The sequence below is a fragment of the Salvelinus alpinus genome, chromosome 37 (assembly GCF_045679555.1).
Source record: "Salvelinus alpinus chromosome 37, SLU_Salpinus.1, whole genome shotgun sequence".
In the NCBI taxonomy this organism is placed as follows: Eukaryota; Metazoa; Chordata; class Actinopteri; order Salmoniformes; family Salmonidae; genus Salvelinus; species Salvelinus alpinus.
Window position 1 is genome coordinate 3,192,753 of NC_092122.1, and position 135,113 is coordinate 3,327,865.

General features: G+C 42.9%; 8 protein-coding genes and 1 non-coding gene across 15 annotated transcripts; 3 read left to right on the forward strand and 6 right to left on the reverse strand.

The window, feature by feature from the left end:
* Positions 1-17,990: 17,990 nt before the first annotated feature.
* pyroxd1 (pyridine nucleotide-disulphide oxidoreductase domain 1) lies at positions 17,991-26,603 on the forward strand. Its single transcript, XM_071386816.1, has 11 exons — positions 17,991-18,326; positions 18,425-18,505; positions 18,720-18,839; positions 20,706-20,834; positions 20,929-21,002; positions 21,102-21,396; positions 21,612-21,714; positions 22,952-23,064; positions 23,187-23,309; positions 23,464-23,601; positions 23,785-26,603. Exons 1-11 carry the CDS (start codon positions 18,249-18,251, stop codon positions 24,031-24,033), a joined length of 1,503 nt encoding a protein of 500 aa, XP_071242917.1. The 5' UTR covers positions 17,991-18,248; the 3' UTR covers positions 24,034-26,603.
* On the reverse strand, positions 26,602-28,506 carry LOC139565687 (uncharacterized). Its single transcript, XM_071386185.1, has 2 exons — positions 28,498-28,506; positions 26,602-27,806 (listed from the first exon to the last, which is right to left on the reverse strand). Exons 1-2 carry the CDS (start codon positions 28,504-28,506, stop codon positions 27,120-27,122), a joined length of 696 nt encoding a protein of 231 aa, XP_071242286.1. The 3' UTR covers positions 26,602-27,119.
* Positions 26,602-47,213, reverse strand: LOC139566011 (ATP-dependent DNA helicase Q1-like). Of its 2 annotated transcripts, none has more exons than XM_071386814.1 (15): positions 47,083-47,213; positions 43,642-43,708; positions 42,824-43,021; positions 34,353-34,532; positions 33,412-33,518; positions 33,104-33,302; positions 32,644-32,810; positions 32,384-32,465; positions 32,004-32,270; positions 31,616-31,754; positions 31,419-31,510; positions 31,028-31,244; positions 30,583-30,712; positions 29,425-29,544; positions 26,602-27,806 (listed from the first exon to the last, which is right to left on the reverse strand). In XM_071386814.1, the coding sequence occupies exons 2-14, from the start codon at positions 43,655-43,657 to the stop codon at positions 29,452-29,454; spliced, it is 1,887 nt and encodes a 628-aa protein (XP_071242915.1). In that variant the 5' UTR covers positions 43,658-43,708; positions 47,083-47,213; the 3' UTR covers positions 26,602-27,806; positions 29,425-29,451. The 2 variants fall into 2 exon arrangements, with proteins under 2 accessions (XP_071242915.1, XP_071242916.1); XM_071386815.1 differs by lacking the exon at positions 47,083-47,213 and adding an exon at positions 45,795-45,842.
* A 694-nt stretch (positions 47,214-47,907) lies between these two features.
* Positions 47,908-51,421, forward strand: LOC139566013 (vesicle transport protein GOT1B-like). Of its 3 annotated transcripts, none has more exons than XR_011673033.1 (6): positions 47,908-48,073; positions 48,498-48,589; positions 48,894-49,072; positions 49,304-49,385; positions 49,865-49,929; positions 50,237-51,421. XR_011673033.1 is itself a non-coding variant. In XM_071386819.1 (6 exons), the coding sequence occupies exons 1-5, from the start codon at positions 48,049-48,051 to the stop codon at positions 49,871-49,873; spliced, it is 387 nt and encodes a 128-aa protein (XP_071242920.1). In that variant the 5' UTR covers positions 47,908-48,048; the 3' UTR covers positions 49,874-49,901; positions 50,237-51,421. The 3 variants fall into 3 exon arrangements, 2 of the variants coding, with proteins under 2 accessions (XP_071242920.1, XP_071242919.1); XM_071386819.1 differs by having other exon boundaries at positions 49,865-49,901; XM_071386818.1 differs by lacking the exon at positions 49,865-49,929 and having other exon boundaries at positions 47,909-48,073.
* A 10,497-nt stretch (positions 51,422-61,918) lies between these two features.
* Positions 61,919-63,439, forward strand: LOC139565795 (spexin prohormone 1-like). 2 transcript variants are annotated; one of them, XM_071386365.1, is made up of 5 exons: positions 61,919-62,098; positions 62,264-62,402; positions 62,692-62,754; positions 62,927-63,013; positions 63,187-63,439. In XM_071386365.1, exons 1-5 carry the CDS (start codon positions 62,093-62,095, stop codon positions 63,249-63,251), a joined length of 360 nt encoding a protein of 119 aa, XP_071242466.1. In that variant the 5' UTR covers positions 61,919-62,092; the 3' UTR covers positions 63,252-63,439. The 2 variants fall into 2 exon arrangements, with proteins under 2 accessions (XP_071242466.1, XP_071242465.1); XM_071386364.1 differs by lacking the exon at positions 61,919-62,098 and having other exon boundaries at positions 62,255-62,402.
* On the reverse strand, positions 63,381-78,541 carry gys2 (glycogen synthase 2). Its single transcript, XM_071386363.1, has 16 exons — positions 78,195-78,541; positions 74,333-74,514; positions 73,758-73,949; positions 73,372-73,557; positions 72,643-72,787; positions 72,300-72,417; positions 72,075-72,195; positions 71,880-71,986; positions 71,613-71,672; positions 71,206-71,284; positions 68,305-68,418; positions 67,201-67,327; positions 65,341-65,436; positions 64,926-65,089; positions 64,511-64,591; positions 63,381-64,004 (listed from the first exon to the last, which is right to left on the reverse strand). Exons 1-16 carry the CDS (start codon positions 78,313-78,315, stop codon positions 63,786-63,788), a joined length of 2,112 nt encoding a protein of 703 aa, XP_071242464.1. The 5' UTR covers positions 78,316-78,541; the 3' UTR covers positions 63,381-63,785.
* A 9,499-nt stretch (positions 78,542-88,040) lies between these two features.
* On the reverse strand, positions 88,041-99,746 carry LOC139565987 (L-lactate dehydrogenase B chain). Its single transcript, XM_071386764.1, has 8 exons — positions 99,522-99,746; positions 92,285-92,424; positions 91,929-92,046; positions 91,526-91,699; positions 91,109-91,282; positions 90,690-90,807; positions 88,860-88,983; positions 88,041-88,746 (listed from the first exon to the last, which is right to left on the reverse strand). The coding sequence occupies exons 2-8, from the start codon at positions 92,411-92,413 to the stop codon at positions 88,579-88,581; spliced, it is 1,005 nt and encodes a 334-aa protein (XP_071242865.1). The 5' UTR covers positions 92,414-92,424; positions 99,522-99,746; the 3' UTR covers positions 88,041-88,578.
* Positions 99,747-122,137: 22,391 nt separating this feature from the next.
* On the reverse strand, positions 122,138-128,416 carry LOC139565605 (solute carrier family 25 member 3-like). Of its 3 annotated transcripts, none has more exons than XM_071386029.1 (8): positions 128,281-128,416; positions 127,677-127,834; positions 125,449-125,579; positions 124,789-124,968; positions 124,374-124,555; positions 123,503-123,675; positions 123,013-123,123; positions 122,138-122,632 (listed from the first exon to the last, which is right to left on the reverse strand). In XM_071386029.1, exons 2-8 carry the CDS (start codon positions 127,816-127,818, stop codon positions 122,472-122,474), a joined length of 1,080 nt encoding a protein of 359 aa, XP_071242130.1. In that variant the 5' UTR covers positions 127,819-127,834; positions 128,281-128,416; the 3' UTR covers positions 122,138-122,471. The 3 variants fall into 3 exon arrangements, with proteins under 3 accessions (XP_071242130.1, XP_071242131.1, XP_071242132.1); XM_071386030.1 differs by lacking the exon at positions 125,449-125,579 and adding an exon at positions 126,530-126,654; XM_071386031.1 differs by lacking the exon at positions 125,449-125,579.
* On the reverse strand, positions 123,901-124,129 carry LOC139566138 (small nucleolar RNA SNORA53). The gene has a single exon (XR_011673061.1). It is a non-coding gene; the product is annotated as a small nucleolar RNA SNORA53 (small nucleolar RNA).
* Positions 128,417-135,113: the final 6,697 nt, after the last annotated feature.

The window sequence follows — 135,113 nt, forward strand, 5'->3', positions numbered from 1 at the left end:
ATGTCTTTTAACAGCGCTCCAGAAGAAAAATAAAAGGCCCTTCCGAACAGCTCATAGAAATGTTATAAATAGGTATGAGGTCCAGAAATGAATAAAATACATCAATATCACGGCAGGGAGGGATAGAATATATATGAGAGAAATAATAAATTCAGTGTGGCTATAGCACCTTCAGATGCCAAGTACAACCTTTGCTTTTCAGGCCACCTTTGGTAATTTGCTTCAATGGCTATTTAATATACAGGCAATTCAAGTTGAGAATTGCCATTGACTGAGAAGAGAACTATTACCCTGGAAGAATTCTGGATATGTTCTGTTATTATATTGAAACAGAAAACTCTGTTTCAGAAGTGTACTACAGACCTTATAAGCATTGCATCACATAGACAGGTTTTTTAAGGGTTTGTAATATAATGAAAACATCAAGGCCTTCAACCTTGTAAACAATACAGATTTAGGATTTTTATTCAGATCCCCATTAGCTGTTGAAGAAGCAGCAGATATTCATCCTGGGGTCCACACAAAACATAGAATATGACAAAATACAGAACACTAGTGGGCAGGAACAGCAACACAAATTTAAACTAAGAACACTACGACTTAAGAACAATACAACTATTTACAAAAAAAAAAATACCCCCCCAAAAATAAACAGTACTAAGAATAATGTGTGTGTGTGTGTGTGTGTGTGTGTGTGTGTGTGTGTGTGTGTGTGTGTGTGTGTGTGTGTGTGTGTGTGTGTGTGTGTGTGTGTGTGTGTGTGTGTGTGTGTGTGTGTGTGTGTGTGTGTGTGTGTGTGTGTGTGTGTGTGTGTGTGTGTGTGTGTGTCTTCACAGTCCTCATTGTTTCTTGAGGTGTTGTTTTATCTGTTTTTTTAAACTGTTTTTTATTGCTTGCATGAGTTACCTGAGGTGAAAAAGAGAATCCCATGTCGTCATTGCTCTATACAGTTGTGTGCATCTCCAAGCCTCTGTTCTGGACTTGGGGAATGTGAAGAGGCCAATGATTGCATGTCTTGTGAGGTATGTATTAGTTTTTGAGTTGTGTGTTAACTGGCTGAACAGACATTTCAGCTCTTTCAGCACGTCAATAGTTCTTACAAAGACCTACATTGAGTGATGCAGTCAATCTCCCCTCCAATCTGAATCAGGAAGGACTGACATGCATGTAATTGACATTTGCCCTCTATGTACATGTGAGGGCCAGACATGCAGCTCTGTTCTGGGCCAGCTGCAGCTTTTCTAGGTCCTTTTTTGTCGCACTTGCCCATACAACTGGGAAATAGTCAAGATGCAACAAAATCAGAGCTTACAGGACTTGTTTGGTTGCATGTGATGTTAAAAAATCAGAGCATCTCTTCATCACAGACAAACCTCTCCCCATCTTTACAACAATATAATCAATATGCCTTGACCCTGACAGTTTACAATCTAAGGTAAGACCAAGAAGTTTAGTCTCTTCTACTTGCTCTACAGCCACATTATTCATAACCAGATTCAGCTGAGGTCCAGTACCTAGAGAGTGATTTGTGCCAAATACAATGCTTTTGGTTTTAAATACTGTATTTCAGGACAAGTTGATTCCTAGCCAACAATTCTAAAACTGACTGCAACTATTTGTAAATGTTTTTCACTAGCTGTGGATGCTGACATGTATCGTGTTGAATCATCTGCGTACATAGACACACAGGTTTTGTTTAATGCTAATGGTAGATCATTTGTAAAGAAAATAGAGAACAGTAAAGGGCCAAGACAGCTCCCTTGTGGAATACCACACATTACATGGTTTACAATAGAGAAGCTTCCATTAAAGAAAACCCTCTGTGTTCTTTTAGGTAGATAGCTCTCTAGCCATGTTATGGCAGATGATGTAAAAAAAAAAGTATGGTCAATAATATCTTATTATCGATATCTTTCAGCCAGTCATCAGTCAGTTGAGTCAGTGCAGTACAGGTTGAGTGTCCTTCCATATAAGCATGCTGAAAGTCGGTTGTTAAATTGTTCACAGAGATAGCATTGTATCTGGTCAAACACAATCTTTTCCATAAGTTTGCTAAGAACTGGCAAGTTGATTGGTCGACTGATAAAGCCAGCAAAGGGAGCTTTACACATTTTTGGGTAGCGGAATAACTTTAGCTTCCCTAAAGGTCTGTGGACAGACTTTTCTCCAGGCTCAGATTAAAGATGTGGCAAATAGGAGTGGCAATACAGTCCACTAACATCCTCAGTAGCTTTCCATCTAGGTTGTCATTACCAGGTGGTTTGTCATTATTGATGGACAGCAATTACGCCAAGCGACAACGGCGGGGTTCGCGGCCACAAGGAAAGCCCAAAAGGCAGCCCAAAATGTTTTGGGGGGGGGCACACAGGGAGGTCGGCGGAGCCGAGGTGTGAACCAGTGACAACATGGGAGGAAGTAGAGAGGTGGTCGTTCGACCCAGGGAGAGTGCCAGAGCCCGCCTGGGAGTCAATGGAACAGTGCGAGGAGGGATACCGGAGAATGGAGTTGGCGAGGAGTATGCGGCAATGCAGGCGTTTGGAGGAGGGTGTTACCAGTCCGGTGCAATCTGTGCCAGTCCCATGCATCAGGCCTCCAGTGCGCCTCCCCAGTCCGGTACGTCCTGTGCCTGCTCCTGCGCCCAGATGGACGCCTCCAGAGCCCAGTACGTCCTGTGCTAGCTCCTCGCACTCTCCGTGCGAAGTGTGTCATCGTTCCGGTACAATTTGTGCCGGCTCTACGCGCCAGGTCTCCAGTGCGCCTCCACAGACCAGTGCGTCCTGTGCTAGCTCCTCACACTTGTCGTGCGAAGTGTGTCAACGAACTGGTACAATTGATGCAGGCTATACGCACCAGGTCTCCGGTGCGCCTTCACAGCCCAGTATGTCCTGTTCCTTCTCCCCGCACTCGCCCTGAAGTGCGTGTCACCAGTCCGGTGCCACCTGTACCGGCCCCACGCATCAGGCCTCCAGGGCGCCTCCCCAGTCCAGTATGTGCTGTGCCTCCTCCCCGCACTCGCCCTGAAGTGCGTGTCACCAGTCTGGTGCCACCTGTACCGGCCCCATGCATCAGGCCTCCAGTGCGCCTTCCCAGTCCGGTACGTCCTGTGCCTGCTCCTCGCGCTCATCTTGAGGTGCGTGTCACCAGTCCAGTACCACCAGTGCCGGCCCCACGCACCAGGCTTCCTGCGATGATCCCCAGTCCAGAGCTTCCGGCGACGGTTCCCAGTCCAGAGCTTCCGGCGACGGTTCCCAGTCCAGAGCTTCCGGCGACGGTTTCCAGTCCAGACCTTCCGGCGACAGTTCCCAGGCCAGACCTTCCGGCGACAGTTCCCAGGCCAGACCTTCCGGCGACAGTTCCCAGTCCAGAGCTTCCGGCGACGTTTCACAGTCCGGAACCTCCAACTATGGTCCACAGTCCGGAACCTCCAACTATGGTCCACAGTCCGGAACCTCCAACTATGGTCCACAGTCCGGAACCTCCTGAGACGGTCCACAGTCCGGAACCTCCTGAGACGGTCCACAGTTCGGAACCTCCTGAGACGGTCCACAGTTCGGCAGCTCCTGAGACGGTCCACAGTCCGGCACCTCCTGAGACGGTCCACAGTCCGGAACCTCCTGAGACGATCAACGGTCCAGAACCTTCGGCGAGGCTCAACGGTCCGGAGCTTCCAAACACGGCGTCCAGTCCAGCTCCATGGCAGGAGCCCTCCTCTGCGCCGATGCCCAGTCCAGACACGGCGTCCAGTCCCGCTCCATGGCAGGAGCCTTCCTCTGCACCGAGGTCCAGTCCAGGCACAGTGTTCAGCCTGGGTCCATGGCTGGATCCGTGGGATGAGCGGGTTCTTTGTCCCGCACCAAAGCCACCACCGATGCTGGCGGATCCACAAGCTGAGTGGGTACTTCGCCCCGCACCGGAGCCGCCACCGACACTAATCACCCCCCCACCCTCCCCATTCTGTTTCAGGTTTTGCGGCCGGAGTCCGCACCTTTGGGCAGGTACTGTCACGCCCTGACCATAGAGAGCCATTGTTTCTCTATGGTGTAGTAGGTCAGGGCGGGACTGGGGTGTTCTAGTTTATTATTTCTATGTGGTGTTCTAGTTTATTATTTCTATGTGGCGTTCTGGTTTTCCTATTTCTATGTTGGTGTGCTTGATATGGTTCCCAATTAAAGGCAGCTCGTATCGTTGTCTCTAATTGGGGATCATATTTAGGTTGCCTTTTTCCACCTGTGTTTTGTGGAATATTGAATTTTGTATTTTGAGTTAGTGCTGTAGTCACGGTTCGTTGTTTGTTTCTTGTTTTTGTTTGATAGTTTCACTTTAATAAATTATGTGGAACTTTAATCACGTGACACCTATTACTCAAATAGCTGGATATAGCTATTATCAATCTACCATAGTGTTGACAAAGACTACAGGAACTATATCATCCAAGTATATTGATCATATCTTTACTAATGCTACAAACCTTTGTTCTGGAAAATAGTTTGGATGGAACAGAGCAAAGCGGCCCATTCATTCTAATGTGAGTCACATCAGTAGCATTTCACATGTGATATACTCCCACAGTGTAATTATACCATACAGCTAACGGAAATGTGTTTTCCACCTCTAATGTCAGATCACTTCTCTTTTAATAATCCCAGCATATTAAACAACACCACAGCCACCAACAGAGTTTATTAGCCCTTAATAGAACATGCAGCAGTCATGGATATCTGGTTGGCTATTATATCTCACACACTGTTATATATCGCTCACACTGACTTTAGTGTCTACATAATTCCATATCAGAAGGATCAGAGGTTACAGTCCCTTGTCACAGGGTAATTAATATGCTGGGTGCATTCATTTGAATCTCCCCTGTCTGGATGTAGACATGGAAGTCTGTTTAACTCTGATTAGTAGCACTAATTGACACATGGGCACACTCATAATAGTATGATTGGTGATGATTGGTGATGAAATCTGGTGAGATCTTTCCGTCTGAACTCTGATTGTTTCCAGGGCCAAGAAAAACAAGGGTCTTAGACAGAAGGAGAGTAAAAGTTCCATTCTAAGGATTTTCCCCCTATAGTCTACTGTTCATTAATGATTTCACACACATTTTTTACTTCCCCTTATAGAAAAAACACGATTTCACATTTCAAATTTAACATGTGAAAACGTGTTAAACGTGAAAACGTTTGGAAAACTTCACTTGACATTTCACATGTGAAAACGTGTTTTTGGAACACTAATAAGTAATTATGAGACATATAGTGCTTTTAACATACAGTGTTCTCATTTTACATATGACTTAATTGTGTATGATTTTATACAGTAATTATTATTCAATATGTCCTCACATGGGGATTTGAACTCACAACCTGGTTCACAGCATTCCAATCTTTCTGCTATGCCACCACATATGTGTCAATGACTGATTTCACCTGTATTCCTGCACTTTGGACTTCAAAGTAAATATCAGCTTTGGTAAAAATACACTCAAGAAACCTATTATATTTCAGGAACAACATTGAAAGAGAATAATACTGTACGCCAAACCAACATTATACAACTATACAGAAAACCATTAAATTGCTGAAATAAGAAAATTAAATCAATGGTGAGAATAGTCAGATTAACTGATAACTAAAATAGCAGTCAGATAAGATGGCTGACGTTTTACGTGTCCCCAACCAATTGTATTTTTTTGTTCGTTTCTTTGCGTTGTTTTTACTTATTTTGTACATAATGTTGCCGCTACCGTCTCTTATGACCAAAAATAACTTCTGAACATCAGAACTGTGATTACTCACCAAAGAATGGCAGAATCCTTTTTTTCCTTCAACGAGTCTGACAAGCCCGACGTGAATGATATTCTGCTCTCCCGGGAACAGGCCCAGATCCCCGTGATTTGCGTGAAGAGAAGGCGGAGAAAAAGGGGCCAAAGGGCGGGCTGCTTTCTGAGAATTCGTAGGCGATCGAATAAACACCCACTTCCTTCCGTTCTGCTAGCAAACGTGCGGTCTTTGGAAAATAAAATAGATGACCTACGCGGAAGATTACACTACCAACGGGACATTCAAAACTGTAATATCTTATGATTCACGGAGTCGTGGCTGAACGTCGTCGTGAGTATCTCATGATAAGCTGTAGACCACACTATCTACCTAGAGAGTTTTCATCTGTATTTTTCATAGCTATTTACATACCACCACAAACAGAGGCCACATTGAATGAGCTTTATTCCGCCATAAGTAAACAAGAAAACGCTCACCCAGAGGCGGCGCTCTTAGTAGCCAGGAACTTTAATGCAGGAAACTTAAATCCGTTTTACTAAATTTCTATCAGCATGTTAAATGTGCAACCAGAGGGGAAAAAACTCTGGTCAACCTTTACTCCACATAATGATATGCATACAAAGCTCTCCCTCGCCCTCCATTTGGCAAATCTAACCATAATTCTATCCTCCTGATTCCTGCTTACAAGCAAAATTTAAAGCAGGAAGCACCAGTGACTCGATCAATAAAAAGTGGTCAGATGAAGCAGATGCTAAGCTACAGGACTGTTTTGCTAGTACAGACTAGAATATTCCTCCGATGGCATTGATGAGTACACCACATCAGTCATTGTCTTCATCAATAAGTGCATCGATGACATTGTCCCCACAGTGACCATACGTACATACCCCAATCAGAAGCCATGGATTAAAGGCAACATCCGCACATAGCTAACAGCTAGAGCTGCTGCTTTCAAGGAGCGGGACTCTAACCCGGAAGCTTATAAGGAATCCTGCTATGCCCTCCGACAAACCATCAAACGGGCAAAGCGTCAATACAGGACTAAGTTCGAATCGTACTACACCGGCTCTGACGCTCGTCGGATGTGGCAGGGCTTGCAAAGCATTACAGACTACAAAGGGAAGCACCACAGAGAGCTGCCCAGTGACTCGAGCCTACCAGACGAGTTAAACTACTTCTATGCTCGCTTCGAGGCAAATAACACTGAAACATGCATGAGAGCACCAGCTGTTCCGGAAGACCGTGTGATCACGCTCTCCGCAGCCGATGTGAGTAAGACCTTCAAACAGGTGAACATTCACAAGGCCGCAGGACCAGACAGATTACCAGGACGTGTACTGCGAGCATGCGCTGTCCAACTGGCAAGTGCCTTCACTGACATTTTCAACCTCTCCCTGTCCGAGTCTGTAATACCAACATGTTTGAAGCAGACCACCATAGTCCCTGTGCCCAAGAACACTAAGGTAACCTGCCTAAATGACTACCGGCCCGTAGCACTCACGTCTGTAGCCATGAAGTGCTTTGAAAGCCTGGTCATGGCTCACATCAACACCATTGTCTCAGAAACCCTAGACCCACTAGAATTAGCATACCGCCCCAACAGATCTACAGATGATGCAATCTCTATTGCACTCAGCACTGCCATTTCCCACCTGGACAAAAGGAGCACCTATGTGCTATTCATTGACTACAGCTCAGCGTTCAACACCATAGTGCCCTCAAAGCTCATCAACAAGCTAAGGACCCTGGGACAAAACACCTCCCTCTGCAACTGGATCCTGGACTTCCTGACGGGCCGCCCCCAGGTGGTAAGTGTAGGTAACAACACATCCGCAACACTGATCCTCAACACAGGGGCCCATCAGGGGTGCGTGCTCAGTCCCCTCCTGTACTCCCTGTTTACTCATGACTGCATGGCCAGGCATGACTCCAACACCATCATTAAGTTTGCAGATGACACAACAGTGGTAGACCTGATCACGGAAATTGACGAGACAGCCTATAAGGAGGAGGTCAAAGGCCTGGCCGTGTGGTGCCAGGACAACAACCTCTCCCTCAACGTGATCAAGACAAAGGAGATGATTGTGGACTCCAGGAAAAAGAGGACCAAGCGCGCCCCCATTCTCATCTCATCGACGGGGCTGTATTGGAGCAGGTTGAGAGCTTCAAGTTCCTTGGTGTCCACATCACCAACAAACTAACATGGTCCAAGCACAGCAAGACAGTCGTGAAGAGGGCACAAGAAAACCTATTCCCCCTCAGCAGACTGAAAAGATTTGGCATGGGTCCTCAGATCGTCAAAAGGTTCTACAGCTGCACCATCGAGAGCATCCTGACCGGTTGCATCACTGCCTGGTATGGCAACTGCTCAACCTCCGACCGCAAGGCACTACAGAGGGTAGTGTGAACGGCCCAGTACATCACTGAGGCCAAGCTTCCTGCCATCCAGGACCTCTATGCCAAGGCGTGTCAGAAGAAGGCCCTAAAAATTATCAAAGACTCCAGCCACCCTAGTCATAGACTGTTCTCTCTGCTACAGCATGGCAAGCGGTTCCGGAGCGCCAAGTCTAGGTCCAAGAGGCTTCTAAACAGCTTCTACGCAGAAGCCATAAGACTCCTGAACATCTAATCAAATTGCTACCAAGATTATTTGCATTGCCCCCCCTCTCCCCCTCTTTACACCACTGCTACTCTCTGTTGTTATCATCTATGCATAGTCACTTTAATAACTGTACCTACATGTACGTATTACCTCAAATAAACGGTGCCGCCGCACATTGACTGTGTACTGTTACTCCCCTGTAATATAGTCTCGCTATTGTTATTTTACTGCTGCTCTTTACTTGTTACTTTTATTTCTTATTCTTATCCATATTTTTTTTAACTGCATTGTTCGTTGGGGGCCTGTAAGTAAGCATTTCACTGTAACGTTGTATTCGGCGCATGTGACTAATACAATTTGATTTGATTTGATTTGAGATGTCACTCTTTCGCTAAGTGCAGAGATGTATTACAACTAAGGAATGTGTAGGGGAATGCTACAGACTTTGTGGCACAGCAGAAAGATCAGTGCAGCTCAAAACGGGAGGTTGTTGTAATAACGAAGTTGTGAGTCGGGAAGCAGGTGCAGGTGAAATGTTTAATAAAACAACAAAATTAGTAACGAGACATTTACATAAGGCTACACGCCAGTACAAAAGAACAATACCAACTGGTGAGAAAACATAAGGGAGTGACATATAAAGGGGAGGAAATGATGAAGGTAATGATGTCCAGGTGTGAATCATAATGATTAACAGGTGCGCGTAATGATGAGTGCCAGGTGTCAGTAATGATGAATCCCAGGACCGGTGGTTAGTATTCAGGCGACGTCATACGCTGGAGGGGAGGAGCAGGAGAAGATGTGACAGTTGTGAATTCAAATCTTTTGTCGTTTACTTTTACTTAATTTTCTCTAAATGTATCTGCTATAATTTCTTACAACCGATAAGAACTTTTGAACATCAGATCGGCAGTTACTTACCTCAATTCTGGCTTCAACTTCGATTTTGACTCATCTGCCCTGGGCTCTTTCTGTAATTCCGACACAATTTTAGGGCAACCCAAGAGGATGTTACAGAGGCAAGAGAGGGGGGATCCCGGGGGGATTAAGGCAAAGGGAGAACCGGCCACCTCTTCCCTCCATTCTACTGGCCAGTCACTTGATAATAAGATGGAAGACCTCCGATTGCTGATTTGCTACCAACAGGACTCTTGAAACTGCAATAGTCACTGCTTATCTGAAACATGGCTCTTGGACAAGATACCCCCAATGGCTGTCCAACTTGATGGATTCTCCATTCACCGTGCAGACAGGACAGTGGAGTCGGGGAAATCGAGGGTGGAGGGGTTTGCCTCTTCATCAACGGCAACTGGTGTGCTGACTCGAGCGCGGTGGAAGTGTCGACCAGTTGTTCACCCATCTTGGAATACCTGATCGTCAAATGGCACACATCAACTCTATCATCCCAGACACCCTAGACCCACTCCAATTTGCATACCGCCCCAACAGATCCATAGACAATAAGAGGAGAATGCTGTTCATTGACTACAGCTTAGCATTCAACACCATTGTTCACTCCATGCTCATCGCCAAGCTCAGGACCCTGAACATCTCCCTCTGCAACTGGATTCTGGACTTCCTAATGGAATGACCCCAGGTGGTGAGGATAGGCAAGATTACCGCCGCAACGCTGACCCTCAGCACGGGGGCCCCACAGGGGTGTGTGCGCTTAGTCCCCTCCTGTACTTCCTGTTCCCCCACGACTGTGTGGCCACACATGTCTCCAACAGTATCATCACCGGCGACGATGAGACAGCCTACAGGGAGGAGGTCAGTGACCTGGCATTGCGGGGCCGGAACAACAACCTCTCCCTCAATGTCAGTAAGACCAAGGAGCTGATTGTGGACTACAGGAAACGGGAGGGTGAGCACGCCCCCATCCACATTGACAGGGCTACAGTGGAGCAGGTCGAGAGCTTCAAGTTCCTCGGTGTCCAAATCACTAAGAACTTAAAATGGTCCACACTCACACACACAGTTATGAAGAACGCGCGACAGCGCCTCTTCCCCCTCAGGAGATTGAAAAGGTTTGACATGGGCCCTCGAATCCTCAAAAAGTTTTACAGTTGTACAATTGAGAGCATCTGACTGGCTGTGTCACTGCTTGGTATGGTAATGACACCGACCTCGATCGCATGGCGCTACAGAGGGTAGTGTGAACAGCCCAGTATATCACTGGGACTCCAACCACCCAAGCCATAATTGACTGTTCTCTCTGCTTCTACACGGCAAGCGGTACCGGTGCATCGAGTCTGACACCAACAGGCTCTTGAATAACTCCTATCCCCATGCCATAAGACTGCTAAATAGCCAACTGAATAGCTTATAAAATGGCTACACAGACTTTTGACCTATTTTTGTCTTATTTTTGTAATCCAACTATGCACATTCAACTACACACTACGCACACTGAAACTCCTACACACAGACAAACATTATTTGCTCACACACACACAAAATATGCACATACATTTATAATACTGACTCTACATACACCCACTCACATACAATTGTCATATACGATTCTGCTACTCTGTTTATCATATATCCTGATGCCTAATCACCTTACCCCTATACATATCTACCTCTGTCGATCCAGTATCCCTGCACATTGTAAATGTGCTGACCCTATATATAGTATGCTTACTTACTTTATCGTGTTCTTATTTCTTATTTTTTATATATTGTGTGTTTTTGTTCTACCTTGTTATTTTGTGTATTACGTTGTTATTGATTACTGCATTGTTGGGGTTTGAGCATTAAATCTTGAAACTTGAAACTTGATCACATTTTCACATTTGAAATGTCACATGTTTTTATTTATTTATTATTTCACCTTTATTTAAGCAGGTAGGCTAGTTGAGAACAAGTTCTCATTTACAACTGCGACCTGGCCAAGATAAAGCAAAGCAGTGCGACACAAACAACAACACAGAGTTAGACAAGGAATAAACAAACATAGTCAATAACACAATAGGAAAAAAGTCTATATACAGTATGTGCAAATGAGGTAAGATAAGGAAGGTAATGCAATAAATAGAACATAGATGGGGAAATACTTACAATTTACCAATTAAACACTGGAGTGATAGATGTGCAGAAGATGGATGTGCAAGTAGAGATACTGGGGTGCAAAAGAGCAACAAACAAAAAAAATAACAGTATGGGGATGAGGTAGTTGGATGGGCTATTTACAGATGGGCTATGTACAGGTGCAGTGATCTGTGAGCTGCTCTGACAGCTGGTGCTTAAAGTTAGTGAGGGAGATATGAGTCTCCAGCTTCAGTGATTTTTGCAATTTGTTCCAGTCATTGGCAGCAGAGAACTGGAAGGAAAGACGGCCAAAGAGGAACTGACTTTGGGGGTGACCAGTGAAATATATATGCTGGAGCGCGTGCTACGGGTGGGTGCTGCTATGGTGACCAGTGAAGTGTTACAAAAACACGTTTTCATATGATTTCACCTTTTTTATATTTTTGCTACGCCACCAAGTCTGTGGCCATGAAAACATGTGCTTTTTTAACCCTTCACATGTGATATTTTTCTCTTGTGATATTTTTCTCTTTTCCGTAAGTGTGTGGACCATGCCAGCAGCCTGAATTTCTTGCCACGCCACCAGGTCTGTGGCCATGACAGAGATCAGCCTTAGATTTATTGGCAAGAATACATTTCTGCACTGCTAAAAGTTGCCTAGAATCAAGTCAATAATTGTGTGATTATCTGACAACACCAACGAAAACATAGCAGTGCTAAGGGACACTTGACATTAAGTGTGTATAAATGCTCTGGGGATTTGCACTTGCAACCTTTTGGTCTGGAGTGCATTAATGTCTCAGCAGGGCCACCAGATATTTGTTTTTTACCGAGAACATATATCCACATATTTAAAAAATTAGAGTATGGTTACGGTTACGGTACATCGTTTTTACCCGGTTTACAAAAAGGTCCGTTATTATTATTTTAGACCATTTCCTCCAAAACATGACCCACTCTACTTCTTAATAACACACTGCTCTTAATATGGAAGTCAGCCGCACCAACGTGTCGGAGGAAACCCTGTTTGACTAACGTCAGCTTGCAGGCGCCTGGGACTCGCTAGAGCACAATGAGCCAAACCCTCCCCTAACCCGAATTGCACAATTGTGTGGTGCCCTATGGGGCTTCCGGTCATCTGTGACTCAGGCTGTAGTGGCACCCCAGCCTTAGACCGCTGCACCACTTGGTCAGTACCATTTAGGGTACATGTGCGGATAATCTAGTACCAAGGTACATCTTTCTACCCATTATATTCGATATAAGGTACAATCATTTCTGATGAAATGTAGGTGGGGGCAATGTACAGGTGGGGCTCATTAGCCTTTGAAATGTAGGTGGGGGCAATGTTTGAAATGTAGGTGGGGGCAATGTACAGGTGGGGCTCATTAGCATTTTTGTGTGCATGGTCTAAAATATGTCGTATTTGTGCCACCCATCAGTGGAAATGTTGTACCAGTTTAAGGGGTGTATCATTATGTTGATGAAAGTTGAGCACGTCATTTGACACGTCAATGCTTAAATTGTTTTAAGCACTTGTGACAATCAAGCGTTGCACTGTTAAGAGATTACTATGCATTTTCCTGTAGCTTGTTGGCAGCATTAACACAGTTAATGTTTAGTTTTCAATGAATCATTTTCTACTTGTTACAAGAGGGATATTGTAAAATTCACAGTAATTTGCTGTAGCTAATCTGTCACTCACTGACCTGATGGTATAGCAGAGAAGTGGTTATTACAATGACATAGCGACTATCAATAAATGAAATACTGCATGGGTCTTTGGTATTACATGTACTTATGTCAGCCTTCAACAAGGCTGGAGAACTGATCATGTACAAGCTTAATGTTTATGAACAGAATACAACAGAGCAGATTCAACGGGACGACATTCCCTCTCATGGGAGACCAAAAAGAGACAGCTGAATGCCCCTTTAATAAGCCACACCTACAATCTTCTGATTGGCTGCCGCTGCTACACTATAGTCCCCAAGGCATTTTTTACTTGGACTCAAAGTCTTGACTGGCCTAGGTAAATAAATGCAGATGATTGTTTCACAAGTATCATTATGACGTCCAAAGCTACGTTTGATCATGTCGTTTTTCAAAAATGCGAGATCCCATTGATTTTGCTGTGGTTTGGTGCTTCGATTCAAAGTTGGTTGCAAACACCAACCTCTACTTGACACTACTTACAATGTATCGTTACGTATTTTTGATGCAAGTCACCTGAATGGTAGCTCAGCAGGTAGTCTGGGTCCTGGGGACCACACTCACAGATGATAGGGAAAGGTGTTGGATCCTGGTGAAGGCATATTATTTAGAAAAATAGTTGTGACACCACACTTTCTGCACATTGTTGTTAAAAAAAAAAAAAAGGGTAAAGTATAAGCTTCTATCCTAAATAATGCCATAGATTCAATTTTTTTTACAGCAAAAAAAAGGGATTGGTATTCACAGCAAAAAAGGGACACATCACGGAAGGTGCGAACCTGTAACAGATAGTAGGCTACTAAGACCCATGATTAACCACTGCGTCTTGGAGATTTGATTTATTGTTGAATAAACTTCTTTATGAACATCAACTGTCTTTCATTGCTGACCAGCAGCGGTCACTAATGTGCATTGTGTTAAAAGCACAACTTGGTAAAATTGGTATAGTATACTGCCAATGAGCAAGAAATGTTGCATGTTGTCAACAGAAGAGTCAGTGAAAGCACAGTAGGTTAACTGGCAGTTGGCACAAATATGCATATATTTAACCATGCCCCAAATATGGACCCAGTTGTATGGGGAGGAGTTCAGTCCCAGGGCTGTGAGCTTTGTAGTGAGAATTTCAGAAAACACAACAGCTAGCTCGTCTGCACATGCTCTGATGGGCTTGAATGACTTACATACAGTAAGTCCTCCGTAGAGACCGTAAGCACGTAGCCCTCGTTGTCCTCAAGGGCTATCCTCGGCAGCTCAGAATCGTTATACTCAAAGCGTGAGAAAAGGTGTTTAGCTCGTCCGGTAGGGCGCGGTTGGTGTCTGCACTGTGACTGGCTTTCTTTTTGTAATCCGGGATCATTAGAAGTCCCTGCTACATATTTTGTTCCTCTACTTGTGTTTCGCCAACTTGATCGATCTGCATAGGTCATATTTGCACTGTTTAGCCATACAATTATCCCTGGGTCTCGACCCCGCCCTGTGCAACTGGGTCCTGGACTTCCTGACGGGCCGCCCCCAGGTGGTGAGGGTAGGTAACAACATCTCCACCCCGCTGATCCTCAACACTGGGGCCCCACAAGGGTGAGTTTTCAGCCCTCTCCTGTACTCCCTGTTCACCCATGACTGCGTGGCCATGCACGCCTCCAACTAAATCATCAAGTTTGCAGACAACACTACAGTGGTAGGCTTGATTACCAACAACGACGAGACGGCCTACAGGGAGGAGGTGAGGGCCCTCGGAGTGTGGTGTCAGGAAAATAACCTCACACTCAACGTCAACCAAACAAAGGAGATGATCGTCGACTTCAGGAAACAGCAGAGGGAGCACCCCCCTATCCACATCGACGGGACAGTAGTGGAGAGGGTCGAATTTTTAAGTTCCTCGGCGTACACATCATGGACAAACTGAAATGGTTGAAGAGGCGCAGCAGCGCCTCTTCAACCTCAGGAGGCTGAAGAAATTCAGCTTGTCACCAAAAACACTCGCAAACTTTTACAGATGCACAATCGAGAGCATCCTGTCGGGCTGTATCACCGCCTGGTACGGCAACTGCTCCGCCCATAACCGTAAGGCTCTCCAGAGGGTAGGGAGGTCTGCACAACGCATCACCGGGGGCAAACTACCTGCCCTGCAGGACACCTACACCACCCGATGTCACAGGAAGGCCAAAAAGATCATCAAGGACAACAACCACCCGAGCCACTGCCTGTTCACCCTGCTATCATCCAGAAGGCGAGGTCAGTACAGGTGCATCAAAGCAGGGGCCGAGAGACTGAAAAACAGCTTCTATCTCAAGGCCATCAGACTGTTAAACAGCCATCACTAACATTGAGTGGCTGCTGCCAACATACTGACTCAACTCCAGCCACTTTAATAATGGAAAAATGTATGTAATAAATGTATCACTAGCCACTTTAAACAATGCCACTTCATATAATGTTTACATACCCTACATTACTCATCTCATATGTACAGTATATACTGTACTCTATACCATCTACTGCATCTTGCCATCTTGATGTAATGTATCACTAGCCACTTTAAACAATGCCACTTTTATATGTTTACATACCCTACATTACTCATCTCATATGTACACTGCTCAAAAAAATAAAGGGAACACTTAAACAACACAATGTAACTCCAAGTCAATCACACTTCTGTGAAATCAAACTGTCCACTTAGGAAGCAACACTGATTGACAATACATTTCACATGCTGTTGTGCAAATGGAATAGACAAAAGGTGGAAATTATAGGCAATTAGCAAGACACCCCCAAAAAAGGAGTGATTCTGCAGGTGGTGACCACAGACCACTTCTCAGTTCCTATGCTTCCTGGCTGATGTTTTGGTCACTTTTGAATGCTGGCGGTGCTCTCACTCTAGTGGTAGCATGAGACGGAGTCTACAACCCACACAAGTGGCTCAGGTAGTGCAGTTCATCCAGGATGGCACATCAATGCGAGCTGTGGCAAAAAGGTTTGCTGTGTCTGTCAGCGTAGTGTCCAGAGCATGGAGGCACTACCAGGAGACAGGCCAGTACATCAGGAGACATGGAGGAGGCCGTAGGAGGGCAACAACCCAGCAGCAGGACCGCTACCTCCGCCTTTGTGCAAGGAGGTGCACTGCCAGCGCCCTGCAAAATGACCTCCAGCAGGCCACAAATGTGCAAAGAAAATGTTGGTAATTGATTGAAAATAAAAAACATAAATACCTTATTTGCATAAATATTCAGACCCTTTGCTATGAGACTTGAAATTGAGCTCAGGTGCATCCTGTTTCCATTGATCATCCTTGCAATGTTTCTACAACTTGATTGGAGTCCACCAGTGGTAAATTCAATTGATTGGACATGATTTGGAAAGGCACACACCTGTCTATATAAGGTCCCACAGTTGACAGTGCATGTCAGAGCAAAAACCAAGCCATGGGGTTGAAGGAACATTTCTGCAGCATTGAAGGTACCCAAGAACACAGTGGCCTCCATCATTCTTAAATTGAAGAAGTTTGGAACCACCAAGACACTTCCTAGAGCTGGCCACCAGGCCAAACTGAGCAATCTGGGGAGAAGGGCCTTGGTCAGGGAAGTGACTTGTCAGGATCGAGGGAAAGATGAACAGAGCAAAGTACAGAGAGGTCCTTGATGAAAACATGCTGCAGAGCACTCAGGACCTCAGACTGGGGCGAAGGTTCACCTTCCAACAGGACAATGACCCTAAGCATACAGCCAAGACAACGCAGGAGTGGCTTCGGGACAAGTCTCTGAATGTCCTTTAGTGGCCCAGCCAGAGCCTGGATTTGAACCCGATCTAATATCTCTGGAAAGACCTGTGCAGTAACTGAGCTGTGTACCGGCTCTTCAAATGTTCTACTGCTTGAGATCCTGTACCACCTTATAAAATATTAGCTTGAACATTTTATGGAACTCCTGCACCGGAATGTAAACAGTACCAGCACCCAAAATGAGTACAGGCACCTATTTCAGTCCAAGTCAGTCACTGACCGCAACTAGACAAAAACCTCCAGGTTCTAAAAACGTCTAAACATTTTCTTGGGGACGTCCCTGTAACAAACCGGGAACAAGACAAAACCTGCAGGTGACCATGACTGTTTAAATTAAATCTATGTCAATTATGCCTTTGAAGTCAAATATTCTCAATGACATTTGACACCTGGGTTATCACATCTGCAAAAATGTTGTCACATGCGTAGGTTCGTGGTATCACATGTTACAATGTTGCATCTCCATTTTGTCACATTTATTTCACATGAGATCATGTTTCCAAAAGTGCTCACCCACACCCCGATCCCCAAATAAAGGATAGCCCCCTACAAAGGTCAGTGTGGCCCAAGAGGCCAGGTTGAGAGGGCATTCAATCTAAGGGTGGAAATTGAAACTGTCAGGGAGGTGGTAATGTTGGTTTGTATGCGTGATAGATTGCCCAGCCACTCTCCCTATATTGATGGGGGAAAGCGAGGGCATGCCTTATCACTGTTTCTACAATGTTTTCTTTTTCTAAAGTAATTTTTCTCATTCTCAAGGTTTTATTTCTGTCTGGATGCCTCCACTCTCTATTTATATAATTGGTGACGCATGCTGGTGGCATCACTTTTTAGCTAGAGGAGAGAGAGCCATTGATTGAACTGTCCCAATAAAAAGGCCACACCAATTGTGTGTTTTGAAAATAATAAACATATGGTTTGTATATTATGAAAAATATTCTGGAGTAAAACTTGCATGTTTTTGCTAGTAGAGTTTTTTTCCATTTCCAAAGGAGAAAATCCATATTGCCTGTCCTTTACGATCCAGTATTTACAGGTTTCTCTCTGCATAATGAAATTTACTTTTGACCCAGCCGCTTGCCATAGTTTGGTCACAAACAAGGAAGTGCATTATATTGAAAATTTAGAGCAACAAAATAGTGAATGTAATGCATTTAAACAATGTATTGCTACTTTTTTTTGACATAAAACAATTTGGATGCATACAGTGCAGTCCATTAGAAACTGATACAATTAAATTGGCTAATATACGTTAAGGACCTTGCGCGAGAACTCCAGTTGCTGTCAATGCAGGCATGCTAGCTAGCTAACTTGCTAGTTTAGCTGAACAGTGATGGCAGCAAATACCGAAAAGACATTCAAGTTTGTGGTCGTCGGTGGTGGCATTGCAGGTGTAACGTGTGCTGAGCAGGTGAGACCACTGTGCACTTTGTCAAACTGCCTGCAACGTTACTGCCTGTAACATTATCAACTTGACATGTTACGCTGTTGTGTGATTGTCTTTGACAGCTGGCCTCCCAGTTCCCATCAGCTGATGTTGCTCTCCTGACAGCAGCCCCTCTGATTAAGGCAGTCTGCAACTTCAAACAGGTGATCATACACAGAAAGACTAGCTATCATGATTGTTAAATTGTGTCAAAGATAAAAGTTATAGTCTATATTTTATTATAGACTACTAATCTGTTCAAAATAGCATTCGTTTATGAGTTAATACTCTAGCTATGTCTACAATAGATCTGTCCATAGTTCATCCAGTAATTCATAATGCCCTAACGGTAACCCATACACTCCCCTCCCTGGCCAGGTATCTAAGACGCTGGAGGAGTTTGATGTGGAGGAGAGGCCCTCCAGTGTTCTAGAGGAAAAGTACCCCAACCTGAGAGTCATCCAGTCTGCAGTGAAGGCCCTTCATGCACAACAACATGTATGTTTAATAGTAAACACACACAGGCTGAAATGCATTCGATTAGGCTAATATATGGTATTTTTATGTTAATGTATACAGTTATATTATAGCTATCTATATTAATATAACCTTTCAAATGTATTAATGTACACTACATGACCAAAAGTATGCAGACACCTGGTCGTCGAACATCTCCTTCCAAAATCATGGGCATTAATTGGTTGGTCCTCCCTTTGCTGCTATAACAGCCTCCACTCTTCTGGGAAGGCTTTCCACTAGATGTTGGAACATTGTTGCGGGGACTTGCTTCCATTCAGTCCATTCAGTCCATTCATGTTTTAGTGAGGTCGGGTGATTAGGCTTGGCTCAGTCGGCGTTCCAATTCATCCAAATCAAATTTTATTTTTCACATACACATGTTTAGCAGATGTTATTGCGGGTGTAGCGAAATGCTTGTGTTTCTAGCTCCAACAGTGCAGTAATATCTAACAAGTAATATCTAACAATTTCACAACACTACACAAAATACACACATCTAAAGTAAAGGAATGGAATTAAGAATATATAAATACTTGGACGAGCAATGTCAGAGCGGCATAGACTAAGATACAGTAGTATAGAATACAGTATATACATAGGAGATGAGTAATGCAAAAATAACATTATTAAAGTGACTAGTGTTCTATTATTAAAGTGGCCAGTGGTTTCAAGTCTATGTATATAGGGCAGCAGCCTCTAATGTGCTAGTGATGGCTATTTAACAGTCTGATGACCTTGAGATAGAAGCCGTTTTTCAGTCTCTCGGTCCCAGCGTTGATGCACATCTACTGACCTCGCCTTCTGGATGATAGCGGGGTAAACAGGCAGTGGCTCTGGTGGTTGTTGTCCTTGATGATCTTTTTGGCCTTCCTGTGACATCGGGTGCTGTAGGTGTCGTCTAGAATGTAATTTATGCTGTAGCGTTAAGATGTACTTTCACTGGAACTAAGGGGCCTTGCCCAAACCATAAAAAACATCCCCAGACCATTATTCCTCCTCCACTAAACTGTACAGTTGGCATTATGCATTCGGGCAGGTAGCGTTCTCCTGGCATCTGCCAAACCCAGGTTTGTCCGTCGGACTGCCAGATGGTGAAGCGTGATTCATCACTCAAGAGAGCGCGTTTCCACTGCTCCAGAGTCCAATGGCGCCGAATTTTACACCACTCCAGCTGACGCTTGGCACTGCACATGGTGATCTTAGGCTTGTGTGCGGCTGCTCGGCCATGGAAAACCATTTCATGAAGGTCCCGACGAACAGTTGTTGTGCTGACGTTGCTTCCAAAGTCAGTTTGGAAATGAGTGTTGCAACCGAGGACGTGATTTTTACGTGCTTCAGCACTCGGCGTTCGCGTTCTGTGAGCTTGTGTGCCTACCACTTTGCGGCTGAGCCGTTGTTGCTTCGAGACGTTTCCACTTCACAATTCCAGCACTTACAGTTGACCGGAGCAGCTCAACAGGGCAGAAATTTGACGAACTGACTTGTTGGAAAGGTGGTATCCTATGACGTTGTCACATAGAAAGTCACTGAGCTTTTCAGTAAAGCCATTCTACTGCCAATGTTTGTCTATGGAGTTGGCATGGCTGTGTGCTCGATTTTATACAGCTGTCAGCAACGGGTGTGGCTGAAATAGCCGAATCCATTCATTTGAAGGGGTGTCCCCATACTTTTGTATATATAGTGTACCATTAGGTCCCAAGCATAAATCCCTGTCCAACACTACCACCTTCTGGATGTATTTTCATCAATTACTATGTCATCCATTGTCATACAGAGCATGCATACAGTACAGTATGTGCTATTAAAATGCAAGCATAACGTGATCTTCCTTCCTGCTTCTCTCAGACTTTGCAGACCGTGGATGGTCTGGAGATCCACTATGAGAAGCTGTGTATCTGTAGCGGGGGCAGACCCAAACTCCTTACCCAGGATAACCCCTATGTGCTGGGGATACGAGACACAGACAGTGCCCAGGTACTTGACAATGGCTTCCCAGTTAAGATATGCTTGTTTTACCACCCATTCGCTTCAGTTAATCTAGTACTCATGATGTCTTTTGTGCCGGCAGGAGTTTCAGAAGCGGTTATCCAAAGCCAAGCGAATTGTAGTCGTTGGAAACGGAGGGATTGCCTTGGAACTAGTGTGAGTATATCGACATTATTTTTGTCTGAATTGGTCTTGTTCTAAAATCTTCAAATGTGTATATATATTATAGTTAAATGTACTGTATATTGGGTTCAGGTATGAGGTGGAAGGTTGTGAGGTGATCTGGGCAGTGAAAGACAAGGCCATAGGAAACACCTTCTTTGACGCGGGAGCAGCCCAGTTCCTGATCCCCTCCCTGGACACAGACAAACCAGAGCGAGCTGTTACCTGTAAGAGGGCTCGCTACACCATAGAGGGGCCTGCAGCTACGCAGGGCCTTGCTGTAGGTGGAGGTGGCGACAGACAAGGCCAGAGAAGAGGGTTGGAAGAGCCAGGCAGTGCCCTGGGACCAGACTGGCATGAAGGCATCAGTCTGAGAGGAGCAGAGGAGGTAAGTGTGCCTCTGTGTTTTCACAATTATAGAATACAACTTTAATAATGTTTTAGTAAAGCAATTTTATTCATTTATAAATCTGTCATAAACAAATATAACACGTTGGTGGAAACGTATCCATTCAGAGATGGGAATTTGTCTGGAACGAGGAAAGAAAGATCAGCCTGGAGTAGTAGGCTGACCTAAGTTGTTTTAACTCTTGCTGTGGCCAGGTGTCTCACAGGGTGTCAGTGGAGTACCAGTCTGAGGTGAAACAGATCTACACTCACCAGGACTTCCTGCTGTCACCACTTGCCTCACAGACAGCAGACACTGGTGAGAGAAACCTATGACTCTATGACAATGGAACATATACCGGTGTGAAAGAGATGGAAATATGATGTGCTGAAAATGTGTTCGTTTCCATTAATCAAATAGTAAATTATACTGAACTAAAATATAAACGCAACATGCAACAATTTAAAAGATTTTACTGAGTTACAGTTACAAAAAGTCACATTTTGTATATCTGAGTTATACATATACAAAAGTCAGATATGCATCTGTCGGTCACAGATACCTTAACAAAGGTAGGGGTGTGGATCAGAAAACCACCATTTGACTCATGCATCGTGACACAAATCCTTCGTATAGAGTTGATCAGGCTATTGATTGTGGCCTGTGGAATGTTGTTTAAACACTCCTCTTCAATGGCTGTGCGAAGTTGTTGGATATTTCCGGGAACTGGAACACACTGTTGTACACATCGATCCAGAGCATTCCAAACATGCTCAGTGGGTGACATGTCTGGTGAGTATGCAGGCCATAGAAGAACTGGGACATTTTCAGCTTCCAGGAATTGTGTACATATCCTTGCAGCATGGGGCTGTGCATTATGAAACATGAGGTGATGGCGGTGGATGAATGGCTTGATCCTGTCCCAGTATCTCTGTGCATTCAAATTGCCATAGATAAAATGCAATTGTGTTTGTTGTCCATAGCTTGGGGCACTCTGTTCACAACGTGGACATCAGCAAACTGTTCGCCCACACGACACTATACAAGTGGTCTGCGGTTGTGAGGCCGGTTGGATGTACTGACAAATTCTCTAAAACGACGTTGGAGGCGGCTTATGTTAGAGAAATTAACATTAAATTCTCTGGCAACAGCTATGGTGGACAATTTTGCAGTCAACATGCCAATTGCACACTCCCTCAAAACTTGAGATATCTGTGGCATTGTGTTGTGTGACAAAACTGCACATTTTAGTGGTGTTTTGTCCCCAGCACATGGTGCACCTGTGTAGTGATCATGCTGTTTAATCAGCTTCTTGATATGCCTGTCAGATGGATGGATTATCTTGGCAAATTAGAAATTCTCACTAACAGGGATGTAAACAAATTTCTGCACTACATTTGAGAGAAATAAGCTTGTTGTTAATATTTAACATTTCTGGGATCTTTTATTTCACCTCATGAAACATGGGACCAAAACTTTACATGTTGCATTTATATTTCTGTTAAGTGTAGTTGATTTATCTTTTCATCCACTGTACTGTTTTCCCGTACTATAGGCTCTTGGCCAGTGTACGCTCAGCTGACCAATGGGAAGACTTTTGGCTGTGACTTCATCGTCAGTGCCACAGGAGTCGTGCCAAACACCGAACCTTTTCTCCATGGAAACAGCGTAAGGAAAAGAAGTCAAACAGATGCTAGATGTTTCATATCATCCATTATTTCATGACAACTCAGGCCACTTATACTCAGAGGCAATATTTACCAATGTTTGTCCATACATATTCTGTTCAGTTTGCATTAGCTGAGGACTCTGGGCTGAAAGTGGATGACCACATGATGACATCAGAACCAGACATTTACGCTGCTGGAGACGTATGTACAGCAGGCTGGGAGCCAAGCCACCTCTGGCAGCAGGTACACAGACCACACTGCATCACTTCTAATCACGTTATGCTGCGTCTGACTATTCCTTTGGGTATGAGGCCTTTGGATTTTGTGGCGAACTATCCTGTCATCAATTCAGTTGCGATACAAGACATGATATCCTGTATACATCTCTCCTCTGTAGATGCGTCTGTGGACGCAGGCCCGTCAGATGGGCTGGTACGCAGGGCGATGTATGGCTGCTGATGTCCTGTCTGAAACCATAGAGCTGGACTTCTGCTTTGAACTCTTCTCTCACATTACAAAGTTCTTCAACTACAAGGTGTGTGAAGGCAAAGTTGCTATGCTTTTCTACATCAGTTGTCGACATGTGTTGAATCTGCTTATATGGTGTGTTCCCTGCAACAAGGTGAATTTCCCGTCACGTTGTAATAACAAATCATCACTCGGCTTGAAATGCTAAATAAGGTGTGTCCACTTGCTGTGCTTTTTTCCCCCCCTCCAGGTGGTTCTGCTGGGGAAGTTTAACGGCCAGGGTCTGGGTCTGAACCAGGAGTTGTTGGTGCGCTGCACTAAGGGCCATGAGTATGTCAAGGTAGTGCTGAGCGAAGGGAGGATGTTGGGAGCAGTCCTTATTGGAGAGACTGATCTGGAAGAGACCTTTGAGAACCTCATCCTCAACCAGATGGACCTAACACCCTACGGAGAAGAGCTACTCAACCCCAACATAGACATAGAGGACTACTTTGACTGAGCGTGTGTGTCTACCTAACACCCTATAGAGGGTTACTACTCAACCCCGACATAGACTACTTTGACTGAGGCGCCAAGAACTTCCTCGTAAATCAATACTAAACTGGATGTCTGCTTTAGCCCTGTTTATATCTGGTGCTAACACGTCCTGATCTTGCCCACATTTTTAGACCGGTGTAGACGATTAAAAAAAACTGATTGTGATCAGATCTTCCTGACCACCTCCGGAGGTAGTCAGGGACACATTGTATCTGGATAGTGTAAACAGATCTGGATTATCAAACCATTTAAATCCCTCCCTCTAGTTCCCTCGTTGACAGGTGGCACTATTGACCTAATGTGTCAGTATTTGTTTTAACATAAAACATGGTTGTTTTGAAACTATATCTGCCAAATAATTTGCATACAGGGAGGGACCAGGTCATCTGGTAACAATGCAGTCACAGTGGATAGATAGTCTTGTTCCCACTGCAGCCCTTAATGCTCAAATCAGTTTTATTTTTCAAATCCATTTTGGAACACTGACTGTCCAAACAGTGACCTAATCGGATGTGTGTGTGTGTTCAGACAGCAGTCATTTGCTAACATGGCTACGCTAGCTGTCATAGTAACAACAGATGTGTGCGCAGTGGTTTAGGCTGATTGGTGCTGGTGCTTCCTATCCCTCAGAAGTTATGTACTGTAGCAAGCTAAAGTGATAACAATGCCTGCCATGGACATTTCCCAGTTGCTTTGAATGTTCAAAATCATAGTGTAAGGACAGCCATTTAGCTTTCTAGCACAGTCACTCGTTTGTAAACAATTAACAAGCTAGTTAGCTACCACATGTTCTTGTCAAACTGTCAAGAGTAGCGAGGAAGCAACACGATATGCCAAATGACTAAAAACCACTTGAGGGCAAATAAATCAGATTTGACCGTTCAAACAAGTCGCATATGGCCAGGAACTAGATTTATCTTATTTAAAATCACCTTTGAAGGTGGTTTGAAATATCAGATTCCATGTGCTTTTTGGCTGTTCAGACTGCAAGAAAAACAGATTAAAATCTGATATGCATATATTTTCTGTCACTTTAAATTGCCAATGTGACATTAAAATACCATGTGTAGTTGCTGCAAATGTGTAGACTAGTGATGCAGTGGTCAGCTGTTTGTTCACCAGCACTTGCTAATAACCCATCCGCAAGCGCCCGACTATGTGATAGTGAAAATATGAGGCCCACAGCCGACTAACCCGCAAAAAATGCGCCTTAGTTCCCTTTTTGCCTCAGTGGATTTTTGCCTCAGTGGATCGATGTTAACTTTTTCTGCCCAAGTTACCAAAGCATGTGTAACTTGGCACGTGTACAGTTAGGCCCACGCACTCAATCCAGATAAAAATAATGAAAGATAAATCTCAATGTAGCTATAGATATGAATTGCACAATAATTATCGATTTATGGATTTTTTTAATGCATTGTTTTCTCTTTATTCAACCTGCACGCAACCCACTCCCCCATCATCCACACTATTTCGTGACCCTAAACCCGGATATAACAGCAGATTGCAGGTTATGAGTCAACCCGCGTGTGTGTGTGATCCTTGTGTAGACGCCAATAGTGATCGGATCATCTTGATTTGATCTCGAAAACCACATGTTAATGCAAGGTGTAACAAAGGCTATAAATATACCTTTGTTGAGAAAGGGCATTGGCAAGTTTAGAACCTGACGTTCCGGTCCCTATCCCAGTGCCTAGTCTATTGCGCAAGCAATTGGGAGGGCAAAACTAGTTTTTTTTTTTTACATATATATAAAGCTGTTCAGTCAGGTAGAATTGTGATTAGTAAGGTTGGAATACAAAAGCTGCATTGGCATTCCAACTGGCAACATTGTGTGTCGCAAACCGAGTTTAACGCCCTCGAACCTACTTCCCTAAAGAAGGCTTTTCTTTATTTGACTCTCACCTGTACACTCCACCCTTTGACCTGTCCATCGAGCTTTCATCCAACCAATCAATTCGTCCCCGATACCTCTGGAAAATCTGATCACAATCAGTTCTTTTAATCGTCTAAACATGTGGACAAGATCAGGACACGTGTTAGCACCAGGTATAAACGGGGCTCTTGACTGAATCCTGCAGGGTTAAGAACAGATTGGCGTATCAATATCAAACCTTGAGTTAACATTGTTTTCAAGAAAAGGGTTATGAGTCATCTGCAATACACTGTAAAAAAAACCTGTGGTGAATAGAACCAACATAGTTAATAAAAATCAATGCAAGTCATTTTACCAAACAAGTTAAGAATAAATCCAACTCTGTTGCATAAAATCTAAGTATATTTTGAGGATAACCAAAGAGAGATATTATTTAAATGTGAATGGCTCTGTTTTTAGAGAATTGTGTGAATTCAACATTTGTAGACCGTTTCTTTTACACAAAGTTGTATACATGTTTGAAGAAAAGTATATTTCTATATTAGTATTAACCAGCTTGTTGTGCAATGAGGTGTAATGGATCATGATGAATGGATATCAAAACCATCAAACTTTACAACCAAAAGATTAAAATTGAAATGGTCACATGAAACATTTACATTTTAAAATCTGATTTTTATTAATGATAGCTAAAGATATATACTGTGTTCCTCAAATGTGAATGGACCTTCTTATTCCAAAGCTGCAGTGCAGTATTATAAAACGTATTAGAGTGAATCAAATTCACTAGCGTGCACATTGTGGCTGTTAGATAAGGGTATGCTCGAATATTTAAAAAAGTGACATAATACATTGTGAAAACATTCTTCAGTTCAACAAACCTTTCAGTTCATGTGAGTTAGTTTATCCAAAGTAAAATATTGAAATGTCAACAAAAACAGCTCTTCATCTTAGGCTAACAGTGGTATTGATCCAACCGTAAAATATTACAAACTAACTTGGATGGGGATATTCTCTGTCAAAGCCAATCCAGAAAAATAGAACATCAAGTGGTACAGAAAAAAGTAGACTCGTCTGCCCCAGGGCTCTAGGTCTGGCAATGTGAGACGTGAAAGAGAGACATACAGTATTGTCCACATCTGAATGTTAACTGTCCCATGTAGGGTCAAGGTTCATCTTTGGATGAGTTTCCTTCTGGAGCTGACTCTGGTCCACAGGTTGCGTGCTGTCCGGGCGATGGTTGAGCCACGGGGGAGGCGCAGGCTCTTTAGTGGCTCTCTGATACAGGCCAGCACCCCTGGGTCTGAGCACCCCTGATTCTGCAAGTACTCATGGGAAATGTAGTTTATCCGCCTCAGCTGTTTGCTGTAGTAGTTCCTCAGGTCACAGAGCTCCTCCACTGCAGCCTCAGAGATGATGGAGACCTGGGAGGGAGAGTTGACCAATGCTGGCCTCCGGTGGTCAGAGTCTGTAACTGCACCTTCTGAAGGCGCTGGGACCGCAGCAGTACAGGGTTTCCTTCGCTTCTTTTGAGGGGTTGTTGATTTAGGTTTTGGATTTAGTTTTAATGGTGGTAGTGGGGATTCGCTGTCATTAACTTTCTCTATAATATTGATCTCTACGTCTACTTCAATGGCAGTGGGCTGGGCAGCAGCAGGGTCATTCTGGTCGTACCCTGTTTGACATTCTGTCTGGTCAGGGTCCTTGTCTTGTTTCCTGGCCAGATTCTGCTGCTCTTTATCCATCTTGATCAGTTTGTTGTGTCTGGGAGGGGGAGTGCTGCTGTCGTTGGGGGCAACAGGAGGAGGAGACTGGGAGGTCACCACCACCTCTTTAACTCCAGCAGCTAATTGGTCCTCCTATGGGAGACAACAGGAAGTGTCAGTGACCCCTGACTTTACTGAAGAACCAATCCTAAATCGAAGATGGTTGATTTGGGATTTGGCATGTTGTTATACAGAACCATGTTAGTGAAACCCAATGTTAGTGTGGCATAGCGCGAGTTAGTGAAAGCATGCTCCATAATGAATCTACAGCCATGTGTGTAGACATTGACAGGACATACACACAGGACTGAGTTAGGACACAAACCATGAAAGCTGTAACAATGGTTATGAGTGTTTACAGAAATACAGTACCAGTCAAAGGTTTGGACACACCTACTCATTCAAGGGTTTTTCTTTATTTTGACCATTTTCTACATTAATAGTGAAGTCAAACTATGAAATATCACATATGGAATCATGTAGTAACCAAAAAAGTGTTAAACAAATCAAATTATATTTTATATTTGAGATTTTTCAAAGTAGCCACCCTTTGCCTTGATGACAGCTTTGCACACTCTTGGCATTTTCTCAGCCAGCTTCATGAGGAATGCTTTTTCAACAGTCTTGGACTGTGTTTTGTGTCACTGTCCTGTTGAAAAACAAATAAGCGCAACCCAGATGGGATGGCATATTGCTGCAGAATGCTGTGGTAGCCATGCTGGTTAAGTGTGCCTTGAATTCTAAATAAGTCACTGACGGTGTCACCAGCAAAGCACCATCACACCTCCTCCATGCTTCACGTGGGAAACACACATGCAGAGATCATCCGTTCACCCACTCTGCGTCTCACAAAGACGTGGCGGATGGAACCAAAGATCTAAAACGTGGATTCATCAGACCAAAAGGACCGATTTCCACCGGTCTAATGTCCATTGCTCATTTTTCTTGGCCCAAGCAAGTCTTCTTCTTATTGGTGTCCTTTAGTAGTGGTTTCTTTGCAGCAAAGGCCTGATTCATGCAATCTCCTCTGAAAAGTTGATATGGAGATGTGTCTGTTACTTGAACTCTGAATCATTTATTTGGGCTCCAATCTGAGGTGCAGTTAGCTCTACTGAACTTATCCTCTGCAGCAGAGCTAACTCTGGGTCTTCCTTGTGGCAGTCCTCATGAGAGCCAGTTTCATAATAGCGCTTGATGTTTTTTGCGACTGCACTTGAAAAAACTTTCAAAGTTCTTGACATTTTCCAGATTGACTGACCGTTATTAAGGAAAGAAATTCCACAGGCACACCTGTTAATTGAAATGCATTCCAGGTGACTACCTCATGAAGCTGGTTGAGAGAATGCCAAGAGTGTACAAAGCTGTCATCAAGGCAAAGGGTGGCTACTTTAAAGAATCTCATATTTGTTTAGCACGTTTTTGGTTAATACATGATTCCATATGCATTTCATAGTTTTGATGTCTTCACTATTATTCTACAATGTAAAAAAAGAAAAACCCTGGAATAAGTAGGTAGGTCCAAACTTTTGAACAGTACTGTATGACATCATGCATATTCTATTATTTTATGAATAATTATGCATTCTGTAAGGATATCATTCAAGGCCCAACGTTACAGATTTGTCTTTAACCTGATTGACATACACATGGTTGCCCAGACAGTGTCATGCCATAGATGCAGTGGGTTGAATAGAGAATCAGGGAACTGTACTTTTTCTTTGGTCTCTTCAGGGGGGCACTAGAGGTCTTTCTTGACTTTCTTGGTGACAGGGGAGTTTGCAGCATTGACACCAGATCTCTTTCCTTTGGTCTTTACCTGGGACACTTTTACCTGTAGGTCATCAACAACAGCTTTAACCTATCTGTCTCTCACATACACACATTCACTCACTCATTCACCTAAGCTAGGTGTGGGTAATAACGTAAGAGAAGGGTTTAAGAATTGACATGGGAGAACCAGAAACATGAATCATTCCCATATCAAGGTGTTAGGATTGATTGTGATCAGCCATTACCGGCACCTTGGTCACCTTTAGCAAATATCAACATGGATTAGATAAGTAGGCCTAGATCTCAGCAACACCCAAAACCTCAGGTGTAGTACTACACTTGGAGCCCTGATATTGGTGCCTGTCTGGTACTCCGCAACACTACATTGTTTAGAAAACCTATAGCATTAGAACTACAGTGATTTACATATACAGTGATTAAGGATATCTGTTTTGTTTACAGTAAGTGTGCTAATGACAATCAAGGGTGACAGTGGTAAGAATGATTCTACTCAATCTTTAAAATAATAATTAACATTGATAAAAGGGAAAACGCTCTGATTTTGTTGGTGATTGTATTATTCAATCAATCAAAATGCTGGGAAAAAATCTAGATCCTTCATCCGCTGGCCTGAAAGGAAAAGAAACTGGCAACGTAGTTCACTTACCTGCAGGTAAGTAAACAAGTAAACAATAGGAGGTATACAGAGAAGACTAAACAGATTGAAAGGGCAGAGAGAAGATGGGGCTAAGACATACAAGAAGATGAGGATTGAGACGGTGAGAAAACAAGTTGAGTAAAGTACAGGGAAATAATTACACGTTACACTGAAATATTTCAGTCAGAAGTGCAGAAGGAGAAATAGAAAAAATGTGATAAGCAGAAAAGATGAGACATGATGTATGTATTTTCAGACAAAAGTGGCTTCCTATCCTTCGTCTGCACGGACTAGAAAAAAATGACAACCAAAAAAAGCTATTACCGGGTAGTCATTTATCATATCGATTCCGTGCAGATGGAGGCCACTTCAGTCTCTTGAGATGCACCCAAAGGCTTCCTGTCTGAATGATTCCTGTACCGTTTGCTGTGTAGTACTGACCGTGTTGGCGTCCAGGCCTGTCCTCCTCATCTTCATGGTGATGGAGTGACTCTGGTTCTTCAGCAGTGGTGCCTTACGACCCAGCTTCAGGTAGAAGTAGGTGGTGTACGGAGTGAAACTGAAGTCTTCACTGTGGAGAAGAGGGGGGAAAAAAGGGGATCAAACAAAGATCAACATTCTAAAAGCAACCAGCTGTGCAGTAGTACAAGTCCATTGTGACCTCACAATTCTCTCCAGACGCCACTCTTTCGACAACCCTATTTGTCCTTAGTCAGTACCTGATGTAAGGATGTGTTCCTTAGAGAGGTACAGCCTAAAGTCAAAACAATTTTTGTCGCAAAAGTTTTTCCTATTGTGTGCTGAAGGTCGTAGGCCTACCTGAGGTATCCCTGCAGCAGTAAGCATATTGAACTGGTAAAGGGTTTCAAGTTAAGTCAGTCAGTACCTGAGGTAGCCCTGCAGCAGTAGGCTTGTGATGATGGCCTCCACCTCCAGGCGAGACAGGGTGGTGGTCTGGATCATCTTCCTGCGTTTGGCCGGACCCTTCCCCATCCACGTCTCGGTCACCTTCAGGGGGGTCAGTTTCTCATCCAGAGAGCCCGCCAGCTCCACAATCTGGACCAGATCTTTAGCATGCTGCGTGATGTCCACCGTGATGTAGTCTGGATAGAAACATAGGCATCTTAGGTAATGAAGACTCAACATAAATGATGGCAGATCTTTCCATTCGATGGGAGTGTAACTCATATGCCCAATTCCAAATCTACTCCTACGGCCCTAGCACGCCATGTACGTTGGATTTGAAAAGTGGTATGTTCACTATATTGTATACATACCATTGCCATGGCGACAGACGTCACACATCTCGTTGCATCCTTCATCTTTCCAAACCTCATCAAAGTGAACAGCGATCACTGAGCGCCGACACCTTAAAACAATAGAGATACTCACGTACTGTACTCTTGATCCTCACACAGATATCTAAACAACTGAAATTGTCAATGAGAGCGTTGTTATTGGTCCAGCTCAGTACCTGTCTACATTCTGACAGTAGTCGACCATGGTCAGCAGCTTCTGTTGTCCTACGTTCTCCATGACAACCATGGTGCTGATCCTGAAGATGTCGTTGAAGCCAAAGTACACAATGCAGTCAGCCGGCTTATCGTCTCTGCCTGGAGGAACGGAGAGAGAACCATGGTAAAGATAAGGGAAAATAAGTGAAGAGTTTTAAGAGGAAAAGAGTTTAAAAACAAACTGGCTACTCCCATGGCTGCGGTTGAAGTAGAAGCGCAATTGGAAAATCAGAGGGGGGGAAAAAATATTTGAAATGTAGAATAGTATTCGTCATTTTCTGAGGTCAAGGTATCAGGTGTTGTTCCTAAATTATCACATTTTTGAGTGGGGAGAAAAGAGTTGTCTACCTGCTCGTCCGCTCTCCTGATAGTAGTTCTCTATGGACTTGCTGATGGTGTGATGGATGACAAATCTGACGTCAGCCTTGTCGATCCCCATCCCGAACGCCACAGTAGCTACCACCACCTGGATCTTGTTGGTGGCCCATTTGCGATGAACCTGTGACTTGTCCTCTGGATTCATGTTAGCGTGGTATGGAGATGCGTTGAGGCCTTTCTTCTGTAGGTCTGCTGACACCGTCTCTGCATCCTTCTGGGAAAACACGTACACTATCCCTGCCAAAAGCAGAAGCATAATACCTCAAAAGTCTGGATAACAAGCTGCTGATGGTTTCGAAAATGGGACAAACTGAATTTTGACCTATCCTTTGTTTTTCCTTTCAAAGTACCTGACTGGTCCTTATATCGCTCCTTGATCAGTGTGGAGATGTCACTGATTGAATCATCACTGTTCGAATCTTTAAGGCGTACCTGAGAAACACAAAAACAGTACAGATCCTCAAATACTTCTGTGCAGAGATACAGCGGGAATCTAACAAGCATCCCCTTTAGTAACACAAGTGTGTGTATTTTTAAAGGTCAAAAGAACATCAACAGGTGTTTGCCAAGCAGGTGGCGGCCAAGTGTGTATAGTTGCCATGACGCCCACCTCGTAGTAGAGGTTGGTGCGGTTGAAGGAGGCGGTGAGTGTGATTGGCTCAGGGACACACAGGATCTTCTGACAGTCCTTTAGAACACTGCTGGTTGCCGTGGCCGTCAGCCCTAGCAACGGAACCTTTGGGAATTGCCTCTTCAGGATCCCCAGGAGCTTGTAGTCTGGCGGAAGAGGAAGGGTAGTTGGCTATCAGCCCGACACAAAGCTCACAGCATACACCTTAGAATGAAGCAATCTATTGGGCCTGCATTCTAAGTGGTATTCATAGAGATACATTGAAGTGTTCTGTTTAATTATATGGTGATATCTTGTTTGGCTATTGTAACGTAAAGCAGAGTTATTAGAATTCTACTTTGAGTGATTTGTTTGACTAGCCCTTTACCTTCCAAAACAAAGTAAGGAGACTAATAAAAAGTAAGTAGTCCATATACAGTACAGTTGCATGGTCTCTCACCAGGTCTGAAGTCATGTCCCCACTGGCTGCAGCAGTGCACCTCGTCCACAGCAATACGGCTAAGCCTGCCTGCATTGTAGGCCTTCTCCAGCCTCGACATCAGCAGCTTGCTCTTCGCGATCTTCTCCGGAGTCACATACAGCAGCTTGAAAGGCGCTTTGGTGTCCGTCATCTCAGCTAGGACCATTTTAGCATGTTCCTGAGGTGCAGAGCAGAAGTCAAATCAAACACGAATCCTACAGCTAGAATCATAATCAATACCAGCAAAGTATCAACACTATGTAGAAAGTGTTTGTGTTGGTCATTACCTTACTGCTGGATGCGTTGAGAGAGACGGCTTCAACGTCGATGGACTTTAAGTACATGAGCTGATCCTCCATCAGAGAAACTAGAGGAGTTACTACCAGAGTGAAACCTGGCAGCACACAAACACACGTAAAAAAAAAAAACACTGCATTGAGTAATGGCTGCAACCATCTGCAGTCCGGGCTCTAAAGTGCGACTAATTTATTCGCACGTGACCAAATATTTTGCTGTGCGACCAGGTTTTATTTTTGTAGCACAGTGCGCCTTTTTAAACTTTGTTCAGTCATGTTAACTAATTGGCTAGCTAGCTAACATCCTGGTAACTTTACCAGTATATCCAAACATTTGGGGGCACAGAAAGAAAAATGGACAGCTTTTTCAGGAGAGCAATGAATGAATGAATGACCGAGCTCCTGCATGTCATCACAAACCTGACGTTCTTAAAGATAGTATATAATTTTAAACGTAATGCATCTCAATAGGAAAATAGTGCTTTTACACAATGTAGAAACCTAATATTCCACAAATTACTTTGAAATTTCAATGACAGGTATTCGTATTAACATTTTAACCTTTATAATAAACTCATGTCTTTACAGTGTTACATATTAGTTTCTAAGGCATAACATGTGGTTCAAAAGTAAGTCAAGTTCATATAGGTCCAATATAGGCTGTATCACAATTAATTTTTTTAAAATCTTATTTTCTGGTGCTCCTAAATTTCATGTGGTGCTCCTAACTTTCTTAAATTGGGAGCACCAGAGCTACCAATGAAACATGTTAATTTAGAGCCATGTCTGCAGTACGTGTTTGCACAGCACACACAATTATTCAATGAACTGCAACATTAGTGTTTTCAGTATATGCACCTGGTGTGTGTGTGTGTAATGCATGTATGTTTGCATGCATTTTGTGTATGTGTGTGTGCGCGTTCTCCCCTTACCCTCAGAGCAGACTGCAGGTAGCTGATAGCAGAGGCTTTTCCCTCGTCCAGTCGGCATCACTAGGAAGAGGTCTTTACCAGACATACTAAGGTTGATGGCCTTCAGCTGGAGAGGACGGAACTTAGAGAGCTGGAACACATCCTTCAGATTCTGCTTCAGCTTTGTTGACCACGAGAAATCTAGGTTTGGAAAGAAAATATTCAAGCATGTCAAAATACAGTACAGCAATATATTCAGCCTTCAAGATTGTAGACCACCTAATAAAATAGCACTTTAGACACAATGTACATATTTATTTTTGCTTTAAATTGAACTGCGCAATTCAGCTCCTGGAAAGATATATCTGATATGGTTACATCCAAAAAGATAGGCAGAGTTAAAATACATGTGTATTAGATTATTAGTTATTTAAAATATGTATTTGAGTATTTTCAAATAATGTGGCCCGAATCAACTACTTCTATTGGATGTATTTTAATTTCCTATAATTAGCCTACTATTTGAAAGTATTTTCAAATACTTTTTTCAAAATACCTGGGTTAAATGTATGGGAGTGTATTTGAGTCAGTGTATGAGCATTGGCAAATACATACCAATATTCAACTACTTGTCTTTTCAAATAAATACAAATCTGAGTACTTCCTTAGAAATGTATGTGAAAGTAATTGAGATATTTGAACCCAGGTCTGGAACATATTACACACACAGCAGTGTGGTTGTGCTTCTCAATTCATTTAACAAACATTGTAGAATGATAGTGAATACATAAAAACTATGAAATAACACATATGGAGTCATGTACAGCCGTGGCCAAAAGTTTTGAGAATGACACAAATATTAATTTTAAAAGTTATATGATGGCAATTTGCATATACTCCAGAATGTTATGAAGAGTGATCAGATGAATTGCAATTAATTGCAAAGTCCCTCTTTGCCATGCAAATGAACTGAATCCCACCCCCAAAAAATTCCACTGCATTTCAGCCCTGCCACAAAAGGACCAGCTGACATGTCAGTGATTCTCTCGTTAACTTCTTTGGGACTGGGGGGCAGTATTGAGTAGCTTGGATAAAAAGGTGCCCAGAGTAAACTGCCTGCTACTCAGTCCTAAAAGCTAGAATATGCATATAATTAGTAGATTTGAAAACACTGACGTTTCTAAAACTGTTTGAATGATGTCTGTGAGTATAACAGAACTCGTATGGCAGGCAAAAACCTGAGAAAAAATCCAACCAGGAAGTGGGAAATCTGAGGTTTGTAGTTTTTTGTAGTCATTGCCTATCGAATATACAGTGTCTATGGGGTCATATTGCACTTCCTACGGCTTCCACTAGATGTCAACAGTCTTTAGAACCTTGTTTGATGCTTCTACTGTGAAGGATGAGGGAATAAGATTTGAGTCAGGGGTCTGGCATGAGCTGATCACGCACGCTCACGTGAGAGTTAGCTGCGCTCCATCGCATTTCTACAGACAAAGGAATTCTCCGATTTAAACAATATTGAAGATTTATGTTAAAAACATCCTAAAGATTGATTCTATACTTCATTTGACATGTTTCTACGAACTGTAATATGACTTTTCGTCTGATCTTTCACCTGGACTTGCCCGTGAGTTTGGATTGTGTACTAAACACGCAAACAAAAAGGAGGTATTTGGACTTTATCGAACAAATCAAACATTTATTGTGGAACTGGGATTCCTGGGAGTGCATTCTGATGAAGATCATCAAAGGTAAGTGAATATTTATAATGCTATTTCTGACTTCTGTTGACTCCACAACATGGCGGATATCTGTATGGCTTGTTTTGTTGTCTGAGCGCTGTACTCAGATTATTGCATGGTGTGCTTTTTCGGTAAAGCTTTTTTGAAATCTGAGACAGCGGTTGCATTAAGGAGAAGTGGATCTAAAATACCATGCATAACACTTGTATCTTTTAGCAATGTTTATTATGAGTATTTCTGTAAATTGATGTGGCTCTCTGCAAAATCACCGGATGTTTTGGAACTACTGAACATAACGTGTAAACTGAGATTTTGGGATATAAATATGAACTTTATCGAACAAAACATTCATGTATTGTGTAACATGAAGTCCTATGAGTGTCATCTGATGAAGATCATCAAAGGTTAGTGATTAATTTTATCTCTATTTCTGCTTTTTGTGACTCCTCTCTTTGGCTGGAAAAATGGCTGTGTTTTTCTGTGACTAGGTACTGACCTAACATAATCGTTTGGTGTGCTTTCGTCGTAATGCCTTTTTGAAATCGGACATTGTGGCTGGATTTACAACAAGTTTATCTTTAAAATGGTGTAAAATAGTTGTATGTTTGAAGAATTTTAATTATGGGATTTCTGTTGTTTTGAATTTGGCGCCCTGCAATTTCACTGGCTGTTGCTGAGGTGGGAAGCTAGCGTCCCGAATATCCCAGAGAGGTTAACACAGGTGTGAGTGTTCACGAGGACAAGGCTGGAGATCACTCTGTCATGCTGATTGAGTTCGAATAACAGACTGGAAGCTTCAAAAGGAGGGTGGTGCTTGGAATAATTGTTCTTCCTCTGTCAGCCATGGTTACCTGCAAGGAAACACGTGCCGTCATCATTGCTTTGCACAAAAAGGGCTTCACAGGCAAGGATATTTCTGCCAGTAAGATTGCACCTAAATCAACCATTTATCGGATAATCAAGAACTTCAAGGAGAGCGGTTCAATTCTTGTGAAGAAGGCTTCAGGGCGCCCAAAAAAGTCCAGCAAGCGCCAGGACAGTCTCCTAAAGTTGATTCAGGGCACCACCAGTACAGAGCTTGCTCAGGAATGGCAGCAGGCAGGTGTGAGTGCATCTGTACGCACAGTGAGGCGAAGACTTTTGGAGGATGGCCTGGTGTCAAGAAGGGCAGCAAAATAGCCACTTCTCTCCAGGAAAAACATCAGGGACAGACTGATATTCTGCAAAAGGTACAGGGATTGGACTGCTGAGGTCTGGGGTAAAGTCATTTTCTCTGATGAATCCCCTTCCCGATTGTTTGGGGCATCCGGAAAAAAGCTTGTCCGGAGAAGACAAGGTGAGCACTACCATCAGTCCTGTGTCATGCCAACAGTAACGCATCCTGAGACCATTCATGTGTGGGGTTGCTTCTCAGCCAAGGGAGTGGGCTCACTCACAATTTTGCCTAAGAACACAGCCATGAATAAAGAATGGTACCAACACATCCTCCGAGAGCAACTTCTCCCAACCATCCAGGAACAGTTTGGTGACGAACAATGCCTTTTCCAGCATGATGGAGCACCTTGCCATAAGGCAAAAGTGATAACTAAGTGGCTCGGGGAACAAAACATTGATATTTTGGGTCCATGGCCAGGAAACTCCCCAGACCGTAATCCCATTGAGAACTTGTGGTCAATCCTCAAGAGGCGGGTGGACAAACAAAAACCCACAAATTCTGACAAACTCCAAGCATTGATTATGCAACAATGGGCTGCCATCAGTCAGGATGTGGCTCAGAAGTTAATTGACAACATGCCAGGGCGGATTGCAGAGGTCTTGAAAAAGAAGGGTCAACACTGCAAATATTGACTCTTTGCATCAACTTCATGTAATTGTCAATAAAAGCCTTTGACACTTATGAAATGCTTGTAATTATACTTCAGTGTAACATAGGACAAAAATATCTAAAGACACTGAAGCAGTAAACTTTGTGGAAATTAATATTTGTCAACCTCAAAACTTTTGGCCACGACTGTAGAAAACAAAAAAAAGTGTTAAACAAATCAAAATATATTTTATATTTGAAATTCTTCAAAGTAGCCACCCTTTGCCTTGATGACAGCTTTGCACACTATTGGCATTCTCGCAAACAGCTTCACCTGGACCGCTTTTCCAACAGTCTTGAAAGAGTTCCCACATATGCTGAGCACTTGTTGGCTGCTTTTCCTTCACTCTGCATTCAAACTCATCCCAAACCATCTCAATTGGGTTGAAGTCGGGTAATTGTGGAGGCCAGGTCATCTGATGCAGCACTCCATCCCCACTCTCTTTCTTGGTCAAATAGCCCTTACACAGCCTGGAGGTGTGTTTTGGGTCATTTTCCTGTTGAAAAACAAATGACAGTCCTACTAAGCGCAAACCAGATGGGATGGCGTATCGCTACAGAATTCTGTGGTAACCATGCTGGTTAAGTGTGCCTTGAATTCTAAATAAATCACAGTGTCACCAGTAAAGCCCCATCACACCTCCTCCTCCAGGCTTCACAGTGGGAACCACACATGCAGAGATCATCCGTTCACCTACTCTGCGTCTCACAAAGATACGGCGGTTGAAACCAAAAACCTAGAATTTGGACTCATCAGACCAAAGGACAGATTTCCACCGATCTAATGTCCGTTGCTCGTGTTTCTTGGTCCAAGCAATTCTTCTTATTAATGGTGTCCTTTAATTGTGGTTTCTTTGCAGCAATTTGACCATGAAGGCCTGATTCATGCAGTCTCCTCTGAACAGATGATGTGTCTGTTATTTGAACTCTGTCAAGCATTTATTTGGGCTGCAATCTGAGGTACAGTTAACTCTAATGAATTTATCCTCTGCAGCAGAGGTAACTCTGGGTCTTCTTTTCCTGTGGCAGTCCTCAGCCAGTTTTATCATAGCGCTTGATGTTCTTTGCGACTGCACTTGAAGAAACTTTAAAAGTTCTTAATGTTCCTTATTGACTGACCTTCATATCTTAAAGTAATGATGGACTGTTGTTTCTCTTTGCTTATTTGAGCTGTTCTTGCCATAATATGAACTTGGTCTTTTACCAAATATCTTCTGTTCACCACCCCTACCTTGTCACAACACAACTGATTGGCTCAAACACATTAAGAAGAAAGGAAATTCCACAAGGCACACCTGTTAATTGAAATGCATTCCAGGTGACTACCTCATGAAGCTATTTGAGAGAATGCCAAGCGTGTGCAAATCTGTCATCAAGGCAAAGGCTGGCTACTTTGAAGAATCTCAAATATAAAATATTTGATTTGTTTAACACCTTTTCTGGTTACTACATGATTCCATATATGTTATTTCATAGTTTTGATGTCTTCACTATTATTCTACAATGTAGAAAATAGTAAAAATAAAGAAAAACCCTGGAATGAGTAGGTGTGTCAACTTTTCACTGCTACTGTACACACACGAACACACACTATACAAAACATTAGGAACACCTGCTCTTTCCATGACATAGACTAGGGTTGTTAAGGTTAACTGTTAATCGGTTAGCTGAAAATACATTTGACCATCATGCTTCTCCGTCTATAGGTTAATTAGCATAATTTATTTTGTGGAATTAAATTGGCGCGTGTGTATTTTTGTTAGTCGTCATGCATTTATTTATCCCGCGCGCACAGCCTACAGAGCCAATTTGAAGAGCGGATTAGCCTACCACCTGTCAGACAACGCGAGAATAGCTCCTCAAAAAGCCTGTAGGTTACTGGAGTGAAACCTGCTTTTGTAAACCCAGTCATTGCGCAACAAATTGGGTGTACATTTTGGTGACCACGATTAAAAAAGGAGCTATTTTTATTTCTCTATCTCACCTCGTAAAGCGCACCTCCCATTCGCCATTTGGATGCATAGGCTATATATATAACCTGCAAACCGTTGACTATCAGCGCGTCACCCACCACTTTAATGTTTGCTTGAGGCAGTATAATTGTTTGAAACCTGAACGTTTTAAATTACTTGAAATAATGAGGCGTGTCTTACCCTACTTCAAAGTAGCCTTGCAAAAATATCCATCCATAGAAACGTGGAGGCAATTATTTTATAATGACTTCCTCATGCCATTAACCAGGATTTCTCTCCTGTTCTATTGGTTTTCATATGAACTTTATTTCGTTGTCCAGAAGCCAAAGGCACAATCCTAGACATATTAGCAATCCATCATAGTAGTTGCTATTAGACGCTTTCTAAAGGAAAAGGTCACATATGGCACTGCTCGCATTAGGTGCGCACTTTAGAACTTTGTTTTCCGCTAAATGCATTTGGGCAAAATGCTTTATTAGCTGTTTCATGACAGGAGTCGCATGTTCAATAATAGGTTATAGCCTTTTGACTGTAAGACGATAGCCTGCCATTGTTGCATGTTTCCATTAAGCTCGTAATGAACAATGTTGGGTCCTTGTACAGTTGAAGTCGGAAGTTTACATGCACCTTAGCCAAATACATTTAAACTCAATTTTTCACAATTCCTGACATTTAATCCTAGTAAAAATTCCCTGTCCTAGGTCAGTTAGGTTCACCACTTTATTTGAAGAATGTGAAATGTGAGAATAATAGTAGAGAGTGATTTATTTCAGCTTTTATTTCTTTCATCACATTCCCAGTGGGTCAGAAGTTTACATACACTCAGTTCGTATTTGGTAGCATTGCCTTTAAATTGTTTCACTTGGGTCAAACGCTTTGGGTAGCCTTCCACAAGCTTCCCACAATAAGTTGGGTGAATTTTGGCCCATTCCTCCTGACAGAGCTGGTGTAACTGAGTCGGGTTTGTAGGCCTCCTTGCTCGCACATGCTTGTTCAGTTATGCATACACATTGTCTAGAGGGTTGAGGTCAGGGCTTTATGATGGCCACTCCAATACCTTGACTTTGTTGTCCTTAAGCCATTTTGCCACAACTTTGGAAGTATGCTTGGGGTCAATGTCCATTTGGAAGACCCATTTGCGACCAAGCTTTAACTTCCTGGCTGATGTCTTGAGATGTTGCTTCAATATATCCACATAATTGTCATTCCTCATGATGACATCTATTTTGTGAAGAGCACCAGTCCCTCCTGCAGCAAAGCACCCCCACAACATGATGCTGCCACCCCCGTGCTTCATGGTTGGGATGGTGTTCTTTGGCTTGCAAGCCTCCCCCTTTTTCCTCCAAACATAACGATGGTCATTATGACCAAACACTTCTATTTTTGTTTCATCAGACCAGAGGACATTTCTCCAAAAAGTACGATCTTTGTCCACATGTGCAGTTGCAAACCGTAGTCGGGCTTTTTTATGGCGGTTTTGGAGCAGTGGCTTCTTCCTTGCTGAGCGGCCTTTCAGGTTATGTTGATATAGGACTCGTTTTACTGTGGATATAGATACTTTTGTAATTGTTTCCTCCAGCATCTTCACAAGGTCCTTTGCTGTTGTTGTGGGATTGATTTGCACTTTTCGCACCAAAGTATGTTAATCTCTAAGAGACAGAAGGCATCTCCTTCCTGAGTGGTATGGCGGCTGCGTGGTCCCATGGTGTTTGTACTTGCGTACTATTGTTTGTACAGATGAACGTGGTATCTTCAGGCATTTGGAAATTGCTCCCAAGAATGAACCAGACTTGTGGAGGTCTACAATTATTTTTCTGAGGTCTTGGCTGATTTCTTTTGATTTCCCCATGATGTCAAGCAAAGAGGCACTGAGTTTGAAGGTAGGCCTTGAAATACATCCACAGGTACATCTCCAATTGACTCAAATGATGTCAATTAGCCTATCAGAAGCTTCTAAAGCCATGACATCATTTTCTGGAATTTTCCAAGCTGTTTAAAGGCACAGTCAACTTAGTGTATGTAAACTTCTGACCCATTGGAATTGTGATACAGTGAATTATAAGTGAAATAATCTGTCTGTAAACAAAATTCGCGGAGTGGTTGAAAAACGAGTTTTAATGACTCCAACCTAAGAGGAAGAGGCGAAGCGAGAGGTTTCACTCTCGCCAAAATATGTCCAATGCTTTTCTATGGGCTTATTTTGGACCTATGCTTGTCGCCTGCCTATATTGTATTATATTATAATCAGATCTCTGTTAGTATTTTCTGTTGGTCACCTCATTTTTTTTTGCCGTTGGTTGACCGGTTAATAAGGGTCAGTTAATCGGCAGCAAAATTGACCGAAATTTGCATCCTTAACATAGACTGACCAGGTGAATACAGGTGAAAGCCATCATCCCTTATTGAGGTAAATTATTTAATCAACTTCAAATTAGAGTACATGAAGGGGAGGAGACAGGTTAAAGAAGGATTTTTAAGCCTTGAGACAATTGAGACATCGATTGTGTATGTGCGCCATTCAGAGGTTGAATGGGCAAGACAAACTATTTAAGTGCCTCTGATTGGAGTATGATAGTAGATGCCAGGCGCACCGGTTTTGAGTGTGTCAAGAACTGCAACGCTGCTGGGTTTTTCACACTCAACAGTTTCCTGTGTGTATCAAGAATGGTCCACCACCCAAAGCACATCATGAAAACTTGACAACTGTGGGAAGCATTGGAGTCAACATGGGCCAGCATCCCTGTTGAACGCTTTCGACACCTTGCAGAGTCCATGCCCTGACGATTTGAGGCTGTTCTGAGGGCAAAGGGAAGTGCAACTCAATATTAGGAAGGTGTTCTTAATGTTCTGTACACTCCGTGTATATTGTACATATGTGCCACATCCTATACATTGTAGCCTCTACCGTACCATCCTTCTCATAGCGCAACAGCTCCTGCTTGGTCATTGCAGGTCCAGAGGGCTGGGTGGAGTCACATGGCTCTTCCAGCCTGCCGAGCAGCTGTTTCTTCTTGGAGGTCAGGCTAGCCTGCTTCTTCAGCAGCTCAGCTATCTGCAGCTCCACCACCTCCAGCTTGGCCTCCACAGAGTCCAGCTCTGCCTGCACGTCTGGGGAGGAGAATATTAACAAAAAATAAAACCATCATTATTTGCTGTATTCAACGTGCTCTATGGTATCTACTACTTACGATGGAGCATTCATGTAACACACATGCCCCTCTGGTAGGGAGGAGAACATTAGGTTAATAACTATTTTATCTTTTAATGACTTTTTCCTGTAATCAAAGCTCTCTACGGTATCTAGGCCCTACATAGAAATAATCTAGAATATGCATTGAACACATATGCACAAAGACAATAGTGGTACCATGAATCAGAAATTGAAAACAGCAAGCTCACTCCAAAGTTCTTCTCTTTTAAATGCTGTGCTAAATCCTTGTAGATAAACACATGTTGGCCAGGGCCTAATATAAATTATTATGATATCCATTTCAAAGTTTGGCACAATCTGCCCTGGTTAGCTTTCCTCTGGGACCAATCGCATGTGATCCTATACGAGGAGACTGTCAGGTCTGACACTTCCAAGTCACTAACGACCTGTGTTTCACAGGTAGGGCGCTAATGATGTCAGACACACATCAGTCTATTTCACAGTCAATGTTTCTCTATGGGTTTGGTACCATACTTTTAAGAAAGGGGAATAGAAATGTGAGATCACATTCACTTACCTTTGGTACTGTCCATTTCCAAGGCAAATCTACAACACAATCAACCACCTTGCAGACTTTAATCACTCTGTTGAATGAGGGGGGAAATGGCAGTGTTATGCAATGTAGCCTGCAAGATATAGTGCCTTCAGAAAGAATTCCTACCCCTTGTTGGGTTACAGGCAGCCAAAATTTAAAATGGATTAAACTGAGATTGTGTGTCACTGGCCTATGCCCTAACAATAGGAGTCGTTGTCCCAAAGGTGGGAAGGCAGGCGACAAGTTTAGATCCAAAATAAGCCCATAGAAGCACATTGGCCTTATTTATGGACAGACTTAATCAAAAGTGAAACCTCTCGCTTCATCTCTTCCGCTATGATTTACACACATACCAAGCCCCTCCCCCTTCCTCTCAAGCCAACAAAGTTGAGAGATCACATCTTCCTCTCTGACAGGGGGTTTCAACTCACTATTTGCATTTGAGGTTTGGTCCAGCAGAATCGGTCATATGGACACCAAAACACATTGAGACATTATTTTACTGTAATAGATAAGTTAAAAAGTTTATCGTTAGAAAAGTTGTCTCAACTACTCAAACTGCGCGCAGAGCAGACTACTAAAACGAGAGTGTCAATGAATATGGCTTCTGGAAAATGAATGCTCAAGTTTGTCCATGCGGCATTGGGGTACCACTTACCGCTAGCAGAATTTTTGCCAAAGGGCTGTTATTATACTAGCTGTCTAGTGTGTGATTTATAAATGTGCAATGAGAATAAAACACAATTAAATAAGTACTTGGCAACTCATTCTCATTCTGAGAAATAAAGTAGGCCACTTGATTTCAACATCTGAACAAAGTGGACATGCTTTTCAAACAGTTGGAGACAGACAGAAGGGTGTGTTCATAACAATTCAACTGTTCAACTTTGTTAGCTAGCAACTAGATCAAAGTTGTCTAAAGATTAGCTGGCTAATCACTAGCACGTGGGCTTGAGATATTGTTGATGAGACCTGTGTTAATTGTCTAGTGCCTAATGCCTACTACAAGAAGTTAGTCATTATCAGTGAATGTGCATTGTGCATGATACTAGTTAAATTTGTAACAAAAAAGGGCATTTTCATAGACATACTTGAAAGCCAGATCAGTGATTATTAAAAAAAAAAATAACGCAGGTTATTAAAATATTTTTATAAAATAATGAAATTATTTGTGGGTTTTATGGTTGTGGAAGGCTTATATTTAGTCTAGATATAATTTCACAAGCCCTGAATTCATTAGATTATTGCTGACTGTTTGAAATGCAGTGTATTTGACCTTTAATAGTACAACAATGCTTATTTCGAGAAAACATTTTACATTTTTTACGAGAATCGCCCAGAAGTTTGAGAAGAAAAGAAATTGAGATATAAAATAAAGTTTAATGGTTTTGATAGGAGAAAACTGAGGATGGATCAACAACACTGAAAATAAATAAATATATTCCAAAACATGCATCCTGTTTGCAATAAGGCACAATAATGCCTTATGCATAAAATGTGGCAAAGAAATGAACTTTATGTCCTGAATACAAAGTGTTATGTTTGTGGCAAATTCAACACAACACATCACTGAGTAGCACTCTCCATATTTTCAAGCATGGTGGTGGCTGAATGTTATGGGTATGCTTGTCGTCAGCAAGGACTAGGGAGTTTAAGATAAAAAATTTAACGGAATAGAGCTAAGCACAGGCAAAATCCTGCTTTCTAACTGACACTGGGAAACAAATTCACCTTTCAGCAAAACAATGACCTCAAACACAAGGACAAATCTACACTGGAGTTGCTTACTAAGACGACATTGAATGTTCCTGAGTGGCCTAGTCAGTTTTTACAAATTGGCTTGAAAATCTATGGCAAGAATTGAAATTGGCTGTCTACCAATGGCCAACAATCAACTTGACAGAACTTGAAGATATTTTAAAAATAATAATGTGGAAATATTGTACAATACAGGTGTACAACGCTCTAGAGACTTACCCAGAAAGATGTATCTGTAATCGCTGCCAAAGGTGAGTCTAATATGTATTGACTCAGTGGGTTGAATACTTTATTTATTTATTTATTTATTACAAATGTTAGAATTTTTCTTCCACTTTGACAAAAAAAATTACAATTAAAATCAATTTTAATCTCACCTTGTAAGACAATAAAATGTGGAAAAAGTCAAGGGGTGTGCATACTTTCTGAAGGCTCTGTAAATAACATGTAAAACATTGCTTACACAATCTTTCTCCCTCAACATTGGATATGTAAGGGATAATCAACGAGGAGCTATGCGTTCTATGGAAAATAATGAGATGGATGAGATGGAAGGTGTGTTTCACGACATGCTAGCAGAGTAGAACTGCTAGTTTAGCTAACCAAACCATCATTCCTAGCTTGCCATTATGAAAATCATATTCAACAATGCCAATAATGTTTTCAATTCGACTATTGCTTTCAAAAGCAGCTCAAACATTAAACATGTAAAGAATGAACTATTGGCAATGAATTCTACAGTGCAATTATACTGTCCATTTTTAGGGAAATAATGCACGCTCTAGAATGCCCTTCAAGCCAATCAGAATGCCATGGTATAATGTGCATTGTTGAATATGCAATCTATTTATCTAACTATCATTGGCTAGCAATCTAATGTGGTGAAGAAAAAGTTAAGAAAAATGGTAAAGCCACATGGAGGAAGGGTGGGGGCTTTCCCGGTTCACACATGTCCGTTACTTTACACAATAAATGTTTACATTCCGGCCTGCTTGCCAAAAGCTCAAGGAAACAGCTTGTTCGTGTATGGATAGATTCAAAGTGTATTTTATGCATTCAGTTTATAATATATCCTTGGTTAATTAAGAAATAAATCCCGAGGGAGTGGTATGTGGCCAATATACCACCTAAGGGCTGTTCTTAGCCACGACGCAACGCGGAGTGCTAGGACACAGCCCTTAGCCGTGGTATATTGGCCATATATTATAAACTGAATGCATAAAATACACTTTGAATCTATCCATACACGAACAAGCTGTTTCCTTGAGCTTTTGGCAAGCAGGCCAGAATGTAAACATTTATTGTGTAAAGTAACGGACATGTGTGAACCGGGAAAGCCCCCACCCTTCCTCCATGTGGCTTTACCATTTTTCTTAACTTTTTCTTCACCACATTAGATTGCTAGCCAATGATAGTTAGATAAATAGATTGCCAATGATCAACCACCCTAGCAGTACGTTATCCAGCCTCGATCGGGAATAAGCAACCTGCTCCACCAAACAGCCTAATGTTAATGTTAGCCAACCTGTAGCTGACTAGCTAGCAAATTATACTTCAACTTTTTGACAGCTACATATTTGGCTAGCCATTAATGATACTAACATGTGGAACGAAATTATGGAAAATGAGGGAAAGAGGATGTTGAAAGAACAAAGCAAAACTCACCATCAAAAATTTACTCGCCTGACTTCTCGAGTTTGCACTGAATATTTGCGCTCCCTTTTTTCTTGACGGTTGCTAGACAGCTCGCGCGGGTGATTTTGTTGGGCAGACCAATCAGATTGCTGTTGTTTCACTTTCTCGGCGGTATGGGGTACATTCAACAAACCAACTGCAATCAATGCTGAATAAATGTTGTATTTTTATTTTACCTTTATTTTTACAATACAATACAACCTGAAAACATTTTCCATCCGGAAAATTGACGTGTATGTAGGCAGGGAATATATTTTCAAATCAAATCAAATCAAATTGTATTTGTCACATACACATGGTTAGCAGATGTTAATGCGAGTGTAGCGAAATGCTTGTGCTTCTAGTTCTGACAATGCAGCAATAACCAACGAGTAATCTAACCTAACAGTTCCACAACTACTACCTTATACACACAAGTGTAAAGGGATAAAGAATATGTACATAAAGATATATGAATAAGTGATGGTACAGAATAGGCAAGATGCAGTAGATGGTATCGAGTACAGTATATACATATGAGATGAGTAATGTAGGGTATGTAAACATAAAAGTGACATAGTTTAAAGTGGCTAGTGATACATGTATTACATAAAGATGGCAAGATGCAGTAGATGATATAGAGTACAGTATATACATATACATTATATTAAGTGGCATTGTTTATTGCATTGTTTATTTTCCAGCAACTACCGAGTTATATTCAGCAGATAAGTGCTCTCCTTATTTTTTTTCATCAACGTTTTTATACAACCCTTTAGAATGTTGAATGCAACCCGGATTTTGTCCGGAAGAATTATATTTTTGATGAAACCAAGAAGGCGTGTTTCCGGAAGACGTGGCTAGTGCTACAGTGGCAGCACTTGAACTTGTATTTTAGTAAAATACAATTAACAGTGTCAACTTTTATATTTTACAAGCTGTTGATTCATTGTCAAAATGATCTCTCTAACGGACTCACAGAGTAAGGCGATTTCTATTTTATCATACGGTTGTTGCTTGCCAACTTGTTCCAGCTCTCTAACTAACATTAGCAAGCTATCCTCTCAGCTACATTACTAATGCGCTATTCTCTTATGTGAGGAAAACAGCTAGAAATAGGTAGCCTGCTGAATCGTATTTGTTTGCTAGATAGAGTGACCATTGACAGCTAACGTTAGCTAGCTAATTAATGACATATTCATTCTGAACCAGATGGCTAGTTAGGGAGGGAGGATTTCAATTGAAAGTACGGGAGGATAGGCAGTAGAATGGTTGGATGCCATACCATTTGCTCCGTTCCGGCCATTATTATGAGTTGTCCTCCCCTCAGCAGTCTCCTGTGATTCAAAAGTATTAACGTTAGTGTGCTTGGATACTTTAAATAATGTGATTCTTCTTTCTTGCAGAGATCGGAATGGGACTAACAGGCTTCGGCGTGTTTTTCCTCCTCTTTGGAATGATTCTGTTTTTTGACAAAGCCCTCCTTGCCATAGGAAATGTGAGTGATTTCATCATCACCATCCACAGTTCATATATTTGTCTACCTTCTGCAGCTACATACACGAGGCGTACGTGTTGCTATATTTATTGGAACATTGGTCTGAAATGCAATTCCGTTATCTCTGAGTGACACTGAGAAAAACACAGCTGCAGAGCCCTCCTTGCCTTTCTGACTCTCTCAACTGAGCACAATCACCACCTTATAGAGTAGTGGGTAGTTGTAGGGTTTAACTGTGAAGTACTCTGGCATTGTCAACAAACATTGACATTGTCTGTTCCCTGTCCCTTCTATTTCGCTATAGATCCTCTTTGTGGCTGGCCTGTCATTTGTGATCGGTCTGGAGAGGACGTTCCGGTTCTTCTTCCAGAAACACAAGATGAAGGCAACTAGCTTCTTCCTGGGTGGAGTGTTGATCGTTCTTATTGGCTGGCCCATTGTGGGAGTGGTCCTGGAGGTCTATGGATTTTTCCTTTTATTCAGGTGGGTAAAGTACAGGCCCCAGGCTTTTTGCTAAGCTTATCTTTCGAATAAGATGCAGTCTTGAGGAAAACAAGCCAAGGAAATCTTTGTTTGTCCTGTCAACTGTCTCGCCTCCACCCCCTGTTGAGTGCAGCCCTCATTTTATGCAAGGGCTTGCTGCGTGTAAAGATCCGTAGTCCATCATCATGTGCTTGCTGTTGTCAACTAACTCTCTCTCTTTATCTTCTCCAGGGGTTTCTTCCCAGCGGCAGTAGGCTTCATCAGAAGGATACCCTTCCTGGGCTCCCTGCTAAACCTCCCATTCATCAGTGGGGTGAGTTCAGAGATGTAGTGGTAAAAAAAAAAATAGCTGGGTAAATTCTGATTGCTGGTCACGGTGAAAAAAGAAACGCTCCAATAGTTTCAATGCATTTTTCCCGGTGAGTGAACTGTTTACACTTGCGTTTACCCTCCACTACACCACTGTGTGAGGAAGGGTATGGGAACAGGAGCTACAATGCAGTGGGTGCTGGGTGGGCTGAGGTGGTTACACTAAAGACAACACAGGGTCCAATTGGTATCTGACATTGGTTCTGGAAGGCTGTAGTGTCTCGTACTGTGTCACTCAATCTTCTATCGTGTGTGTGTGTGTGTGTGTGTGTGTGTGTGTGTGTGTGTGTGTGTGTGTGTGTGTGTGTGTGTGTGTGTGTGTGTGTGTGTGTGTGTGTGTGTGTGTGTGTGTGTGTGTGTTATGCGGTGTATGTTCGTGAAGTCACTTGTTTTGAGGAGAATGTGTCTCTGTCTCTTTTAAAGCCTTCATAATTAACTCTGAGGACAATCCGCTGTCTCGGTCAGTCACTGCAGATTTTCCCTTGCATGTGAGCATGATTCACATCTGTTTATAATGTATGTTATACTGTAATGTTGCCTTATGCCTGACCAGAGTAGGGAACCATTGGTATTGGAAATAATTTATACTAGGACACCAGCAACAGCATTTATCCTACACGCCATTTTGAATAGTCTACTCAATCAGTCACGTCAAGCAAACATTTAATTTCCCATGTACAACTATGCACTAAACGTTTTAGTCAAGCTTGTATATGTCATCTATTTTTGCTCTACTTTGCAAAGGGGACGGTAGACTGTTGCCTTAAATTTGTTTATTTTGTCTCTCTCTTTCAGTTCGTGGACAAAGTGGGAGAGAGCAACACCATGGTATAACAGTGACTTTTTGTTTATGGAGAAAAACAATCTATTATATTTATGATACAGTAGTTCTCATAAAGCCACATAACCCCCATTGGTCAATTGCTTACCTCCAACAGTTAGCTAGGTAATTTTCATGAGACTTTGTATATTAAGACCTCTTCCCATTTAAAGGGAAAACAGTCAGCTTTTTTGTATCTTGATTCTGCCATTTTAAGGTCCGTACCAGTCCTGGTTGCTACGGGCAACTGTTACTAATGAATCTGGAGTTCGTTACGATGGCTACCCCAGAATGTTTTACATGTTGTTGAATGCTGCTCCTCTACTGGAGTACTCCCCACGAGGAGGAGAGTCCCTCTACCGGACTGAAGAAAACCAGTGTCCATTTTGGCGCTCTTACTCTGCTATTGAATGTACAGACAAACTCACCGTGTCATCGCCTCTGGACAACCTCAGAAGAGGTGTGGTGGAGGAGAGCTGGTCCTATTGTTACATTGTAGATGGGCCAGGGGGTTTTCCTAGTGCTGTGCTGTCTTGCCAAAAATGAACTAGGGGTTAGTGAGATGGCACAAACAGGTCTTATACCATGTTAGGATTTCCTGACCATATGACCAGACCAGGGAAAACTCAAAGCCATATTTAAAGGTGGTTTCCTGGTCAGGTATTGGAAAGACTCCTGGTCCTACTTATGGTGCCTGTGCTTTCTCATACTGGACTGAAACTTGAGTCATGTGGAAGAAAATAGCTTTACTTTCCTTTTCTCTCACGCCTGTTATGATTACCAGATCTGGCAGTTGCATATTTTCCCCTTATTTTTCTGTCGTTTCTGTGTATGACTGGTTGAGGAAGCTCTGTAGATATATATTTTTTTTTAAATTTCAAGAGCAACATTAGAGTTGGAATTTTATCAATGTTAACTATAGTAATGGAGGGTACTGAATGGAATGGCTAATGGGATATGACAATGGTTTTACAATGTTTTGTCTGACACTTTTGTAATTACACTTTTAAGAAATGTGCCTTGTGCCGTTGTCTGTCATTCATTGTTTTGATTGTGAGAAATTGCAAATATACTAAACAAAAATATGAATGCAACATGTAAAGTATTGGTTTCATGAGCTGAAATAAAAGATCCCAGAAATGTTCCTATACACACACAAATTGTATTTCTCTCAAATTTTGTCCACACATTTCTTTACATTCCTGTTAGTGAGTATTTCTCCTTTGCCAAGATAATCCATCCACCTGACAGGTGTGGCATATCAAAAAGGTGATTAAACAGCATTATCATTACACAGGTGCACTGTGTGCTGTGGACAATAAAAGACCACTCTAAAACGTGCAGTTTTGTCACACAACGCCACAGATTTTACAAATTTTGGGGGAGCGTGCAATTGGTATGCTCCCTGCAGGAATGTCCACAAGCGCTGTTGCCAGAGAATGTAATGTTCATTTCTCTACCATAAGCCGCCTCAAACATTTTAGAGAATTTGGTAGTACGTCCAACCGTCCTCACAACCGTAGACCACGCCAGCCCAGGACCTTCACCCCCGGGGTATTTTCTGTCGATAATAAAGCCCTTTTGTGGGGGAAAACAAATTCTGATTGGCTGGGTCTAGCTCCCCTGTGCCCCTGACCAGTCATGTGAAATTCATAGATTAGGGTCTAATGAATTTATTTCAATTTACTGATTTCCTTATATGAACTGTAACTCAATAAATGTTTGAAATTGTTGCATTTATATTTTTGTTCAGTATACAGTGCATTCGGAAATTATTCAGACCCCTTGATTTTTTCCACATTTTGTTACGTTACAGCCTTATTCTAAAATGTATTATATATTTTTTTTCTCATCGACAAGCAACACCCCATAATAACAAAGCAAAAAAAGTTGAGAAAATGTTGCTAATTGATCAAAAAAATTAAAAACATACCTTGTTTACATAAGTATTCTGACCCTTGAAATTGAGCTCAGGTACATCGTGTTTTCATAGATCATCTATCAATCTACACCCAATACCCCATAATGACAAAGGAATAACAGATTTTTTTTTATGTATGCAAATTTGTTTTAAAAAAATAAAGAAAATGAAATATCACATTTACATAAGTATTCAGACCCTTTACTCAATACTTTGTTACAGCCTCGAGTCTTCTTGGGTATGACGCTACAAGCTTGTCACACCTGCATTCTTCTCTGCAGATCCTCTCAAGCTCTGTCAGGTTTGAAGGGGAGTGTCGCTGCACAGCTATTTTCAGGTCTATCCAAAGATATTAGATCGGGTTGAAGTCGGGCTCTGGCTGGGCCACTCAAGGATATTCAGAGACTTGTCCCAATGCCACTCCTGCGTTGTCTTTGTGTGCTTAGGGTCGTTGTTCTGTTGGAAGGTGGATCTCTGTACTCTGCTTCGTTCATCTTTCCCTGAATCCTGACTAGTCTCCCAGTCCCTGCCGCTGAAAAACATCCCCACCGCATGATGCTGCCACCACCATGCTTCACCGTAGGAATGTTTCCAGGTTTCCTCCAGACGTGACACTTGGCATTCAGCCAAAGACTTCAATCTTGGTTTCATTAAACCGGAGAATCATTTTTCTCATGGTCTGAGAGTCCTTTAGGTATCATGACACTAGGCAAGACCCAAATGCAGACACAGGAATCAGATGGTTGGAGTTTAAGATGTTTAATAAATCCAAAGGGAATAGGCAAGAGAATAGTCGTGGACAGGCAACAGATCATAACCAGATCAGAGTCCAGGAGGTACAGAGTGGCAGGCAGGCTCGATGTCAGGGTAGGCAGAATGGTCAGGCAGGCGGGTACAGAGTCCAGAACAGGCAAGGGTCAAAACCGGGAAGACTAGAAAAAGGAGAAAAGGAAAACAGGAAAAAACACTGGTAGGCTTGGACATACAAGATGAACTGGCACAGAGAGACAGGAAACACAGGGATAAATACACTGGGGGAAACAAGTGATACCTGGAGGGGGTGGAGACAATAACGAGGACAGGTGAAAGAGATCAAGGTGTGACATTAGGTGCCTTTTGGCAAACTCCAAACGGGCTGTCATCTGCCTTTTACTGAAGAGTGGCCACTTTACCATAAAGGCCTGATTGATGGAGTGCTGCAGAGATGGTTCCTCCACAGAGGAATTCTGGAGCTCTGTCAAAGTGACCATCAGGTTCTTGGTCACCTCCCTGACCAAGGCCTTTCTCCCCCGATTACTCAGTTTGGCCCGGCGGCCAGCTCTAGGAAGAGTCTTGGTGGTTCCAAACTTCTTCCATTTAAGAATGATGGAGTGTTCTTGGGGACCTTCAATGCTGCAGACATTTTTTGGTACCCTTCCCCAGATCTGTGCCTCAACACAATACTGTCTCGGAGCTCAACGGACAGTTCCTTCAACCTCATGGCTTGGTTTTTGCTCTGACATGAACTGTCAACTGTGGGACCTTATATAGACAGGTGTGTGCCTTTCCAAATCATATCCAATCAATTGAATTTACCACAGGTGGACTCCAACCAAGTTGTAGAAACATCTCAAGGATCATCATTGGAAACAGGATGCACCTGAGCTTAATCTGGAGTCTCATAGCAAAGGGTCTAAATACTTATGTAAATAAGGTATTTATGTTTGTTTTTTTGATGTGCTAAAATTTAAAAAAAATCTGTTTTGTTTTCGCTTTGTCATTATGGGGTATTGTGTGTACAGTGGGGAGAACAAGTATTTGATACACTGCCGATTTTGCAGGTTTTCCTACTTACAAAGCATGTAGAGGTCTGTAATTTTTATCATAGGTACACTTCAACTGTGAGAGACGGAATCTAAAACAAAAATCCAGAAAATCACATTGTATGATTTTTAAATAATTAATTTGCATTTTATTGCATGACATAAGTATTTGATACATCAGAAAAGCAGAACTTAATATTTGGTACAGAAACCTTTGTTTGCAATTACAGAGATCATACGTTTCCTGTAGTTCTTGACTAGGTTTGCACACACTGCAGCAGGGATTTTGGCCCACTCCTCCCTACAGATCTTCTCCAGATCCTTCAGGTTTCGGGGCTGTCGCTGGGCAATACGGACTTTCAGCTCCCTCCAAAGATTTTCTATTGGGTTCAGGTCTGGAGACTGGCTAGGCCACTCCAGGACCTTGAGATGCTTCTTACGGAGCCACTCCTTAGTTGCCATGGCTGTGTGCTTCGTGTCGTTGTCATGCTGGAAGACCCAGCCACGACCCATCTTCAATGCTCTTACTGAGGGAAGGAGGTTGTTGGCCAAGATCTCGCGATACATGGCCCCATCCATCCTCCCCTCAATACGGTGCAGTCGTCCTGTCCCCTTTGCAGAAAAGCATCCCCAAAGAATGATGTTTCCACCTCCATGCTTCACGGTTGGGATGGTGTTCTTGGGGTTGTACTCATACTTCTTCTTCCTCCAAACACGGCGAGTGGAGTTAGACCAAAAAGCTCTATTTTTGTCTCATCAGACCACATGACCTTCTCCCATTCCTCCTCTGGATCATCCAGATGGTCATTGGCAAACTTCAGACAGGCCTGGACATGCACTGGCTTAAGCAGGGGGACCTTGTGTGCGCTGCAGGATTTTAATCCATGACGGCGTAGTGTGTTACTAATGGTTTTCTTTGAGACTGTGGTCCCAGCTCTCTTCAGGTCATTGACCAGGTCCTGCCGTGTAGTTCTGGGCTGATCCCTCACCTTCCTCATGATCATTGATGCCCCACGAGGTGAAATCTTGCATGGAGCCCCAGACCGAGGGTGATTGACCGTCATCTTGAACTTCTTCCATTTTCTAATAATTGCGCCAACAGTTGTTTCCTTCTCACCAAGCTGCTTGCCTATTGTCCTGTAGCCCATCCCAGCCTTGTGCAGGTCTACAATTTTATCCCTGATGTCCTTACACAGCTCTCTGGTCTTGGCCATTGTGGAGAGGTTGGAATCTGTTTGATTGAGTGTGTGGACAGGTGTCTTTTATACAGGTAACGAGTTCAAACAGGTGCAGTTAATACAGGTAATGAGTGGAGAACAGGAGGGCTTCTTAAAGAAAAACTAACAGGTCTGTGAGAGCCGGAATTCTTACTGGTTGGTAGGTGATCAAATACTTATGTCATGCAATAAAATGCAAATTAATTATTTAAAAATCATACAATGTGATTTTCTGGATTTTTGTTTTAGATTCCGTCTCTCACAGTTGAAGTGTACCTATGATAAAAATTACAGACCTCTACATGCTTTGTAAGTAGGAAAACCTGCAAAATCGGCAGTGTATCAAATACTTGTTCTCCCCACTGTAGATTGATGAGGATTTTTTTTTTTTATCCATTTTAGAATAAGGCTGTAACGTAACAAAATGTTGAAAAAGTCAAGGAGTCTGAATACTTTCCAAATGCACTGTAGATGCCAGGATAAACTTGGGGCTGGACCAGGGGCATTTCAGCATGTCTATATAACCTATGCCAAACAAGGCACTTGCATACACTATGGCAGTGGTTCCCAAACTATTTATAGTCCCGTACCCCTTCAAACATTCAACCTCCAGCTGCGTACACCCTCTAGCACCAGGGTCAGCGCACTCTCAAATGTTGTTTTTTGCCATCATTGTAAGCCTGCCACACACACACTATACGATACATTTATTAAACATAAGAATGAGTGTGAGTTTTTGTCATAGGACCAGGGCACAAATAATAATATAATAATAATCTATAATTTTGCTCTTTATTTAGCCATCTTACATATAAAACCTTATTTGTTCATCAAATATTGTGAATAACTCACCACAGGTTAATAAGAAGGGTGTACTTGAAAGGATGCACATAACTCTGGAATGTTGGATTGTATTGGAGAGAGTCTCAGTCTTAAATCATTTTCCACACACAGTCTGTGCCTGTATTTAGTTTTCATGCTAGTGAAGGCCGAGAATCCACTCTCACATAGATACGTGGTTGCAAAGGGCATCAGTGTCTTAACAGCGGGATTTGCCAAGGCAAGAAACTCTGAGCACAGCCTATCCAGAAATCTGGCAGTGGCTTCTGATTAAATAACATTTTCAGGGCCTCCCGAGTGGCGCAGTGGTCTAAGGCACTGCATCGCAGTGCTAGCTGTGCCACTAGAGATTCTGGGTTCGAGTCCAGGCTCTGTCGCAGCCGGCCGCGACCGGGAGGCCTATGGGGCGGTGCACAATTGGTCAGCGTTGTCCAGGTTAGGGGAGGGTTTGGCCGGCAGGGATAACCTTGTCTCATCGCGCACTAGCGACTCCTGTGGCGGGCCGGGCGCAGTGCACTCTGACACAGTCGCCAGGTGTACGGTGTTTCCTCCGACACATTGGTGCGGCTGGCTTCCGGGTTGGACAGGCATTGTGTCAAGAAGCAGTGCGGCTTGGTTGGGTTGTGTTTCGGAGGACACACGGCTCTCGACCTTCGCCTCTCCCGAGTCCGTAACTACTACCAATTGGATACCACGAAAAAGGGGTGAAAAAATAAAACATGTTTTTATTTTTTTATTCACAGAACCGCTTGTTGCAATTTCGATGAGGCTCTCTTGTTCAGATATCGGCAAGTGGACTGGAGGCAGGGCATGAAAGGGATAACGAATCCAGTTGTTTGTGTCATCCGTTTCGGGAAAGTACCTGCATAATTGCACACCCAAATGCTTCACTATATCACATTTGACATCGGCCGTAAGCTTGAGTTCATTTGCACACAAAGAATCATACAATGATGGAATGACCTGTGTGTTGTTAATGCAGACAGAGAAGAGCAACTTCTTAATCATAGCCTCAATTTTGTCCCGCACATTGAATATAGTTGCAGAGAGTCCCTGTAATCCTAGATTCAGATCATTCAGGCGAGAAAAAACATCACCCAGATAGGCCAGTCTTGTGAGAAACTCGTCATCATGCAAGCGGTCAGACAAGTGAAAATTAATTAATAAAAAAAAAAACTGTCTATACTTTGACCCTTGATAACCAGTGCACTTCTGTTTGTTGTAAAAGCGTTACATGGTCACAGCCCATATCATTGCATAATGCAGAAAATACACGAGAGTTCAGGGACCTTGCTTTAACAAAGTTAACAATTTTCACTGTAGTGTCCAAAACATATTTCAAGCTGTCAGCCATTTCCTTGGCAGCAAGAGCCTATGGGTGGATGCTGCAGTGTACCCAAGTGGCGTCGGGAGCAACTGCTTGCATGCGCATTCCCACTCCACTATGTCTCCCTGTCATGGTTTTTGCGCCATCAGTACAGATACCAACACATCTTGACCACCAAAGTCCATTTGATGTCACAAAGCTGTCCAGTACTTTAAAAATATATTCTCATGTTGTCCTGGTTTCCAGTGGTTTGCAGAAGAGGATGTCTTCCTTAATTGACCCCCCGTAAACGTAACGGACATATACCAGGAGCTGTGCCAGGCCCGCCACGTCTGTTGACTCATCCAGCTGTAACGCATATAATTCACTGGCTTGTATGCAAAGCAGTAATTGTTTCAAAACATCTCCTGCCATGTCACTGATGCGTCATGAAACAATGTTGTTTGATGAAGGCAATGTCTGCTCAAGAGTTAAGGTTTCCCGCGAGAGAGTAACGGTTAATGTGACTGGATGTTAATTATTTGACTAGGCTACCTGTATTTGACATTGTATTGTTATTTCGCTGAACACTAGATGGTTTGATTTTATTTTTGGCAGTGAAACGAGGCTACTCAGGCGAGAAAGAAAACTCACCCAAATGTATAGCCCTTTGGGAAATATGAATGTACTGTCTGAAAATTTGAAGAATAAAAAAAGGGCATTTTAATTTTTTTAAACGTGAATCACATTTTTATTTGGCATACCCCCGACGGCATTGCACGTACCCCTGGGGGTATGCGTACCCCGGTTTGGGAATACCTGCACTATGGTAATAGACAGGTCACAGGGTCAATAACATGACATCACTACTCACATCAATGGACTTTATGTCACATTGTAATGGCAGGCCTGTTTTTGTCTCAACATTTATGCACAGAAAATGTAAGATTGTAGTCCTTCATTTTATTTATTTTTATTTAACTTGTATTTAATGAGGCAAGTCCAGATGGCTCTACTATTATTTTGTTCATTTTTAATGTATGAATAACTTTTGGAATAATGTATTCTTTGTCTCCATACACATTACATTGTAGGCATACGCTAGGCCTACTACTCTACAATTGTTTAGTTTTAGTTGTGGATTGTTTTCCAGCATTAGGCTAGATATAATAATTGATGGTAATGTCAATGAGAATCCCAGGGAACCCCTCAACCTCCAGCTTCCCTGAGTCTATCCCAATCAAACACTCCTACATTCATTGGGAGACTGTCAGCTGTTCATTCATAAAAACGACCAGGCATCCATGAACCGCTTCAGTGCACAAGAAGTAAACATATCAATATTTCCAAAGCAATTACTTTCATTTTTTACAACAGTAAGAATACTGATAGTGTCTCAGCATTTTGCATTAAATGGCTTTTTTCTTGACTTTTGATAAAAGATGACTTTATACAGTGCCTTCAGAAAGTACTCACACCCTTTGACTTTTTCAAAATGTTGTTGTGTTACAGCCTAAATTTTAAAAGGGATTACATTTAGATTTTTTTGTCACAACAATAACCCATAACGTCAAAGTGGAATTACAGTACAAGTCAAGTTTGGACACACCTACTCATTACATTTTTCTTTGTTTATACTATTTTCTACATTGTAGAATAATAGTGAAGACATCAAAACCATGAAATAACACATATGGAATCATGTAGTAACCAAAAAAGTGTTAAACAAATCAAAATATATTTTATATTTGAGATTCTTCAAAGTAGCCACCCTTTGCCTTGATGACAGCTTTGCACACTCTTGGCATTCTCTCAACCAGCTTCATGAGGAATGCTTTTCCAACAGTCTTAAAGGAGTTCCCACATATGCTGAGCACTTGTTGGATGCTTTTCCTTCACTCTGCGGTCTGACTCATCCCAAACCATCTCAATTGGGTTGAGGTCAGGTGATTGTGGAGGCCAGGTCATCTGATGCAGCACTCCATCACTCTCATTCTTGATCAAATAGCCCTTACACAACCTGGAAGTGTGTTTTGAGTCATTGTCCTGTTGCAAAACAAATGATAGTCCCACTAAGCGCAAACCAGATGGGATGGCGTATCGCTGCAGAATGCTGTGGTAGCCATGCTGGTTAAGTGTGCCTTGAATTCTAAATAAATCACAGACAGTGTCACCAGCAAAGCACCTTCACACCATCACACCTCCTCCTCCATGCTTCACGTCGGGAACCACACATGCAGAGATCATCCGTTCACCTACACTGTGTCTCACAAAGACAAGGCGGTTGAAACCAAAAACCTAGAATTTGGACTCATCAGACCAAAGGACAGATTTCCACCGGTCTAATGTCCATTGCTCGTGTTTCTTGGTCCAAGCAAGTCTCTTCTTATTAATGGTGTCCTTTAGTAGTGATTTCTTTGTAGCAATTCGACCATGAAGGCCTGATTCACGCAGTCTCCTCTGAACAGATGATGTGTCTATTATTTGAACTCTGTGAAGCATTTATTTGGGCTGCAATCTGAGGTACAGTTAACTCTAATGAACTTATCCTCTGCAGCAGAGGTAACTCTGGGTCTTCCTTTCCTGTGGTGGTCCTCATGAGAGCCAGTTTCATCATAGCGCTTGATGGTTTTTGATTGACTGACCTTCATGTCTTAAAGTAATGATGGACTCTCATTTCTCTTTGCTTATTTGAGCTGTTTTTCCATAATATGGACTTGGTCTTCTTTATACCACCACTACCTTGTGACAACACAACGGATTGGCGGAAAAAGCATTAAGATGGAAAGAAATTCCACAAATTAACTTTTAACAAGGCACACCTGCTAATTGAAATGCATTCCATGTGACTACCTCATGAAGCTGGTTGAGAGAATGCCACGCGTGTGCAAAGCTGTCATCAAGGCAAAAGGTGGCTATTTTGAAGAATCTGAAATATATTTCGATATGTTTAACACTGTTTGGTTACTACATGATCGCATATGTGTTATTTCATAGTTTTGATGTCTTCACTATTATTCTACAATGTTTGAATAAGTAGGTGTGTCCACATTTTTGACTGGTACTGTGTCGTTTTTAAAATTTGTACAAATATAATAAAAAAGAAAAGCTGAAATGTCTTGAACCCCTTTGTTATGGCAAGCCTAAATAAGTTCAGGAGTAAACATATGCTTAGTAAGTCACATAATAAATTACATGGACTCACTGTGTGCAATAATAGATTATTTAACATTATTTCTGAATGAGTACCTCGTCTCTGTACCCCACACATTCAATTAATTATCTATAAGGTCCTTCAGTAGAGCAGTGAATTTTACACACAGATTCAACCACAAAGAACAGGGAGGTTTTCCAATGTCTCGCTAAGAAGGGCAACTATTGGAAGATGGGATTTTTTTCTTCCTAAAAGCAGACATTGAATATCCCTTTGAGCATGGTGAAGTTATGAATTACACTTTGGATGGTGTATCAATACACCCAGTCACTACAAAGATGAAGGCGTCTTTCCTAACTCACTGAGTACCACTATTCATATTTTCAAGCATGGTGGTGGTTGCATCATGTTATTTTTTTTTAAATTATTTTTATTTTTTTACCTTTATTTTACTAGGCAAGTCAGTTAAGAACAAATTCTTATTTTCAATGACGGCCTAGGAACAGTGGGTTAACTGCCTGTTCAGGGGCAGAACGACAGATTTGTACCTTGTCAGCTCGGGGATTCGATCTCGCAACCTTTCGGTTACTAGTCCAACGCTCTAACCACTAGGCTACGCTGCCACCCCATGGGTATGCTTGTCATCGGCAAGGACTAGGGAGTTTTTGGGGGATTAAAATATATGTAATAAAGCTTAGCACAGGCAAAATCCTATAGGAAAACCAGGTTCAGTCTGACACTGGGAGACAAATTCTTCTTTCAGCAGGACAAAAACCTAAAACACAAGGCCAAATATACACTGGAGTTGCTTACCAAGACAACATTGAATGTTCCTGAGTGGCTTAGTTACAGTTTTGACTTAAATCGTCTTGAAAATCTATGGCAAGACTTGAAAATGACTGTCTAGCAAAGATAAACAACCATCTAAACAGATCTTGAAGAATGAAAAAAAAAAAATATGCTAATATTGTACAACCCAGGTGTGCAAAGCTCTTAGAGACCCAGAAAGACTCACAGCTGTAATCATTGCCTAAAGAGACTCTAACATGTATTGACTCAAGGGGTTGAATACTTATGTAATCAAGATACAGTATATGACGTTTTCATTTTTCATGAATTTTTTACATACTTTAGATTTTTTTTTCTACTTTGACATTAGAGTATTTTGTGTAGATCATTGACAAAAAAATGACAATGAAATCCATTTTAATCCCACCTTGTAACACAACAAAATGTGTAAAAAGTCCAGGGGTGTGAATACCTTCTGAAGGCACTGTAGATCTATGATTCCCTTTGGCAGCTAATTGTATTCATAAAATGTGTATTATGTACATTAAAATGTGAGTAAGTGATTTGGTTGGTTCCTCTCTGCATTCCCTCTCTGAGCTTGGAGACCACCTCTCTTTCATCAAATTGACATGACCTATCGCTGTTGACATCCATAAAGTGTTGCGCTGTGGGCTACGAGGTCTCCCCCACCCGTCCAATATAAATACAGGGATAGCACTTGCCAAGGCACACAACTTCTGCCCTTTTCCACTTGAAACAGATCTCTACCCGGCGTTACAGGGATCTAATATCCTCCGTCGCAATGAAAGTAAGTTGCCTATTAGGGAGGTATATTTTGATCTTTGCGTTCTCACGAATGGAGATGCGCATGGCGCACACAAATTATTACGTTCTTGTCATTTATTTTGAACGCATATTTGTTTCACATTGTCCGCCTGTTCATACAGCATAACTCTACTTTTACATGTTTCAGGGTGTGAGGACTATTACAGCTTATGCACTTGCGCTTTTACTTCTGGCAACGCTCGTCTCCCATTCGTGGAGTGCACCGAAGGGCAGTTTCCAGAGGAGAAATTGGTCGCCTCAGGCAATGCTGTACCTCAAGGGCACCCGTATGTCTACTACCTATTTTAGCCTAACCATACTTTGCATTCCCTTGACATACCTTTTAAATGTATTTCTGCATGTATGTCCTCCACAGAGAATAATTGGAAATAATATGCATTTATTAGCTGTTATTATGGCACAACAATAATGATATTTAATGTAAAGAGATTAACATTATCATTTAAATCTGAAGTTGTCCTATTATTTACTCCTTATGTATGTTTATTTATGAATGCAACTAAAGTATATTGTATTTCATAACTGTGTGTGACTGTGTGTATGTTGCTATTACAGAGGGACGGCGGTTTATCAGCGAGGACCGAAAAGAAGGAGACGTATATGACACATTACATTTAGGTAAATACAATACGCTTGTATTTGGCAGTATGCACATATTCTTCTTTTGTGTGGCTCTTCTACTGTATGGTTCTGTAAAGTAGTGCACTGTATGGGGAATAAGAGGATTTGAGATTTTACCATCATCTTTTACTTTGACCTATCATTCCTCTGCATGACATCCTTTTTTCAGAGACTCGCAGTCAAAACACAGAGAAACTCCGTGTGAACCAGGCAGCCACAGTCCTGCTCAACTTCCTGCAGCAAGCCAAGGAGGACAGTGAGTTGGCTCATATTGGAAACTACAGTAATGGTTAAGGATACATCCAAGCTAGCTAGGAAAACCACCTCAATAGGCGCTAATTCAGGCATCGACTTCCCCCAACTACATCCAAGCTAGAGGTTTGAAATGGCCATAAAGGTAATTGCACTGTTAACCTTTTTTTGTTTCAGGAGAAGAAAATCTTGAACAACTGTACTTTCAAGACTTGCCGGCATGGAAAAGAGAGTACTTCTGATGTGTTTTATAATGTATTTATTATTGTTGATAACATTCTAATCTATTGTATCTGTTGATCTCTTGTTGGATGTAGAATATTTAATGCGACGTGAGAAAAACACTGGACTCTAAGTACGGCTGCACTGAAAATGTTTGAATGTATTATTTAATAAAATGTGGAATAAAATTATTTAAAATTCATAGCAACACTTGTCTGGGGGTATCTGATCATGGAAGTAATGTGTTCAGGACTAGGTTTGGCCATCCCAGCCTATAGAGAGAGAGAGACCTCTCAATGCAATTCCTGATATATAACTATTGACTAAACTATTCATGTCTCATATCCTATGGGCATGAGGGGACTTTTAGCATCAAAAGATTAGGCATTTTCTCTTAGAAAATATACATAGGTAGTATGTGTAACAGCTACTTGAGACTCAGTGTCCCTACAACAGAGCTAATATTGTACGTTCTGGGCTGGAACAAAAACCTCCACATACTGCAGCTCTCAAAGACCAGGGTTGGCCATCCCAGGCAAGTAGCGAGAGATCTTTCAGTTGGCAGACTCTCCTGGGTGTGTCTTCTTGCCCTCGGGCATGGCACCCAGAGTGAATGGGGCTTTGATGTTCTGCCTGTCCCTCTCCGCCTCCTTATCTTCATCATACGGCTCTTCGTCATCATCCTCCTCATCACTGTGGTGGGGGGTGGAGTGCACCGACGCCGAGGGGGAGGGGGGCACAGAGCCGGGGCGGGGGTAACGGAATCCCTCTGTCTGAGGAGAGAGAGAGAGAGAGAGAGAGAGAGAGAGAGAGAGAGAGAGAGAGAGAGAGAGAGAGAGAGAGAGAGAGAGAGAGAGAGAGAGAGAGAGAGAGAGAGAGAGAGAGAGAGAGAGAGAGAGAGAGAGAGAGAGAGAGAGAGAGAGAGAGAGAGAGAGAGAGAGAGAGAGAGAGAGAGAGAGAGAGAGAGAGAGAGAGGAGAGACAAATTATTCACGTCTGTGGAAAAACCACAGTGCAACTGTACCTGTACAATACATACAACATACAAACTATGAACAAATGAGCAGAGAGAGAGACAGGGAGAGATTGTTTTACTTAAGAGGACAGTGCTTAGAGAACAGTAGTAACAGATTGCACAAATACAAAATCATGTCTTGTCATTTACTAAAATGTTAGGTTGTCAATTAAAGCGAAGGGAATGGATGAACTCTGGGTCTCTGATGCATCTATAGTGTCAATCAATAGAGTCAGAGGAAGACAAACTCTCCTCCGTATCTCACCTGTGGCGGGGCCAGCGGCTCCATCTTGAACTTGTCAGGGAAAGCCCTGCTGAGAGCCAGGCTCCGGGCGTGCATGTAGAACTGCAAACATAAATCAACTGAATCAATTGAACCACAAGTAAAACACAACTGAACCAATTACAAATCAACTGAACTAGTCTGAAGATGGAACAATAAAATACTTCGCAGAGGAAAGAAGGGACATTGTTTACATTATATGTTACAAAAATAAATCGTACAAATAACAAAGAATAGCAATGAAGTTAGCACCAAAAGCACGCAATTCCGTGGAATTACTTTCAGTATGCTGCAATGTTGGTCATAGTATTTTGTTTTCTAAACTTTGTTGCATTGTGAGATTCACTTGCCTTTCAAACCATTAGGTAAACAGGGACATGAACCTATAGTGACTCACCCGTCCCAGGTACCTCCAGTCCAGCAGGTCCGACAGTCTCTCTGTGCGGTTCCTCTGGATGATGCGCTGTCGTCTGGACTGCTGGCAGAACCCGAACATGAACTGGGTCAGCTGGTTACACGAGTCATCTGCCGAGCGGAACCGCCGGTCCACTATGTAGATCCCTGAGAGGAGCGGGACAGGAACAGACCACTGAGACGCAGGAATAAAGCATTCCATTCTAATGTAAACAGAGTATTTATTCTATTCTAAACTGCTGACTGATAGTAAGTAGGGGCTTGCATTTCACTGATAAAAAGAGTTCTTCTGGTTTTGGGGCACTCCCGAAATATATCAGACCTCTTCCATAAGAGGTCAATCAAACTTTGCACTGATTTGGTGATGAAAGTGAAGAGGTCTATATGCACGTACATACCGTATGCCGTGGGGTCTGACACATGTTCCTCCATGAAGCAGCCGAAGCCAGACAGGTTGGTGGTCACACTGGGTATCCCCATCACAGTACACTCACCTGGGGAACAATAACAACATATTAGTGCACCCACACATCATACAACTCTCCGCGCACATGAAGGAATACACAAAAACAACGACACAAACATTAGCCAGAGAAAACCCAAGTGATGGAGTTTATGTTTGCAGGCTTTGTACAGTGAGGAGAACAAGTATTTGATACACTGCCGATTTTGCAGGTTTTCCTACTTACAAAGCATGTAGAGGTCTGTAATTTTTATCATAGGTACACTTCAACTGTGAGAGACGGAATCTAAAACAAAAATCCAGAAAATCACATTGTATGATTTTTAAGTAATTAATTTGCATTTTATTGCATGACATAAGTATTTGATACATCAGAAAAGCAGAACTTAATATTTGGTACAGAAACCTTTGTTTGCAATTACAAAGATCATACGTTTCCTGTAGTTATTGACCAGGTTTGCACACACTGCAGCAGGGATTTTGGCCCACTCCTCCATACATACCTTCTCCAGATCCTTCAGGTTTCGGGGCTGTCGGTGGGCAATACGGACGTTCAGCTCCCTCCAAAGATTTTCTATTGGGTTCAGGTCTGGAGACTGGCTAGGCCACTCCAGGACCTTGAGATGCTTCTTACGGAGCCACTCCTTAGTTGCCCTGGCTGTGTGTTTCGGGTCGTTGTCATGCTGGAAGATCCAGCCACGACCCATCTTCAATGCTCTTACTGAGGGAAGGAGGTTTTTGGCCAAGATCTCGCGATACATGGCCCCATCCATCCTCCCCTCAATACGGTGCAGTCGTCCTGTCCCCTTTGCAGAAAAGCATCCCCAAAGAATTATGTTTCCACCTCCATGCTTCACGGTTGGGAGGGTGTTCTTGGGGTTGTACTCAACCTTCTTCTTCCTCCAAACACGGCGAGTGGAGTTTAGACCAAAAAGCTCTATTTTTGTCTCATCAGACCACATGACCTTCTCCCATTCCTCCTCTGGATCATCCAGATGGTCATTGGCAAACTTCAGACGGGCCTGGACATGCGCTGGCTTGAGCAGGGGGACCTTGCGTGCGCTGCAGGATTTCAATCCATGACAGCGTAGTGTGTTACTAATGGTTTTCTTTGAGACTGTGGTCCCAGCTCTCTTCAGGTCATTGACCAGGTCCTGCCGTGTAGTTCTGGGCTGATCCCTCACCTTCCTTATGATCATTGATGCCCCACGAGGTGAGATCTTGCATGGAGCCCCAGACCGAGGGTGATTGACCGTCATCTTGAACATCTTCCATTTTCTAATAATTGCGCCAACAGTTGTTGCCTTCTCACCAAGCTGCTTGCCTATTGTCCTGTAGCCCATCCCAGCCTTGTGCAGGTCTACAATTTTATCCCTGATGTCCTTACACAGCTCTCTGGTCTTGGCCATTGTGGAGAGATTGGAGTCTGTTTGATTGAGTGTGTGTACAGGTGTCTTTTATACAGGTAACAAGTTCAAACAGGTGCAGTTAATACAGGTAATGAGTGGAGAACAGGAGGGCTTCTAAAAGAAAAACTAACAGGTCTGTGAGAGCCGGAATTCTTACTGGTTGGTAGGTGATCAAATACTTATGTCACGCAATAAAATGCAATTTAATTACTTAAAAATCATACAATGTGATTTTCTGGATTTTTGTTTTAGATTCCGTCTCTCACAGTTGAAGTGTACCTATGATAAAAATTACAGACCTCTACATGCTTTGTAAGTAGGAAAACCTTCAAAATCGGCAGTGTATCAAATACTTGTTCTCCCCACTGTAAGTGGTGACAGGTCACCTGGTGTGTATCCCCAGGGCTCGTAGTAAGAAGGGAAGACCCCCAGGTGACAGCCTCGTACAAACTCCTCATAGTCCATAGGAAGCAGGGGACTGGTGGACGACAGGAACTCTGGGTGGAACACTATCTGAGAGTATCAGGAAACATGTCTGTTAGTACCATTTAGAATAAAATATAGAGATCAGCACTACGCTGGCTATACTGTATGCTCTAAGGGTCCTCTGTAGCTCAGTTGGTAGAGCATGGTGCTGGCAACACTAGGATAGTGGGTTCAAATCCCAGGACCAACTGTATGTAAAATGTATAGCTGCAAGTTCCTTAGGATAAAAGCGCCTGCTAAATGGCATATACAGTATACTCTAACACAGGGGCTCCCAAACCATTTTCCTTCATGACCCACCAATTGAGGTTTCTTTTGAGCCACAACCCACCATGAGTGTTGTGCGGTGAAAAAACATACACAGACCAAAAAACAAGTAAAACATATTATCGTGGCAGCGGAGAGGAAATGTTGCAGTTTCAAAACTAATCTCCTGCAATTTCACACATCCTGATATGGAGCTGAAAGAAAATGTTGCAATTTTAAAGCCAATTTCCTGAAATCCTATACATTTTCCCATGGAGCTTAGAGAACATTTTGCCGTTTTTAAGCCAATTTCCCTACCATTCTCTGCATTTTGACATGGCTAATGTTGTGTTGTTATGCTCAAACGTTATAACAAAATCAATGTGGTCCTGATCGTCTAGCTTTTATTTTGTTGATTGTAAATTCAAAGAAATTATAAACCTATTATTATATTATATCTTTTCTACCTACTTTCTATTTGGTTTTAGTTTAATGAAAGCGTTTTTTCAATACGAAAATGTATCTCTAAAATTAAATAAAACAAATGGGGAGTTGTGGAACCACTACTCTAACGGAATAAAGAGTACTTTGATAGTACGTACATTACTTATCATAAGCACGTATGAGTCTTTATGGGGTCTTTTATATTGTCAATGTCTCGGCTGCCAGGCTTTTCCGGACAATGCTTCAACTGGTTTAACACAATAAACGAGGCAAAACACTATCAAACACGGACATCAAACAAACCTCCTGCATACCTTGACTCGGTCAGTGCGAGCGTTGAAGAGGCCGATGCGTCTCACGTTGGCCAGGATGGGGTCGGAGGTGTCATCCAGCATGTTGTGAGTGGTCACTGGAGGAAGGGTGTGTCTCTGCAGAGAGGGAGACAGACAGAGTACAGTGTGCGTGTGTGTGTGTGTGTGTGTGTGTGTGTGTGTGTGTGTGTGTGTGTGTGTGTCTGTGTACGTGAGTGCATGTGCACGTGTTGTGACAGCGTCATCGTTGTGCACGTGCCTTGAGCAGTAAACATGGCGCGTATCAACATCTATAAGTCACTGATCCATGACTAATCACCTTTACGGGTAGACATTAGGAATATGGATCTGAAGGAGAATATCTAACCATTTGGCCTAATGATGTTTAATGATTCTCGTCTCCTGGGATTACCCTTGAAAAGAAACACAAGCCTTTCTCTCAGAATATATTAACTTGCATGTCAAAGAGTTGCTGAATAGACAGTAATGCTCAAAACATGTCACACGTAAACAGGCTGCTGCATCAGCTCTGAGGCGTAAGAACTTACCAGACACGCAAAGACATTTGTCACCGTAACCACTGTGTGAATGCAGCAAAAGTGGACACAGACAAGTCATTCTGTACTGGTACATCTAACACAAATGAGACTCGGGGTCAATAGAAATGGCGGTGAGAGTAACAACGGCCACAACCTGTCCACCCATCAAACACCCGGGTCGTAATTTCACGCCTACACACAAGTGACATGAATAAATCTAAGTGACAACACCATTTTCACTGGCACTTTGCTATTAAATACGGCAACAACACCCAATCTATTGACCCATGGCCTGCTGTCATGGAGGTTCAATGTTTCACGCTGGGCTGTATAACGGCAGGGACCATTCATTCATGATTTTAGCACCAGGAATCCCCCAGTCCCATTCTGAATTGACCACCTTACAGGGTGACCCTATAGGCCCATTTTACCACGTCAATGTTAAGTTACTCCTTTCATAAAACAGCAGGGTACAATATATAGGGATTCTCTGTACGATACATCACTATATTACCTTGTTGTCCAGTTGTCTCTGTCTTTCTACCACTCTGGTTGTCTCACACCCCAACTCTGTTTTAATTGGTGTTTATCATACAAACGTCTATACGCCGGTCTTTTAATCATAATGTAGACCTGACCCAATCTACAATATGGAGACTGCGTTCTCAACAACCTAACAGTTAATGGCTTTATTACTGTGTATAACTTACATCTTACAACAATTATATACACTGCTCAAAAAAATAAAGGGAACACTTAAACAACACAATGTAACTCCAAGTCAATCACACTTCTGTGAAATCAAACTGTCCACTTAGGAAGCAACACTGATTGACAATAAATTTCACATGCTGTTGTGCAAATGGAATAGACAAAAGGTGGAAATTATAGGCAATTAGCAAGACACCCCCAATAAAGGAGTGGTTCTGCAGGTGGTGACCACAGACCACTTCTCAGTTCCTATGCTTCCTGGCTGATGTTTTGGTCACTTTTGAATGCTGGCGGTGCTTTCACTCTAGTGGTAGCATGAGACGGAGTCTACAACACACACAAGTGGCTCAGGTAGTGCAGCTCATCCAGGATGGCACATCAATGCGAGCTGTGGCAAGAAGGTTTGCTGTGTCTGTCAGCGTAGTGTCCAGAGCATGGAGGCGCTACCAGGAGACAGGCCAGTACATCAGGAGACGTGGAGGAGGCCGTAGGAGGGCAACAACCCAGCAGCAGGACCGCTACCTCCGCCTTTGTGCAAGGAGGTGCACTGCCAGCGCCCTGCAAAATGACCTCCAGCAGGCCACAAATGTGCATGTGTCTGCTCAAACGGTCAGAAACAGACTCCATGAGGGTGGTATGAGGGCCCGACGTCCACAGGTGGGGGTTGTGCTTACAGCCCAACACCGTGCAGGATGTTTGGCATTTGCCAGAGAACACCAAGATTGGCAAATTCGCCACTGGCGCCCTGTGCTCTTCACAGATGAAAGCAGGTTCACACTGAGCACATGAGCACGTGTGACAGACGTGACAGAGTCTGGAGACGCCGTGGAGAACGTTCTGCTGCCTGCAACATCCTCCAGCATGACCGGTTTGGCGGTGGGTCAGTCATGGTGTGGGGTAGCATTTCTTTGGGGGGCCGCACATTCCTCCATGTGCTCGCCAGAGGTAGCCTGACTGCCATTAGGTACCGAGATGAGATCCTCAGACCCCTTGTGAGACCATATGCTGGTGCGGTTGGCCCTGGGTTCCTCCTAATGCAAGACAATGCTAGACCTCATGTGGCTGGAGTGTGTCAGCAGTTCCTGCAAGAGGAAGGCATTGATGCTATGGACTGGCCCGCCCGTTCCCCAGACCTGAATCCAATTGAGCACATCTGGGACATCATGTCTCGCTCCATCCACCAACGCCACGTTGCACCACAGACTGTCCAGGAGTTGGCGGATCCTTTAGTCCAGGTCTGGGAGGAGATCCCTCAGGAGACCATCCGCCACCTCATCAGGAGCATGCCCAGGCGTTGTAGGGAGGTCATACAGGCACGTGGAGGTCACACACACTACTGAGCCTCATTTTGACTTGTTTTAAGGACATTACATCAAAGTTGGATCAGCCTGTAGTGTGGTTTTCCACTTTAATTTTGAGTGTGACTCCAAATCCAGACCTCGTTGGGTTGATAAATTTGATTTACATTGATCATTTTTGTGTGATTTTGTTGTCAGCACATTCAACTATGTAAAGAAAAAAGTATTTAATAAGAGTATTTCATTCATTCAGATCTAGGATGTGTTATTTTAGTGTTCCCTTTATTTTTTTGAGCAGTGTACTATAACATTTACCGGAGTATATTTCATACATTATCTGTCTCTTCAACTCCTACCTGTGTGGCATAGATGGCTCTCTTCATGATGGTGAAGTCGTCTCTGTCCAGGATGGTGTTCATATCAGGGATGTCTCCTCTGAAGACATCATGAGGTCATCAGCAGGTCAGTAAGGCAACACTCAAGTAATCACATTATAACCCGCATGGACAAGCCCTTCATTAACACGGAAGCTCGTTCCACACTTTGGTAACGTGGAAGACCCAAAGGTCACACACCATCCGCACGAATGAACTAAGTGAAGCCTTAGTTCATTCATAACAAAAGCCTGCTTAAGGATTGCCTGGCTATATGGCAGGGTTGTCAAATAGAGGAGTGTTACACTGATATGACATACAGTACAGGTCTGGTGAATACACTGGTGGAAGAGAGCCGGTATTTTTTATTTACATTTAAATTGACTTACTTTAACAATGCCTCATAAAGCCTCTTGCCAAACTTATCTTTCACAGTGTGAGCAGTGTCCCTGTCCGAGAGAGATACATAGATAATCAGCAAACTGTTTAAGATTTAACATGTTCATGGGAACCATGTGGGCAACACGAGTTCCAAGGCAACATTCTCAGAAGAATAAAAAATTAGAATGTTATTTTCATGAAACGTTTTGGCGCTAACATCGCAGACATTTTGCAGAACTTCATGAGGTGTAGCATTGGGGGTTGTAGAGACGTACCAGAGCTGTTTGCGTACCGCCTGACCCTTCAGCGTCTCCACGTTAAAGTTGTTGGTCTTGGCTGGCATGATGAAGAACACCACCACTGTGACGTCATTCTTATGCACCTGGGAGAGAAGGGGGGAAAAAAACTTCAACTGTCGTTTTGCTATGAGAGAGACCAGTACATGTGCAGTATCTTTTAGAGGTCCATACCCTTAGCAGATAGTTGAGTCTGGACAGTGACTCCAGGAAGATGTCAACTCCCTTGTTGGAGAACTCATATCGTCCAGCAATAAAGAAGAAGAGAGTTTTCTCCAGATTGAAGTCCAGATGACTGACAAAAAACAAGGGAAAATAGTTTTATAACGGGCAATAGTAATATAGTTAGCAATATATTGGATAACAAACTTGAAAACATAATAAGGACCTAAGTTTTACCCATAGAAGTGTCCCCTGATGAATTCCTGAATCCGGCCCTTATTAGTGGAATGAAGGTTCTGGAACTCGTGCATGGCTGAGAACTTCTTGATGTTCAATCCGTTTGGAGTCACCACATCTGTACAGTAGACAGAGAGAAACCCAGCTTACTTCAATATCAAATATCCCTGCTCTGTCACTTTTTGTTCAATAGGAGGAAATAGAGTGAAACAGGAGAAAACCTTTTGAAACGTGAAAAGAACATTCTTATTGGACATAAATTGACATTTTCAGGTAGTACCTCCTCCATTTCAAAAGGTTTTGGTACGGTGAACCGTAATGTACAGGACCCTAGCCCCCTCACCTGGTTTCCTGTGCAGCATGTGGTTAGCCTCTACAGCAGTGATCTGGGATACAGTTGTAAAGACATGGGCACAGTGGACAGCAGCTCTCTCCAGACAGTAGCGATGGTAGATCTGCCTCTCACCAGCCTCCTGGTCTATGTTGAACTGACAGGGGCACATTAGAAATCAACACAATAGTCATTAATAGGTCATTGTTAAGAGATCCCTAGTGTGTAATTATCTATTGTCGTGCACATTCTAAGTAAATATCAGGTGAATAGTGAATGAAACCTGTGAACACAACTTTTTCAAATATTGAGATCTATAATAACTATTATTGGGGCTATGGGGTTCATTTCGAGTTTGTTTGGTATCTGTCAATCAAACAGTTTGACAAATGTTTGAAGTAAGATCACCCTTGAGTCTTCTGTCTGCCAGTGATGAGGAGGCTTCCTCTTCCTCTCCATAAGGAGAAGCTGCTGTCAATTACCCTGTCTGCCCAGTGAATGACCTTTAGGTCCACAATGACCTTTTTACACTTAGCCTGAGGGCCAATTACAATACCATACACCAGCGTGAACACAACACAGACCCATATCTCATTGACACCCACAGGGAAGATACTATGAGAAACTAAAATCAAACTAACTCTAACGATGCTTATTACGTCAACATTGTCAAAGCAGAAAAAGTTTGAGAGGAATTTGAATAACAAAACGTTATTGTGTGTGCGTGTGCGGCCTCTTTACCTTGCCAAGGTTGTTGTAGAAGTCAACATTTCCGGCACAGATGTATCTTCCCAACAGAGTGGCATGGGTTGTGAAAATGGTTGCCAAGGGAATCTTACGTGAGCGACAGAGAATAAGTCCTGCCCCTACCTGCCACTCATGGAAATGGGCGAGGACATTGGGCGAGTCTCCAAGCTCGTCGGTTAACTAGAAATGAAAGCAATTAATTACTGATAATTAGCTCTGAAATCTCATATTACCCAAGAGGGTGAATATGTATTGGGTAAAAAGAAGTAGGCTACTTGTATCATTTATTTTCAAAGGTATCTGACATTAAGGTATTCACATCAAGCATAAACCTCTTTCAGAGTATTTTTCAAAGCATCCTTAACAACCTGACAAATTACCTCTTTAAAGAACCAGGCAACCATGGATCCGAAGATGAGTGAGTCGTTGGCCTCTTTGTCGTGGGCGGGCATGCCGATACCACAGGTGTCCCACAGATCCCCCTTCCATCGGTCCAGGTTCCAGGCTGCTGACCCCGTGTCAAATAGGATCACATAGGGACTGCCCTCGATCAGCCAGCGCCCAAAGTACACCTAAAACATACAGTATAACCCCAACATAAGGGAAAGATATGTGTGGTTCTAGAAGACAGTACCAACCAACACGAGACCCACAATCACAGTATCAAACACATGGGGCAAAGCTGAAATACTACTAAATAATAGTTTCTGAAGCTGCTGATGTATTTCTTTGTTTCTGATCCTGGAGATGGAGTTTGTCTGCCATCTCGTGGATTCATCGTCTCTATCTAACTCTATTGGCGCAATAGTCTAGGCCTACTTCTGTAGAAGTGCGTGTCTGCCCTCTTCTGGCCAGAAAGTACTACTACAGTACTACTATTATATAACCACTTGCATGTCACAGCCATAGAATAGAATAGAAAATAATAGAATAGAGTAATTCTGTAGTAGAGTACCAGGCAGCCGTTGTCAATGAGGGCGCTCATTGCTTTCTTGATGGCTGGGTTGGGGGGCTCACACTGCTCCACCTGGGTGTTAAAGTTGTGTTCGTAGTACGGCCCCATCATGAATAAGTTCTCCCCCCATTCATCCACTGTTATCTTGGCCTTGGTCTGGATAACTGTGTAGATCCCACCCACTGGAGGAAATATATATAATATACATGAGATTCAAACGTTCTAACCTGTGACTTGTTATGACAACCATAAGAGGAGGTGTGTCCACATATTAAGATATAATTCTGCATGATATTGTGTGTTTTGCATGATTAATAGTCCAAGATACACTGGAATTAACAAAAACAAAGACCATGATATAAATAGCTTATAAATATAAATAAAAAACTGAAAATTCTGCATAGAAGATAAGCTACAGTTGTCAAATATTTGTGAAGAGGACCCTCAACAATCACAAACCACGGTATTATGTTTGCACACCGTCATACTGTAGGCGTATAAGACATTTCCCTGATGCCAAATACATTTACTCAGGATACCTGATCAACAGTGTTGGGGATGCTACTCTTAAAATATAGTTTACCAAGCTACTAATTGCTTCAATCTGGAAGAAGTTAAGCTAGACTAAAGCTACCCTTAAGAACAATATAGTTTAATTAACTAAATTGACTTTGAAAAAGTATTTCACTACGTCCAAACTGCATCTGAAATGTCATAGACTACAAATTGCAATAACAGATCACTTTGGGGTCATATGTAAACAGAACGTGTAATTTAGGCTACTAAATACAAAAACATTGTTTCAAGTAACAATTAGGCAGGTCTGATGCGGAAAAATGAACTACATTCTTGCCTACCCAAGAAGACACAACCAAGATTTGAATTCAGGTCAACTACCACCAAGCTATTGCAAAATGTAGTTAAATTCAAATCAAATCAAATGTTATTTGTCTCATGCGCCAAATACAAAAGATGTAGATCTAACCCTGAAATGCTTACTTACAAGTACTTAGCCAACAATGCAGTTTTCAGAAAATAGAGATAAGAAAATATTTACTAAATAAAATAAAATAAAAAATATACACTACCGTTCAAAAGTTTGGGGTCACTTAGAAATGTCCTTGTTTTTTCAAGAAAATCAAATTTTTTGTTCATTAAAATAACATCAAATTTATCAGAAATACAGTGTAGACATTGTTCATGTTGTAAATTAGTACTGTAGCTGGAAACGGCTGATTTTTTATGGAATATCTACATAGGGGTACTGTACAGAGGCCCATTATCAGCAACCATCACTCCTGTGTTCCAATGGCACGTTGTGTTAGCTAATCCAAGTTTATCATTATAAAAGACTAATTGATCATTAGAAAACCCTTTTGCAATTATGTTAGCACAGCTGAAAACTGTTGGTCTGATTAAAGAAGCCATAAAACTGGCCTTCTTTAGACTAGTTGAGTATCTGCAGCATCAGTATTTGTCGGTTCGATTACAGGATGGCCAGCAACAAAGAACTTTCTTCTGAAACTTGTCAGTCTATTCTTGTTCTGAGAAATTAAGGCTATTCCATGTGAGAAATTGCCAAGAAACTGAAGATCTCGTACAACGCTGTGTAATACTGGCTTCACAGAACAGTGCAAACTGGCTTTAACCGGAATAGAAAGAGGAGTGGGAGGCCTTGGTGCACAACTGAGAAAAAGGACAAGTACATTAGAGTGTCTAGTTTGAGAAACAGACGCCTCATAAGTCCTCAACTGGCAGCTTCATTAGTACCAGAAAAACACCAGTCTTAACGTCGACAGTGAAGAGGCAACTCCGGGATGCTGGCCTTCTAGGCTGAGTTGCAAAGAAAAAGACATATCTCAGACTGGCCAATAAAAATAAAAGATTAAGATGGGCAAAAGAACACAGACACTGGACAGAGGAACTCTGTAGATATTCCATCTATGTCGATATTCCATTAAAAATCAGCCGTTTCCAGCTACAATAGTCATTTACAACATTAAAAATGTCTACACTGTACTTCTGATTCATTTGATGTTATTTTAATGGACAGAAAATGTGATTTTCTTTCAATACAAGGACATTTCTAAGTGACGCCAAACTTAAAAGTGACACAATAAAATAACAATAATGAAGGGGGTACCGGTACCGAGTCAATGTGCGGGGGTACAAGTTAGTCGAGGTAATTTGTACAGTGACTATGCATAGATAATAAACAGTGAGTAGCAGCAGTGTAAAAACAAAGGGGGGGATCTGGGGACCCATGCCAAATCTTTTCAGTCTCCTGAGGGGGAAAGGGTGTTGTTGTATCCTCTTCATGACTTTCTTGGTGTGTTGGACCATCATAGTTTGTTGGTGATGTGGACACCAAGGAACTTGAAACTACCTGCTCCACTATAACTCTGTCTATGTGAATAGGGGCGTCTTCGGCCCTCCTTTTCCTGTAGTCCATGATCATCTCCTTTGTCTTGCTCACGTTGAAGGAGAGGTTGTTGGCCTGGTACCAAACTGCCAGGTATCTAACCTCCTCCCTATAGGCTGTCTCATCGTTGTCGGGATTCAGGTCTACCACTGTTGTGTCATCAGCAAACTTAATGATGGTGTAGGAGGAGTCGTGCTTGGCCATGCAGTTGTGGGTGAACAGGGAGTACAGGAGGGGATTAAGAACACACCCCTGAGGGGCCCCCATGTTGAGGATCAGCGTGGCAGATGTGTTGTTGCCTACCCTTACCACCTGTGGGCGTCCCGTCAGGAAGTCCAGGATGTGTTTAGTCCCAGGGTCCTTAGCTTGGTGATAAGCTTTGTGGGTTGAACTAGTTGAACTACATATACAGAAGTTCACTACTCCCAACACTGCATAAGTGATAACCTCTGAACTCTTCACATCAACAACAGGATAGACTCAGACAACAGATCCATACGTGTACAGTACACAGAACTTAATCAATCAATCAATCAAATTTATTTATAAAGCCCTTCTTACTTCAGCTGATGTCACAAAGTGCTGTACAGAAACCCAGCCTAAAACCCCAAACAGCAAGCAATGCAGGTGTAGAAGCACGGTGGCTAGGGAAAACTCCCTAGATAGGCCAGAACCTAGGAAGAAACCTAGAGAGGAACCAGGAAGAGCCCTATACTACAAAAAGTACATCATGTTTTTATGATCATTGCGACTCTCATGTCTAGTTCAGTCTATTTTCCAGGAACACACGTTTATTTTGCCAGTAAGGTTAAGGTTTATATAGTATATATAACCATAGTTCATATGGTTCACACATCCTCTTACACAAACAACATTAATACATACTGTATGTATTTGACAGAGATTGTGTATTTATCTTCAATTTAATGTTTAAAGGTTCAGACACTGAGACTCAGTTAATGTTCTCCACACTGTATTTTCACTGTATTTCAATATTTGCTCTTTTGGGGCCAAAGATTCAAAGATAACCTTATTTAGCAGAAAGGAGATGACAGGTGACACTGGCATTAGGCTAAACTGTCACAGCTCCAGAGGAATTTTAAGATGATCCTCTCAATCATGATAGTATCCCATATCTGACCACTCTGGACCAATAGTCCAGGGGTCATGAACTCTGTAAGAGTTGCTCCATATTTGTACTGCAACCCATCTTTACACAAAAGTAGTAACACTGCCTAAAATATATGATGGACTATTACAATTGAAAGGTCATCAATGGCATCTGTAGAGAAAGCATACAACATTGCATCCACTGTCACTATTACATTTACTGAGGAGGGACACAAAACAGTTATACTCCAAGGACCAAGACCATTGGAAGAGACTTCACAGTGAATTGTCTGTCTCCGTGCAAATAATTCTCGGTCAGGTAATACTAACCTTTATTAGTGACCTCCCAGGCTACCTCAAACAGCAGCAGGTCGTCTACAGGTAGATCTTCCTCATCCCACAGAGGCAGACCGCTCAGTGACGTCATGGATAAGGAACGGATCAGGGGCATGTTGCTGTCAACAAGTAGAGTTTTTGAAGTGAAGAAAAGGTAAGTGCCACTGATGCTCTCTCAGTTTGTTGGTCCTCTCCTCTGTAGGTTCAACTGTAAACTGTCTATCTTCTCACACCAGAATATCCCACTGGAGTTCACATGGACTCAGAAGAGGATACAACACACATCCCATGGTCCCAGTTCGTCACTCTAAGCAGTCCACTGTCCAGCCCGCCTACTTTTTGTGATTGAATCCGACCCTCGTCTTTGAACAGAAAGTCAACATTCCCTGGCTGCATGCACGGGACTGAAGTCCACACACAGACATCAAGAGGAATGTTTTGACAAAGCCAATAGTGAGCCAAAGTGGAGAATATACAGATGTAGGATCTTAATTTGAGCCAGTTTGCTACAGCAGGAAAATAATCCTGCAGCAACAGGAAATATTCATTATTATGTGGATTATAATTAATTGACATTTTTATAGGGGTTGATTTATTTTTCATTACTGGAAATTACAAACTTTTGAAGTCTTTTTAAAACTCAAATACACTACAAGTTTGCATTTCCTGCCGTGCAGGACAATTCTTAGCAACAAAAGAGTGATCGAATGAAGATCATACATAAATTATATATCAAAGTTTTACAGTCATTATTCTGTGGTTTCCCTAGCCTTGAACAGTACACAAAATTCATGATATTAAAAATACTCATTCACATTTGGATATTGTACTTTTTATATCAAAATGTAAATGTTTATTATTTACATCATGAATTTGTCCCTACTATTTATAGGGCTATGGTTTCCTCTTCATTTAGGCGCTGTAGACTATATTAGGCCTACTGGAGTTTTATTATCATGAATATCATATGTCTGCAATTGAGGGACCTCGACATTAATTACAGTAGCCTAAATAATTACACAAATCACACTTTATTTTTGAAACAATAGTTTAAGTTAGGGGGAAAAAACAGTAATTGCGACAACAACAAAACCTAGGTCGCCTATAGTTAATTTCCGCTGATGATGACGCAGCAGGCTGTACGTGACGCAACGTTGCTTGAACTTTGCTCTTCCTCATTCAGTGACAGCCAAATGTCAGGGCTGTTGAGTGTGTATCCACACATTGAAACCTGACCTCGCTCTTAATCCATGTTCAGCCCATGTAGCCTTTTCAAGCGTGTAGTCCTTTTCTCAATGTTGCCTAGCCTATAGGTGGTTTAGCCTATAAGCCTATTGGTGGTATATGGCATCATTTCTCAGCAAATAATCTCGATTCATTCCCAGAAATAGGCCCTATATGTTGTGTTGGCTTTGCAAACACTTGGCACCCCCATTCGTCCTGAATGGGGTTGAATGTTGGTCAAATATAACGCATCTGTCACGTTCCTGACCTGTTTTCTGTTGTTTTTGTATGTGTTAGTCGGTCAGGGCGTGAGTGTGGGTGGGCATTCTATGTTATGTGTTTCTATGTTGGTTTAGGGGTGACCTGATATGGTTCTCAATTAGAGGCAGGTGGTTTTCATCTCCTCTGATTGAGAACCATATTAAGGTAGGTGGTTTCACATTGTTTGTGGTGGGTGGTTGTTTCCTGTGTCTGTGTCTGTATGCACCACACGGGACTGTTTCGTGTTTTCGTTCGTTTGTTGTAGTCTGTTCCTGTTTCATGCGTTCTTCGGTTTTATGTAAGTTCTTATGTTCAGGTCAGTCTACGTCATTTGTTGTTTTGTAAATTCTTCAAGTATATTTTCGTGTTCGTTTTCGTCCTTGTTTAATAAATATCATGTCTAATTACAACGCTGCATTTTGGTCATCTGATCCTTCTCTCCTCTCCTCGTCTGAGGAGGAGGACGAGGTAGAAGAGTTTCGTTACAGCATCTGTCACGATCGTCGTAACGTGAAAGAGAGGAGGACCAAGGCGCAGCGTGAAATGAACACATATTTAATCAACGAAGACGAAGAACACTTTACAAACTAAACAAAACAACAAACCGACGAACGTGAAGCTATATAATGACAAGTGGAGACACAGGCAACTTACACATAGACATAGACAATCACCCACAACCTACCTAATGACTATGGCTGCCTAAATATGGCTCCCAATCAGAGACAACGATAGAAAGCTGTCTCTTATTGAGAACCAATCTAGGCAACCATAGACATACAATCCCCTAGACTAGACACTGCCCCATAAACACACAAAAACCCCTAGACAATACAAAACACATACATCCCCCATGTCACACCCTGACCTAACTAAAATAATAAAGAAAACAAAGATAACTAAGGCCAGGGCGTGACAGCATCCGATTCGGACAGACCGACATTACGAGAATCAATCATGGGTGAAGTCATTTAGTATTATCAATCATCACTATTGGACAACCTCAGGAAGCAGATGGAGGCAGTGCTAAAGAAGCATTCAGGAAGCACATCAGGTCAACTTGAAAAAGACGCAATGGATATATTTGACAATTTCATTGACCCTTTTGCTGGCGTTGCAGCAACATTTAGACAGGACAGTGTTATTAAGAAGCAGTTTAGCTGTTTGGACGCAGAGGAAATTCCAATTGCTCGAACCATATGCAGGATGAAATGTGGAGGATCAAAATACTTTTTCATCAAAGACAAATTATTTCATTATGTACCATTAGTCACAAGTCTAGAACAGTTCTTATCACACCCAAGGATTTTGTCTGTGGTTGAAAAGGGACCCCAGATGTGCAGGGAAAGTTTTTATCATGACATTGTTGATGGTGCTCTTCTAAAATCACATCTCTTATTTTCAGAGAAACCCAAGGCGTTGCAGATCGTTCTGTACACGGATGAAATAGAAATATGTAATCCACTAGGATCCTTTGCATCAAAAAACAAGTTGTTAACGGTGTACTACACCCTAGGAAATATAAATCCAAAATACAGGTCTAAACTGGCTGCTATCAGGCTACTTGGCATGGCTAGATCAGCAGACCTCTGTCAATCTGGTGTAGATGTAATATTGAATAGAATCAAGGAAGACATGGATGCATTGTACAGTGGGGTTAAAATGCTAACTATTAACGGAGAGAAAACGATATATGGTGCCATGGTCTCTCTCTGTGGAGACACCCTGGCACAACATGAACTAGCAGGGTTCAAAGGGTGTGGGCTTTGCCTGCAGTAAGTGCAGACACTGAGTGTTCTTTTGAGGACATGCAGATGTAACGGATGTGAAATGGCTAGCTAGTTAGCGGGTACGCGCTACTAGCATTTCAATCAGTTACGTCACTTGCTCTGAGACTTAAGTAGGGTTTCCCCTTGCTCTGCAAGGGCCTTTGTGGCGCGATGGGTAACGATGCTTCGTGGGCGACCGTTGTTGATGTGTGCAGAAGGTCCCTGGTTCGCGCCCGTGTCGGGGCGAGGGGACGGTACTAAAGTTATACTGTTACATTGGTGCCTTGACCTGGATCACTGGTTGCTGCGAAAAAGGAGGAGGTTGAAAGGGGGGTGAGTGTAACGGATGTGAAATGGCTAGCTAGTTAGCGGGTACGCGCTACTAGCATTTCAATCAGTTACGTCACTTGCTCTGAGACTTAAGTAGGGTTTCCCCTTGCTCTGCAAGGGCCGCGGCCTTTGTGGAGTGATGGTTGATGTGTGCAGAAGGTCCCTGGTTCGCGCCCGTGTCGGGGCGAGGGGACGGTACTAAAGTTATACTGTTACACAGACACACTTCAATGAGGATGCATATACTAAAAGGACATTGGAGAAGCATGTCAGACAGTGTGATGAAATAGAAAAGGCACAGACGGACTTGCTTCGCAACAGCCTGAGAACAACATATGGGATCAATAGAAGGAGCAAGTTAGTTGAATTCCCAGCCTTTGATATTATACAACAAAGTCCGCAAGACATTATGCATGTAATTCTGGATTGGAAATCAAATGTGTTTTGAATCCTCTTGTTGTGTCAGGACAGATTGATCTGGACTCAGTGAATTCTGCTATTCTTGGTTTCCCTTATTCCCCTCTAGATGTTAGAGATCGGCCATCCCCAATTTCTGTTAGTACATTAACGTCAAGTGATGGTAAACTAAAACAGTCATCTGGGCAAATGCTTGTCCTGCTAAGGATATTGCCATTTGTTTTGGAGAGTTTGGAAGTCAATGCATATATACAACTGATAATTGAGCTAATAGAGATTGTACAGATAGTATTTGCACCTGTTCTTTCCATTGTGACTGTGTCTAGGTTGAAGTTACTCATTGAAAATCATTTGAAGCATTGGAAGTAGCTTTTTCCAGACCGCAATGTTACACCTAAACAGCATTATATGATACATTTGCCATCACAGATAAAGTCCTTGGGTCCAATGGTTAGACATACAGTGGGGAGAACAAGTATTTGATACACTGCCGATTTTGCAGGTTTTCCTACTTACAAAGCATGTAGAGGTCTGTAATTTTTATCATAGGTACACTTCAACTATGAGAGACGGAATCTAAAACAAAAATCCAGAAAATCACATTGTATGATTTTTAAGTAATTAATTTGCATTTTATTGCATGACATAAGTATTTGATACATCAGAAAAGCAGAACTTAATATTTGGTACAGAAACCTTTGTTTGCAATTACAGAGATCATACGTTTCCTGTAGTTCTTGACTAGGTTTGCACACACTGCAGCAGGGATTTTGGCCCACTCCTCCCTACAGATCTTCTCCAGATCCTTCAGGTTTCGGGGCTGTCGCTGGGCAATACGGACGTTCAGCTCCCTCCAAAGATTTTCTATTGGGTTCAGGTCTGGAGACTGGCTAGGCCACTCCAGGACCTTGAGATGCTTCTTACGGAGCCACTCCTTAGTTGCCATGGCTGTGTGCTTCGTGTCGTTGTCATGCTGGAAGACCCAGCCACGACCCATCTTCAATGCTCTTACTGAGGGAAGGAGGTTGTTGGCCAAGATCTCGCGATACATGGCCCCATCCATCCTCCCCTCAATACGGTGCAGTCGTCCTGTCCCCTTTGCAGAAAAGCATCCCCAAAGAATGATGTTTCCACCTCCATGCTTCACGGTTGGGATGGTGTTCTTGGGGTTGTACTCATACTTCTTCTTCCTCCAAACACGGTGAGTGGAGTTAGACCAAAAAGCTCTATTTTTGTCTCATCAGACCACATGATCTTCTCCCATTCCTCCTCTGGATCATCCAGATGGTCATTGGCAAACTTCAGACAGGCCTGGACATGCACTGGCTTAAGCAGGGGGACCTTGCGTGCGCTGCAGGATTTTAATCCATGACGGCGTAGTGTGTTACTAATGGTTTTCTTTGAGACTGTGGTCCCAGCTCTCTTCAGGTCATTGACCAGGTCCTGCCGTGTAGTTCTGGGCTGATCCCTCACCTTCCTCATGATCATTGATGCCCCACGAGGTGAAATCTTGCATGGAGCCCCAGACCGAGGGTGATTGACCGTCATCTTGAACTTCTTCCATTTTCTAATAATTGCGCCAACAGTTGTTTCCTTCTCACCAAGCTGCTTGCCTATTGTCCTGTAGCCCATCCCAGCCTTGTGCAGGTCTACAATTTTATCCCTGATGTCCTTACACAGCTCTCTGGTCTTGGCCATTGTGGAGAGGTTGGAATCTGTTTGATTGAGTGTGTGGACAGGTGTCTTTTATACAGGTAACGAGTTCAAACAGGTGCAGTTAATACAGGTAATGAGTGGAGAACAGGAGGGCTTCTTAAAGAAAAACTAACAGGTCTGTGAGAGCCGGAATTCTTACTGGTTGGTAGGTGATCAAATACTTATGTCATGCAATAAAATGCAAATTAATTATTTAAAAATCATACAATGTGATTTTCTGGATTTTTGTTTTAGATTCCGTCTCTCACAGTTGAAGTGTACCTATGATAAAAATTACAGACCTCTACATGCTTTGTAAGTAGGAAAACCTGCAAAATCGGCAGTGTATCAAATACTTGTTCTCCCCACTGTATGTGTATGCGGTTTGAGTCTAAACATTGTTTCTTTAAACAATGGGCTTCCAAGCTCAATTTTTTAAATATTTTCAATCAGAACCAAATATATGAAAGCTGCCAAACTGTTGACAGTTCAATGCACCCAATTTTTTCAAATGAAAGGGAGATGGGACCTGCATCAGAGGTTAAAGATCTACAATATTTATGTGGGAAATTGAGGGACTTCCTAGGTTTCAATGAAGTAAACCATTCTGTATCAGTCAAATGGCTTGTAATAAATTCTAATAAATACATAACTCAGAAGTCCAGGATCTTTGACAAAGTACTGAATGGTAATATGCCAGAATTTGGACTGGTCAAAAGCACATTTCTTGTTGATTCTAGGCTTTATTGTTTGGAATATCAACAATTTCAAACTATACGCTTTGATAGAAACGTCTCGGCTTATCAAGTTGAGGTCCCACACCTTGCACAGGCCACTGGGTTAGTGGATGTTGAAAAGCTGGTTGATTTTACCTCTTATTACACAATTAGCAACAAGAGCCAAACTTATGTACAAGTCAAATACCATCTTGGGGATGTAATAGAATTGTACAACAGTTCAAATGACTCATAGTGTGTTCCCCAGATACGAAAAGTGTACTGTCTTTGTTCTGTACTGTATTTTGTCTACATGATTGCTGTGCTGTGTGTAAGATTGACAATAAAACAGTGAATTCCATTTGGTCGTTATCTGTTCTTAATATGTGAAGCGATGAAAAGGATAAGATGCTTGAAATAAGAAATTCTGACTTTGACAAAGCAGTTTTGTACTTGTCAGTGTTGATCAAAAAGCGTTATAATTCTGGTAAATCTAGTTTCGAGCATTAAGTTACTCAGAACCAGTAATACAATCTCAGTAGCAAGTTATATTATCTTATTAAGATAATCAAGGACAAAAAAGCTTGAAACAAGTGAAATGCTCCAACATAAAAACTGGCTGATAAGAAGAAATATCTTGTCAGACAAAAAACAAGCATATATTGCCTTGATTTAAGATATTTAATCTTACTTAGATTTACATTTTTGCAGTGTATGGATGCATATTCTTTACTTTAGCCAAACGCATAACACATACTCTTTTCATATCCCTCAATCCTCTCATGCACTCTAGCAAACTGCATCAATTTAACAATAACCACATCTGACGGTCATATTTTCAGAGAAAAGACATCCCTTGGCGCGGTTGTCAACATTTCCTAGAACGTAATTAACTATTCATTTCAGCACCACTAAACAGTGGACAGCGCTGCGAACGCGACTCATTCGCTGTCATCTCGCTCCTAACAATCCGGGGCATACAGAGGGAAATATAAAAGGCACAGAATACACGTCATGCATCAAAGAAAGACAGCTTAGTGTAGATAACATATCGTTTCTTTCTGCATCACTTGGATTTTGACAGAATGAGAATGCTGGCATTTTTCCTTGTTTGTGCAATAACTCGCCAGTATGGAACATGGGGAACTCCAACGTATGGATTTGGGTGGACGGATATCCCAGGTAATTTCTTGATTTTGATATATTCGAATTACTTTTGGATTTCTTATAGGTTCATTTTCTTCTCATAATGTCCTGAGCCAAACGTTGTAATATCCAAAAGTAACAAGCTAAGAAAATTCGATTTTATAATTTGATGCTCTCTCTTTTCTCAGGACATACGCCTGCTAAGGTGCAAGTGGGGCACTCTGTGGTGATGAGAAGCGAGATTGTCAGTCCGAATTTACCTGGCGATGCGAACCTTTGTTACCTTTTGAAAGAGGATGATGAAGACCAGCGACAAATGATCTGCAAACATCGTTTAACTCGGACCAGCAAATTCAACTTCAACCCGTTTGGACTCCGATTTGGAAAGCGCGATAAATTTGACCCATCCAAGGCCAACCTCATCAGATCCAGGACAAGCAAACTGTTGCCTATTCTACTCTCCCTCCGAGAACTAGAAGTTCCTGCCTAAATTGACAAGCATTTTCTCTTCCCAAGAAGGAACCAATATTTAAACAACTGATTACGGTCAATTTCTTATTGTTGTAGCAGTTATAGCAGCGTCGTTATAGCACGTCACTCATGAGGTAAAGAATGTGTGTGTCATATTGTCTACTTGTAAGTTGGGTTTGGGAAATACAAGTCTGCTAAATAAAAGTTTTGTACATGTATTGTGTGATGTAATTATTACACCTTGTAACAACCGATCAGGAAAAATACACTAAATGGCCAAAAGTGCACCACATTAGCAAAAGTATGTGGACACCTGCTCGTTGAACATCTCATTCCAAAATCCTGGGCATTAATATGGAGTTGGTCCCTCCTTTCCTGCTATAACAGCCTCCACTCTTCTGGGATGGCTTTCCACTAGATGTTGGAACATCGCTTGCGGGGAATTTCTTCTATTCAGTCACAAGAGCATTAGTGAGGTCAGGCACTGACGTTGGGCGATTAGGCCTTGCTCACAGTCGGCTTTCCAATTCATCCCAAAGGTGTTTGATGGGGTTGAGGTCAGGGCTCTGTGCAGGCCAGTCAAGTTCTTTCACACTGATCTCAACAAACCATTTATATATGGACCTCGCTTTGTGCATGGGGGTCATGCTGAAAGAGGAAAGGGCCTTCCTAAAACTGTTGCCAAAAAGTTGGAAGCACAGAATTGTCTGGAATGCTGTAGTGTTTAGATTTCCCTTCACTGGAACTAAGTGGCCTAGCCAAACCATGAAAAACATACCCAGACCACTATTTCTCCACCAAACTTTAGTTGGCACTACGCTTTGGGGTAGGTAGCGTTCTCCTGGCATCCGCCAAACCCAGAATCGTCCTTTGGACTACCAGATGGTGAAGCATGATTCATCACTCCATAGAACGCATTTCCACTGCTCCAGAGTCCAATGGCGGCAAGCTTTACTCCACTCCAGCCGACACTTGGTATTGCTCATGGGGATTAGGCTGCTCGGCCACAGGAACCCATTTCATGAAGCTCCCGACGAACAGTTCTTACGCGGACATTGCCTCCAGAGACAGTTTGAATCTCGGTAGGGAGTATCGCAACCGAGGACAGCACTCGGCGGTCCCGTTCTGTGAGCTTGTGTGGCTTACCACTTCACGGCGGAGCCATTGTTACCACTAGGCGTTTCCACTTCACAATTACAGCACATAGTTGACCGGGGCATCTCTAGCAGGGCAAAAAAATTGACTAGTTGGAAAGGTGGAATTCTATGGTGCCACATTGAAAGTCATTGAGCGCTTCAGTACAGGCCATTCTCCCAATGTTTGTCTATGGAGATTACATGGCTATGTGCTCAATTTTATACACCTTTCAGCAACGTGATGATTCAAGACAATTACACTAAAGTATGTGGACACCCCTAAAAATGAGTTGCTAAATTTGAAGGGGTGTCCACATAATTACACTACATGGCATTACACTACAAAAGTGTCTTGAACCAGCTAGACGCATGTCAGTACCACTAAACAGTTGACAGGGCCTTAATTTGTTGGTTGGGGAAGAATAGCAATGTGAAAGGCATGCAGTAGTGTTGGCTATTTAACAGAATGTTTCTTTGCTGAAAATGTCAATAATTGTCCAAATTAATTTGATAGTTTATGTGAATAAAAGCATGGCTAGAGATCTGGATTTCCTTCTCCACTTAACTCATCTTGAAAAATGTCAGATTATGTAGTAGCAATATGTAACCACAGGGAGGCATTGTGTAGCCTAGTTTACAGAGAAACATTTACGTCATTGGACACAACAGGCTTCGTAAGGTTCAAATATTTATTAATTAGTTGTCGTTATTCATTACACAATCAACATGGGTGTTACAGTAAGTAAAAATAAAGTAGGTGGTTTCGATTGATTCCACCTCTGCCCTCTCTCCCTCTTTGACATTGAATGCCAGAAAGGACTGAATATCTCTCCTCGCACAATAACCAACACCACTGCTCCCCTCAGGAGGAGACTGAGTTATAGGGTCTGTGTTTCTGCGCTCACTACAGGAAGTGAACAGAACAGTGCTTCAAGACAGTGCAAACGGAGGATAAAGCCAACATTTTTTTTGATCGTAGAACAATAGCTTTAACACATGAATCGAATGAGGGTGCATACAGTCATACTGGTTCACACAGTACCTAGCATGGAAACACAGCAACCTAATCCTACAAAAGGAAAGGGTGGGTGAAAGGAAGAGTATACCAGTAGATTAAGATGAAAAGGAGATGGATACAGTAGATCGGAGGACGGTTGGAATTAGGTCTGGGTTTGACTGCATCGGGAACGGAAAAGGGAGGGCAGATGTGTGTCTAGATGTCCTTGAGGTCCTTCTGGATGCCCCAGAGTGTGTCTGCGCTTTTCTTCAGCTGTCCCACCTCAGCGTCGGTCAGGGTCATATTGATCACGCTGCCCACTCCGTTGCTGTTCAGCACGCATGGCAGGGACAGGAACACCTCCTCGCCAATACCATACATGTCCTGGAGAAACAAAACGCAGCCGTCAGTTATTATCACATAGAAATGGGTGTTCTATTCTCGTGTGCGTTTACATTTCCGCATGTGGATAATGTGCGACTGTGTTATCCCGTCACCTTGACCATGGTGGAGACAGGGTGGATCCTGCTCATGTTCTTGATGATGCTCTCAGTGAGATCAGCCACACTCAGGCCGATGGCCCAGTTAGTGTACCCCTTCAGCTTGATCACCTCGTAGGCACTGGAGGAGCACACAAAACAGTCACCGTCAGTCAACAGCCGACTCTTGCCATCTTGAACAGGTCTCTCTCGCAATGAGAGGAACCTGTATGAGGGGTAATGCGGCCTTTACTGGTTCTAACAGCAGACCTATCAGCTCTTCGCCAGCTCTTAGCAAACTGCTAGGGGGAAAAAGGGTGTTGACCAAATATAATGCTTTCTCTGTAAACAAGGTACCAGACTTTCAGCATGCTTATAGTGAAGGGCACTCAACATGTACTGCACTGACACAAATTACTGACATTTTCAGTGCAGCCTTTGATATTATTAACCATAACATGTTGTTAAAAAAACCCGTGTTTTATGGCTTTTTAACCTCTGCCATATTGTGGATTCTGAGCTTTCTTTAATGTAAGCTTCTAATGTCAAACATGTAAAGTGTGGTGTACCGCAGGGCAGCTCCCTAGGGCCTCTACTATTTTTTACCAGTGACCTGCCACTGGCATTAAACAAAGCACGTGTGTCCATGTATGCTGATGATTCAACCATATACGCATCAGCAACCACAGCTAATGAAGTCACTGAAACCCTTAACAAAGAGTTGCAGTCTGTTTTGGAATGGGTGGCCAGTAATAAATTGGTCCTGACCATCTCTAAAAGTAAGAGCATTGTATTTGGTAAAAATCATTCCCTAAGTTCTAGACCTCAGCTGAAACTGGTAATGAATGGTGTGGCTGTTGAACAAGTTGAGACCAAATTAATTGGCGTTACCTTCGATTGTAAACTGTCATGGTCAAAACATATAGATTCAATGGTTGTAAAGCTGTAATAAAGAGACGCTCTGATTTTTTGACACCACACTCCAAAAAGCAAGTCCTGCAGGATCTAGTTTAGTCTGATCTTGATTATTGTCCAGTAATGTGGTCGAGTGCTGCAAAGGACCTAGTTAAGCTGCAGCTGGCCAGAACAGAGAAGTACATCTTGCTCTTCACAGTAAATCAGAGGGCTGATATAAATACTATGCATTGAGGAGAGACTGACTGCATCACCTCTTAATAAGAAACGATGTTGAAAATTCCAAATTATTTGCATAGTCAACTTACACAGCTCTGACACACACACTTACCCCACCAGACATGCCACCAGGGGTCTTTTCACAGACCCCAAATCCAGAACAAATTCAAAAGTGTACAGTATTATATAGAGCCATTATTGCATGGAACTCCCTTCCATCTCATATTGCTCAAATGAACAGCAAACCTGGGTTCAAAAAACAGATACAGCAACACCTTACAACGGCTCTCCCAGATTTCACCTAGATAATTTGTGTATGTATTGATATGAAGGCTACGTGTGCTGTCCTTGAGCTGTTTTTGTATATTAAGTGTGTCATGTGGACCCCAGGAAGAATAACTGCTCCTTCTGCAACATCTAAGGGGGATCCTAATAAAACACAAAAAAAGAGAATTCAAAATAAAATGGGGAAGGGAGGGCCGGCTTTCACAGTAATTCTAGTATACAACGTCAGTAGAACTAATTATACAGAAAATTAGCCCAGCCTTATATCCTTATTTTAGGCCTTACACCTTGACAGCTCCAGTAGATATGAATGAATCAAAAGGTGGGGAGCAATATGGTGTAAACTCCAGCTGTACTACCAGGGCTAGGTGGAGTCAGAGGCACATATTTAGACTCTGGATGGAACTGGGGATAGGTTCAGGTAGTTACCTGTCGACCACTGCCTTGTGGGTGGCCTTCCAGTCCTCCTTGTCTCCGTCAAGGCCAAACTCTGGGTTCAGCTTCTGCAAGTTGACTCCAGCCACATTGACACCGCTCCACACAGGGACTAGCACACACAGGGAGAGAATCAGATATTTACTCATTCATTTAACCAGATAATAGAATTTCCTATTTAAAACAAGCAGACTCAACTCATTCTTTCTGACAGAGATAATTGGATGTCCAGAGTGATGTAAAAATCCATGCCAAAACAAGTACTTTCGTGGGATTCATTTAAAGCCTTTAAAATCTGCCAACAGCCTTGTGGCTTACTAGATGTGACAAGAAGTTCACACATGAGCTCAGATTCCCACTGAAGTACACACTCCACTGACGTCAACATTATCACCATCGTCCCCACCACCCACCACTGGTATCCCCGTGTTCTCCCAGCACCCAGCCGTTGAAACTGGAGGCATGGATGCCCAGGCGCTCAGCCATCAGGAAACGGAAGCGGGCGGAGTCCAGGTTGGTACCGCTGCCGATGACACGGTGTTTGGGCAAGCCGCTCAACTTCCACGTCACATAGGTCAGCACGTCCACTAGGGGGTAGGGAACGACGAGGATAGGGTCACACACTTATCCTTGACAATGTTAATGAATGACTGCCCATCCCTGTCACCTAATTTGTTGTCACAGTGACCGCCCTATCTTGTAATGTGTTGTGATACTGATAGTATTTGATAAGGGTGGAATGTTGGTACAACATAATCTAGGGCAGAATGAGCCAATTGTGTATTTTAAAATGTCAGTGTGTGTACCGGATTGTTTGTTTGTTTGTGTACCTGGGTTGGACACCACAATAAGGGTGCAGTTAGGGGAATGTTTGACAATCTCTGGGATGATGTGTTTAAAGATGTTGACGTTCCTCTGGACCAGGTTGAGCCTGCTCTCTCCCTCCTGCTGACGCACGCCAGCTGACACAACCACGATGCGGGAGTTCGCCGTTACGGCATAATCTGGACAGAGATCGGGAAAGAGCAATTGAATTACGTAGGATTTTTCCATTTCACATTTAGCAAGGGTAAAAATAAAAAAATAATCTAAAATGGTAATCAAAACCTTACCCTGGTAAGGCCACTTGTTTCAAAACAGGCTGCATTACATGTTCATTGCAAAATACATAAATATTCTGCCATTTTAGCTCTGAGCCACTCCAGTGGCATACACACAAGGGGATTCTCTTACCTTTGTCAGCGACTATCTTAGACGTCTTTAGGAAGAGGCTCCCGTGCTGCAGGTCCATCATCTCTCCCTTCAGCTTATCCTCCATCACATCAACCAGAGCCAGCTCATCAGCCAAGTCCTACAGGAAAGAGGGAGAAGTTAGGGTGGCGAGGAGGCGAAGGGCCAGAAGGAGAGGAAGGATATGAATACCTGGTATTTAGTTAAAAATGACATTTGTAATTGTGGTTTTTACACTAGCCTACATATTAACTGAGTAGTAACTATTTGTTGGTATCACAATGGAGGTAAACTAGTACTGATAACGCAATAGTAAGAGTAGTAAAGTAGCAGTAAGACAGTGATATAGTTAGACTTACCCTGAGGAGAACGCTGACGGCACAGGCCATACCCACCATGCCCACCCCCACCACGGTCACCTTGTTCCTGGGGGGCTCCGCGGGGCCGCTGGCCACGGGGGTGAGCAACTTCTGCATGACAGACGACATAATTCACAACGCTGGAGGGAGGGAGATAGAGGTTAACCTTCAGTCTAGTTATCAAGGTTCGTCTACTGAGAAAAAAATAAAATGGAAACCAAGATGAGTGTGAAATTTGGGTGAGAGGTCATCATGCCTTTGCTTTTGTGAAAAGCAATCAAATTGACATTCCCCATTGAGCACGCTCCTTTAGTCCAGGCATAGGCTTAATCTGTATCCAGCCCAGGGAATCTATTTCTTAAGCCAATCAACACTACGGCATCTAATTTATTTACTCCAGACGGAGTCAAAACCAATATCCTAGTAACTGTCTCAACCCCCCCCCCAAAAAAAGGGTCTGACAGTCACCCTAATCCTCCCTCCTAACCCATCTTTAGGGCCCCCAGAGCCTAAATTACAATCCACAAAACGCACTGCCCCCTCCATTTGCTGCTGCTGAAGCGCACACACACAAACTTGCACGATAAGTGATGTCAGTGGGAGAGTTGCTCTGTTCGCAAATATCTAGGCTAGTCCATGTGAGACGCAGTTACTATTGCTCGCAAACTCCTCAAACGTTATTTGTAACACTTCTTAAAAAACAGACGCAGACTACGTAAGCACTTCACTGTTATTGTACACCTGTCCTACACCGCTTGTTTACAAAGCACGTAACAAATAAAGATGTGGTGAGTTAGAATTGTTTGCCACCAGTAGACTGAATCCTCCATCAGCAGCTAAAAATTATACTGAAAGGTCAAGCAACGGCGTCATTACAATTTGACCTGAACAGAAGAGAAGTTCAGCTGACGACACCTGTTCTACATGACAATGTGACTCGTGGGCCTAACATAGCCCTATAAATGAGTAGCATGACCCAGGCGTGAGTGTATGTTACTGCATTTCTTACATATGAAAACAGTGCACCCTCTGACAAATGTCTTAATCTTTTGACAATGAAGGATACAGTGCCTTCGGAAAGTATTCAGACCCCTTGACTTTTTCCACATTATACTAAAAATGTATTAAATGTAAAAAATCCTCAGCAATCTACACACAATACCACATAATGACAAAGTTACCCACAGGTTTAGATTTTTTTGTGTCGAGGCAGATCTGGGGGAGGGTACCAAAACATTTCTGCAGCATTAAATGTCCCCAAGAACAGTGGCCTCAATCATTCTTAAATTGACAATGTTTGGAAGCACCAAGACTCTTCCTAGAGCTGACTGCCTGGCCAAACTGAGCAATCGAGAAGGGCCTTAGTCAGGGAGGTAACCAAAAACCTGATGGTCACTGACAGAGCTTGAGCGTTCTTCTGTGGCGTTGGAAGAAACTTCCAGAAGGACAACCATCTCTGCAGCACTCCACCAATCAGGCCTTTATGGTAGAGTGGCCAGACGGAAGTCCCTCAGTAAAAAGCCCATGAGAGCCCACTTGGAGTTTGCCAAAAGGCACCTAAAGACTCTGACCATGAGAAACAAGATTCTCTGGTCTGATGAAACCAAGATTTAATTATTTGGTCAGAATGCCAATTTTCACATCTGGAAGATATCTGGCACCATCCCTAGGGTGAAGCATGGTGGTGGCAGCACAGAGAGATCCTTCATGAAAAGCTGCTCAGGACCTCAGACTGGGGCGAATGTTCACCTTCCAACAACCCTAAACACACAGCCAAGACAACACAGGAGTGGCTTCGGGACAAGTCTCTGAATGTCCTTGATTGGCCCAGCCAGAGCACGGACTTGAACCCGATCGAACATCTCTGGAGAGACCTAAAAATAGCTGTCAGCAACGCTCCCCATCCAACCTGAGAGCTGGAGAGGACCTGCAGAGAAGGGAAACTCCCCAAATATAGGTGAGACAAGCTCGCAGCGTCATGCCCAAGAAAACTCAATGCTGTAAATTGCTGCCAAAAAGTGCTTCAACAAAATACTGAGTGAAGGGTCTAGATACTGATGTAGAATGTGAGGTTTATTTACTTTTATAAATTAGCAAAAAAAATTGAAATAGTCAAGAATCTAAAATATGTTTAACACTTTGTTACTACACGATTCCATAGGTGTTACTTCATAGTTGTGATGTCTTTACTATTAATTTACAATGTAGAAAATAGTCTAACAAAACCCTGGAATGAGTAGGTGTCCAAACCTTTGACTGGTACTGTATATGGGTGACTCCTCACAACAAAAAGAGAACACCATGACTTTCAATACATTTTATCTATAAAAGGGTCCTTTAGAGGAAAGCTTGTTCACATGACATTTGTATCTTAAAGCATAATTGAGAAATATTTAATTGTAGTCACAATGTGACATTGACCTTACCCAGGTCTCCTTTAAGACTCCATAATGTTTCATCTGTAGGTGCTACAAATTAAAAGTTGGTGTCATATGAACCTTTATTGCTTGCTCTAATGAGTAGTATTTTGATTTCAATAACATTTATGAATATAGAAAAATATATGTTGAATATACTCTACAGGCATATCAAAGTTCCAGAGTGGGATTTCTGCTAGTTTTAAAGTTATGACCCATTGTATACAGATACATTGGCATAGTAGGCAATGTAACCAATCAGACCTCCTTTTGCTTGTATCATTGCACATCCTGCAAATCACCAGCAGAGGGCAACCATTTTGAATCCATTTTCACATTCACCGTTGGTAATGCTTACCAATTGGCTCATAACTCTTAAAAGTAGCAGAGATCCCACTCCTGAACTTTATATAGCGTGGGAAAAGGGAATCCGGACACACTTACAACGTAGGTGTAGACGCATTCAGAATTCCATGATCAGAATACTAAAGCTGCATGAACTGTCAAGTCTAGACACGTCGAGAGTGGGGGAATTAAAGGCTTGCCTGGCACAATGTGTTCACCTTGTCAGTCAATCCTATAGAAATTGTCTAACAAAATACAAGACAAACGGGTGGATAAATGGCCCTATGGCTGGGGTCAAAGAGGCTGTCTATTCACAGTGGACTGAAGGGGCAATCTCAAGACCCATCGGTGTATACTAAACAAAAACAGCATGCAAACAATTTAAGATTTTACTGAGTTAAAGTTCATATAAGGAAATCAGTCAATTGAAATGAATTCATTAGGCTCTAATCTATAGATTTCACATGACATACAGCTATGCAACTGTTGGTCACAGATACCTTAAAATCCAGCAGTGTTTGGTTTTCGCAAGGCATAAATGGGGCCCATGTAGCCCAAAAAGTTAGACTTTTGACTCATCTGTTCATAAAACGTACTTCCAAAAGTCAATGATAATCCAGGTGCTTTTTAGCAAACTTGAGTCAACTTTTTGGACAAGATGGGTCCCATTACATCTGGCGAAAAACCAAACACTGCATTCCACAGTAACAACCTCATACCAATGAGTCAAGTGTGGTGGTAATGGTTTGGGGATGCTTTGCTGCCTCAGGACCTGGACAACTTGCCTTAGTAGAAGGAACCATTTACTCTGTATCAGAATTCTACAGGAGAATGTCAGGCCATCCGTCTGTAAGCAGAAGCTAAAGCGCAGCTGTGTCATGCAGCAAGACAATGATCCAAAACACACATCTACATGAAAATTGCTAAAAAGCAACAAATTTGAAGTTTTGGAATGTCTTAGTCAAAAAGTCCAGACCTAATCCCAATTGAGATGTGGCAGGACTTTAAACGAGCAGTTCATGCTTGAAAACCCACAAATGTCGCTGAGTTAAAGCAGTTATGCATGGAAGAGTGGGGGCAAAACTTGGCCAGTGACTAAAGACACTGAACAACACCTACAGGAAGAATTTGGTTGAACTCATTACAGCCAAATGTGGCACAACCAGTTATTGAGTGTAAGGGGGCAATTACTTTCACAGGCAAATTGGGTGTCGCATAACTTTAAAAAACTTGTTTCCTTTATCTAATATCAGGTTAGAAGATCTGACATTTAAAAAAAATACACTTTCACAGCACTCTTTAGTTGGAGAAATTGTTTACCTTTAAAAATAAGAAATATTGCCTTGTAATTCTGTTTCAAAAACCCACATATCTTTAAGTTAGTTTACTGATATCAATTGTATTTGTGATTTAAAAATCTAATGGAATTACAGCAACTGAATTGGCTACAATGGGAAATCATAAGTCAAACCACAGTTGGGTCACCTGCTACTGTCCTCCCTTCCACTGGCATACGGTCTTATTTACAATGACGGCCTATCCCGCCAAACCCTGATGACGCTGGGACAATTGTGCGCCGCCCTATGGGACTCCCAATCACGGCCAGTTGTGATACAGCCTGGATTCGAACCAGGTTGTCTGATTCTCTTTCTACAAGGCCTAGTCTATCAAGTTAGGTCTGCCAAATTAAATGTAGCATGGGGGGGGGGGATAAAAATACATAAATCCAGCCATAGAGTATAGCCCATCATCAAAATAAAAGTAGTTTATAACATGCACAATTAGAAGCCTCAATCTATATAGAGCAAGCTTGACTAAATTCGAGCCCAGTAACTTTGCTCACCGCATCCTCCTTCGATTGCCTCGTCTGGCTGCCACAAAGCCCCCCCCCCCCACCTTGGAGACAGTCAATCACATCATTGTGGAGCTGCTGATCTGCTTGAAGTGTGTGCGTGCCACTGGCCATGTACTTTGCTGGACATGCTGGCTGTTCTCGGCGACGCATCACTTCAAAACGCATTCCGTCTTGGTGTTATCGATTGGCCTATACCTTTTTAAAATGTAAGTTGTACAGCTGACACTTCGATTTCAATCAATAATTTTGGTTGCCCAAAATACTGTCAGCTTGGACTGCGTCTTCGCTGATGAATGCCCTGATCTTTGGTCAGTCAATTGGTTCAATTACATTGTTGTCTATTCAAATTGCTTCTAATAGATCTGAACATGCATTAACCATGACCTTAACCGACTGTTTATAATGAGGGCCGTACCACGTTTAACCTGGACACATAGTATGGCTTCAGCCATGAGAGAAACTAAACGTCTGCACACCGCCTGCAGGTGCGAACGTGTGTTTCACTGTCCAAGCAGAGGCTCGAACATGATCTGAACGCGTGATCTGAGGCTGTTTGGTCTCTTGCGCATCAACTAGTTAGCGGTGGTGCGCGCTAATAGCCTTTCAAACGGTGACGTCACTCGCTTTGAGACCTTGAAGTAGTGGTCCCCCTTGCTCTGCAAGGGCCGCGGCTTTTGTGGAGCGATGGGTAACGATGCTTCGTGTGTGTGACTGTTGTTGATGTGTGCAGAGGATCCCTGGTTCGCGCCCGGGTCGAGGGGACGGACTAAAGTAAAACTTTTACAAGAGCATGGTACGCACTTGCAACAGCAGCATACCACCCTGCATACCACTGCTGGCTTGCTTCTGAAGCTAAGCAGGGTTGGTCCTGGTCAGTCCCTGGATGGGAGACCAGATGCTGCTGGAAGTGGTGTTGGAGGGCCAGTAGGAGGCACTCCTTCCTCAGGTCTAAACAAAGATCCCAATGCCCCACGGCAGTGATTGGGGACACTGCTCTGTGTAGGGTGCCGTCTTTCGGATGGGACGTTAAACGGGTGTCCGGACTCTCTGAGGTCATTAAAGATCCCATGGCACTTATCGTAAGAGTAGGGGTGTTAACCCCGGTGTCCTGGCTAAATTCCCAATCTGGCCCTCAACCATCACGGTCACCTAATAATCCCCAGTTTACAATTGGCTCATTCATCCCCCTCCTCTCCCCTGTAACTATTCCCCAGGTCGTTGCTGCAAATGAGAACGTGTTCTCAGTCAACTTACCTGGTAAAATAACGGATAAATAAAAAATAAAATAAACACCAGGGTTGTGAGTTTGAATCCCACAGGGGACATGTAGCCACGGAAAGTATCCAATCACACTTATCCAGAGCATCTGCTAAAATGTAAATGCTACCAAGATGTCTGTATCATGCAGGGGTTCAACTCTCACAGGGGACATGTCCCCCCCACATTCTGAAAGTGCATTTTTCCCCCCCCCCAGTTATAATTGGAATGTGATACAAAACAGGGCCACGGTCTGCTTTAGGACCATGCGGACCCCTCCGAGCCATCAGATAGGATTTTTGGAGTGTTCTGTTTGGAGTGTTCATCTGACTGGATAGATATTTTATATATAATAATTCCCCCCACTTCTAAAACCAAAGTTGCGCCCCTGGTATCATGTACTGTTCACGGATCATACGAGGCGTCTAAGGGCTTAAAATTCCCACTTTCATCATGATCTTTGCAAAAATGGTTTAGGATACAAATGTAAAAGGTGTATCAAACATTCTTCCTCCCAATGTGAGTATTACCATAACAATCTGACATATAAAAATATATTCGGGCCTTGCTGGCGTGGACTCGCCAAATTGAGGCCTATTAATAATACCAATCATATTAAAAATATTGAAGCCTCAAGATGTCGAGCATGAGATAACTGATATCCCAATAGGTACATTATTATTTTCCTATAAAAAACGAAGCCATGTCCTTGTAGGCCAATGTTTAATACAATAGTCCTTCCATCGTCCTTGATGGTGGGATACTTTTTTGCACTGCAAGATGGCAGAACATCTATAACCTCCACCTCGTTTGTCACATTCCATTAATACTCTGCACCGTTCAAGATAATATTCAAGTCGTCAGTAAAATCATTTGCCATATCTTCAAATGACACATTCCGTAATACGAGAACTTTGTCATGTTCAAAACGGAGTCGCCCACGAAGCTCAACGAGGGAAACGTAATTCCTGTAAAGTGAGCGACAGCCACCTTTTATAAGAATCCATCGACTGTTGTCGTCCTAAGGAGCTAGCCTACTACCTAGCAAAAACACAGCATGCCATTAGGCTGTGTAGCCTAGGACTAGACAGCCTACAAACGCAGAAATGTACATTTCTATTCAGCAGTAAAGTCAATCTAAAAGGACTTGCAATAGCCCACATCGATTATTCCAAAATGTCAATAAAACCCTAACCATGTATGCAAATCAATAACATTTAGGCTGTTGCAAGCTATAGAATGTATCCCCAAAAAATGTGTTTCGGCCTACGTGCATTTGAGCATACAGCGTACATGAGAAAAGAGAACCTATGAGAATTCACTTAAAGCCAAAGCAAAACACCGGCAGTAGCTAGATACATACATTTTCCAGCGATTTAAAGAGTAGTAATATCCCTTTTTGGTCCAAAGAGGCAGGCGACTGAAGAAGGTCGTGAGAGGGCGTGACGATTTCACTTGTGGAGTGCGGGGTTTAAATGTGTTTTGGAGAAAGAGGAGGATGCAACATAGGGCTTTACCACTGGCTGAGTTTGACACGGGGAGAATCTCAATAGTAAATCCTCGCGTCCGCTCTCCTCGCCTCCTTCTCAAAACCCATTGGAGGAGAAAGTCAGATGGGCGGAATCTCTGGCTTTGTCATCCAATGGGTTTTGAGGAAGCGAGGACGAGGAGAGAGGACGCCAGTAGGATGCAATTGAGATTGTGAAATATGTTGTCAGACGGCTGGACCATTTTCGCTAGATGGGTTACAGCTATTGTCATATTTCATTTTTCATAGCAGGTAGAGAATTTACACAGCAGATTATGAGAATTAATGTAGCAGGTTAGGATAATTGTTTAAGGCTAGGAAAGGGTAAGCTAAAATGCAAAAAAATGATATACTTGACGTTCATTTGACTAAAACGGTACCCCTTCTAGCCATGACCCTTGGACCAAATTCACATGGGGATACATTTGCGCACACACAGAAGACGACATTTTTAGAGCTGCTCTGCTGTGATAGCAACGGCTACCTATAAATACATTAATTCAAGTTGTCTCCCCAGGACTCAATCTCTGGTTGTTACAAAACGTTATGTGCATGTACTGTATCATCTAGTCTATGCTTTATTGTTGTACTGTGTAGGTATATGTTAGGCCTATTACACAGACTAGGTGTATTCAATGGACTTTAATAGGAAAATGAAAACTGTAGGCATAGCCTACTCTACCATATTCCCAAAAGGTGTTCAGCACCTACGGAGGGAGAGAGAGAGAGATACCATGTTCAAGTTTGGAGTTTAAAAGCCTATGGTGATTGACAACAGGTGATTCTAATTTAGGTAGGCCTAACTTATAGTAAGCTCACAAGCTGCAATGGTCTTAGCTACAGATTGTAACACCAGATGATATGATTAAACCCCAAGAAATGTGGCATCCTTGCTTGGAGTTACAGGTTAGACTGTTCCGTGTAGGGCAGATCATTTTTGGCCAAACATAGTCTTCGTCCTCGATTAGTGGAAACAGGAGTCTCATAAATGTTTGTTTCTAGTTGCATTGGGTCCGTTTGATTTTAGAAAATGCTCCATTAAAATAAATATGTTTTTTTGCTCCATTATATAATTCAACAATGTGTACGCCGCAATCTGGTCTATTTCAAGTCTTCTCTCATCGATTGAGAGGTGGGTCCGTCCCAAAGTGCCACATGTCATTTTGACGGACACCTGTCTCAAACAATGAGAGAAGGCTTGAATTAGACAAGATGGTGGCGTACAAATTGTCTAAACTTTGATACTCATAGCTTTTTTTTGTGATCAACACTGTTTATTGATTTGTTACACAAACATAACCAGATCAAATAACAAACATCACCCAATAAATTATTTCCTTGTTGAGCCCATTTTCTTGAAATTCTCTCTTGACATCATTAGTAGACTACACATAATTCCATGAAGAAGACTGTGGTAACCCCTGGACCTCTCCATGATGATACCAGGGACGTTCCACCAATTTGGTGCCCTTTGAGAAGTGTAACCTGGTCAATAAAAACATTTGATTTCACCTCATTTTCATAAATAGCACATGCTCAACTTTATAAAAAACACATTTTCCCATCTCATAAGGACTGACACACAAAAAAAGACTAAGCGCCAAATAGAGTAACATGGTTGACCGTAACAGGGTTGACGATTTCATCTTAAATCAGCCATTCATCTCCTTGTGACAGGGTGAATGGAAGCTCGTTGTGTGCAATAGGGAGTGGCAATTGAATGCAAGCTTCACCAAAAAAATGAATACATGTTAAAACATTTCTAGCCTGTCTATCTGTTGGCAACGGGGTTGACGTGTTATGCTCAACCCAGTCAGTTTTCTGCCAAAAAGAGTAGAACCAGCTCACCTGCTTTTACATTATGATTTGACTATTAGATGTTCAATGTTTCTTTTGAAAGGAATCGTTTCACCATATTAAAACAAGAGTTCAGGTCGCATAACAGGGTTGACCTTAAAATTAGGGACAGAGGTAAATGAATCACTAATCACAGTAAATAAATAATCATCTTCGCAAATAACTTTGTCAAAGCAACAAAATAACTACGGCTTCAAAATGATGGTGAAAACCTGGAGAAATGTTGGGGTTAAAAGGGTTCAAATCTTCCTAGAACAGAAGGTACACGGAGAACAATGTCAAAATGCTGAATTTCGGCACTATAGCAAGTCTTTATTCATATAAAAAATCTGATCTGTTGAATTGTCCATGTGATCTATATTAAAGGGCACTTCAGTTGAAATTCAATATTGATGCACGTTTCTTGGAACGACCCACCACAATATTCTCCTCCCCGTATGATCCACTTTCCTTCGCACCGAAATCAAAAAGTCCTGACACTTGTTCTAAATGAATGCGTCTAATACGATGTGCAAGTGAAGTCATCCTCTGTCATACTTCTGGGTCCTGTCCCCTAATCTTCTGGGTCCTGTCCCCTAGTCCTGTCCCCTAAACTATGTATATAGTGCATTCGGAAAGTATTCAGACTCCTTCCCCTTTTCCACATTTTGTTATGTTACAGCCTTATTCTAAAATTGATTAAATAATTTCCCCCTCATCAATCTACACACAATACCCCATAATGACTAATAAAAAAAAAAGGTTTTTAGAAATTGTTGCTTTTTAAAAAAATTATAAAAAAATGAAATGTCACATTTACATAACTATCAAACCCTTTACTCAGTACTTCTCTGCAGATCCTCTCAAGCTCTGTCAGGTTGGATGGGGAGTGTTGCTGCATAGCTATTTTCAGGTCTCTCCACAGATGTTCGATCAGGTTCAAGTCCGGGCTCTGGCTGGGCCACTCAAGGACATTCAAAGACTTCTCCCGAAGCCACTTCTGCGTTGTCTTGGCTGTGTGCTTAGGGTCGTTGTCCTGTTGGAAGGTGAACGCCCCAGTCTGAGGTCCTGAGCATTCTGGAGACGGTTTTCATCAAGGATCTCTCTGTACGGAGTCCCGGTTTAGCACGTGAATGGAGAAGAAGCTCGTGGACGAGGCTCCTACGCATTAGATAATTTTGCCAAATTTGTACTTTGCATTCCACTTTCTTACATATCATATTTGATTGGTGAGTTTGTAAGTTACCTTTTTGATTCAAATGTCACACGACCTGAGGATCAGAAGACTTGTAACTAACGTTTCAACCGCGATGGCAAAAGTGCATGGTAATGGTGCCGACTCCAGTCCAACTGTTACAGAGCCTCATGCGGTCACGCTCCCCACAGATCTTCAGAACCTCCGTACGGTTCTGGTCTCAGAAATTACAGCTACCATTGCCACTCAGCTCAAAACTGCCATCGATGCTGCTTTGGCCCCCTTCTCGGCCGTCCTGGATGGTGTCCGAGCCGCTGCAGATGAACAAGGCCGCCGAATTGATGGCTTTGAACATGACCTGTGACTACAGTGACCGCAAGGTAGCACTTGAGAAAATGGTCGCCGTCTGAGCTCTGAAAACCAAAAGCTGATTGACAAGACCGATGACCTGGAATGCAGTTCATGCCGTTGCAATCTTCGTGTTGTTGGTATACCAGAGAAACGTGAAGGAGGGGACTCAGTTAATTTTGTGTCAGAATTCTTCACGGATGTGCTGGGTCCGGCCATCGTTTCATCACCCCCGAAGATGGCTAGAGCCCACCACATTGGCCCCTCCCCAGCGGGCAGAGACGACAACTCCAAGCCTAGAGTGTTTATAGTCCGTTTTCACTATTACCATGACAAGGAGCGCATCCTCCAGAGGCAGGGCAGAGACCAGCTACACTTCTGCGGATGCAAGAGCTAAATTCCTCGATGTGAAATGCAAACTGCATGAGAAGAAAGTGAAATTCTCACTCCGCTTCCCTGCTCGTCTGCACATTGAACATGCAGGGGGGGAAGCTACAGTTCGACTCCCACGAGGACACCCAGCGTTGGTTCGACAGTCACTTCTGAGCCGTATCTTGGATCTATGACCTACTCTTTTGCCAGGTAGCATGCACCCTCTAAGTCGAAGGTATGTTTGACTTTTACGGCAGAGTATTTTTTTCCCTGTTGCCATTCCTTTTCTACTCTGCAGAAACACTAACGTTATTGAACTCTGATAAAAATGACTAGTACTGTCTTGTGTGGTTGTCATTTAAGCTACACATTTGGGAGGTCCTTTTTATTTGGCTAGATGGCCAGCGTAGTAATGCATGGCTACAATTCCAGGCTTTTGCAGAGCTTTCCTTTGTTGTTTTTTTCATCTAGATACTTACTGAAGGACTTTTCACCACTTTATTAATCCCTATTGAATATTCGTACATGTTTTCTTTTTTGTAACAGGGTAACATACTGTGGGACACTTATTTGGCCATCCTTAAGACACATTGTACGTGTTGCACTGATTGAAGACTCCCTGAGTCAGGACAGTTCCGTTTCACTATTATGTCAGTTTTGGTTATCTGTTGACCTACTTTACCGTTTTGTGAATGCCTTTTCAAATAAAGTTTTTATCTTGGAATACTAAGGCAATGAACAATCCTGTCAAGAGGTCTAGGGTCTTCTCTCATTTGAAAAAGCTAAAAGCAGATGTGGTATTTTTACAAGAGACGCCAGGTTTAGTCAGGTTTTCCGTTCAGACTTTAACTCCAAAGCCAGAGTGGTTGCAATTTTGGTAAGTAAAATAATACATTTCTCTACTACTAAAATGTTATTTCAGACAGTAATGGGAGATATCTAATCATAACGGGCACCATTTGGAAAACACCTGTAGTATCGGTCAATGATATGCTCCCAATTTTGATGATGATGAATTTGCCAATGGGTGGCTGGGGAAAATCCCTTCACTGAACACCCATCTTTTGATATTTGGCGGGGATCTGAATTGTGTTATTAGCCCGGCTTTAGACCGCTCCAACCCCAGAACTATATATCCTTCTGCTATGTCAAAGTCCTTCTCAGATTTTATGGATCAGAATGGGTGTACAGATCCCTGGAGATTTCAGAATCCCCAGGCAAGAGTATTCTTTCTTTTCACATGTACACCATTCTTTTTTCTCGAATTGACTATTTCTTTATTGATCATAAGTTACTTCCAAATGTCACCTCTTCTGAATATTTACCCATTGTAATTTCTGACCATGGACCTTTAGCACTCAATTATCATACTCTTCTCTGTTGGAGATTCCATTCTCTTCTCCTGTCTGATGCAGACAGACAAGCTCAACCTCTCATTCTCCCTTATGGGAATCACTTAAGCCCTATCTTAGAGGAGTAATTATTCCTTATTCTTCTCATTTAAACAAAACTTAGAAAGCTAAACCAGAAGAACTCACTAAAGCCATCCTTGACTCAGACCATCAGTATGCCCTGACGCCATCCCCAGAGCTATATAAACAACGCTTGAACGGCCTCCCGGGTGGCGCAGTGGTCTAGAGCACTGCATCGCAGTGCTATGCTGCGCCACCAGAGTCTGGGTTCGCGCCCAGGCTCTGTCGCAGCCGGCCGCGACCGGGAGGTCCGTGGGGCGACGCACAATTGGCTTAGCGTCGTCCGGGTTAGGGAGGGTTTGGCCGGTAGGGATATCCTTGTCTCATCGCGCTCCAGCGACTCCTGTGGCGGGCCGGGCGCAGTGCGCGCTAACCGAGGGGGCGGGTGCACGGTGTTTCCTCCGACACATTGGTGCGGCTGGCTTCCGGGTTGGAGGCGCGCTGTGTTAAGAAGCAGTGCGGCTAGGTTGGGTTGTGCTTCGGAGGACGCATGACTTTCGACCTTCGTCTCTCCCGAGCCCGTACGGGAGTTGTAGCGATGAGACAAGATAGTAATTACTAGCGATTGGATACCACGAAAAATTGGGGAGAAAAGGGGATAAAATTAAAAATAAAAAAAAAAATAAAAAAAAACAACGCTTGAACTTACAATCTGAATTCAATCTCTTGTCCACTACAGATGCAGAACGGTTACTATTGCATTCACATGGTACCTACTATGAAAAGGGCGACAGGGCAAGTCGTCTGCTCGCACACCAATTAAAACGCAGTGCTGCTACCCGTCTGATTCCCCAAATTAAAGATTCCCCTCATAGCTTGATTTCTGACCCTATGGGGATCAATGACACCTTCAAATCTTTCTATTCCTCCCTGTATATGACTGAATTTCCATCAGATACTACAGATACAGATACAGATACTACTATGACTACATTTCTGGGTGAACTGGAGACTCCCACAGTTGAGGCTGAAACTGCAGATGACCTTGATTCCCCTCTCAGGCTTGAAGAAGTTATTCAGTCTAGCAAGTCAATACAGAGCAGCAAGGCTCCAGGGCCTGATGTATTTCCAACTGAGTTCTTTAAGAAATTCTGTACCAAGTTAGCCCCTTTACTTTTATCTATGTATAATGAATCACTTGAACGTGGCTCGTTGCCACCTACGCTAACATAGGCTTCAATAGCACTTCTCCTTAAGAAGGGGAAAGACCCCAGTTCCTGTTCTTCACTTAGGCCCCTTAATGTGGATGTGAAGGTGCTGGCAAAGGTGATAGCGAGGCGTCTGGAAATAGTCTTACCAAGACTCATATCACAGGAACAAACCGGCTTTATAAAGGACAGATATTAATTTTTAACATTCCGACACTGTTTAACATGATTTATTTTAAACAATTCTCCAAGTCCCATGAGGTGGTAATCTCCCTAGACGCAGAGAAGGCATTCGACAGAATTGAGTGGGAGTACCTATTTGCTGTTCTTCAAAAATGTGGATTTGGGGATAAATTTAGCTCATGGATCCGTCTCTTGTATAAATCTCCCCAGGCCAGTGTCTGTACCAATGACACCCGTTCTGATTACTTTGCCCTGGAACGTGGGACATGCCAAGGCTGCCCACTGTCCCCTTTATTATTTACACCCGTTCTGATTATTTTGCCCTGGAACGTGGGACATTGAGCACCTTTTAGTAGCTTTACGGACATCCTCCTCTTTCCAAGGTGTAACACGGGAAGGAGTTAAACATAGGTTATCATTATATGCAGATGATTTGTTACTCTATGTAAACAACCCTGTAACCTGTTTACCTTCTATCCTTTCTATTCTGGAGAACTTTGGTTCCTTCCCCGGATACAAGCTGAATCTCCAGAAAAGTGAGTGCTTCCCAATCAATCCAGCAGCGCTACAGGTCCAGCAGACAGACTTGCCCTTTCAGCTTAGCCGCTCTGGTTTCAAATACCTTGGAGTGAACGTAACTCGTTCATTACATGCTCTTTTTTCCGCAAACTTTTCTCCCCTTCTTGCGCAAATGGAAACAGATTTTCAGAGATGGGGTAGCTTACCCTAATAAGAAGGATTAATGCTGTAAAAATTAACAGTTTACCCAAATTCCTTTATCTATTTCAATCTATCCCATTGTTTTTACTAAAGTGTTTTTTTAAAGTCAATCAGACTGTTACCACATTTATCTGGGGATGAAAGGTACCCAGAGTCAGTAGATCTTTACTTCAGAGATGCAAGTTTAGTGGAGGGCTGGCACAACCTAACTTTTTATACTATTACTGGGCAGGTAACTTTCAGAAATTGTCATTCTGGTTACATGCTCCAGATACCCCATGGTGCCACCTAGAGGCACATTCTTGTATTTCTGCTTCTCTTCCTGCTTTACTCTGCTCTTCTCTCAAATCAAATTTTATTAGTCACATGCACTGAATACAACAGGTGTAGAACTTACAGTGAAATGCTTACTTACTGTTCAGGAGTCTTATGGCTTGGGGGTAGGAGCTGTTTAGAAGCCTCATGGACCTAGACTTGGCGCTCCGATACCGCATGCCGTGCGGTAGCAGAGAGAACAGTCTATGACTAGGGTGGCTGGAGTCTTTCACAATTTGTAGGGCATTCCTCTGACACCGCCTGGTATAGAGGTCCTGGATGGCAGGAAGCTTGGCCCCAGTGATGTACTGGGCCGTACGCACTACCCTTTGTAATGCCTTGCGGTCGGAGGCCGAGCAGTTGCATTTACATTTACATTTAAGTCATTTAGCAGACGCTCTTATCCAGAGCGACTTACAAATTGGTGCATTCACCTTATGATATCCAGTGGAACAACCACTTTACAATAGTGCATCTAACTCTTTTAAGGGGGGGGGGGTTAGAAGGATTACTTTATCCTATCCTAGGTATTCCTTAAAGAGGTGGGGTTTCAGGTGTCTCCGGAAGGTGGTGATTGACTCCGCTGACCTGGCGTCGTGAGGGAGTTTGTTCCACCATTGGGGTGCCAGAGCAGCGAACAGTTTTGACTGGGCTGAGCGGGAACTGTACTTCCTCAGAGGTAGGGAGGCGAGCAGACCAGAGGTGGATGAACGCAGTGCCCTTGTTTGGGTGTAGGGCCTGATCAGAGCCTGAAGGTACGGAGGTGCCGTTCCCCTCACAGCTCCGTAGGCAAGCACCATGGTCTTGTAGCGGATGCGACCTTCAACTGGAAGCCAGTGGAGAGAGCGGAGGAGCGGGGTGACGTGAGAGAACTTGGGAAAGTTGAACACCAGACGGGCTGCGGCGTTCTGGATGAGTTGTAGGGGTTTAATGGCACAGGCAGGGAGCCCAGCCAACAGCGAGTTGCAGTAATCCAGACGGGAGATGACAAGTGCCTGGATTAGGACCTGCGCCGCTTCCTGCGTGAGGCAGGGTCGTACTCTGCGAATGTTGTAGAGCATGAACCTACAGGAACGGGTCACCGCCTTGATGTTAGTTGAGAACGACAGGGTGTTGTCCAGGATCACGCCAAGGTTCTTAGCACTCTGGGAGGAGGACACAATGGAGTTGTCAACCGTGATGGCGAGATCATGGAACGGGCAGTCCTTCCCCGGGAGGAAGAGCAGCTCCGTCTTGCCGAGGTTCAGCTTGAGGTGGTGATCCGTCATCCACACTGATATGTCTGCCAGACATGCAGAGATGCGATTCACCACCTGGTTATCAGAGGGGGGAAAGGAGAAGATTAATTGTGTGTCGTCTGCATAGCAATGATAGGAGAGACCATGTGAGGATATGACAGAGCCAAGTGACTTGGTGTATAGCGAGAATAGGAGAGGGCCTAGAACAGAGCCCTGGGGGACACCAGTGGTGAGAGCACGTGGTGCGGAGACAGATTCTCGCCACGCCACCTGGTAGGAGCGACCTGTCAGGTAGGACGCAATCCAAGCGTGGGCCGCGCCGGAGATGCCCAGCTCGGAGAGGGTGGAGAGGAGGATCTGATGGTTCACAGTATCAAAGGCAGCCGATAGGTCTAGAAGGATGAGAGCAGAGGAGAGAGAGTTAGCTTTAGCAGTGCGGAGCGCCTCCGTGACACAGAGAAGAGCAGTCTCAGTTGAATGACTAGTCTTGAAACCTGACTGATTTGGATCAAGAAGGTCATTCTGAGAGAGATAGCAGGAGAGCTGGCCAAGGACGGCACGTTCAAGAGTTTTGGAGAGAAAAGAAAGAAGGGATACTGGTCTGTAGTTGTTGACATCGGAGGGATCGAGTGTAGGTTTTTTCAGAAGGGGTGCAACTCTCGCTCTCTTGAAGACGGAAGGGACGTAGCCAGCGGTCAAGGATGAGTTGATGAGCGAGGTGAGGTAAGGGAGAAGGTCTCCAGAAATGGTCTGGAGAAGAGAGGAGGGGATAGGGTCAAGCGGGCAGGTTGTTGGGCGGCCGGCCGTCACAAGACGCGAGATTTCATCTGGAGAGAGAGGGGAGAAAGAGGACAAAGCACAGGGTAGGGCAGTGTGAGCAGAACCAGCGGTGTCGTTTGACTTAGCAAACGAGGATCGGATGTCGTCGACCTTCTTTTCAAAATGGTTGACGAAGTCATCAGCAGAGAGGGAGGAGGGGGGAGGAGGGGGAGGAGGATTCAGGAGGGAGGAGAAGGTGGCAAAGAGCTTCCTAGGGTTAGAGGCAGATGCTTGGAATTTAGAGTGGTAGAAATTGGCTTTAGCAGCAGAGACAGAAGAGGAGAATGTAGAGAGGAGGGAGTGAAAGGATGCCAGGTCCGCAGGGAGGCGAGTTTTCCTCCATTTCCGCTCGGCTGCCCGGAGCCCTGTTCTGTGAGCTCGCAATGAGTCGTCGAGCCACGGAGCAGGAGGGGAGGACCGAGCCGGCCTGGAGGATAGGGGACATAGAGAGTCAAAGGATGCAGAAAGGGAGGAGAGGAGGGTTGAGGAGGCAGAATCAGGAGATAGGTTGGAGAAGGTTTGAGCAGAGGGAAGAGATGATAGGATGGAAGAGGAGAGAGTAGCGGGGGAGAGAGAGCGAAGGTTGGGACGGCGCGATACCATCCGAGTAGGGGCAGTGTGGGAAGTGTTGGATGAGAGCGAGAGGGAAAAGGATACAAGGTAGTGGTCGGAGACTTGGAGGGGAGTTGCAATGAGATTAGTGGAAGAACAGCATCTAGTAAAGATGAGGTCAAGCGTATTGCCTGCCTTGTGAGTGGGGGGGAAGGTGAGAGGGTGAGGTCAAAAGAGGAGAGGAGTGGAAAGAAGGAGGCAGAGAGGAATGAGTCAAAGGTAGACGTGGGGTTAAAGTCACCCAGAACTGTGAGAGGTGAGCCATCCTCAGGAAAGGAACTTATCAGGGCGTCAAGCTCATTGATGAACTCTCCAAGGGAACCTGGAGGGCGATAAATGATAAGGATGTTAAGCTTGAAAGGGCTGGTAACTGTGACAGCATGGAATTCAAAGGAGGCGATAGACAGATGGGTCAGGGGAGAAAGAGAGAATGTCCACTTGGGAGAGATGAGGATCCCAGTGCCACCACCCCGCTGACCAGAAGCTCTCGGGGTGTGCGAGAACACGTGGGCAGACGAGGAGAGAGCAGTAGGAGTAGCAGTGTTATCAGTGGTAATCCATGTTTCCGTCAGTGCCAAGAAGTCGAGGGACTGGAGGGAAGCATAGGCTGAGATGAACTCTGCCTTGTTGGCCGCAGATCGGCAGTTCCAGAGGCTGCCTGAGACCTGGAACTCCACGTGGGTCGTGCGCGCTGGGACCACCAGGTTAGAGTAGCAGCGGCCACGCGGTGTGAAGCGTTTGTATGGTCTGTGCAGAGAGGAGAGAACAGGGATAGACAGACACATAGTTGACAGGCTACAGAAGAGGCTACGCTAATGCAAAGGAGATTGGAATGACAAGTGGACTACACGTCTCGAATGTTCAGAAAGTTAAGCTTACGTTGCAAAAAATCTTATTGACTAAAATGATATAGTACTGCTGGCTGGTGAAATAGGCTAGCTAGCAGTGGCTGCGTTGTTGACTTTGTTTGAAAGTGTAGCTGGCTAGGTAACCTCTAACTGGCTAGGTAACCTCGACAATTACTCAAGACTACATAATTATCTTGGATACAAAGACGGCTATGTAGCCAGCTAAGATCAAACAAATCAAACTGTTGTACTGTAATGAAATGAAATGTAATACTACCTGTAATACTACCTGTGGAGCAAAGCGGAATGCAACTACTCGCTCCAAACCAAACCGGAAGTGCGTATCGTAGAGGGAGAGGCAATAGAAGTGTTGTTTCTTGTATTATTGTCTTTTGTGTCTTTAGAGGACTGCTTCACCTTAATGTCCCCTTTCCCTTTTCTTCTGTCCTTATTTTGTCCCACTTTGTCCCTTCTTTGTCCCTTCTTCTCTTCTGCCAACTAGACACTCCTTGTTAGCTAGCTATCTTCTTTCAGGAATGTCCCTAGCAACTGCCTAGCAACAGGTAAACAACTTAGCTAGCTAAGAAAACGGTATAATTTTATGAAAAATTGTTACTTTTTCAAAAGCCTTTCTTCTTTGTTTGCTGCTTGTTTGGTCTCCTATTCAGTTTGCAGTTTTCTTTTGATTTTTTTTCGATGTACTTTACTCTAAAAAAAAACATTTAAATTTCAATATTTGTAGGAGCTCATCTTTTCAGCTGCTGCTGCTTAATTATATACCATACCAGGCGGTGATGCAACCAGTCAGGATGCTCTCAATGGTGCCGCTGTAGAACCTTTTGAGGATCTGAGGACCCATGCCAAATCTTTTCAGTCTCCTGAGGGGGAATAGGTTTTGTCGTGCCCTCTTCACAACTGTCTTGGTGTGTTTGGACCATGTTAGTTTGTTGGTGATGTGGACACCAAGGAACTTGAAGCTCTCAACCTGCTCCGCTGCAGCCCCATCGATGAGAATGGGGGCGTGCTCGGTCCTCTTTTTCCTGGAGTCCACAATCATCTCCTTTGTCTTGGTCACGTTAAGGGAGAGGTTGTTGTCCTGGTACCACATGGCCAGGTCTCTGACCTCCTCCCTATAGGCTGTCTCGTCGTTGTCGGTGATCAGGCCTACCATTGTTGTGTCATCTGCAAACTTAATGATGGTGTTGGAGTCGTGCCTGGCCGTGCAGTCATGAGTGAACAGGAGTACAGGAGAGGACTGAGCACGCACCCCTGAGGGGCCCCTGCGTTGAGGATCAGCGTGGCAGGTGTGTTGTTACCTACCCTTACCATCTGGTGGCGGGCCGTCAGGAAGTCCAGGATCCAGTTGCAGAGGGAGGTGTTTAGTCCCAGGGTTCTTAGCTTATTGATGAGCTTTGAGGGCACTATGGTGTTGAATGCTGAGCTGTAGTCAATGAATAGCATTCTCACATACTCTAGGTGTTCCTTTTGTCCAGGTGGGAAAGGGCAGTGTGGAGTGCAATAGAGATTGCATCATTTGTGGATCGGTTGGGGCGGTATGCAAATTGGAGTGGGTCTAGGGTTTCTGGGATAATGATGTTGATGTGAGCCATGACCAGTCTTTCAAAGCACTTCATGGCTACAGACGTGAGTGCTACAGGTTGGTAGTCATTTAGACAGGTTACCTTAGTGTTCTTTGGCACAGGCACTATGGTGGTCTGCTTAAAACATGTTGGTATTACAGAGTTGGACAGGGAGAGGTTGAAAATGTCAGTGAAGACACTTGCTAGTTGGTCAGCGCATGCTCGCAGTACACGTCCTGGTAATCCGTCTGGTGAATGTTGACCTGTTTAAAGGTCTTACTCACATCGGCTGCGGAGAGCGTGATCACACAGTCGTCCGGAACAGCTGGTGCTCTCATGCATGTTTCAGTGTTATTTGCCTTGAAGCGAGCATAGAAGTAGTTTAACTCGTCTGGTAGGCTCATGTCACTGGGCAGCTCTCAGCTGTGCATCCCTTTGTAGTCTGTAATGGTTTGCAAGTCCCGCCACATCTGACGAGCGACATCCCCCTCTTGCTATACTCGCAATCCTGTAGTGCTTTCCACAGTTAAGATTTGGTACCAGTTTCGATAGCATTTTAAATTCTCCGCTGCATCTACTATGGGTCCTATCGATAAGAATCACTTATTCCCCACTTCTCTAATAGATAATGCTCTCTCTTACTGGACAAGGAAAGGTATTAAGTGCTTCCAAGACTTCTAGTTTTCCCAACCTGGCCTCTAAATACTCTTTGCCTCCATCTCACTTTTTCCGTTACCTTCAAATTAGGCATTGTATCTCCTCCCAAATTTCTGTCTTCCCAGCTCCACCCCCTTGCCAACCCTGGGATGGCATATTGACTCTATTACCTCGACAGAAAGCAGTCATTTCTCAGATCTGTGTATTTTGTCATTGGACGAACACTCCACCAACAAAATGAAATCTGCTTGGGAACGGGAAATGGGTGTTGAATTTACACAGGAGTGGTGGGATGAGGCGATTAATGAAGTACGTTCCACTACATCTTGTGCTCGTCTTGGTCTCATACAATTTAAGGTTTTACATAGGATGCATTTTTACAAATCCAGATTGTCTACCATCCACATGTAAATGATGAGTGTGATAGATGTCATGTCTGTAACGCCCTGATCTATTTCACCTGTGCTTCTCTCCACCCCATCCAGGTGTCGCCCATCTTCCCCAATTATCCTCTGGGTATTTATACCTGTGTTTTCTGTCTGTCTGTGCCAGTTCATCTTGTTCGTCAAGCTTACCAGCGTTTGTCCTGTCAGCGCCTGTCTTTTCCCAGCCTCTCTTTTTCTTGTCCTCCTGGTTTTTGACCCCTCTGCCTGTCCCTGAGTCTGCCTGCCGTCCTGTACCTTTGCTCCACCTCTGGATTATCAACCCCTGCCTGCCTTGACCTGTCATTTGCCTGCCCCTGTTACAATAAACATTTTTAATTTACACAGTCTGCACTTGGGCCTTACCTTGATACCTGATAGTACGATCTGGCCATGACTGACCCAGCAGACTTGGACCAGCTCCGCAACGCCATCTCCTCCCAAGGAGCCACCATTGGTAGGCATGAATTGCTTCACGGTCTGATGGAAGGGTTCCAGTATTGCTGGGGCAAATCTGTGGGTTGCCTACTTGGCCGCCTACCATGACAGTAACCTCCCAGCCCCTCTGTAACCCAGCTGGTAACAGCTCCGTCACCCGGGTTTCCCGGGAACCTCGCTTAGCTCCCCCGGAGCGCTACGATGGAGATTCCAGAACCTGCTGGGCCTTTCTCTCCCAGTGCTCCCTCATTTTTGAGCAGCAGCTCACTCAGGGATCCCATCTTGCAGCTGAACTCCGGAAGTCCCCGGCATCTATGTCCCAGAGAGGATCCGGGCTTACCCGAGTCCCTCCAAGAGCCTCCAGAGACTTCCGATGCAGGGCTAGGCTGTCTCCAGCCGAAAGCGTACGCAGACTTGAGACCCAGAGTTGTCTGTATTGTGGTACTGCCGGTCATTTTGTGTTTACCTGTCTTATCAAGAGACCTAGCTCATTCGTTGGAGTGAGTACACTGGTGGGTCGGAAAGATCATTGTTATTTTCCCCTTACTCGCCCCCCTCTCCATGTCACCCTGATTTGGGGCGACCAGTCCAAGTCTCTCCAGGTACTCATCGACTATGGGGGGCCGATGTGAGTCTCATGGACGTTACCCTGGCGTCCGAGCTGGGCATCCAGTCCAAGCAAGTTATCCAGTCCAAGCAAGTTTGTCTAAGGTTTACTGATCACTTATTTCTGTTTTTCTATTTTTAATCTGTATTGAGATGTTTGTATATCCCCCCCATATTCTTGATTGTTTATTTGTTGTGAAATCTCTGTAGAATTGGTTTTCTAGGACCGAAGTGAGGTAGGGTAGGGACTAGGGGGGTTGGGTGGATGTGTTGTATGTAGGGAGGGTGGTTGGGATATGGTAAAGTCTTTGTACTTACATTGATGTAAAAATAAAGGATCTCTCTGTACTTTGTTCCGTTCATCTTTGCCTCAACCTGACTAGTCTGCCAGTCCCTACCACTGAAAAACTTCCCCACTGTATGATACTGCCACCACCATGCTTCACCGTAGGGATGGTGCCAGGTTTCGTCCAGACGTGATGCTTGGCATTCAGGCCAAAGAGTTCAATCTTGGTTTCATCAGATCAGAGAATATTTTTCTCATGGTCTGAGAGTCCTTTGGTGCTTTTTGGTAGACTCCAAGCGGGCTGTCATGTGACTTTTACTGAGGAGTGACTTCCGTCTGGCCACTCTACCATAAAGGCCTGTGATTGGTGGAGTTCTGCAGAGATGGTTGTCCTTCTGGGAGGTTCTCCCATCTCCACAGAGGAACTCTAGAGCTATCTCAGTGACCATTGGGTTGTTGGTCACCTCCCTGACCAAGGCCCTTGCAAACTTCTTCCATTTAAGAATGATGGAGGCCACTGTGTTCTTGGTGACCTTCAATACAGCAGAAATGTTTTAGTACCCTTCCCCAGATTTGTGCCTCGACACAATCCTGTCTCGGAGCTCTACGGACAATTCCTTCGACCTCGTGGCTTGGTTTTTGCTCTGACATGCACTGTCAACTGTGGGATCTTCATATGACTTCAACTGATTTTTTTGGGGGGGGGGTGGGTTCATTAGAATAATACCCAGCATGCCTTAACACTGTAAATTTACATTTACGTGTTGGCCATTTAGCAGACGCTATTATCCAGAGTGACTTCAGTTAGTGCATTCAACAAAGGTAGATAAACAACCACATGTAAAAAGTAACAATTAAAACGTTTCTGTAACCGTTACAGAGAATACCGTTGTAGTTAAGTGGACTGTTTGACATTAGTATAGAGTGCACTGCTAGTTTTGGAACTGATTAAAAATCTCACACATGAGCAAGAGGTTAATGTTCCCTACTGAAATCTTGGTGAAATCATTCCAAAGATTTGGTCAGTTCTGAAATGTTACATTTTCTAAGTAGTTTCAACTGTATAGGAAGTTGATATAACTTCACATTTTAAGGCAGCCAGGTTACAAACTTTGGTAAGATAAAACAACAAAAAGTTATGTTTTTTGGACTATCCAATACTTCCTCTCCACTTCATAATTTGTCAAAACAACTTGAGTAGCTTTGTTAGAACAAAAAATCTGTTGAAGCACATTGATTTGACTAAAAGTATCAAGTTCACTCAAGTTATTAAATCCAACTTGTCAGTTCCACTTACTTTACTAGGTTTAGGTAACTTTAGATTGCGTTAACTCAACACAAAATCCAAATTGTACTTAAAAATGTTATGGTAGCCCGGTTATAAACTTTTTTTTATTTGACTTTTTTTTTTTTTAAGTGACATACAGTCAATCTTTGTCATTCCCTCGCAGTGTAATGGGTTCTATTTTTTTAAAATTTATTTAACCTTTATTTAACTCGGCAAGTCAGTTAAGAACAAATTCTTATTTACAATGACGGCCTATGGGTAAATGGCATAGTACGATGATGTAATATATAAAGGGTCTCCTATTGTAACTACTGCAACAGGTCAACTGGAGAGAGGGGTGATGATGTCAATGAATCCAGATGGTGGAAAGACAATAGACACTGGCTGTCTCCTATACAGACCACACCCTGCCGCTAGGATGTTTACTTTGGCTCAGTGCTACATTGTTTGTCCTCCCATTTGTCATGTGTTAGTGATCACAGGATTTTGGGTGGATAATTTTTTTTTATTTAAATCATGTTGTGCATTTTTATGATGACGTATATTAACATAGGCCTATGGTAAACCTACTAAGGTTTCGGCGTTCCATTTCCCTGTGTTCCATTCCACTCTGTTATATCTATTCCACTGTCGTCCAATAGATTCATTTAACTGAGGGGGTAAACTCATGTATCACATACTGTATTAGATGGCTATTCTCCCTCCCTCCTCTCCTGATGTTGCTGCAATCCTATGAATCTCACACATGAAGCCATGGCACCCAATGGGGTTTAAGTCGCTCCTACTTTCTCAGCCAATGAGGTGAGAGGACACTGATCCTGCTAAGGACTTCCAGTCAGCTGCAGCAAGGGCATAGTTTGGTGAACATGCAAGCAGGGAGCGTGTAGTGTGGTGCAGCAAGCTATCTGTCTCTCTCTGTCTCTCTCTATCCCTACACCTCCCTCTCTCCCTGTCAGATATCCTTATCATCACACACATTGGGTACATGTGACCACAGGACACAATGACACACACGAACAGTCCAGTCACACCATTTACAAGAAGGTCATGAGCAGTAGCGATGCTTGCTGTAATGTGAGGCACTTGAGATGAAGAGATTTGGTTTAAATGTATCCCTCAAAATATGTGTAATGAATTTAATGGGAACGGGACATGTGACAGAAATGGCCAACCTCTGTATGGCACAAATCACTACTAGACCAGTGTTTCCCAACTCGATTACCCTCAACAGTACACATTTTTGTTGTAGCCCCAGACAAGCACACCTGATTCAACTTGTAATCTAATCAAGCCTTCCATGAGTTGAATCAGGTGAGTTTGTCCAGTGTTACAACGATCATGTGTTGTGTTGGGAGTACTCCAGGACTGGAGTTAGGAAACACTGTACTACACACACTCACATAGACATTACTGTATGTAGCCAAGCAAACGCTCAACCCTGTGCTATCTAGTGTTTGTATGTTGGAAAATTACTGGGCTGACTCCTTATGCTGTTTACCCAGCAACATTATCAGTGATGACCTTGTGCCACTGACATGCACTGCAGTTGCTTAGTGACAGGCCATCATACGTGTAATGGATTGGCACTGCAGTGAATGTGTAGACTTAACTAGACTTTGCATCCTATGTGCGCTCATTTATCAGAGTAGAACCAATTAGATTCAAGACCAATAGTGGTGACCAGGTGTAGGCCTATAACAAACTCAGCTATAAATTGTGCATAATAACAGAACTCTGGTTTTTAGTTATTATTACTGTCAATGCTGTATTCGTATGCCATGTCAAGTATTGGGTTGAGTGCCAATGTTTACACATCATTTGATTTTCAAGGGTACTACTCTTGACCTCACTGTGTCACAACCACATTATAATTAAGCAATAAGGCCTGAGGGAATGTGGTATATTGCCAATATACTACGTCTAGGGGTTGTTCTTTGCACGACACAACACAGAGTGCCTGGATACAGCCCTTAGCCGTGGTATATTGGCCATATACCACAAACCCCTGAGATGCCTTCTTGGTATTATAAACTGGTTACCAACGTAATTAGAACAGTAATAGTACTTTGTCATACCCATGGTATACATTCTGATATACCACAGCTTTCAACCAATCAGCATTCAGGGCTCTAACTACCCGGTTTGTAATCCCTGACCAATCAGATACATAGATAATTAGAAGGAGCTAGCATGTGACCAATCACACTCCTAAATGCTTTTGAACAATGACGGGATTCAATTAATCTGGCCTGGGCGCTGGGGTAAGCGTGTTTTGCAAAGGGTGAAAGTTGATTGCATTCGTTTTGGAATCGGGCTGCCTCCAGGCATGAGCCAGGTGCCTTAAAACAAAAGTCAAATAATTAAAGGGATACTTCGGAATTTTGGCAATGATGAACTTGTGGATACGTCTCTGTGTCCAGTATGAAGGATGTTGGAGGTTGTTTTGTGAGCCAATGCTAACTAGCATTAGTACAATGACTGGAAGTCTAGCAGATAGACTGGTAGACTTCCAGTCATTGCGCAAATGCTAGTTAGCAATTGCGCTATAGCTAGTTAGCAACTTCCTTCAAACTGCACGCAAAGACATTAAAATGGTATCCACAAATTCATCTAAATCTGGGGAAGTAGGTAAAGGGCCTCATTGCCAAAATCCCGAAGTATCCCTTTGGAGTAATGAGCAGGATTCTGTGTTATCACATGCAAAAGTGATTGCTTTTGATTAAAACACTTTATCTGCCTTCCCAATGAAAACTAATTTGAAAATTCAAACATATATTTTATGGAAAAGAGATGTATGTTTCTGGATGATGCACCATGCTGACTCGTTGACAACATGACGAGATTACTGTTCAATTTGAGAAGGGGACTCCTCCTTCACAGCTTTTGCCCATTCACGTAACGGGCCATAGACCGGTGCTCCAGGGCTCAGCATAATCCAATCCGTACAATGATAGCCATTGTTCCTTCTAATAAAGGACACGAGTCAAAACTGACCCTTCAAAACACAATATAAACAGACGTGATAAACAGACGTGATTTCATTTGTTCTCTAACTGTGCATGGTTAATAGCGATGTTTTCAATGTAATAAAGGACAATTATTTTTGCATTCACACTTTGGACAACTGATCTCTTTCTTGGACACAGTCCCTGAATGTGTATCACACAACTATATATATCATCACGTGTGATGTTCTTAAGTTAATAAGAAAAACAGTAGTCACATGATACACCTCAAGTTTTACCTCAAGTTTCCCAAACAATAGCTCATTGTTTGCTATTAACCTTCATACTAAACATGACAAAGGCCCATGAGGCCATGGCCTCACTACATAGGGAACACGGTGTAATTTCGGCTACACAAGACGGTGTAATTTCGGCGTGCTCAGCCCACCCCTTAAATCGACCCAGCTTTTGTGACACAGGAACACAGGCTACTGTTTCAGAGTGACCTCCACAAACCCACACAAGGGCAGAAACACAATGGAGTGGACACACACACACACACACACACTTCTGCATGACCGCACACACGTTCACACATGCGCACACACAGAGGAGAAAGGACGTTGATATGAACTGTTTCCTGTGCTGTGGTCAGATGTGGTGCTGTCAAATCATGAAGAGACAACAATAAGTGCCTGATAGAAAATAGTTCCAATATCACCAGGGCAGGCTTAGACTATTTCCAATATCTTGTTTTTCAAATGTTTTTCCAAAGTGCTACCTTATAGTAGTAGTCTTCAGTTCCGCATTGGGTCTTCAGTTTTATCTTCAGTTGCAGTATTAAAATAACATGGAAGATAGAAGTGGAAAAACATTGGCAGGCCTGTCTCTCTGGGGATTGGGAGAACTGCCACTGATGGGCTGCAGCTGTCACCACCTCAGTAGTCCACAGTGATGTATATTAGGGACCAGGGTAAAAATAGCAAACCGAGCTTGTCCCCCTCAGCAGCTATTCTTTTAGAGTTTATGCACCAAGATGATGTTAATTTGAGGAAATGTTTGTTTATTCTATTTTACTGAGCCATTACGTTATGTTCTTATATTTTGTTATGTATACTGTACATACGACTAATCCAACTTGAATGGATAGCTAGTTATCTATAGCAGTACTGAGCATCTCTGGAATGTTATGTTGCTTGAGGTGGTGGTTAGACTTTCTATGTACTTCCCAGGACTAATGGATGAAACAAAAAGTGTAGACATGATACATTAGGCTACATAACACCACAAGTAATATAGATAAGAAATGACAAAATTACTGACTGAATGAATAAATCATACCATGATATCAATATCTGTACAGACATTTCCGAATTTCACATTTCAGAAATGCTCAGCAACACCCCCCCCCCCCCCACACTTGAAATAAACCATGTTTTTTCCCAAACAGCAGTAGCAGCAGAGAACATCTGAGTCATTACCTTTTGAAAGCACACAATGGTTACCAGGTTATACAGAGGTCACCAAGGGGTCACAGAGAAATGGGAATCCATATCCCATGACCACCCCCCCCAACCTCAGCAGACCTGAGCTCCAGGTACACAAACACAACCCACATTTCATTTCCTGGAAACATCGCTTCTATTGTGTGTCTGCTGCTTTCAGGGAAGGGAAATGTGAAAACCCCATTATTAGGAGCAACCAAATGGATTATACTGACATGGTTACTGAGTCACAATTCCGTCCTATTAACATTGGGAGGCCATCGATGTGATGCCTCTTGGGTTCATTGTGCTGCATGCGAGATTCACTAGTCCATTAGATTCCCCAGAGCCTTTGGCAGTTCTGCTCACCTCCTAGCCCTGCACCCAAATCACATACTATCAATACTCCTTGCTCAGGCCTCCATTTTACAAGACAGAATGACGCAGGCAACTTTGTTGTTCTGATAGGATGCATTTTTTATAAATGGTGTGATCCCCTAACAAGAGACAGTCATCAGATAAGTGCATCACTAGGGACAATAATTGTGTTTAACAAAGGAATAGGGTGCCATTCTGACAAACGCTGTACATAGTATATAGCTCCCTCTAGTGTTCATGTAGAGAACAGAAACAAATCCTGCACCTGTTTCTATTTCTGAGGGTATAGAGCCCCACAGAGGTGTCATAAAACCTACAAATCCTAGCGGTCAAACTAGGAAATGGTTCCAATACTTTTTCTACCATTCATTTTTCCCTTAGCCCTCATTTTAAGTGTTTCTAAAATTCCCTGTGTTTCATCCTGTAGGCTTACCCTAGCGTGGTTTTGATAACCATGTACAGTAAACGTCTCCCGGACAAGGTTACTTTTATCAATATTTTCAGCTTTTTTTTACTCAGATCCAAAAATGCTAATTAGCATCAAAGTAGACATCATGCAAGACTACAAATCCCTGCACGTAATCTCTAGCCGACACCTTTGCTAACAGGTATTGTGTCAATTTAAAACGTGCACAAGACAATTCACAGAATTGTCCATTTAAAGAAATGTAGCCAATTTATTAATTACTACATTTAGCTAACATTATAGTAAATCCAGCGATGCTTACCTTTGCCTCAATTCTGCAGTCTCGTCCAGATCATGGCATTTATAGTTCTTTATGATAGCAACATTAGCATTTCATTTTGGGGGGGTAAATAAAGGTGAATATATTGACAAGTCACCTTCTCCTAGAGAGGTTTACAGGGCTGTTCTTATGCATGACGCATTTCGGAGTGCCTGGACACAGCCCTTAGCCGTGGTATATCAGCCATATACCATAAACCAGAAGTGCCTTATTGCTATTATAAACTGGTTACCAGCGTAATTAGAGCAGTAAAAACATGTATCAGACCTATACCACAGGTGTGACAAAACATTTATTTTTACTGCTCTAATTACGCTGGTAACCCATTTATAATAACAATAAAGCACTTTGGGGGTTTGTGATATTGCTAATACCACGGCTAAGGGTTGTCGTATCCTTAGCCGTGGTATATTGGCCATATACCACACCCCCTTGTGCCTTATTGCTTAAGTACCCCAATACCCAAATTATTTTAATTGCAGTGGAAAACTTCCAAGAAATTAAAACCGGACATGTTTTAGAGGGAATCATTTATTTAAATAATTATATATCATTTCCACATAACTAATGACATGATTCAATAAAACCAGATCATGTTTCTACAGTACATATATTCTCCTAAACCTCAGTGCAGAGGGGGAACAAACATGGATCCCTCCCTTCCGGTCTCTCTTTCCCTTAAATATACATGGAAGGAACAGCCCTGTGCCTGGAGAGGAGCTGCTTTAGGAACATAAATATAGAAAACAGAGCTGTGTGCTGCAGCCAGGGTGGTGAGGTGTGAGTTGAGAGGGTGTCCCGGAGATGTAGTGAAGGGGTTGGAGTGTAGGTGGGCTTTTGTTAATTTTTTTACTCAGTGAGCCCCAGCTTCTTCTTGAGGGACTCTGGCATCTCGGGGGGAGGGGGACGGGGAAGGCGGAAGTAGACCTTCACGGAGTCGTAGATGAACCACTGCAGGGCGGTCAGGGTACCGATCATGATGATACGGGCAACCAGGCCCTTCCACACACCTTAGAGGGGGAGAGAATGGGAGAAGGGATGTTTAGGGGAGGTGTATAAATAAATTACATCTGCTTTGTTGTTTCTTTGAGCGGGCCAAACACCCAATGTTGGACAGTTATATATGCAAGAAAAAAAAAGAAAAAAAATTCAGTAGACTGACTATACAGCAACAGCACAGGAGCGCCCTCCAGAGGTTGATCTAAGGAGCGTGATGTTGGAATTGGGACATTAAATAAATCACACCCACCTACCCCCCTCTCCCAGTAATCTAAGAGGGTTTGATTGGATAAAGTAACCTGAGGTACCAAATCAGTTTCACGAATCACTTTAGTGATAACTTTGAGGAAGGATGCATTTCCTAAGACAAGCCCTACGGTTGTCCACTCACCTTTAGGTCCGAGCTTCTTGAGCACTTGGGCGGCAGTGCTGCCACTCTCCTTGTTCAGTACAGACACCACTGAGTCCGCTGGGTGGGACACGATGGCACAGAACACACCAGCTGCAGGGGACAGACAAATGTTCAGCACACAATCCTATATAGGCCCACTATATACCATCAAACAGAAGCCTGGGTCATCTTTACTAGTCACCAAATGGAAGAAAACTGATTGAAACAGGGAGGGACAACTACCTGTACATGCGCAATAAGAAATGCTTGTTTTCATTTTCTGTTGCAAAACATTTTGCTATGGTGTGCACTAATGAATACGACCCAGGTTTCTCTGGGTAGAAGTTGCAATTGGGCACAGATTTAGGATCATATTACACTTCCCCCAATCCTAACCTTAGTTATTACAAGGACAACACAAACCGGACTCTAGGTGAGCTACTAGACCTAGGGCCACCTTCATCCTATTTCCTGTGGTACTAATACTCACCGATGTAGCCGGCAGTGAAGGTGACAATCAGTTGTTCGCCCTTTGTGCACTCAGCGCGGGGTTTGGGCACCACATGTTTGTAGAGCAGCTCCACGGTCCTCTCAAAGCAGGCAAACTTCATCATGGTGTAGGGGATCTGCCTCATCCACAGGGGAACCACACCCTTGTAAAACCTGAGAGAAAGGGGGGGGGGGGGGGGAGAGAAAACACAAGGAAGAATGTCAGTTCCACGCAGGCAGATCAGAGTTCTCCTTCCTTCTGATCAGAAACCATAGGTGAAAGCAATATGGTGGTCACTAACAAGGCACTGACTTTCACCAGACAAGAGTGTAAAGAAGATGAACAAACTGTTAGACTATCCCAGCGCAAACCTGGAAAATAACATTAGGGCCTAGGTGATTGTCCATCCCCCAGCATAGCTGCACTGGTAGGGTCCCGCCAGTGGAACTGAGGGTTGCCAGTGCAGCAGAGGTGCTGGGAGGCAGGTAGACTGCTCTCACACGCCAATGACTCAAGCACCTCCAACTGTACAGCCAAAAAGCTGTTGAGGGCTTCCAAGCCGGAGCACTCAGAGACAACAGCACCAGCACAGGACTGCCCTCCAGAGGTGGATCTAAGGAGCGTGTTTGTTTGGTAACCTCACAAATCAGCTATGCAGAGCAAGAATTACTTTTGTAGGCTTATGTTCCATACCAGCCAAGAAACACCCAATTAATGTAATCAAGGCTACAAGTTGTATCAGATTTGTTTCACCTAGTGTAGGAGCAAAAGCATACACACGTCATAACTGTCCATGACCAGGGTTGAATACTTTTACGGGTTATACAGTCTCCAAAACAAATAGACCACCACAAACACAAAATCTACTCACGCCCATACTCCCTCCTCTGCGAACATCTTGGGAGCACACTGTCTGAGGTTGTTGGCGTAGCCAGGGCAAGTCTGGATACGCACTTTACACGCCTCCATGGGGGCCAGGGCAATATCAGCGAAGAACTCTGCACTGGCAGACGCAGCCAGGTACAGGGATGTCCTCCACAGGTAGGTGTTCTCCTGTTAGATGAGAGGGGGCGATGTCAGATGTGGTCCTGTGTGGGCTAGCAAGACCAATGTCATGGGTTCAAAGTCACGCAGGGATTAGTAAATGTAAGCGCTCATTGTACTGTACTTGGATAAAAGCGCCTGCTAACTAGCATGTCATTTATGATTTTTGGTGGGTGAACAAGTCCCTTTAAAACACTGTAAACCAGGGAATCCAAACGTGTTAGTTTCTACCCCTGACTGACCTCTCCAAGCATGTCGCTGTAGAAGATCTTGAACATCTCATAGAAGCCAAACTTGCAGAGACCCTGCATGGAGTAGCCGATGAAGGTAGGGGCCCAGCCCTTAGCCAGCCCTCGGGCTCCATCCTCCTTCAGTGTGAGGGAGAAGCCTTTGCCAATGCTCTTGTACTTGTCAGGGTCCACCTAAGGAAGAAAAACCAATTGATTAGTAGAGAGTCAAAGGAACAATGGGGGTAGACTAGATTAGAGCCCTATAGGCTGAAATCTAGGTCATTTTAGCTAAGGTTTCAAGGCCATGTTAATTTAAAAAAATAACTACCGGTAGCTAGGTTTCAGGTTGTGAACTAGGGGGTTATCCAGATTAACATTACTACTTACAGCTAGTGATTTATCTAATGTCTGCTAATCTACAGGAATCTTCCACCCAATCACAAATCTAGTTTTCCCACCCAATTTTGTCTTCATCTATTCAAGTGCATAGGAATTAAGAGTACATTTGGACTGCAAGGTCTTGACGGATTGTAAGGCCACAATTGTTGAACAACCCCTCAGACAATAAAGTTGAAACTAACTTCTTAGGGGTAGATTTGGGATTGGACACCTTTCCTTACAGGAGCTATGGAGGCCTTCACACAGCAGACAGCTACAGGGGGTACCACAAACCTGGATGCGGCACTTGACAAGGTCGAGGGGTACAACAGCTGTGTGTGTGAGGCCGCAGCTCAGGATACCCCCAAAGCCACACAGGGCATAATACTTTGTTGAGCCAAACTCACAGCTCACATCTGCAGAGTCTACAGCAAAAAACACAACAATACATACCCAACATGCAGTCACGACACATGCAACACAGGACAATAATCACCAACAAACATGCCACCATTACATTATAACACACCAGGGAATGAACCAGTTAAAATTTCAAACACTTGTGAATCAGGGTTCAGGTAAATTCCATTTAAATTCAGGAAGTAAACTGACATTCCAATTGACCTCAATGCTTCTCTATGATACATTTTTAAAATTTGAATTAGTTTACAGTGTACTTCCTGAATTGAAACTGACCTCAAACCTGCTTGTGATTTTAAATGGATTATTATATACCCAGGATTTATTTTACTCATTTGATGAAATAATCATAACACAGGGTTAAAAATCTGTAATAAAAAATAAAAGTTGAATTCTAACTTGACTCGAAAATGATTGTTGAAGCATGAGCTGTATAGTTAGCTAAAATACATATAGCATGCATAAATATATGAATCGTTTATACTTTAGTCAATTTAAAGCTGGGAATAATTCCATTGAGGTGTAAATTACTTGGGCCTCTGGACCTAGTTAATAAAGCTATAGGCTAAATTCCAGCAATGCATAGCTGCACTTTGACCATGTTATAAATAGCAGGGTGAACAATCTGAAAACATTTCCCCATTGTCACTCCTGACCTTTCAGTGACCTGCAAGTCCTTCAGCTTTGGATTGAGAAGGGGAATGGTAGCAGGCAGGGAGGTTCAGGAACACTGGTGATTGTGAATCACACACTTACCATGCTATGTGGGTCATTCGAAAACAAATATTTTTTTAAATCAGGTGATCAAGTGGGATAAAACGTGAGGAACAACAATGACAAAGATTCCACCACAACTGCACAAAACCGGGCTGCTTGATACATCCATTCTCCCATGCAAATTAATGCATTTCAGACAACAAAAACATGTGGCACCAGGCCACAGGGTTAGACAGACCTGCATTCTGCATTTGACCAGATCGAGGGGCACTAGGGCAGCATGTGTGGTGCCACAGCTGATGATGCCACCAAACCCACAGAGGAGTAAATACTTCCGTGAGCCGAACTCACAGCTGTCTCCCTCTGAAGAAAGAGCCAGGCAATACTTTCAAAATGGGGACTTGATGTTGTTCATTAGAAAAGTGGTAATAAGTAAAAGCAAACTGCATCTTCACTAGGCTGAAGGGAAAATGCAAGTGGAGCTTAATTGTGTGTCCTGTCCTATGTAGTCTGCATAGGCCTATGTCACAGGTGCAAAGAGCCATGCACACGTGGAACACTTACTTCCTGTGAGGGCAGACTGTGAGGGCGCTGTACTAGCAGAGCAGACTAGCTGTATAACTAATCAACCAACCAGCAGTGTTTAGGCTATAAAGAGGACACTGGCCAGCAAGCTCTAAAACTATCCAAAAGCCTGACCCAAATATGGTGGATCAATAATAGCTAATGTCACCTTTAGAACTAGGCTGGCTAAACCGTAAAAACTAAAAATATTCCATAGAACATTTTCAAGCAACAATGAAAAACAGCAATAATATTGCAATGGTCAGAATATAACTGGTGGGTGGTTGAAGGCCATGCTTTTACAAAAAGGATAGCATTTCAAGTGATCCTAAATCTAGACAAAACTTGTCAAACTTATTCGAATTGAGAACCAATTAAATGCACCCGTCTAGGGGTCAGACGCATATCATTAGCTGGTTGGTGTGCTAGAAAGCAATACACAGACATTCGCCTAACTACTACTTTGCCCTTTTGAGTCAGGGGCCTCACCTTAGTTTTAAACAGCGATTGAGGGAAGACATGAATTCAGTTCAGATACCTGCGGCATATTTCAAAGTTTACATTTGCCCTTCCATGTCCTCCATAGACAAGGCCTAGCTTGTCTTTGACATTCCACATTTAATTACCGTGGCTAGATAGCGTTACAAGTTTGACCAACACACAAGTCGTATCTATTGAATAACACATGTTGATATCTATTAAATAACACCTTAATAAAATTGGTATCTCGTCTCATCATCATTGATTCAGTTGGCTGCGTACTTGCTCGCTAGCTAGCTACTTGCTAACTGTACTTGTTAGCATGCAGAACATAGGTTTACCAGCGATTGCTGCGGCAGCGAGGTTGCGGCTCTGTCCATTTACAGGGAGGCTCTGTTTGGGCTCCTCGGTTTCTTGGAGGGAGAAGAGCGGGGCGTTGAAGGGATTAGCCCGAGACAACTGCGTTAGTGTGGTCGGATACATGATGTCCAAAACCGGGCTGTAGAATGAAAGCGAATGTTAGCAAGCTAGCTCACTACCTTGCTATAGAAACACGATCAGCAGTAAGACAACTCAGCTGACACTAAGAGCAGGCTTGGAATGTCACGTGAGTATATAACTATAGTTTGACATCCAGATAACATGGAATGGAAATGCAAACCGTATTCCATCATGTTATTGTTGGTGTTAGCTAACGAGCTATTCCGGTCTCTGGCTAGTTAGCTAAATTACGTTAACTAGCTCAATTATTTAGCAAGCTCACTACTACTAGCTGGTGAGCAACTGATTAGCTAGCTTTCCCAAGGTGGAACAGTTGCACAAGTCAAGCTAGCAACATTAAACGTCCTAAACACAGCATTACAGTAAAGACAAGCCTTAATATTCCCTTCCACTGTAACATTGTAAATTCGAATTATGTTAGATATTTCATAGTACTCCACTCACTCTCTCGGTGTCTTAAAATGGCGCCTCCGCTCTACTGCAACCGGCGGCTCACTGGGGCCGAACGACCTCGCGATAAAATAATTTGTCCTTCCCTGACGTCACGGAAAAAAGTGGGAGAGTCCTTCTGCGTTCTGTCCTATCGGGGACGATATATGGAATGACAATGCGATCAATCAAAATGCGGGGTCCAATCACGAAACAGGACTTTCCTAGGCCTTCAGCGCTATCGTAGAAGTACAATGCTAGAATGCTCTTTAAATTTGGTTTTAGAAGTGACAGTGCAACCAACCACATGGAAGACTAAACAGTTGATACATGATGGAGTGCTGTGTGTGTCAGATAAAGACAGGGAGTGAGGGGAAAAGAGAGAGGTAATGTAAACATATGTTTCCCAGGCCAATAAAGTCCTTTGAATTGAATTGAGAGGGGGGGGAGAGGCAGAGAGAGAGCTTGTGGGAGAGAGCTTGTGGGAGAGAGCGAGAGAGGTGAGAGTAAGTAGATTACTATGCCTTGGCAGTCTATTCTTGTCCATGGTATTAATCTAGGCCTGTGGAGCAGGGCAGTCTTCCATCCCTGCGCGTCAACAGTGTCAGTGCAGTCTTGACTTTTGCCGCATTCACGTGCTAGTCGGAACTAGGAAAATGGTTATAGTTATACACATATAATCCTGACATTTCTATTGAACCAGTAGGTTACTCACCTGCACATACTCTGACTCCTTTTAGAAGCAAGAGTTATTTTATACCTCCAGCCAATCGCAATCACTCCATCGAGACATATTGCAGACTTGTTGAAAAAGATGTTGCTCATCTCCTTAAGAACAAACAGGAGTCCAAATCTTTCCATAATTTACCTAAGGATGAAAAACAAGCTTTGCTGGATTCACAATCCGATACGTCAGCCCTTATTCGTCCTGCTGATAAGGGTGGGTCGGTTGTACTCATGGATAGGACAGATTATGTAAATGAGTGTCATAGACAACTACTTGACAACACCTTTTACAAGAAACTCAGAAGTGACCCCACTTCCCCATTTCAGAATACCATCTTTACTGTCCTAGATGGGTATTTAAGTTCTTGTCAGATAACCAAAAAAGAACATGACTTTTTGGCTATTCAACACCCTAAAATTGCCACTTTCTATACTTTTGTAGCGGACATAGATGCACTATCTAGATCACTCGCAGAACAGCTCCTCTCCTTTGTAAAGGACACCAGCAGTATGATCTCTATCATTGAATCTCTTGATCCTCTCCCTGAGAATACCGTGTTAGTTACTTTTGATGTTGAGTCGTTATACACAAATATTCCACACGAGGGCGGTATTGAAGCTATGGAACATTTTCTTCTGCAACGTGACCCTAACGAACTACCTTCCAGTGCATCATGCATTATAACATTGGCTGAAATAGTACTCACACATAACTATTTCATGTTTCATGTTTTCTTTATTTTTCTATATTCAGACGAAGGGTACTGCTATGGGATCCCCCATGGCTCCTAACTATGCTAATTTGTATGTGTGTTACATGGAGAAAATCTATTTTCAATCCTCTCAAAAATGTTTTCTTGCCGAACATCATTATTTGGAAACGGTATATTGATGATATTTCTGTTCTATGGAGGGGTGATGCAAAACAGCTCCAGGCGTTCCATGCTTTTCTTAACTCCTGTTCTGAACATTTGAGATTTACTATGCAATCTGATACACGTCAAATCAGTTTTCTTGATCTTCTGACCTTGTGTGAAAATAATGTTCTAAACACTGATCTTTACAGGAAACCTACTGATCGTAACAGTTTGTTGAGGACTGACAGTTGTCACCCACTTCCCTTGAAAAATAGTTTGCCCTACAGGCAATTCTGTCGAATCAAAAGAATTTGCAAAAAACATTCAGATTTCGACAGAAATATGGCTGAGACGCAAAGTAAATTCAAGGAGAGGGGGTATAAAAATTATCAGATTAATATTGCCATTGAGAAAATTTAAAACAAAAAGAGACATGACCTTTTTCAAGGTAAGTCTCGGAAAAAGACGCATTCTTGCGTTCTAACTACCCGCTATTCTACGTGCTCTGAACAAATTAAGGGAATTGTTCACAAACATTGGCACATTCTACAATTGATAGTCATAGACATTCTACGATGATAGTCTCGGTAATGTGTTTTCTGACCTTCCCTTGGTCGTATTCTCGCGGGGCAGAAATCTGAGACCAATTGGTACACTCTGATTTACCACTCCAAGATATTCCTGAACAACCTCTATTTGCGCCCCTACTGGATGGAAATTAAAAGTGTAATGGCTGTGCTCAATGCAATGGCACTTATAAATGTAGATCCTTCAAACACCCACAAACAGGGAAACAGATCCCAATCAAAGGTGTTATCACGTGCTCCACTAAGTCTGTTATTTATCTTATAACTTGTCCTTGTGGTAAAAATGATGTGGGTAAAACAAAGCGCGAATTAAAAGTACTGAAGCCATTCTTGTGATTATCGTGACTTTGCCATTGTAATTGTATGTAAGCGTGTGTAGTCTAAAATGAATCTATGATCGTATGATATCCATTTGTTTTTTTGTATGCTGTTCTTTTTATGCCATTTTAATATTTGATAATTAACCAATGATATTAGGCCACACTTGGCCATGATTACAGACACCTGTCTTTTGACACTATATAAACGAGTCATACCGCAGTGTTTGAATCCTACCCTGATGAAGACAGCTTGGCTGTCGAAACGTTGGACATTACATTTTTGCATCTGAGCTCCTAGAGTGTGCGGCTCTCCTTTATTTTATAGTTATACACATACCACGTTCAACCAGTTAGCAAGTCAGAAATATCAGAAAGTTCCGAGTAGCATGTGAAGCTCTTATCAAGTGGACCTCTGAATGATTGGACCAGTTTAATAAATATCAAATCAGAGAGCAGAAACCACAGAGAATGCCTTCATGTCTCTACTACAACCTATATTTAACAATTATTTGGCAATGGGCAGTCAGTAGGCAGCTCAACCCTGCTTCTGGCTGACTGTGTGTAGGTGTCTGTGTGAAGTTAAAATTAGCATCAGGGTCCTATATGAGTGCAATAGGTGAAACTATTACTGATTTCCACTCTGGGCTAAGTAGAGGGTATTCAGTGGGGCCTGTATTTTATCATTGACACCATTACAAAACAAAATTTGCCATCAGAGTGCAGTAGAACTGCAGTACAGTATGTTGCAAATAACACTATGTCCAAAATAACACCGTTTTTTTACTGCAGTAATTTTGCAGTGTAACTGCTATTACAGTGCAGTATAACTGCAGTTCAACTGCAGTACACTGCTGTTATTCTGCAATTACTGCGTCCAAAATACCACAGTCGACTGCAGTTACTGCACTTTCACTGCAGTTTCAAAACTGCAATCTTTTTTTGTAAGGGCAGGCTCAGCTCCCTCTCTGCAGCTAGAAAGTACTGTAGCTATTTTGGAAAGGCTGCTCCAAGGAGTGCCTCAAGGCTCCATCCTCGAACCTCTGCTTTTCATTATCTACATGCTTCCCCTGAGCCCGATCATCCGCCGCTATAGTCTCAACATCCACTGCTATGCGGATAACTCCCAGATTTACATCCACACCAAACCCACCTCTCATCTCTGTACCCCGTCTCTGATCAAATATCAAGGATATAAAAACTGGATGACATCCAATCTACTCAAACTCAACAGTAATAAAACAGGTCATGCTGTTGGCTCCCAAGGCTCTCCTCAAGAAAGTGGGAGACCTCGTAATGTCCATCAAGGGCTGTTCCATCTGCCCGTCATCTGTGGTCAGAAACCTGGGTGTCATCCTGGTCCCACTCTCTCCTTTGAGACCCACATAAAATATATCACCAAATCTGGCTTCTTCCACCATCACTTGGTACATCACGTTTGGACTAGAGGTCTTCTCGGGTCCAAAACTGTGGACCCGTTCGGGCCCAATAATTTTTTTAAGGGGGGGCCCGAACACGAATGAACCCGCGGACAAACAGACCTTAATATGTTGGCTAGGCCTTCTATAAGTCAATAAATTCCCCTTATTGGTGTAAAATAAATATCTTACAGGCTATGCAGAGCTGTGGTTACATACATTGTATTTGGAAACTTCAGACCCTTTGACTTTTCCCACATTTTTTGTTACGTTACAGCATTATTCTGAAATGTATTAAATAGTTTTTTTCCCCCTCATCATTCTAAACACAGTACCCCATAATGACAAAGCAAAGAACAGGTTTTTAGAAATGTATGCAAATGTATAAAATAAAAAAAACGGAAATATTGCATTTACATAAGTATTCAGACCCTTTACTCAAAACTTTGTTGAAGCACCTTTGGCAGCGATTACAGCCTCAAGTTTTCTTGGGTATGACGCTACAAGCTTGGCACACCTGTATTTGAGGAGTTTCTCCCATTCTTCTCTGCAGATCCTCTCAATCTGTCAGATTGGATGGAGAGCATCGCTGCAAAGCTATTTTCAGGTCTCTCCAGAGATGTTCGATCGGGTTCAAGTTCGAGCTATGGCTGGGCCACTCAAGGACAATCAGAGACTTGTCCCAAAGCCAGTCCTACATTGTCTCGGCTGTGTGCTTAGGGTCCTTGTCCTGTTGGAAGGTGAACCTTTGCCCCAGTCTGAGGCCCCGATTGCCCTGGAGCAGATTTTCATCAAGGATCTCTCTGTACTTTGCTCCGTTCATCCTTTCTTGATCCTGACTAGTCTCTCAGTTTGTGCTGCTGAAAAACATCCCCACAGCATGATGCTGCCACCACCATGCTTCACCTTACGGATAGTGCAACGTTTCCTCCAGACGCATTTAGGCCAAAGAGTTCAATCTTGTTTCATCAGACCAGAGAATCTTGTTTCTCATGGTCTGAGAGTTCATTAGGCGCCTTTTGGCAAACTCCAAGCGGGCTGTCATGTGCCTTTTCCTGAGGAGTGGCTTCCGTCTGGCCACTCTACCATAAAGGCTTGATTGGTGGAGTGCTGCAGAGATGGTTGTCCTTCTGGAAGGTTCTCCCATCTCCACAGAGGAACTCTGGAAGAGTGACCATCGGGTTGTTGGTCACCTCCCTGACCAAGGCCCTTCTCCCCCGATTGCTCAGTTTTGGCTGGGCGGCCATACTTCTTCCATTTAAGAACGATGGAGGCCACTGTGTTCTTGGGGACCTTCAATGCTGCAGAAATGTTTTGGTACCCTTCCCCAGACCTGTGTCTCAACACAATCCTCTCTCGGAGCTCTACGGACAATTCCTTCGACCTCATGGCTTGGATTTTGCTCTGACATGCTCTGTCACCTGTGGGACCTTATATAGACAGGTGTGTGCCTTTTCAAATCATGTCCAATCAATTGAATTTACCACAGGTGGACTCCAATCAAGTTGTAGAAACATCTTAAGGATGATCAATGGAAACAGGATGTCTCTGAGCTCAATTTCGAGTTTCATAGCAAAGGGTCTGAATACTTTTGTAAATAAGTTTTCTGTTTTTGCCTTGTCATTACGTGTGTAGATTGATGAGGAAAAACATACATTTAATCAATTTTAGAATAAGACTAAGGTAACAAAATGCTGAAAAAGTCAAGGGGTTTGAATACTTTATGAATTCACCGATGACAATCAAACAAGACCCGACCTGAACCCAAGGAAAAAGTGAGAATTTCAGGTTCGGGTGGACTACTGCGGCTCCAGTATGTCCAGAACTCCGCTACCAGGGTCTTCTCACACACCAAACCCTCAGAACACATCACCCCCACTTTGCACTACCATCACTGGCTCCCAGTCAAATGATGCATTACCTGCAAGATCTTACTCCTCACCTACAAGGCCCTCCATAGCCTTGCCCCCTCATACCTCTCCAACCTCCTCCGCTCCCCTGACACAGGACTACTCACCATCCCCAAAACAAAGATTGGGGGACCAGGCATTCAGTATCACAGCTCCCCAAATTCTGGAACTCTCTCCCCCCCAGCCACCCACAACTCTGACTCCACCACCTTCAAAAGCAGACTAAAATTCCACCTATTCAGTCTGGATTTCCCCTCAGTTTAACCCAAGCTTAAAATAAGTAGCTTATATTTTAATTAGGGTTTTACAGAGAAAGCTACTTTTATTCTTAGATTTTTTTTAATTTTCTTGACATGGTCAAATAAATCAAGCATAGATTGGTAACTTTTTAAATAATTTGGTACAGAGGGAGGCCATGAGTAACTTGGTCAAAAATAATGACACAGATTGGCCTATAGGTGGCGATGTTATAAGCAGTCTCACTTAAACCCTCATATCTGCCGCCCATTTGAGCTAGACTTGAAACTTTGTATGTAGGTGTTTATCTTCATGCTGAACAAATTTACCTCAAAGACCCGTAAGGTCCGTCAGGGTAGATTTCCCTCCATTTTGGACATTTTTGAAAACCTTTTGAACCATATAACACCAAATAACAAAAGTCCAGTCCAAATATCACCAAATTCGGGATGTAGGCCCACTTAAGGGACTGGTTAAGAGATGGCTGTTATTGATCAAATCAGGAAATCTGACTTTGTATCCATTTAAATCCTCTGTAAATCCACTCTACAATGGCCTTTCAACTTGAAACTTTTTAGGGTCTTTGGCATCAAAGACATTACCATGATGAACCATGTTACGTTTGGCATTGATATCTTAAAAAAAAGGAAGCTATTAATAATGAACTTTGACTATTTAACACTAATGCTTAAAATAAATCATACAAAATCTTCCTTCTCATGGACAAAGTCAGATTCACTCCAAATGTGGTCTTTGGACTCATCACAATAGTCCCTAGAGTTTGAGAAAATAACAT

Coding starts and splice junctions, on each gene's coding strand:
- pyroxd1 (XM_071386816.1), top strand. CDS start 18,249: ATGGCAGCAAATACCGAAAAGACATTCAAGTTTGTGGTCGTCGGTGGT. Junction 21,715..22,951: donor CTCACAGACAGCAGACACTG/GTGAGAGAAACC, acceptor CCCGTACTATAG/GCTCTTGGCCAGTGTACGCT. Junction 23,310..23,463: donor CAAGCCACCTCTGGCAGCAG/GTACACAGACCA, acceptor TCTCCTCTGTAG/ATGCGTCTGTGGACGCAGGC.
- LOC139566011 (XM_071386814.1), bottom strand. Junction 33,303..33,411: donor TCAACGCATCCAGCAGTAAG/GTAATGACCAAC, acceptor TCTGCACCTCAG/GAACATGCTAAAATGGTCCT. Junction 31,755..32,003: donor TCAGGAGAGCGGACGAGCAG/GTAGACAACTCT, acceptor CCGTTCCTCCAG/GCAGAGACGATAAGCCGGCT.
- LOC139566013 (XM_071386818.1), top strand. CDS start 48,049: ATGATCTCTCTAACGGACTCACAGA. Junction 48,590..48,893: donor CCCTCCTTGCCATAGGAAAT/GTGAGTGATTTC, acceptor ATTTCGCTATAG/ATCCTCTTTGTGGCTGGCCT. Junction 49,073..49,303: donor GGATTTTTCCTTTTATTCAG/GTGGGTAAAGTA, acceptor TATCTTCTCCAG/GGGTTTCTTCCCAGCGGCAG.
- LOC139565795 (XM_071386364.1), top strand. CDS start 62,255: ATGTTTCAGGGTGTGAGGACTATTACAGCTTATGCACTTGCGCTTTTA. Junction 62,755..62,926: donor ATATGACACATTACATTTAG/GTAAATACAATA, acceptor TCCTTTTTTCAG/AGACTCGCAGTCAAAACACA. Junction 63,014..63,186: donor GCAGCAAGCCAAGGAGGACA/GTGAGTTGGCTC, acceptor TTTTTGTTTCAG/GAGAAGAAAATCTTGAACAA.
- gys2 (XM_071386363.1), bottom strand. CDS start 78,315: ATGCCCCTGATCCGTTCCTTATCCATGACGTCACTGAGCGGTCTGCCT. Junction 67,328..68,304: donor CTCGCACTGACCGAGTCAAG/GTATGCAGGAGG, acceptor TGATACTCTCAG/ATAGTGTTCCACCCAGAGTT. Junction 65,437..67,200: donor GCCCTGGGGATACACACCAG/GTGACCTGTCAC, acceptor ATTGTTCCCCAG/GTGAGTGTACTGTGATGGGG.
- LOC139565987 (XM_071386764.1), bottom strand. CDS start 92,413: ATGTCGTCTGTCATGCAGAAGTTGCTCACCCCCGTGGCCAGCGGCCCC. Junction 92,047..92,284: donor CCGTCAGCGTTCTCCTCAGG/GTAAGTCTAACT, acceptor TCTTTCCTGTAG/GACTTGGCTGATGAGCTGGC. Junction 88,747..88,859: donor CTGTCTCCACCATGGTCAAG/GTGACGGGATAA, acceptor TTGTTTCTCCAG/GACATGTATGGTATTGGCGA.
- LOC139565605 (XM_071386029.1), bottom strand. CDS start 127,818: ATGTATCCGACCACACTAACGCAGTTGTCTCGGGCTAATCCCTTCAAC. Junction 125,580..127,676: donor CGCTGCCGCAGCAATCGCTG/GTAAACCTATGT, acceptor TTTTTGCTGTAG/ACTCTGCAGATGTGAGCTGT. Junction 124,969..125,448: donor TTGTCAAGTGCCGCATCCAG/GTTTGTGGTACC, acceptor TTTCTTCCTTAG/GTGGACCCTGACAAGTACAA.